Here is a 144,179-nt window from a genome sequence, read left to right as displayed (position 1 = left end):
GAGCACTTGTGCACTGTTGGTGGGGATGTATTTTGGTGCAGCCACTGTGGAAGAAAGTATAGAGGATCCTCAAAAAATTAAAAATAGAACTACCATATGATCCAGCAACTTTACTTCTGGGTATTTATCCAAAGAAAAAACACTAACTCAAAAAAATATATGTGCCACCCCCCTGTTCATTGCAGAATTATTTACAACAGCCAAGATATGAAAACAACCTAAATGTCCATTGATGGATGAATGGATAAAGAAGATGTGGTACATATATACAATGGAATACTATAAAAAAGAATGAAATCTTGCCATCTGAGACAACATGGATGGACCTTGAGGACATTACGCTAAGTGAAATAAGTCAGATGGAGAAAGACACAAATACCATGTGATTTCACTTACATGTGGAATCTAAAAAACAAAACAAAACAAAAAACAAACTCATACCCAGAGCAGAGTGGGTGGAGGGGGTGAAAACACAGAAACTTCCAGTTATAAAATAAATAAGTAATGGGGATGTAATGTACAGCATGGTGACTAGAGTTAATAATACTCTATCACATATTTTAAAATTGCTATGAGAGTAGATCTTAAAAGTCCTCATCACAAGGGGTGCAGAGAACAGACTGACAGATCTCAGAGGAAAGAGGTGAAGAAGGGGTGGGAAAAGATTAACCAAAGAACATATATGCATAGCCCATGGACACAGACAATAGTGTGGTGAAAGCCTGGGGTGGAACGGGGACTGGGTGGAGGGGAGCAAAGGGGGAAATGGGGGACATCTGTAGTACTGTCAACAATAAAAAACAATAAAAAATTTTAAAGAAAAAGAAATAAAACTTTCTATTTAGGTATACTTTTTCTTTCAGATATTCCTGAATGCAAATAAACATATGCAATTACAAAAAAAAAAAAAGCCCTCATCACAAGAAGAAAATTTTTGTGACTATGTATTATAACTAGACACTGTGGTGATCATTTCACAATGTACACAAATATAGAATCATTATATTGTTCATATGAAACTTTATGTTAATTATATCTCAATTAAAAAATAAAAATAAAGGTCTTCCAGTGTTGTGCTTTACAAATTATGCTTTTTCTTGATTAAAATTTTTTCTCAAACAGTTAATGATAAATATTCTACATAATTTAAAATATAAAAGTAGATCCTAACTATATCTCTGCATGTCCCCTACTTTCTTTTCAGAGAAGGTGAGTTAATTCAAGGATTGGGCTGTGGGACAGGATACAAGGATAGGAAAAGAGAATGATGAAAGGTGGAAAAGCCTGACCTTACCATCACTGTTTTTTCTTGGTCACATATATATAAGGGAAGTTAGTTACTAAGCATCCTCCACTAAGATTATATTCCCACTTATTGCTACAACAATTTCTCTTTTAGGACCAATAAGCAGATTTATATCATTCATCTTTTATAAATAGTGAGACCCATCATATGTTTAGGTTGAACAGTTTGTTAACAGAGCTTATTTGCAATGTTTTATAACACTGGAATACACTGGGAATCCATGCATTACAGAACTTTCCAGAGGACCTAGCTTTCTGCCCTTGCTGCCAACATTATATCCTAAGCCATGGAAATTCCTGCTTCTTTTTGGCTTCCTTAGCTGACCATACCAAACAATATAATTAGTCGCCATGTGGATGGTAATGAATAATTTGTGCCACTTATCTCCAGGTATATTATCTCTGTTTAATTCTTTAAAATGACAAATTTTTTTGCGTACTCTTATATGTATTTTCTAGGGTTTCCCAAATTTGCAGCCTGGTACCCAGAAAGTGCTCAGCTAATATTTGCTAAATGAATTAATGGATCGATGAATCTCTACATTTATACACCTCCTTCTTCCCAGGTGCTGATCTCTAGATCATGGTGCTCTGAACCTATATAACCTTAATACTCTATAGACCTAATGAGTTCCCCTAGAATCCCAATCTTTTAAATAAAGTCATCTAAGCCTAAGTTTCTGTGTTTATAAAACTGAGAAATACAACTTCCTCTGCCAAAAATTGTTAAAGTATGAAAATATGGTAATGTATGTGAAAAAGTTTTGTAAACAGTAATATTTATTAAAGTATTATTACATTGTTATTGTCATCAATCACACCAGATATAATTTATATCCCATTATAATAAACCCCAAGGATTTTTGGCCATAATGGCAGCTCATTGCAAGAAATATCTATCTAATAAATATACAGTGACCTGAGGCTGGGGAATATCATTACTAATTCAAAGTATAGAATATTTTTATTGTAATGTATTTATAAAACAACTTGACTTTTAGTAATGTAACCAGGATTAAATCTCAGAAACCTTCAACATAACAGTTTTAAAGAACTAAGTTAAAAAGAAAAGTGGTTGTCACCATGACATTCAGTTAATGAACAAGTGTTGGGAAGTATCACATCCTTCACCTTACTATTTATCCAGCTATAGATAAGACACTCCAGGCTGCGTAAGAGACAAGTGAGCCAGGAAACTAGAGCTGTGCTCATGAGTCATTCATTTCCTACTTGAGATGCCTCCTTTAGCAAGGTGCTTCCCACTTCAGTTTCCTCACCTGAGAAAGACAAGCATTAAATTAGATTGGTACACTTATAAAGTACATTTCATGAAACTCTAAGAACTCAGGACCATTCCAGAGAGCCAGAGCTGGGTTAGGGATCTAATCAGTTTAAGAAATATATACATAGAGACTAAAACAAGGTATTATGTTTATGTTCCAAGCTCTAGGGTCTTTTGTAAAACAGGAATGGCTAATACAGCTCAGATCTGTGGCCGTGAATATTTTTATTTACCCTAATGCCTTTCTCTGAATTAAACTTACTGACCTAGTCATAAGGGAGGCTAACAGAGAATGTTGGAGAGGTGAGGGAAGGGAACACACAGACAGAAATCTCTTCTCTAGTGGTTTACCAAGTGAGAGGGAAGGAAGGAAGGAAGGAAGGAAGGAAGGAAGGAAGGAAGGAAGGAAGGAAGGAAGGAAGGAAGGAAGGAAGGAAGGAAGGAAGGAAGGAAGGAAGGAAGGAGGGAGGGAGGGAGGGAGGGAGGGAGGGAGGGAGGGAGGGAGGGAGGGAGGGAGGGAGGGAGGGAGGGAGGGAGGAGGGGAGGGAGGAGGGGAGGAAGGGAGAAAAATTTACAGAAAAACATGACTAAGAAAGAGCCAAGAAGTAGGGCCACACATGAAGGAAGACTTATTATTACCTCCCCAAAGAGATACTTGGGCCAGTAGATTTTTCTGAATCTCTATCCAATTAATTATTATCCGATAAAAAGGACAGAGTGAGGGATGTGGTCTTCCCTCTGAAAACTACTATCTCCTAGGAAAAAATCTTCATGAAGAGAAGAAGAGAATGGAAAGAAGGGTTCCCCTTTTGAGATTATTACCACCACCCCAGCAGGAGGAAGTTCTATAGAAACATGTCCAACAGAATGTTCTACGATCATGGAAAGTGTTTATATCTACACTGCCCAATACAGAAGCCACTAAGCACATGTGGCTCTTGAATACTTGTTAAGTGGCTAGACTGACTGAGAAACCAGGTGTTTACATTTCTTTCACTTTAATGAATTTAAGCTTAAATGGCCACTATGGCTAACAGTAGCATCCATACTGAACAATGCAATTCTCCAAGAAGAACCTGCAGGTAATTCTGACAATGGGAAGCAGAACTGGGGTAAGGAAAAGGCATTTAGGACAAGAAATCGATTAATATGATCTATCATTCACTTGGCACTTCCTGGGTGCTGGTCATTGTTTCCGCTAGTGATCGTTTAACATGGATTCACTAATTTAATCTCCATAACAACCCAATGAAGTGGATGACCTTTTTCCGTCTTTCGCAGATAGGGAAACGGTATTCTAGATCACGACTGGTGAACACAGAGGTGAGACTGAAATCCTGGCAGGTGGCTCTGCTAGAGGGGAGGTAAAGTGCAGCTCCCGAGAGGTGAAGGCACAGCAAGTGAAATGAATGACAGCTTACAATCATGCCGTCACCAATGGCAGTTCCCAGTCCTTACTGGACTCACAGCAACATTAAGGTGGCATTATGGCCCTCTGTCGCATCTGAAAAATGCTTTGAGAACAAAGTCACTCTATTTCCAGAGAAGTAATGGGTAACAATCTACAGATAGCACAGTAGATATGACTATTACCAACTGGAGACAGAGAACACGGAAACTGCTCAGGGGAATTCACCAGTAAGTAATGAGATCATGGCCCAGCAGTATTTCAAGGCTTACAATAGCAAGGTTTCTCTTCATTTATTATGTAGAATTAGAGAACAAATCTCAAATTTTTCAAATAAAAGAGGGCCCTAGATGATCCTGTCTAATCCCTTCATTTAATAAGCTAAAAATTATACTAAAAGAAATTTTGACACAAATTGAGCAGGGGGACCACAAGGAGAGAGGAACTCATCCCAAACCTATTACAGTCAACCTGATGCAAGTCTTATCTTGACTTTTCTGGCCTTCGGGAGGCCCTTAAATTCAATCTGAAGATTCCTTATGGAAATTTAATGAAAGCAGATTTAAAGTGCCTATATGGTTAATTAATATTCTTGCTGGACTTATATAAGTAATCAGGCCAAGTTTATTGAAGCTAGGCTTATTTTGCAAATAGTCTTAACGTGGCTATATTTGGTAAAAATAGGGGTGATTTTAGTGAAATTATAATATGCCGTAGTGGATAGTAGTGCTGTTCATTGTCTTTTGTGTTTTGTTTTGTTTTCTACTTATAAACTAAACTGGATCCTAAATTATTCTAGTTTCCTCCAATATCTGCTTATGACTCTCCAAACATGTTTCCAATTTTCTCCCATCCTTTGACTAGGAATCATTTGAGAAGTAAAACTGCCTTTTTCCAAAGTCATGCAAGCTAAAGATGGACAACTTAATATAAAATTCAGAAAATCACCACAACAGCTCATACTGAAACATTCTCAGTAACTGATGCTGTGTAAGCCACACAGAGCATTTACCTGAGCACCTGATGACATCATCAGAGACCTTTCAAATTACCAATGCTCCAGCCTTACATCTAGAAATCTCAGCTAACAGCCTTACAAACTCAGAAGCTGATTTATAGTTTGCTCTGATCATTGACCTTTGTTTTTATTTTGTTTTCATAGACACCTCTCTCATTAAATACCTGGTATTATGGAATTTGCAGCCAGCCATTTGTGGTTCTACTGCTCAAGCTCTAAGATTCCAACAGACCACCTTAGAGTGCTGGGCATGTGGGTTCTTAGACAATAGGATTGCCTTAGATTACTAGCTGGCAAAACAAGGAGTCTATGCAGTAGCCAATACAAGATGCTACACCTACATTAACATCTCTGGGGAAGTTGAGACTTAGAAAAAAAGAATTATGCAGAAGGCTACTTAGCTACAAGATGTGAGAAAGAAAGACCCATTAGATGACCTCGTTTCCTGGCTACATTCTAGAATGAGAGGCCTCTCTCATGGGTTATTACAGGGATGCATTATATTGATAATCTTTATCATACTATATTTTCTAACTGTTAAAGGCTGTATGTTTCTGACTAAATATCTCATGTTTAGGACTAAAAGCAGGGATCCCAGGGAAAGAGCAAACATTATGGTAGTACAGAGTAGTCAGAGTAAACTGGGAACTAAAGAATATTTTCTTCCTTTTTTTTAATTTACTGATTTTTAAGAGATGAAGTGGGGGGGGGGGAGAGAGATCAATTTGTTGTTCCCCTTATTTATACATTCATTGGTTAATTCTTGTATGTGCCCTGACCACAGATGGAACCCATAACCTTGGCTTATTGGGACAACACTCTAACCAACTGAGCTACCCAGCCAGGGCCACTAAGGAATATTTTCAATTGAATGTAAGGCGGTTTCATTCTTCTAATCCCATATTCCACCTTTTCAGCAGGAAGCAGACACAGCAGTCTTCGCCCTTCTCCCTCAAAATTAAGGAACGATCAAAAGAAAGGGAGGAATTGAAACCTTATGACTTTGATTAAACTTAGCTTTAAATCCTAGCTCTAGAAATTATCTCTCTTTCTCTCCCTCTCCTTCTCCCTCCCCTTTCTCTCTCTCTCTCTGTCTATACCCCTCAGATACCTAGCCTTTCCCTCACATAATAAGCAACCCCTGAGGCAGCAGAAGACAGCAGTCTGGACCTGACTAATGGTCACAGAGTCCAGACCTCCAGCAGGCTAAAGATCACATCTTGACCTAAGTTATGTTTCAGTTCCTGAGCCCTAAGGTAGAATGACCTCCTGGCTACTTTCCCATGAGACTGAACAAAGGGATGCTGGGGTAGGGTGGGGAGGGGGACAAAATAAAAAAAACTGAGCTGTCTTCAAGACCTGAAGAAATGCTTCATTACCTCACCTCTGACTAATCAGTTCCCAGCATGGCCCCAAACCCCTAACCTATGGTGCCTTGTTATTTTGCCCTATATAATCGATTTTAGAGAGAGGGAGAGGGTAGAGAAAAAGACAGGAGAAACATCAATTTGTTGGATGATTCTTACATGTGCCCTGACAGGGGATTGAATTGAAACCTTGGTGTATAGGGATGATGCTCTAATCAACTAAGCTACCCAGCCAGGGCCTTGCCCTATATAATCTGTAACCTATGCCATCGGAAGTTTGGGCTTTTAAATATTAGCTTCCCTTTCTCCTGAATGGCACCATTCATAATAAAATAGCCAATATTTCTCCACTGCTGTTCTCAATGTCTACTGTTTGGCTCTGCTAGCACTGGGTAGACGAACTCTTTCTGTTCTGTAACAGGAGAAAGTAACAGATGAAATAATATTGATAAACTATTGATAACTCATTAAGCCAGATGTTAGAAATGTGAGGGAGCAGTAAATGTTCTCTTCTTTTTGCATGCTTGAAAACTTTCAGAATAATGTTTTAAATTACAACCTAAAAAGTCATGAAGAGACAGTTTTAAAATGGCATATACACATATGAAAACATATTCAACTTCTGTAATAAGAGAAATAGAAGTACTAAGATACCATTTAAAACCTATATGGTTGGTAAATATTTAAAAACTTGGCAACACAGTCTTTTGGCAGGACTATGGAGAAGGAAACTCACGTTCTGATGGTCCCACAGGTTGTGTCTGCCAAAAAAGGATGTTCAAGTCCCTACCACCAGTATTTGCAAATGTAAGCTTATTTGGAAATAGAGTCTTTACAGATGTAATCAAGTAAAGATGAAGAAGTCATACTGACCTTATAAGAAGAGGGAAATTTGGGCATAGACACGTACACACAGAAAAGTACACCATGTGAGGTTGGAGTGATGCGTCCACGAGCCTAGGAACACCAAGGATTTCTAGCAAATGAGTCTGGACAAGGCAAGGAAGGATCCTCTCTTTGAGTCTTTAGACAGTATGACCCTGCCAACACCTTGATTTAACACTTTCAACTCCCAAAATTGTGTGAATAAGTTTATTGTGTTCTAAGCCACCCGGTTTGTGATAATTTGTTAAAGCAGCCCCAGGAAACTAATATATACCCCTATGGTGGGGGATTTGGCAATATCTAACAAAACTATATTTGTATTTATTCTTTGATTCAGAAATCCCACATACAGGAATTTAATACACCTAAAAAACACACACATAGATTTGACGTTATTTAATGTTATTTGTACCAAATATTGTGTCCAACCATACAATTTTGCATGATTAAAATGTGATAATTTAGACAATGGAGCAACTTTTAAAATTCAGCAGTTAAAAATAAAGAGCTCTGTGAAATAATGTGGAATTATTTCCATTACATATTATGGAAGCAAGTTTCAAGACAGTGTTTATAGTGTGCAAACTTTTGTGTAAGAAAATAGGAGAAATAAGAATATGAATATATATTTAATAATATTAAAATAATGTTGAATTTGTAAAACAAAACAAATGAAAAAACAACCAGAAAGTAAAGTACTACCTGTAAAAGATGGGTGGGAATAGGGATATATCATTTTTAATTTTGAACCATGTTAGGTTTTACATATTTAAAAACTAAAATTAACTCCAAAAGGATGGAATTAATTCTGAAGCTGAATTTAAATAGAAACAAATTTTGTATCAAACTGATAAAATACCACATAGAACTTTTAAAAGAATTAATTCAAGTAAATCTTGAACCCAGTATACTAACTGTCAACTCTATGGTAAATGTTATAAAAACAATATCAACTGCAAGGGAATCTTAAACTTTATTTAGAAGATTTGTTATTGGTAGTTGTATTGGTGTCGATATTTTTATGTGTTATAGGATAAAGCAAATGAATAAACATTGATATTACTCTCATAGGAGTCTCACTAATAAGAGTAATAAAATACTGATTGGATGAAAAAAAGGAAAGTATTGGATTGAAATGAAAGGAATAAGAATGAATACATACATATGTCTGCAAGTTCTGTCCACTTGAAAGGGTCTAGAAGTAATGACACATCAGAATAGCAAGTAACACATCTGGCATATGCATCTGGTTTGTAAATACCATTCATTAGTGAATGACACCAGGAATCCTGGGAGAAGCTGGCTAAATTCCAGGTCTGAAGCAGGAAAAGTTAAGCCTGGAATTTGATGTTGTAACAGAAAAGAAGTGTTCTGAGGAGTTCCTCGGACTCATTACCCAGTGAAACAAAAATAACTGATGAAAAATATCTAAAAAACAACAGCATCTGGAAATTGTCCTAAAGGCATATAGCAAATGAAGAAATCATTATTCAAAAAAAGTTACTAAAACCTTGTAAAAACTGGGAGAGTCTGTGGCATTTGAGACAAGACCAGCTCCCTTTCTCCCCCCAACCCCCAATTCAGCTTGACCTTCTGGGTAGGTACGGCCAAGACTGGCAGGCTCCCTCTTCCTCAGCTGCCAATCCAGAGATACAGTATCTCACCCAAAGGAACAGGTAATCAGTATTTTTCATTCCGTCCAATTCCAAGTCAGAGGCTAAATTCCCAGTGGATACAGCCAAAAGTTCAATAGATCCCTTCTTCTACTCAGCATCCACTCATAGGACAGAGAGATCTCACATGCAGCAAGCCAAAAGTACTAGGACCCCAACTGTCCTCTTGCCAGCTTATTTTAGGTTCCAACTCAAAAACTTAAGAATAGTTACCAAATCAGAAGAAGCAAGCCAAGAAGATCAGAGGATACCACCCCCATCCAGTTCCCAAAATAATGACTCAAATATTTTACCCTAGGGGAGAGGTAGTTCATAAGAACAGAGAGCTTTAAAATTTTCCCCAAAGGAACAAGTTTTATTTGAATTGGGGGGTGAGGAAATTCAAGCCTCGAGTGCTCTCAAAACAATAGCTGCTCTTAATTCAGATCAATAAACCGGAGGCCAGCTAGTTCACCAGAGAGAACCAGGGAAAAAGCTAAGAACGCTCCTGAGGTCAGAAAAAACCTCAAAGATGGGCCTCAAAAACTATCCTGCTCAAATTTAATTGGATGAAATGTGGAGCAATGTATGCCCCAGGGCATTGTCTAAAAGATAGAGTGATTAGTGGGGTTCAATACCTGGCTGTGATAACAAATGAGGACAACAGTTTAACAGAGAGAGCAGAAAAAGGGGAAGTCCCAGAGCGACTGTGCACACACCCAAGGCGGCAAGAGTAAAACCAAAGCTTCCCACTGTGGGGTACATAAAACTTACCAAAATAGTCTAGCCAACTAATTGAACAAGTAAACAACCAAATAACAAGAGCAGGAGCCAGAGGCAGTGAGGAATCAGTATCTGGAGTGGTCTAGTTTTCAACAAAAAATTATAAGACATGAAAAAAAAAAAACACAACAAAAACAAGAAAGAGTGACCCCTGGGTGGGAGGGGGAGAAGATGACAAGAACAGCCTGTGAAAAGGCCAGATACCAAATTTAACAGAGTAAAACTTGCCTTTATAAACATGTTCAAAGAACAAAAAGCAACCATATTTCAAGACGTAAAAAAGCTGTGGTAAAAATGTCTCATCAAATAAAAAACAGAAATAAGAGATAAATTTATTTTTTTTTTTTTAAATAAAAGAACTGGGAGGAAACAAGATGGCAGCGTAGGTAACAGCTGCACCCACTACCTCCCGCAACCACATCAAAACTACAACTAAAACACAGAACCACCAGCACTCAGAGCCTCCTGAGATCCGGCTGCACAGAAGCCCCACAGCCAGGGAGCTGAAGGAGCATCGAGACCGGGAGGAGGGGCGGAGACGCGGGCGGGTCGGGGCTGAATCCCGGAGACGCTGCTGCCTCCAGCCCACACCCGGTGCCGCGGGTTAAACACAGGAGGAAAACTCCGCAGTAGAGGTTTCCCGGAGGAGTGAGGGGTCCCAGCCCCACATCTGGTCCCCATCCCAGGGCTCCTGGGCCAGGAAGAGACGTCCCCACACCTCCGGGCTGTGAAACCAGCGGGGACTGTCCCTGAGGGTCGCAGAGGCTGCGGGAGCCCCAGCGGCTCCTCTAAAGGGCCCGGCACGGACTCACTAGGATGCTCCCTCTGAGCCCAGCGCCGGGCAGCAGCCTAAAAGGACCTGGGACACTCGGGGAGGAACTAACCTGCCTGAAGTCTGGGCGACAGGTGGAGGGGTGGCTTCCTCCCAGGCAGAAGGGCTGGCGGAGGCCATGGCTCCTTTGGCGAGTCCTCCCCTCACACAGCCGGCAGGCAGGCGCCATGTTTGAATCACCAGCACCTGACTCACACCTTTGGCCCCGCCCCGTGATTCCCGGAGGCCCCGCCCCTCCCACCTGCAGGCTCATCCAGGCCATTTCCAGGGGCTTTTCTGTGCAAGCTGTCTGTCGAACCTCTTGCTTTGGACTTTCCTAAAATCTCTCAAGCAGCAGAGAGCCCCATAGGGCTTGATAAGCGGCCCCTGGCCTGGCACTAGCGGCAGCTGGCATTGGCTCATAGCTTGGCCTCTCCTGGACACCTCCAAGCCCAGCACAAGTAGCAGCCATCTATGGTTTGCTGTGTAGCTCATGCTGGGTGGCCCTGGGCAAGGCACTGGCACAGGCTGACTGTGCACTTCCCAGGAGGCCTCAGAGACAGTGCACCTGGTGGTCAGACTCGACCACACTGGATTACAACCCTACCACATCCACGAGTGACACACTCAAGGGGCACATTTGGTGAATACCAAAGCCCCACTGAAGTAAATCCTGCTCCATAGGGGTGTCTCCAGCACAGCAGCTCTTTGGCTGTAATTGCAGCTGGTCCTCACAGCTCATTAGCTGGGGGGGGGGGGTGTCAATTCCTCCCAGTGACACCAACAGCAACCAAGGCTCAACTACAACAGGACAGTGCACACAGCCCACACAGGGGAGCACCAAGAAGGCCCAGCTCAGGTGACTGGGGAGGCTGAGCCACTGAACCCTACAGGACACCTACTACACAAAGCCACTCTACAAATTCCAGGAGACATAGCAACTCTACCTAATACATAGAAACAAACACCTGGAAGCAGCCAAAATGTGGAGGCAAAGAAGCGTCACAAAGGAAAGAACAGAAGAAATCTCTAGAAGAGGAACTAAATAGATCCAAGGAAGCTAACAGAGTTCAGAATTTTGTTTATAAGGATGCTCAACCATATTAGTAAGAGTTTTATGAAAATAACTGAGAAAAATCAATGACATAATACAGTACCAATCAGAAATGAAGGCTTCACGAACTGAAATGAAGAATAATTTACAGGGAATCAACAGTAGAGTAGAGGACCAGACCCTGAGAGTCAAATCAGTGATATGGAACATAAGGAAACAAAAAACACCCAACCAGAAGAGCAAAAAGAAAAAAGAATCCAGAAATATGAAGATAGTATAAGGAGCCTCTGGGACAACTTTAACAGGCCCAACATTCATATTATTGGGGTGCCAGAAGGAGAGGAAAGAGAGCAAGAAATTGAATACCTATTTGAAATAAATAATGACAGAAAACTTCCTCTACCTGGGGAAAGAAATAGGCTTATAAGTCCAGGAAGCACAGAGGGTCCCAAACAACAGGAACCCAAAGAGGCTCACAGCAAGACACATCATAATTAAAATGCCAAAGGTTAAACACAAAGAGAGAATCTTAAAAGCAGCAAGAGAAAGGCAGTTAGTTGCCCTGCTGGGCATGGCTCAGCGGTTGAGCGTCAACCCAGAATCCAGGCAATCGGGGTTCGTATTCCCTGTCAGGGCACATGCCTGGGTTGCGGACTCAATCCCCAGTCAGGGGCATGCAGGAGGCAGCTAATCAATGACTCTCTTATCATTGATGTTTCTATATCTCTATCCCTCTCCTTTCCTCTCTATGAAATCAATAAAGATATATTAAAAAAAAAAAAAAGCAATTAGTTACCTACAAGGGAGCACCCATACAACTGTCAGCTGATTTCTCAACAGAAACCTTGCAGGCCAGAAGGGAGTGGCAAGAAATATTCAAAGTGATGAAAAACATGGAACTACAACCAAGATTGCTCTACCCAGCAAAGCTATCATTTAGAATTGAAGGTCAGATAAAGAGCTTCTCAGACAATGAAAAGCTAAAGGAGTTCATCACCACCAGACCAGCACTACAGGGAATGTTGAAGGGACTTCTTTAAGAAGAAACTAATGAACAAAAGAATCTGATGAACTAAATAGATCCAGAGACACTGACGCATACAACAGACAATCATATTTCAGAGGGAAGAGGGAAGGAGGGTGGAGGGTGGGAAGAGGTTAACCAAAGAAGTCATATGCATATAAGTATAACCCATGTACACAGTCAATAACAGATGAAGGCCAGGGGAGGGGATGGGAGTGAGCTGGAGGGGGTCCACTGGGGGGGAAAATGGGACACCTGTAATACTTTCAACAATAAAGATAAATTTAAAAAATAATAATAAATTAAATTAAATTAATAAAATAAAATAATAAAATATAAAATAAAATAAAACAATAAAATAAAATAATAAAATAAAATAAAATATAAAATAAAATATAAAATAAATAAAATAAAATAAATAAAATAAAATAAAATAAATAAAATAAAATAAAATAAAATAAAATAAAATAAAATAAAATAAAATAAAATAAAATAAAAACTGTTGTGGGTGGCAGGACCTACACCAGGTGTTAGACCAGTGGGGTCAGACTGAACCTGGATTCAGCAACCTTGGTACTTGAGTTCTTGCTAGGAAAGAATTCAGACCCGCCCGGCTGGGCGTGGCTCAGGGGTTGAGCGTCGACCTAGGATCCAGGCGATCCAGGTTTGATTCCCTGTCAGCGCACATGCCTGGGCTGTGGGCTCGATCAATGGCTCTCTCATCATTGATGTTTCTATCTCTCTCTCTCCCTCTCCTTTCCTCTCTCTGAAATCAATAAAGATATATTTAAAAAAAAAAAAAAGAATTCAGACCCAACTCTCCAACTATAAGAGAAAGTTTATTTATAAAACCACAGAGGTAAAATAAATACTTCATAGAAAAATGGGCTTAGGAAACAAGTTATAGAGGCAAAGGAAGGGCACTAGGAGCTTGGAAGTGAGGAAGGTAATGATAACACTTCTGAGGGGATGGGGAAGGGGAGGAGGAAGGGAAAGTCACTGGAGACAAAGTACTCTGGGTCCTCTAGTCCTAAGGGTTTTAAGGGTGGAGATTTTAGGGGAGGTAGGTGAGGAAGATCTCAATAGAATATTTAGCAGCTTTCCAGGCATGTCCTTTCAGGGTCAAGGTCTCCAGTGATTGGTCAGCTCCAGGGCAGGGAGTCATTATACAATGTACCTGGTCCTGAAGTCAGCTGTGAGGCCGCGGGTCTGGTTTTGCTGCTTTTCTGGGCCTGGAGCTGAAATAGAACTGAAGCCTAGCTGTTATCTCTAGAGAGAAAAGGTCAGGGGGTCCAAACAGCAGGACCAGCGATATACTAGGGGAGTAAAGGTCACCCTGGGGACAAGGTTCACCCTATAATTGTCCTTCACTAGGCACCTCGGGCTTTCCACCCTGGTGACCTGTACCTGGCCCATCATCCTTGCTCATGTCTGTCTAACTGCCTACCACAGAACCAAATGCAAATTTGGGTATTAAAAATACAATAACTGAAATTAAAAATTCACTAAAAGGTCTCAACAGTAGATTTGAATGGCAGAAGAAAGAATCAGAAAATCTGAAGATAGATTGATAAAGAATATACAATCCAAATAAGAGAAAAAGAATAAAGAAAAAAGAACAGGACTTCCTAATAATAACACTCATTAAACAAAGAATAGGAGAAGCCTGCCACAATATATTAAAGACTATATATGACAAGCCCATAGCTAACATTATACTCAGTGGTGAAAGAATGAAAGCTTTTCCTCTAAGATCAGGAACAAGACAAGAATGCTTGCTTTTTGCCACTTATATTCTACATAGCACTATAAGCCATTGGAAGTCCTAGCTAGAGCAAGTGGGCAAGAAAAAGAAATAAAAGGCATCCAAACTGGAAAGGAAGAACTAAAACCATCTGTTTACAGATAACATGGTCTTATATGTTAAATAGAAAACTATAAATGTTCCAAAAAAAAATTGTTTAGAACTGGTAAATGAATAGAAAGGTGTTTAGCTTCCTATTATTATTAAAAACAAATCTCTATTATCATTCTTAACAAATGAATAGGAAGCTTGTGAACATGTAACTTTTAAGCATACAATTAAAGATATTCATCATAATTTGCTATATTACAAACATTAAAGTACAGTTGCTTTGGATTATAAATTAAATGGTTTAAAGTAAGCCTATAACATACCTAAAAAACACCTTCCTATCATGTATTAGTTCTAAACAGAACTAAACAGAAAATTGTTTATCTTATATAGAAAACCCTAAATGTTCCACAAAGAAAACTGTTAGAACTAATAGATGAATTCAGCAAAGTTGCAGAATATAAAATGAACACACAAAAATCACTTGTGTTTCTATATACTAACAATAAGCCATCCAAAAAGGCAATTAAGAAAACAATTCTATTTACAATAGCAGGTAAAGAACAATTTTAAAAATAAACTTAACCAAGGTAGTGAAAGACTTGTACACCAAAAACTATCAAGCATTGCTGAAAGAAAATAAAGATGACACACAAATGGACAGACAACCCATGTTCATGAACTGGAAGACATAAAATGTTAAGATGTCAATAATCTCAAAGCTATCTACAGATTTAATGCAATCCCAATAAAAATTCCAATGGCACTTTTTTCAGAAAGAGAAAAATCCATTCAAAATTCATGTGAAATCTCAAGGGATTTCAAGTAGCCAAAACAGTCTTGACTGTGTGTAGGACAGTAATAGACCAACTGAAATTGTTACTTTCTAGCCCTACTTTTGTGAACTTTTCATCTTAATATAATCTATTTCAGAAAAATTCATTTCTGTCTTTTGACCTTATTTTCATTACCCCCTCCTTCTGTGAAATCAGAATAAAAGCTGTCTTCTCATCATACTTGGTACTTTCAAACATTACTGTCTGTGTCCACAATGTTTCCTCTACAGAGTTGCTTATCCTTCCAGCCCCATCTTGCACAGTGTCTTTCCAGAATTCCTCTGATTTTGTTTTGAAACTCCATAGTGCATTCCTTAAAAGTGCTGCAAAGTGCTAACCCCAATTTTAATGTATATGTGCTTCTCTCCACTACCTAAGTGTGAGCTCTTGAGGGATGGGGACAAGCTTTGTGTCCCCTAAAAGGGCTTCATTGCTTTTCACTTAGTAAGTAATGCTATAAATGACTGTTCAGTTGTTGATCACATTTCTGCATGCTGACTCACAAAATGCATGCTTCCAATTGCCCAGATGGTGGTCTGGAAATGCAATATATATTAAACACTAAAGTTGGAAGAGTAGAAAAGAAATTTAATAGAATAACATGTATAATAACTATGCCTTTAATATAGAAGCTAATCAAAAGACAATTATAAGACATGTTTTAGGAAAGAAAATTACCTTTTCCAGCTTACTTTCATTTCAAAATAGTACATGCTCCCTCATTTAGAAATAGTCCAGAAAACTTATAAAGCTTTTGTGTACTTTTGTTTTGCATCTATCTTGGTTTGAGTTGTCCAAAGGCAGACTCTGAGGCATGGTTTTAAGTGCAAGTGGTTTATTGGGGAGTAATGGGAAAACAGTAAGGGAGTTAGGAAGTGGAGCAAGGAAGGAATGGAGAGCAGCTAATAAAGAGTGCAGAGTCGAGGCAGCTAGCACATTGAGTGACTGAAGCCTAATTCTGTTGTGGCAACTCAGAGGCAGTGTAAAAATGCTTCAGAATTATCTCACCTGAGGGACAAGAGAGCTAGGGTATCTATACATCAAATCCAATAAGCTGCTCCCAGGGGTACGTTTATTTCCAGGCACTTCTAGCCTGCTGTATGGCTGGAAAGCAGAATCTAGAAGCAAAAATAAAATAAAATAAATAAAGCCCTCAAGTAACTAACTTCAGGTACTAGCAGTTGAAGAGAGCTGGTGTGCCCTGCAGTGGCATGCCAGGGAGATAGAGGCAGAGAGTCAACATCATCTGCCAGTTTAACTTAGAGTATTTCATAAACTCTCATTCATTCATTCAATAACTATTGTGCCCTCTGTCTCAGTCACGGGGCTGTGTGCTAGGAAAGAGTGGTGAGTAAAAGCAGACATCATAGGCATTTGATGCAGCCTACATTCTAGTGGAGAAAGCAGGTAATAAGCATATAAACTACCAAATAAGATAATTACAGACTGGGATGGATAATTTAAAGAAAAGAAACTGTACTATAATAAAGAATAATTAAGGTAAGAACAAGCTTAGATAGTATGATCAGAAAAGACAGATTCCAAAATAAGGGGGCAGAAACAGACTAAGTAAGGACTAATTTCCTTGTTTCAAAGAAAACTAGTGCAGATCCTTTCTCTATAAGTAAATGGGAGTTCACTGAAACTCAGGCTCCCTGGATGTTATCATCAGAAATGAGTAATCATGCTACCTCTCAGTCTTATCTATTGAGGGTGCTCTAACAAAACTACCACGGATTGGATGACTTAACCAACAAACATTTATTTCTCATAGTTCTGGAGCCTGCGAAATTCAAGATCTAGGCGCTGGCAAATTCGGTGTCTGGTGAGATCCTGCTTCCTGGCTCATAGACAGCCATCTTCTCTCACTGTCCTCACATGACAGAAGGTGTGAGAGAGCCCTCTGGAGACTCTTTTATAAGGACACTAATCCTATGCATGAGGGCTCAGTCCTCATGGTCTAATTACCTTCCAAAGTCCCCACCTCCAAATATCATAACCATGGGGATTAGGTTTCAACATACGAATTATGGGGAGATACAAACATTCAGTCTACAGCACTCTCATTCCTCTGATATGTAGTGGGGAAGAAAAACAGTCTCAACCAAAGATGAGAGTAGTAGTATCGATGCAGATAAAGGGGATATTAAATGGCAAGATAACTGGATAAAGCTCCAGTAAAAAGATATCATCACCCATCCAATACAACCAGTTTCCTGTAGACTTCCAACATCATATATCTTCAAAAATCTTCTAGGCAGGCCACAAGCATCCTCACTAATCCTATGTGAAGAGTATAGCCATACTTCTAAATGTCTTAAAACCTAAGATCAACTCTCAAAAAAGTCTAAAAGCTGATCCCAAGCGAATTAGACCAAATTGAACCTGACATCCTGAGACACTGAAGCGCTGCACGGTAGGTTAATCCCATCATGCTCATCAAATTGAATCAGCATTCTGAAGATCTGCACAACTACACAGAACTTTAAACAGGTAATTATTGTTGCCTGAAAGATATATCTTCAGTGACCAAGCAGTGACTCATCAACCAGATGAAACACTACCAGGTTATTAAGAACAATTTTGTCTTAAAAAAACCGAACTATAGCTGACTTGCTGAATAAACTTATTCCCCTTTTATTGGGAAAGAGGAAGTAGGGGACTGCTGCAAAAGAAGAACCTCAGGAATGTTCTCCTTCTGGTTGGATTAAAAACCAAACTTTATTATTAAAATTTGTCAAGGTATGCTGAAAGCACCGAAATTCCTTCTTTCTCAAAAACAGATTGTTTTGTGTTTAAAGTTCAATTTCTTCCTGTATCCTCAGAGGGTCCCCTTAGCTTTCCAGTAGGATGGCTTGAAGGTTGGAGGTAGCTTCAAAGTATCTGTTCTTACAATGTGATCAGGTATAAGATTCAGCTCTGCCTTTATCATCCCCAACATACAAATCTGGGCCTCCTGGAATTTCAGCCTGTGAAGGCCTGTGTGTGGTGAGAGACAACAAAGAACAGAGAAGAAGGCCCAGTGATGAAACTCAATTCTACCACTTCTGAGTTAAGTAGCCTTGGATTTGTCACTTAATCTTTCTCAGGCTCAGTTAATATGTAAAATATAAATAATAATGAATAGATTCTTGTGGAGGTTAAGTGTGTCTAGTTTACTGTCTAGTGCAAAAGTTACACTATGAACATTTGTTGAATAAATATTGAGATTGAAGGACAACAATTTTGAACAAACATTTACATTCATTTCCAAAAGAATTCTAACCATGTTTTTTTTTCTACTGCTATAAAATAAAAGTTATTCCATTTTTATATGAGGAGGGATTCATCTACCTATCTTTACTCAAACTCACCCTGGTCAGCAGATCATCAGTGTTGTTTATTGATTCCTACATCCACTGTTTGCCTGGATATGACATATCCATGTGTGGTAACCAGCCTCTAAAAAGATCTCCAATGATTTTTATCTCCTGGTATTAATGCCCTTGTGTAGTTTCCTCTCATATTGACTAGGACTGGCCTGTGTAGCTGATAGAATATTAGGGAAATGACAGTGTGCCTTTCAAGGCTGGTTCATAAAAGACAGTTTCAGCCTTGTTCCCTCTGGGATCACTTGTTTTGGAGCAATCCAGCTATCACGTCAGGAGGACACTCACCATGTCTGTGTGGACGTTCACATGCTGAGGAACTGAGGCCCTCTAATCAGCACTGACCTACCGACACAGTGAATGAATAACCCTGAAAGCAGATTCTTCAGTCCCAGTCAAATCTACATCTATGGCCATCTTCTTGACTGAAATCTCTCTCTGACACAGAATTAGGTAAGCCACTCCTAAATTCCTAACCCACAAAAACTGTGAGAAGATAAAAGTTTATTGTTTTTCAAGCCACTAACTTTTGAGGTACCTTGTAATTCAGCAATAGATAACTAAAAAAACACGCAAAAATTCATTCCTTCAACCAATAAAATCAATGCTTGCTTTCTAACAGTAATGAGTGATGTGTATCAATGGTGTAAAGCAGTTTATAATATCCTGGGTATCTAAAGTGTCATAAAAGTCACATAAGAGTGCAAATATAATTGCTCCATCCTGTCTTCAAGGCCTTATCAGAGGCAAAAAGCACTTAGCTCCACCATCACCAAAAAGAGGACTTATTTCCAAACATTTATAGTCCTATGAATATTACTAGGCCTAAAGAATAATATAATATTTACATATCTTTACTATGATTTTGCACAAAATTCTGCCTTCAACTATCTATAGGAATAACACAGATACCAGTTTAAATACCAGATAAGTCATTCACTATCTGCATGACCTTGGAACAATTAACATTTCTGAAATTCATGTTCCTCTTCTGCAAAATGTAATTCAATTCACATTATACAGAACTGCTGTGAAATCGGGGATATGATCCATGACACATATTATTTGCTTTATGAGTAGAAGCAAGTACCACCATTACCTCCAAAATCAACATAAGAGTTCTTGAGTTAGATAATACCTTTGCTTTTGACACTGGCAAAGATCAAATACATTGATAATACTCATTGGCAGTGAGACTTGAGAAATGGGCCTCTTTTACCCACCATGGCTAGGAATATAATTGGTACAAAAATTTCTGAAGAAAAATATGTCAAAAGATATGTGTCAATGCTCTTTGACTCAGCATTTCTATATCTAAAAATTTATCCTAGGGAAATGGTTGGAAAAGTGTCCCAAAAATGTATGTAAAATATGTTCCTCACAAAATTGTTCAAAATAATGAAAATTAGAAGTAACTTAAATTTCTACCAATAGAGAATTTATCGATTTGACCAAAATTAAATCTAACTCAAAAGGGAGCCCTTACATAGGCCAGCCAGTAATGCAAAACTTACATGACCTTACTTATAAGCTGAGTTGGACACAGACACTTGTGATTAACATTTGATGACCGAACATGTGTTTTCTTCTTTCCTAACCAAAGGCCCATTAAAATAATAGCCAAAAAGTAAAAAGGGTATAATCTCATAACAGAAAGGAAAATAAGATGAAAGCATAAATGGATGAGGGATTTCAACAAATTTCTGGCAGCTATAAGGGTGATGTTGAAGCTAGACCATAATATGCATGAAAACTGTAAGGAAGGAAAGGGGAAAAATCTCTGGAAAGTTTCTGGACATAGAAATAGTGAAAAAATTAAATCTCAGGTTGATTACTTTAAATCAAGCCTAGGAAACAATCAGGAAGTGAAAATAAGAAGTCAAAAGATCTCAAAGATAAATATATTTAAAAGGACAAATAGAATTATTTTAAGCAATAAACAAAGTAAAAGATGGGAAGAGACACACAAAGATTAGTAAAAGAGAGACAGGGATATGATAAAGACAGCATATAATTTTTCTCCCATGCAGAAAAGTCAAAAAATAAAATTGAGAGTGCAATTTCTTTCACAATAGCTTCAAAAAAAATAAAATGTATGGAAATACTTTTAAAGTTTAATAGCTATACAATGAAAGCTATAAAATATTACTAAGAGAAATTTTAGAATATTGGAAAGCTATCCCATGTTCATGGATTACAATACTCAATATTGTTAAGATGGAGATCCTCTCCAAACTATAGATTCAAGGCAATTCTTATCAAAATCCCAGCAGGCTTCTTTGTAGAAATTGATAAGTATATATAGTAATGTAAAGGCCCAAAACAGCTTTGGAAAAGAAGAACAATGTTGAAGGATTAAAATACTTAATTTCAAAACTTATTATAGAGCTATAGAAATCAAAACAGCATGATATTTCACATAAGGATAGACATGTAGATCAATTGAACAGAATAGAAGATTCAGAAATGAACCTTTACATTTGTGGTCAATTGATATCTACAAAAGTACCAGTGTAATTCAATTGGAGAAAGGTAGTTTATTTGTAACAATCTGTGCTGGTACAACTGGTATTTGGGCAGTAAAGGGTAAACTCAGTAGCCTTGGTTTTCCCAAATCCTGAACATTCCAAAGGTCTTAGGACTGGCACTTGACTGGCTGCTGGGAAATAAAGCCTTAGGGAGCCTTTGGAGTAAGTACCTTGCCTGATAAGAGTGTCTTTGTATATCTGAAACCTCGGGCCATACCAGAAGGTTTAGGCTAACAGTGTGATTTGTGGTTGAGGTGCTTATGGGAGGCAACTGATAGATGTTTCTCTCTCACATTGGTATTTTTCTCTCTCTCTCTCCCTCTCCTTCCCTCCCTCTCTCTAAAATCAATAAACATATTCTTGGGTGAGGATTAAAAAATATCATTGAATATATACTTATAATGGATGAATTTTGTGATATATAAGTTATATCCCAATAAGGCTGTTTTTAAAAAAAAAAACTCCAGGAAAAGAAAATCCTATGTAAGGAGATCATGGATCATATGTGAAGTAACTAAAATGAGGCATGGTTTTGATTCATTGGTAAAATGAACAGGAGACTCTTCACCTTGAGTGGGATTTATAATATTGAAATATAGAAAAAGAATTATAATCAGAGCACTTTTGTTTAGCAATTAACAAATTTTACATAGTGTAAAAATACAAATATTTTGCATATTAACTTATAATTTTTAGGATCAACCTGTAGACACACCATGGAATATTTTAATCATGGTTACAAAGAATATATTCACGTTATCTCCCTTATGATGTTAAAACATAGGACAGCTCACCAAAGTTGGGACAAGCTGAAGAAAGGCAAGGGATGTTAATGGGCTAATCTTTCAAGAGCAGGATATTGGGAGTTTGGAGATACAGCTGAAAGTTGATAGAGCCAGAGATAGTGGTTCAATTCTAATACCGGAAATTACAGAGGTAACTAATAGGTAAACTAAAAATAGTGACTTTACCATCAAAACAAGAGACCAGGGTATGCTGGGATGACGTATATAAACTCTGCGCTCATATATCATCAAAGAGAGTGACCAATCCTTGGCTGAATTCCTGCTCTTTGTGAACTAAAATAGTTGGGGTTCTCCTGGATTTCTGTGGATTCTTCTACTTCTTTACTATAACTGTCCTCTCTGTTGCTGTCTAGCTTACACTAGTTTTTTTAATTTTGTATTCCATTCAATCAAAGAGACACACAGTAAAAAACTATGTGAAGATGGATGTGTTATATTGAATGATCTAATTAATTATATTAAGTCTATCTAATAATAAGTCTCAGTATTAGGAAATCTTCCTGACTGCAGCCATAAAACACCCTCTAATCTTAAAAGTTAATCAGAAATTGACCTCTATTTGCATATTTTGACCTCTATTTGCATGAAATCTTTGTTGCTAATTCTCAATCAATTCAAAAATGGTGGGGAGGAGGGGTATTATTTACTTAGTTGTCATAAAGATCATATATTACCTTACACTAGGTTCCCACTTTTGAAAAATATGAGTGTGTGAGAGCACACACACAAAAAAGACTGGAAACTTATGCTAACATACAATCAGTCATTATGGTTAAGTGACCAGCATAATGAGTGAGTGAGATTTATTTTCTTATTTTATTCTCATGAGTTTCTTCAATTATTTTTTTAAAAATCCACATTAATGAGAAAAAAAATATTTATTTTCATTTTGGAAATTTAAAAAGCATGGGCCTCATATCAGGAAAAGGCATGGTGGCCAAGGGAAGGACAGAGAGGAGGAGCATTTGTTCATCAGCAGCCAACTTAGTTACAGTTCTGAAACATTCCTGTAAGTATTAGGTAAGACCTCATCTTGGGGCTAGCCAAAATCATCTTATATGCTCAAAATCCTTATACCCAGTAACCCCTATGCCTAGATTAGTTTCACATATTTCTCTAGCCACAGTGAGAAACTTTCTGATAACATTTTAGTAGTAAAATCTTTAAAAACTTTAGAGAACGCGTCAATTCATTATTTGGAGATCAATAAAAAGAACTGGGAATAATAGCACATAATGTAATCCTAGTACAGTCTACCCTGCTGCTAAGTGCGTTGCTTTCTCTTTTCACTGACCAACAGTATGGCTTGCACCCAAACAATCACTGCTTGGGGCCAGAGTTAGAAAATATTCTCTTCCTAATTTATGTTCCATTGGCTTTTTATAGTGGCAGGTATTGATCTTGCTTTGTGCCATCAGATCCGATGCTGCAACCCAATTCTGGGCCAGGATCGTGACTGTAGGTGATCAACCTTTAATTGTACCAGAGAAGTGGAGGTAGAAAAATGATTTATTTTGCTTTTGTAGGGTCCTTTATTACAGACACAGCTGTTGGGGGTTTTCCCAGCTAGAATCAGCTATAGAGTGAGACAGGTGAGCTGCCCTGCTTTCCCAGAGTGCCACAGCCATAAAACAAACCGAACATTCCAGGAATGACTCATTTGATTAAAGGAGCCAAAAACAGCACTGAGAGCAAAAGAAGAAAAGAGCAAGGATCATTTTTCAATAGGGTTACTGATGAACTTAAGGCATGGACAAAAAGAAAGGATGGAGGAAGGACTGGGTACTTATTATATAAAATAAGATAGACTCAGACATTATTAATATCTTGTTCCAGAGCTGATAACAAAAGTGGCTGGACTTGGCTTGGGTAATGTCCTTCTGTTATATATATTCCTTTATTGTTTTCTCTGAGTATTTTCTAAAGAGACTGACTTCATTGTTAGAGAAGAACAATATATGTCAAATCCCACACAATGCGTTCCAAGAGACTGACATGATTCTGTTGGACTGGAATGCTGTTGCATCAGATACGCTGGCTAAAGAAGTATGTGGACCACTCGAGCCCTGGAGCTCTTATAGTTATAGATAACTTCTTGTGGTATTGGGATTTCCAGCATGAACTCTCATTGCCTTGTTACACACATCTGGAAGCTAAAAGAAAGACTGTGGCATTTGTGCATCCCTGAAAAATATCAGTACTAAAGGAAACTAAAGTTTCTTAGATTTACATCTGGAACATGAGAAAAGAAAAATATAGAGGACACAGATGATGTTGGGTTAGGAATGTATGTGTCTTTGTGTATCTTAAAAGCTTTAAATGACTCCTCAGTGATTCTAATGTGCGGCCAAAGCTGACAACCATGGTTCTAGGTCAGTCCATCCCTTCCCAAGCATCCTGAACTGGACAGAGCAGCTGCCCAAAGACAATGCTCACTGACACGTCAAACATTTATGTAGAAATATTGTGTTTCCCTACAGAGAAAATATGTTCTGCTTAATCTTTCCTTTTGATAAATTATGAGCACCTGGCTAAGTAAATAATAAATAGGTCTTCCAGAAATATTGTTGAAATAAATCACTAGTCTTTGCCTGAGAATGGGGTTAGCCTGTGACTTAAAATGTAAACAAGGTTTTCCCAAATTACTGGTCCCCATCCTGTGGAAGGTCCACTACTTTTATGTAATATTTACATAAATGTCCAGGAGATTTACATTACCAAAGTCACTTCTGGTGTTAATTTCATGTCCCTGCTGAGCACCTAAGACCTTCAATAGGAAGAGATTCCACTCTACATCACACAACAAACATAAAATCCCATATTAGACTTTCCTCTTCTTCAGATCCTTTCTGTCATCCTGACAGCAAAAATTTCTGGCTTGTTTTGCCACCTCAGCTAACCTGCCTTATTACCTGTTGGTTGATGGCTCCCCACCCTCAGTTTATCTCCTCAGCCCCACTTACACCCAACTCCCAGGTCTTTCCACTCATAGGACAGATCTGCTCTCCCAGCGAGTGCTAAATAGCTTCAAGCACAACTTTGCACCTAACCATTTAGGTGTTCTACTTAACACGATGGGTATCTGAATCCTTTTAGCAGCACAACTAGACTGGGAGATTATGATTTTTAACAGTTCTCAATTGAGGGTAATGCTGCCCCCTTGCGGGAGGAGGCAGAAGGCTGGAGGTGTATAAGGGAACTGTGGTTTCCCCAACATTACTCCTTTGGATTTTAAATACTGTATCTAAAACACATAATACCCAAGACTTGATTGGGAACTTCAGTACTATTCCACCTTTGATTTGGAACGTTACATGGATTGCTAAGGTGCTTCTAAACTTTGAGGCCAGCCCATTACATAAAAAGGAAACATCAGTCATGGGCTAATACTGGCTGTTTGGTAATTTACTTTAAAACACACTGTGTGACATTAGAATAGATTGTGTAATGACTAAATAGGCATCTGTTTAGTATTTGAAATACACTTATCAGGAATACCACCCTCCAGAGGATTTTCATAAGAACTTCAAATACAGTTATTGGAATCAGCACCAGATGGTTTGTTTATTAGCAGAAGGATTGTTAGAAATTATTTTTCTTCGGTAAAATAAATGGAAATAAATGGAATTCAGAATATATCGTGAACTAGAAAGATTATTAGAGCCTCACCAACCTTTCTTGAACTGGGAGAATAAAATGAACAACCCCAGTATCCTGATCCTTGGGACAATCCAGAGTCCTCTTTTAGTCCTGTGTCCTTCCTACTTCAGAGGGGACTGCCATCTGACCCAAATAGAAAGTCAGCATCTAGTCACCACAATGGTGTTGCATCAGCCTTACAGAGAACTTCTTTTAAAAAGCCAAGAGTTAGAGAAATAAGGACCTTTCTGAGTTTACAAGAATAGGTAGCCTGACTATTTTGGTGTCTCCTTGCTAATAAAATGTGAAGGTTTGGCAGAATTTGGTCTAAGTCTGTTTTCAGTATAAAATACCACCTAGTAGAAATATTGTGGAGGGAATGGACATATAAGGAATTTTGTGGAATTTTAACAAATGTATCTGAATATTGCTGAATAGTCAACTTAGCTAAGATCAGTTCACAATACAGAGCTGTCCTGTCTCTAAACAGAAAAACCTGAGCAGCATTTTTCAGGAAAGAATTGGCTCCCAATTTAAGAATCATTGACTTTGTGCCAACCTCACAACTGTGGGTTCAGACACTTGCTGAAAATCTCAGCTTCCGGAAATTTCTAAGATCTTGGGTACGCCTTTCTCCCCACTCCTCAGGGGTTGTTTTGTTTTGTTTTGGAGAACTACTGAGTTCTACATTATTATAGCAACATCTTTAAGCTGTGGCCTTCAGTCTCTCGTATGCATAAGAATGGTTCAATAGCTTTATAAAAATGCAGGTTTGATTCCCAAACTTTACTCCCTGTATTTCACTGTATTTAAGGTGGAACCCAGAAATTTGCATTTTCCACTCACACTTTCAGGGGACTTAAGTGTAAATGGGCTGGAACTATGACTGAAAAAATACCTTCTAGAATGTTCACTTGGGCTTCATTAGGGGTAAGAGGATCCTTCCAGTAGAGAAGTCTACCGAGTAAATGTCTAATGGGAATGCTTCTGTGCACCTGCCCCTGAAAGGAGATTGGGTATTAATTTTCAGAGTGGAGTGACCATTCAATGCATGAAGCCCTTACAAGCATTTATTAAATCTGGGATATATTACTTATTAAATATCATATGTATCTGTTTTCCTTCCAGTATCTCATCTATTTATTCTTGTATTATTGTTCTGCTTAGGATATTGCTTTTCTAAATCCAAATCCTAAAATCCATTTATTCCTTCCTTACAGGCATTTGGTAAAAAGATTTTATAAAGGTTTAAATCTAAGTAACAGCCTACATAGAAGTCATCTAGACAAAAGAAGAATGCTCCCAGAAGTGATGCCTCATCTGTGAAAGCTACAAAAATAACTAACCTAAGAGAATAGTGAGTGCGAACAGACAAAGGGAGCCAACTTAACTCTATGGGGATCATACAGTACTGGGCTCTGGCCACAGAGCACCACATCCCACCCAAGGAGCCCTTACCAAGATGCCCTACTGCAGGAATGTTCTCTTGCATCAGGATCACCTGGGACTGTTGATAGATTCCTGGGCACACCCCAGAACAACTGAATCAAATTCCTCTGGGAATAGGTGCCAACTTAGTATTTTAACAAACAAAACAAATTTGGTGGTTTTTATTGACACTAAAGTTTGAAAAAGACTCCTGAAAGGGACTTTTACAATTAGATTCATGCCCTTCACAAAAATCTCTCAACCAAGTACCTGCAATTGTACCTACGTGCCTTCTCTTTTTAAACAGTTTTGGTACAGAAAAGTGACACTTAAGCAGAAAGAAATTAAATGAGTAAATAGATGTGAAATTAGAGAGAAATGCAGATATACTCGAGGAGGTTCTGGGTCGGGAAAATCTAAAGATAAACATAATTACCTAAGACAAAGTACTGTGGATAAAAGCATTACATTCTAACCAGCTATTATAAAAAGATAATTATGGTATTAAAAAGTGCCAAGTGTGGTTCATTTTATATATCAAAAGATACAATTTGGGAGATAAAAATGATGTCACAAAAGTACAGATCCATGACAAGCAAAAGAAGTCAATAAGGCATCTGATGTGCAGAATCTAACCACGGGCTGCTTAACAGAAACGCATCTGCTAATCACCTAGTATAAAAAGCAGAAGGATAAACGCTCTGTTCTGCTGAGGGCCATGAACAAGAATGCAGAAATCCTCTTTTGAATCAGGCAAGATTTCCCATGAGAGAGGAGTTTGCAAAGCATAGTTCAGGTTGGCATGACTGGAAAAGAGTCTACTAATGAGAACTGGGAGTGCAGGAGCACGAATCGCAGGTCGGCCTCTCCAGCTGAGTTCACCCACATGCATCACAGGCGGTAGCACAATCGAAAGCACCATAGATCATGGGTGCTTGTGGAATGCTCCAGTCGAAAGGAAACTTAGATCAAATTGAACCTCCTCATTTTATAGTTAAAAAACCTAGGCAAATAATTTAGACAACCTGAGCTTTGGTGGCATACTAACTCATTTGTGCCACCAATGCAAGACTGCGGCCCAGGTGATTAGACCTCTCATTCAGTGCCCTTTCCTCTATACAATGGCCCAAAATGTGATTGCCCTGCTACCTCCTGATAGACAAGAACGTTTTATATAATGTCTGCCTCAAAATCTTAAAATCAGAATATATAAATTATTCTTAATTTAAGTCTCAATTATTTATTGAATAACCCCTATGTGTGAAATACTTGTCAGATGTTGGAATGAATGCTTTCCTGTAAAAATACTAGCAAAGATGTTTCATGAGACCATGGCTATCATGGTGTATCTTCTATTTTATACGTGTTGAACTATTGTTGCCCATTAGGGTGGTAACATATTCTGATACCACCACGTTTACACTTTGCACCTGCTATCTACTGAGATTGTCACAAGAACTAAAAGCACATTTCTTGAGGATCTCCCCTAGCAACAATATAACGATTAAACAAATGAAATGTTTTAAAATCGGGCTGATCTATCAGCTATTACCACTGCTACTGAATAGAATAAAGAGAGTTCAGGGAAAGAAGAGGTGACTGAAGGTTTACCTATGTGTCTTTTCAGGAAAGAAACAGGGTCCATTTCCACTCCAGAGAAATCTTCTATAAGCTCTACTCAAGAGGGCAACAGTTTCTAAACTGTAAACTGTGTAGAGCCTAAGGGTTCCAAAAAGGTGCTTCTGAATGGATGATGTATGGGGACAGAGACCTACAAAGTGGAAGTGTGGGAAGAGCAAATTCTGCATCAACTGAAACAGTTCTTCTTATATGTATCATATATATTGGAGTCCCATATAAGCTTTCATTCCTCCCTGCCAAAAAAAAAAAAAAAATGTTTCTACTGCTGCTTTAAAAAAACACATCGTACTAAGTCACCATATACATCAAAAATTCTAACTTCTTAGAATGGCATATATAACACTTTGCAACAACCAAAAGGCTTGGTTTACAACTGTATTTATTTCATAGATATTTGCCTTCCTTCTGTGTATATGAATGTATCTTAGATCAGGAGAATTTATAGGACTCTTTCAAGAAGATCAAAACAAAAAGAACACTGTTTAATAGTGGTTTCTGCAAGGTGTATGTGTAAGCATGAAAGTCCTAGATACCTGTCAGTCATCTTTTATTTCTCTTCTAAAAAAGAAACTCAATAATTTCCTGGATGCTGGTCCCTTGAAACATATGTTAATTATACCCTCACCAGTAACTTTTCTACACAATGGTAATCACAGATGTCTGTAATACTTGTCTAGTGAAAATGTCAAAAGAAACTGTGTGATGTCTATTAGCACCACATAATTGAAGGTCCTGATATATTCTGGGAAGGTCTCTGTGGAGATTTTAACCAGGGTCTCATTGGACATGCAGCTAGCTGAATAGATTGGCCTTTGCTAAAACTGAATACAACTCCATCACCCTTGAATGGATTAGTGAAACAATAATCAGCAATAAAATGCTACAGGGATCTGAGAAGTTAAATACATGGTAATAGTCATCCCAATAAAACTGTTCTGGCAATGACTAATGAATCACCTCAACTTAATAGGGTCTCCGTCACGCTAGGAAAGCAACAGAAATGGAGCCAAGCCACACATTAGAAGCTACTTGAAGCCTTTGTAAATTGGTGCCTTCTTAGTTATATTAGACAAGTTCATCCAACAAACATTTACTGCATGCCTGCCAAGTGCCAGGCACTGAGGGAGGTAAGGCCCTCTCTCTGGCTCTGTTCATGTAATGGTGAAGGGATTTATTTCTTTGCCTTGTTTCAATCAGTTCCCCTGCTTAGAGCCCATATTTGAGATCTTTCAAGGGTCATTGAGGTTGGCTCCAAAGTTCTCAACTCCTCAGCTCTGCTGACCACTTTGACTTAAAAACCTTTGAAGAAAGGATCAGCTTGAGCTTCCTCCACTGCCACAGCCACAGTCTACAAAGGCCTCATTTCAATGTTAACTTGAAGAACCCAGGGATGAAATGCTTTCAGCATCTAAATCAAGAAGATAACAGAGCCCGGCTGGGCATGGCTCAGCGGTTGAGCATTGACCTAGAATCTAGGAGATCGGGGTTCGATTCCCGGTCAGGGCACATGCCCGGGTTGTGGGCTAGGCAGCCGATCAATGACTCTCATCATTGATGTTTCTATCTCTCTCTCCCCCCCTCCTTTCCTCTCTCTGAAATCAATAAAGATATGTTTTTTAAATAAAATTTAAAAAAGAAGATAGGAGAGAGAGCAGAAGACTTTTTTAGTCATTTACTTATTTTAAAAAATTAATTCTCTGAGCATCAACTATGCAGAGGTGTTGCATTAGGTACAAAATCAAAGAAATGAGTGAGCAGGGCAGGGCTCTTGCCTAAGAGGCAGTAGACTAAAAGGGGGAGAAAGAAGTGCTATATATATATGACATTGCCTAAAAGGGGCAGCAAAGTGCTTGGGAAAGAGAAAAAGAAAACAATGGTTAACTCAGCTGAAGGGAAGCTCAGGGATTCACAAAAGAGGAGCAGTCTGCACTGAGGAGACAAGAGGTAAGTGAGGATAACTGGGCCAAGACTTGCCAGCCCCCAATCCCCACTTGCATTTTGTGTACTAAGCAGACAGAAAGCCAAGGAAGCTCCCATGTGATTATTTCCCCCTCTCTGTTTGGCTTCATATTTTTCCACAATACCTTCCAAAGGGGATCTCAAGCACTGCAAGATCACGTTTCCATATTTTCCAGATCCAGAGAGATCAGGACTGACATGAACACTAGGGCATTTTCAGTCACCTTTATGAAAGGAAGAGAAGCCACTCTGAGAAAGCTGAACTCTGGAGGCTGGAAGGATGATGTCGGATTCCCTTCAAAGAGTCAAAATCAGAACATAGAGCTTCTGACCTCCTCAGATCCTTCCTGATCTACTGCCTCTTAGTCCCTCCAGCTAGCATCTATTAAGAAGGTTTTGCTTTCTTACTTGACTGCAACATGGCCATTTTTATTGAAACCCAAAGTGTGTGATGGTCAAAGGCCCAAAAGGCCACAGTAGATAGATGTTGAACTCTTACAGTCATCCTCACAACTCGTCCACAAACACCAACAGGCTTCTCAGCACAAGACTCTCCATGGTCCCTGGCCTTGAATTCCTGGGGTGGGGGGAGGGAGCACAGAGACCCAATATTTCCAAATTGAACTGAAGGAGCCCAACAGCAATGAGCAGAATGACAATACGGCCACCTGCTGATGGAACACTGAATAACTTCTCTCTGATCACAGACCTGAGCACAGCAGAGACATCTTTCCACACTGGCGCGAGGGGGCCAGGACATAACTGCTCAACCCTGAGTGCACAGGTGAGATGCCAAGAACCCAGCAGCCTTTAATGCTCTTCCAACTCCTGAATGCACCTGGGAACTTCTTAAAAATACCAAAGCCCAAGACACATATCTGACCCGTTAAATAAAAATATTTGAGGGATGGTGCCAAAGTGTCATTTAAAAGCTTCCTGGTTATTTTAATTGAACCGCCATAGACACATTGAACCAGAAATAGACACATCAGCATCAGAGAGGGTCCTCAGGCTGGAGATGCTCTGCCCCCCTTCTCTTTAGTTTCTAACAACCCCACACAAGTAACCATGTTTGGGAGGGGCTTCAGAAATACATACATACTTTTTCGAAACTCACATGGTGATTTTTAATGTTCGCCAGGTTTGAGGGCTTCTGTTCCAAGGTTCTCAAACTATGCTGCATATTAGAATCACCTGGGAAGCTTTTAACTCTCCAAATGCCCGCACAAACTAAATCAGAACCCCTAGGGGTAGGACCCAGGCTACAGCATTTTTAAGCTCCCAGGGTGTTTCCAATGTACAAGTCCCAATTGAAACCAGTGCTTCAAAGTCTCCTGAGGAGAAAAAAATAACAAAAAAGGAAAAATAACTATATTCTAGGCTTTGCTTTTTCACTAATTGGCATGTGACCTTACACATGTCACTGCTTTACTGGGCCTCAGTCTTCCCACCTGTAAAAGATTTACTCCAGCCTTAATGCACAATCCTCTGTGCATGTCAAAATGCTTTATTAAGCAAATTCCCTCTGCCACATGTGTTGTCTGATCACAGCTCTGAATGCATCTACAGTTCCGTCTGCTGTTAAAAGGGGGTGGTCACCTGCCTCGAGGATTAACAATCCTGAGCACTGTTTCCAAAGCTGGAGGGTATGAGTCTTTCCAATTCTTCTCTATCTCACCAATCACACTGAGGATGCAGTGCAACCATGTCCTCTGTAGGATAGCTGTCACTAATAAGTAAGACCAAGAATCATGGTCAATATGTGCTCTGGGGTGGTTTGGCTGTCACACACGCAGAAAAAGCTCTACTTGATTGATTCATAGTTTCAGTTCTTTCCCTGGAGCCCAGCTTATCAGGCACACACTCCCTGTTAACCCAGACATACATATTAGCTGTGATCAGAGTCCCTTTAACCTTTTCTAAGGAAACTACAAAAGGATATGTTCCAGGAAAACAAGGAAATTATCAATAAAAAAGGAAAGCAAGTGCATCCCACACAATAAAGCAGTGAGAGCTTACTAGAGGAAGATGGTAAAAGGAAATGCAAAGATAACAGTTGTGAATTAGACCGAGCAACCAACCAGTCTAAAAGAACAGGGTAGAGCAGAAGGCCAGAAGACTTGAGGAAAGATGTCTTCAAGATAATCTGAAACTGAAATTTTATATGATAAGTTTGTATGAAAATTGAATTAAGAAATATTTCACAATAGTATTGGAGGGTGAGAGAAACTAACCCATGGGTTCAAAAATGTATAAGTAAATGGCGGGGAGGAGAGGGAGAGAGAGAGACAGAGAGAGAATATGAATCATTATCTCCAGAAAAACCAAAATGTCGTAGTAAAAAGAAAATGTAATCATTTGGCTCACTGGAGTATAGACTTAACCAAACTATATGAATCAATGGGTGGATAAAAAGAAAAACTTGATAAAGAGCTAAAACTCCCATCTTCTATAATAGGAAGTCAATAAGTGTCTAAGATTGAAGACTAAAGAGATAGATGTAAACTATATTATTTGGAAATACGGAGATAAATATAGAAGATATAACTTTAAAAATTAAAGATGGATGCTTCAGGAAAGTATATCAACAATGGTCAGAGAAGGCAGATGAAAATAAAAATTAAGATCTAAAAATTCAAATAGCCCAGCCGGGCATGGCTCAGCAGTTGAGCTTCGACCTGGGATCCAGGCGATTGGGGTTCGATTCCCAGTCAGGGCACAAGCCCGGGTTGTGGGCTCGATCCCCGGTTGGGGGCGAACAGGAGGCAGCCGATCAATGACTCTCTCATCACTGATGTTTCTATCTCTCTCTCTCTCCCTCTCCTCTCCTCTCTCTGAAATCAATAAAGATATTTTTTTTTAATTTAAATAATAAAAAAATTAAAATAAAATAGAAGTCTTTTTTGGATTTCATAAGCTTTTTAGCATTATTTGATATTTTAACTATATGTGCATATTCCTTTCATGAAAATACAAATTAAATGTTTAAAGACAGCTAATTCCAAGACTTCAATTTAGGTCTTTCATACGAAATGTAATAATATGGATAAAATCCAAACTCATAGTACTTGGAAACATAAGCACATTTTCCTTTAATTATGAAAACTGATGTTCTTTTACTTGAAAGAAAACCAATGATTCCTCTCAAATTAGGGAAGTCATGAAATTGCAGCATCTTAACTGCTGCAGTAAACATCAAGCCTAATGATCAGTAAAGTCCTATGTTAGCATTTTTATTATTTTAAAAATAAAACATATTTTAGGGAGTTTCTGAACGTTTTGGAAGACCTCTGAAGCTATCTTATGTTTAGAAAAACTACCAGGATATATCCTTTAGTTGCATCAATATAAGGTAATTATCCAATCATTGTTTTTGGAGAAAAATGGGAGACCACCTTATATCTGAATGTAAAAAGCACTAACTGAGATGTTAACTCTTGAGTTTAGTCAAGTAAACTAAAGGTTTATTTAACTGGACTATGCCCTTGAGAAGGTAAAAGAAAAAGATGTCCCAGAGGAGAGATTATTATTATTATATACAAGGTTTTCCATGTCTCCCCCATCACACACACACACGAGACATAACTACAATCACACAGGGTTATTTAAGGCTGGATGACCTTAAATTTGAAAACTGTGCTACAGACTATTGAGATGCTCAGGCTGGACCGGAAGGTCTACACTGGACCATAATTTGAGTTAGTTTAGGAAGATAGCTTTGTTTGCATTTGGAGCAAACTGAAAGAAAGGGGATGATCCCGGACACAAAAAGTTGATGCTAGAACAGTTCTTGATCTAGCATCCTAAGCCGTGACTTCACGACCAGAATTATGGCAGATAGGGCCTCAGCCATCATGCTGATTCCTGCCAAGGACAGTTTTGCTCAGCATCCTGGATTACCTGAGCTTGGGAGTTACACTATCCCAACAGAAGCAGAAATACCAGCAAAGAAACTGGACTCTTCAGCAGCCTGAACAAACATTTTATTGATGGTGTACTTAAACAATCCATCATTTATTATAATTGAATTATTTTCCATTGAATGAATGTATCATAACTTTTTAATCAGTTTCATGTTAATGAACAATTTGAACATCTTTAATTTTAAAATATAATAAATAGCACTGTAGAAAATATCTATTATGCCTTTGTACTCCTATCCTTATTATCTCCTCTAGAACAGTTGCAATGGCTTCATAAGTGGTTATCATTTTGTCTGCTTTTGGCTTTTTCAAAATGATTCTCTGCTAAATAATAGCCTCTCTAAACAAGCTTCACCATGAAATAAGTTCCAAATTACAAACAAGACATAGAATTCTTCATGACCTAGACTCTACTGAAATTACCTATAATTTTATTTGGAATGCAGTATTCATTGTTGCTTTTTATTGATTTTAGAGAGAAAGAAGGGGGAATGAGAGATTTGTTGTTCCACTTATTTATGCATTAATTGGTTGTTCCTTGTATGTTCCCTGACTGGGGACGGACCAGCAACCTTGGCATATCAGGACGATGCTCTAACCAACTGAGCTATCTAGCCAAGGCTAGAATTCAGTATTCTTTTTACAAGCTGATATGAAGATTAACCTCTGGAGCCAATCCCTGCTTCCCCAGGCTAGAGTGACAGGCAAGCACCTTCCCTATATCATCCTGACTTCATTACTCATGCACCCATCTCCCCCCTTCCCATAGTGATCGGCAGGGAATGGGCCAGTGGCTCGCTGGGGAGTGTAAAGTTGCACCTTCCTGGTGAAGCTGCCCAGATGACCATGCTTATAACATCTGGCCTCCCCTTTGCTGTCTCCCTGTTTTAATATTAATAAACTAGTGGCGGTAACAGTAATGCCATAAATTTTTGTTTCTGGTTCATAGAATCACATTACATCATTAGAGGCTCAAAAACATTCTGATGTATTGTCAGAGCACGTTAAAGTGTGACCTCTGGGCCCAGCCAGGCATGGCTCAGCGGTTGAGCATCAACCTAGAATCCAGGAGATCTCAGTTCGATTCCCAGTCAGGGCACATGCTTGGGTTGTGGGCTCGATATCCGTCAGGGCATGCAGGAGGCAGCCGATCAATGACTCTCTCATCATTGATATTTCTATCTCTCTCTCTCCCTCTCCCTTCCTTTCTCTGAAATCAATAGGATTTTTTTTGAAGTGTGATCTCGGGTTGTCAAAAAATTAACTTCGCCTTGAGTTTCTTTTTCCCTTTAGAATTTCCTGTTATCTGTCACATCAGAGGTAATGATCTTTCTCCTTATTTCTTACACCTGGGTAAATTCTCCAACTCCATTGAATTTGGTTCATAAATACCCAAGCAAATGAAAATCTAAATGGTCTAAGTCTATTGTGGTTCATTCAGCTTCCCCATCAGGAAGCACAGCAGGGGCTCCAAGTCCAGGGATCCATTAGCAGCAGGCTCAAGGCAGCACCATGGGACCGTGAGCGGGCCTCCACAATTTTATAAGGTGCCATCACTTTGAATGTAGTAAAAGATTTTTGTTTATCTTAACTTATGGATTCTGTTGAGTCAAGCTATTAACTAAACCCAGGACACTAATAAAGTGGGGTTGAAACTGGGGTTTGAGATTAACTGTGAAATTAATTTATCTTTGTTATGTATGACTCTCATTTACCCAAATAACTGAGAATTTCACTCTTTTCCTAAGGAAAGAACAGTCTGGTTTGGGGGAGATAAGAGTGTTAATGAAAGAAGAAGGGACATGGAATTCTTAGCAACACTTTCTCCCATTCCTACTTCCATTAGGGCAGAGAGAGTCCAGGGTTTGTAGAGCAAAGCCAAACTTCAACTTGCTTACCTGACTTAAAAAGTGCAAAGCATGTTCTGGTTTATGTTTTAAACTCTTGACTCCTGATCACTATCAGGTAAGAACCATATCAATTACCATAACTGTAATTGCACTGCTTTTAATAATATCTAGAAAATCATGTACATTAGTAGTTGAGCTTTTTATCTCTTTTGAAGAACAATTGCTCCTAAAAATTTATTATACTGTGAAAGATGATTTTTGTTTCATTTTTGTGCAAAAGAAGTCCCAGGATTGAAGTACCTTAAAAAATTGTTTTGGGGAGAAATACATTAAGTTTCTTTGACAACACAATCTTTTAGTGCAGGAGTAATTTTGCATGATAGAAATGCAAATGTTCCTCCTTCTGGATTAATGTGCTTATTTTTTGACTGATGATCAGCCTCTTTATCTGGCAGGGGTGTGATAAGCCCAGTTTGACTACTTATATATTTTGTTTTATAGTTCCTCTGCTATTTTATTTTGCCTGTGGGCTATAACAGCTTAAAATAATTATTTTAATATCTGGAGTTGATAAAAGCAGTCCTAAAAGAAATACAGCCTTGTTTGCATTATATCTCCACTTAGAAGGTAATGGCTGTAATAAGATTAAACTTGTATATGAATTAATCATGTTGCTGCTTCATCTTTCCAGCAAAATTTTCTTGAACAACTTACAAAGGAGCACAGCAAATCTGTAGGTTGTGCTTTTCTTTTATATCTTTGGTTGTAATGTATTTGTTGATTGAACAGATAGCAATTATCTTTATTGAGGACCACCATGCTAAGGTATTTACAGGCGTGGGCAAAAGTAGGTTTACAGTTTTTCAAATGGAAAAGACATGTAGGTTATGGTTATTGCAATAGCTTTATTAAACCAAAAGAATGCCACAATGCAACTGTAAACCTACTTTTGCCCACCCCTGTATTTACAGGTCTGGTTATAAAGTAGATTTCTGATTGCTGTATAGTTTCCAAAGCCAACTCCTGAACTGTGTTTCTTTTCCCTGGTACATTGAAAAAATTCTTGATAAAAAGATTACCTTCTTACAAAGCAAATAAAATTCCTTTCTTTTCCACCATTATTTCCTACAGATTTTTTTCTTTTCAGCAACTTTCCCTCTAAACATTATTTCTTTTCTCTAACCACTATCCTAACTGAATATATTTTTGGGTATATTCTCAGTAATAGTTCATTCTATGAGAAATAATAATCATAAACATGACTATAAATTATCACAGTCGACTTGATTTTATGTTTGAATATAACTACTTAATATCAACTATGTTGATAAATATAAGTGTTTTCAAGGTCCAGATTTTTTTTTAATTGAGGTAAAAATCACATAACATAAAATTTAGCCTTTTGTGTCTTGTTTCATTCAGTCACATGATGTTTTTGATGTTCATTCATATTGTAGCGTGAATCAGTACTTCATTCTTTCTTATGGCTGAATAATAATATTCCATTGTATGTACATACCACAGTTTGTTTATCCACTAACCCACTGATGCACATCTGGGCTGTGTCTACCTTTTGGCTATTGTGAATATTAATAATACTATTATGAGCATGTATGCACAGGTACTTGTTTGAGTAGCTCTTTTCAATTATTTTGAGTATATAACTTGGAGTGGAATTGCTGGTAATTCTATGTTTAATTTTCGAGGAACAGAATATTTTATTTATTTCAAATTTGGGGAAAATATTTGTGTCAGTAATGCTAGTTAGTTAACTAACTGTGCTTGATTCATCTGATCACTCACTACACAAACTTTTAAAAAGGCGTTAGGCTGAGGGGATATCTTAACTATGATGTTTTTAAGGCTCAGGTGAAGTTCAACATTGTCAGGGTCAATAAACTTCTAAGGAGAAAAAATATTGAGTACCTGAGACTAACATGAAAAGCATAATTTTATTCATCACTGGTTACTGAAGCTGGTATGACTAGTTAAGCTCTGTAAATAAAACTCATCTGAGTATTATGTAAGCATTTTACCACTTATAAAAGTTGAAAGAGAAAAACTTAGATGAATTTCTTTCCACTGCTCAAGGATAGAATGAATGTGATGAAATCTGAGTGTATCTAACAGGCAAAATGGCATGTTAGTGACCAAACTGTGTTATAGATGTCCTTTAGAAGAAAAAAAAAAAACACTTTTTAGTGAAGCCATATGGTAAAGAGAAGTCTGATATGGAAAAGAGACTTACTTTGCAAGAAGTACATGATTAGAGATCATGTATGTGAATCCCCAGGTAAAGCCTGCCTGGGCTGTGGTAGGTACTCAGCGATGGGAACTTCTGGCCAAGGCTGCCGGGTCACACAATAAATCAACAGTGCCTTTACCCTATTTGGAGAGGGCTCTATGTGTTTCATAACCAGTTACATCAATGCATGTTAAGTCAAACTCTCTCCAGTGAGTGAAATTAAAGATGTAAATCTTGAGAACTACAGGTGGTCATATTTCCTGCCATATGGAAAAAGTCTGTGCTAAAAAATAAGAATGAAGTTGACACTCAGAGGGAAGTCTAAGGGAGGGCCTAAGAATCTTGATACTGTTCAAGCCCCCGGCTCCACTTATCCCTCTGGTCCAGCTTCACCCTTCCTATAGCTTGGCTATGCTGAAGGTTGGGTTTCTGTCACTCATATTCCGGAGTTTAATTAATATAGGTAACAATTATTATTCTTCTAATAATAGGCAAGATGTCATAAGTAAAACTAGGAGAGCTGAGAATAAACATTTTCTTCCCAATTGTATCTCCTACTTAATAATTTATTCCATCGCTAATTCTCTGCTTTAGGTTGTCTAACAGAAATCCAAGAATATTAAATATAGTTGATAAATTTTTCCAGATGTTTTTTCTACATATTTGGCTTTACCTTGTTGGAATTCTTCAAAGAATAAACTTCATCTTTTTTTTAATTTATCTTTATTGTTGAAAGTATTACAAATGTCCCCTTTTTTCCTCCATTGATCCCCTCCACCTTGTATCCCTCCCCCCAGGCCTTCACTCCACTATTGTCTGTGTCCATGGGTTATGCATATATGCATATAAATTCTTATGTTAATCTCTCCCCACCCACCAACCCACCCCACCTTCCCTCTGAGATTCATCAGTCTGTTCCATGCTTCTGTGTCTCTGGATCTATTTTGTTCATTGGTTTATTTTGTTCATTAGATTCCACATATAAGTAAGATCATGTGACATGTATCTTTCTCTGACTGGCTTATTTTGCTTAGCATAATATTCTCCAGGTCCCACCATGCTGTCTCAAAGGGTAAGGGATCCTTCATTTTCACAGTTGCATAGTATTCTATTGTGTAAATGTCTGAGAAGATGTTTGATATGATTTCAATCTTCTTGAACTTGTAGAGACTTGTTTTGTGCCCTAACGTGTGATCTATCTTTGAGAATGTTGCATATGCCCTTGAGGAGAATGCTTATTCTGCAGTTTTGGAGTGGAATGTTCTGTAACTGTCAATTAAATCCATCAGATCTAGTGTGTCATTTAGAGTCATTGTTTTTCTTGTTGACTTTTTGTCTGGAAGGTCTATCCATTAAAGTCAGAGGGATGGTAAAATCCCCTACTGTGACTGTATTGCTGTCAATCGCTCCTTTAAAGTCCTCCAGAAGTTCTTGTGATTTTTTTTCCAGCCTATGTGAGTCTTTTGTTCTGAAGTGGGTCTCTTGTAGACAGCATATATTTGGGTCTTGTTTTTTTATCCATTCAGCTACACTATGTCTTTTGAGTGGGGCATTTAATCCACTTATATTTAAGGTTATTATTGATAGGTACTTATCTATTGCCATTTTATTTCTTTATGCCTATGTTTCTCATTCTCTCTATTTCAACTTCTTATTACAGCAGTCCCTTTAATATTTCCTGCAATGCTGGTTTGGTGGTGATCAATTCCTTTTTCTGTCTAGAAAGCTCATTATTTCACCATCTATTTTGAATGATACCCTTGCTGGATAGAGTATTTGGTTTCAGATCCTTGTTTTGCATTACCTTGAATACTTCATGCTATTCCCTTCTGGCCTGTAGCGTTTCTGATGAGAAATCACCTGACAGCCTTATGGGAGCACTTTTGTAGGTAACAGCTTGCTTTTCTCTTGCTGCCTTTAGGCTTCTCTGTCTTGAACTTTTGGCATTTTAGTTATGATGTGTCTGGGCATGGACCTCTTCCGGTTCTTCTTGCTTGGGATTCTCTGTGCCTCCTGAACTTGTGTGACTTTTTCCTTGACCAGGTTAGGGAAGTTTTCTGCCATTATTTCTTCAAACAAGTTCTCTAACCCTTGCTTACTTTCAACTTCTTCTGCCACTCCTATGATGCTAATATGGTTATGTTTCAAATTGTCCCACAGCTCCCTTAAACTGTCCTTTTTTTCTTGCTTTTTTCCTCTGATTGAGTGATTTTTTTCTACCTTGTCTTCTAATTCTCTGATCCGATCCTCAGCTTCCCCTAAGCTCCTGTTCATTCCTTCCAATTTTTTTTTTTAATTTCTACTGTGTCATTCCTAATTTCCTTCATAGTTTCTACATCTTTTTTCATGCTCTTCGGCATCTTTACAATCATTATTCTGAACTCTATATCTAACAGACTGCTTATCTCTATTTCATTTAGCTCTTCTTCTTGCAAATTCTTTTGTTCTTTCATTTGGGGCTTGATTTTTTTTTTTTTTTGTCTCCCCATTTTGGCTGCCTGTTTGGATTTGTTTGCATGTATTAGGTAGATCTGCTAGGACTCCTAGTCTTTTGGATGGTCTCTGGTGCAGGCCAATGTCAGATGCTGTTTGTGACTGACCTTGAGTACCCTGTTTGAAGTTTTCTACACTCCACAGCTTCTGGTTTCTTCTGCTGGGGCTAGGTGTGTTTGTACAGGACCAAGATGTGCACCAAGGTCTGCTTTTCCAAGCCCTGGGTCCAAAAGCAAGTAAGGCAAAGACTCAAAGCACCCAGAGGCTGTTATTCAGTCTCTTAAGGAGACTCAAGCTGTAGAAACTCCACAGGGTAGGGCCAGAGGTTTTTCAGCAGGGTGGGGCAATTGTTCCTCCCCACCCCCCCGCCCAGGCAAAAGCTGCTTAGAAGGTAAATGTTTGCCTGAGGAAGATGTTCTCTGCAGTATGAGGGAATGATTCAGCACTGGGATCCAGATGGGTGCCCTCTGAGCTCTACTCCCCTGAGCCAGCACCCCTAGATTCTCCTCACACAGCTCTAGTCCACTCTAACTTCCCTCTACCAGAGCCCAAGGTGAGAAGCTGCACACAAAACTTTGTACATTGGCCCTTTAAGAGAGTGCCTGCAATTCTAGCTGTCTCTCCCTGGCAGACAGAAACCCTGCTGCTTTTTACAGCCAGATGTTATGTGGGCACCTTTCTCAGTTCTGGTGCTCTGGGCTGGGGAGTTCAGCCTGGGGTTTAGGCCCCAGAGTTCTCAGTGGGAACCCCCCACAGCTGAGATATCCCTCCAGACCTTCAGCTGCTGCCTGTGGGAGCCTGGCCAGCCCTCTCACGCCTCTGCACTTCTTACCAGTTTCTGTGCGGTTTCCACTCTTTGTCCTGGGTAATGAGGGTGCTCTCCAGTGAGTCTTCAGTTGCAGTTGATTATTCAGGGTGTTTTTTCTATGTTTTAGTTGTAATTCCGGTTTGGTCCTGGAAGAGTGTCAATGCAGCTTCCACTCAGTCCACTGCCATCTTGGACCTCTCCTTGACTCCATTCTTAGTCTCAGCTTATGTTCACTCTAGCCCCCATCTCCCCGGTGGAACTTTTATAGTAAGCTAATGGTTTTGATGTACATCCAACTCAAGCTGCATAATATACTATTATATAGGCTGTTCCATCTGGGAAACACTTAGCGATAAAGGAAATGATCTGATTACTTGCTTCATACAAATTGCAGCTCTGAAAATTAGTTGTTTTTTTATGTAGAAAATAAGATCATATTTAATACTTATCTGGCTTAGCCTTTTTAGATTTCATGAGACTCCAACTGAATATTGACATGTTGCAAAACACTGCAGTATATGTAATAGAGAAATTTCACACTATGCAAACAAGAATACTTTTATTTTGTCATCCTGCATCCAGAGTTATGGTTAAGAGTTGTTTTCAGAGACTTTAAGAACCAAAAGATTCAGAGATAAGATGAGGTACCTTAGTACTTACAAGGAAACACTAAATCCATTCTGACTTTATATATTCTGGGTAGCACTATATAGGTAACAGCCAGACCTTCAACAGTAATGCATTTCATGGAGATAAACCACCATAAAAAATTTTTTTAAAATGTAGCCTACATACAGGATACCGAAAAGAACAACAACAAAACAAAAACACGGATTAATGCCATTGTATACCCCTCACGCATACGATGCTCCTGAAATGAGAACCTTGCTATCAACAGTGGTACTTGTTTTTAAGAATTCCAAGCTGTCTGGGTTTGTATTTGTGGTTACCTTTAAAAATATTTAAGCAAAATGTTTTACAACTTTCAGAAAACTTATTAGAACGTCCATATGTTTCATAATTAAAATAAACTATGGAAAGCCAACAAGACTTTGCCCTCTTTGCCAAAAAGTAGTTACTGCTTTGATCCCTAGCCAGAAGAAATCAAGTATATGTATAAATATATCATCTCAAAGTCATGTCTGTATCCCCTCCACCTTACCCAGAGGTCACTTGCAGACAGTTCCCATTTACCACCACGGTTTCCTACAGCATCTCCTTATTTGAGGCACCCTCTGACCACACAAGAGAGGAAAGGCACAGATTTGAAGTACCAGGAAGTGAATGCTCCAGGGGCAACACTTAACTAATGAGGGTAGGAGTTGGTGGATAACCTCAAAATCCTCATCACTCAAGGTGACATTCAGAGTCTCATTCCATCCCATCTCAAAGGGTAAGACCGATCTTTCCTCCCTTCCCTGTCTCATAGCCTCACCCCCTCACAGGGCCTCCAGGAGCCACCTCCCAAAAGAACAACTTGCACTCAAATTTTTATCTCAGCCTGTGCTTTGGGGGAAACCTAAACAAAGACTATCTTCAAGCAGGTTGTCTTTACCCTGCATTGTTCCCTTTCCCTCTTATTGTTATCATCATAATTAGCTAGTTAATATTAATAAAGTAAAGAAAACAAAGGGAAGACAGACATTGTAAGCATGGTCACCTGAGAAGCTTTACCAGGAAACTACAGCTTCAGATAGCACTGTTCCTCTAGGGATTAACACACCCCTCCCTTCCCCCATCCCATACTGGATTGTTGAGGGGGAAAAGAGGAGGTAGGAAAATGTGCAGTAGGAATGGGGGTGGTGCAGGGGAACAATGGGTTGGCTAGGGGGTGGACCCCATCAGAAGCCTGCAAAATTTTGGAAGGTGAATTGGTTAATTTAAAGAGCTGTTAAAATCCCTAGACAAAGAGTTCCTTCTCACTCTTGCTCACCTCTTGCTCTCTCTTGCTCCTTGGCCTGCACTCACCAGTTCTCTCTCCATAGCCATGTGGTCTTAAAAGAAAACTAGCCAAATATTAATTGCTGCTTCCAAAAATCTGCCCCCCAAAATTACAGAATATTCTTTACCACATGGCTTGTAAATCCAGGATTTGGCTACATTTCAAATCAAATCTGCAAAAAATATATCTATCAAAAAGAAAGTTTGAGGTGCCCTGGCTGGTGTGGCACAGTTGGTTGGAGTGTCATCTTGTACACTGAAAGGTGGGTTTGATTCCCTGTCAAGGCACATACCCAGGTTTTGGGTTCGATCCCCAGTCAGGGAGCATATGGGAGGCAATGGATCAATGTTTCTCTATCTCTCCCTTCCTTTCTCTAAAAAAATCAATGAAAAACATATCTTTGGGTGAGGGTTAAAAATAATAATAATAATAATAACAAGAAGAAGAAGAAGAAGTAGAAGGAGAAGAAGAAAGCTCACCCTATCTGGTTTGGTTCAGTGGTTAGAGCATCGGCCCGAGGACTGAAAGGTACCGAGTTCGATTCCAGCCAAGGGCACGTACCTCGGTTGCAGGCTCGATCCCCGGTCCCAGTTGGGGTGTATGCAGGAGGCAACCAATAGATGTACCTCTTTCACATCGATGTTTCTCTCTCCCTCTCTCTCTCCTTTCCTTCCTCTCTTTCTGAAAAAGCAATGGAATAAAATATTCTCCAGTGAGAATTAAAATAAATAAATAGCAAGCTTGATGTAATGCAAATTATAAGAGTTTGCTTGTCCTCCAACACCAGAGTTATATAATTTCCACAGCACATCCTCTTTTCACTGAAAAAACTTTTAACCTTTAAAGTAATTCCAAGAATTTGATAATAATGAGGACTATGAGGATGTGTCACAAAAGCCTCCCACTGGTCATTTACTTAGACATTACTGCCCTCTGCTGGATGGAGTTAGAAATTTCTACATGAATGTATATAATTTTCCAGACTGCCTACCTAGGAAGGGACTTTTAAAAAATATTATCTAGTCAAACCCTGAGCTAAGACTAAGGGTCAGTATTTCATTTTTCCTTTTGCCTAAGGTTCCACAATGGCTTAGCACAGCATTGTTACTGATCCTATCTTCAGTCAAAATTGGGGTATTTTTTTCACTGCGGATTATTTTACATTAATTCCCATTTTTTTAATATTGTATTAAAATATTGTTTATCTTGATTATTGAGCCTTTTTGTGTCCCCTTAAATTTTGCACCTGAGATGAGTGACTCATTACCTTATCCTAGTCTTCTCCTTCATCAAATCACCCCCTAAACTACTTTCTCCAAGTGGTTGATCAGCTATGTTTGAACACTCAGGAGAGCCTTCCTTCACTAGGTCAAGATTCCCTAAACCAGGCTTTGACAGGACCGTGGATCTTTTCTTGCATAATTGCTAGATAAACATCCATCTCCCCCTCTAGACTCTGAGCTTTATAAAGGCGGGACCCATATCTGGCATTTGTTCTATGCGTGGGATTTCTAGCCCCTAGCACAGACCCACCACATTGTAAGCCTCCATAAACATAAGTTGAATGAAAAAATAGACATACTCCCAGCGAAAGAAGGAAGAACTGTGTAGCAGACTTTTCCATCTTTGGACAACTTTATTAGGAAGACCTTACTATGGAGCAAGGTAATAATAAGGACAATGAGAACTGCCATTTATTGATCACTTGCTGCATGTCAGACTTTGTGTTAAGTAATATATGATCTCATTTAATCCACACAGCAACCTTATGACACATGTACCTTTATCACCCACATTTCGAAAGAAGAAAAATCTAAGGCTTATAGAAATATGGAAATTGGAAAAGTTTCTTCCTGTAGTTTTCACACTGGTTCTAGAACTTTTCCTCAATAGCATGTTTATGTATCACATAAAAATAATTTCCACTCCCACCAAAATAGGGTTACATATCTGTTATGTGAAAGGCACAATCGTTAAGATCTCAAAGGGATAGAAATGAAAAGTAGAATGCATTTCTTTCTGGAACCTTCAGTCTCAGAATATAAAGATTTTTTTTTTAAGTATGCAAATGACAATTTAAAAATATAAGGCTCAGTAGAGTCAAGGTCAAAAAAGAAAGTTCAAATGAGAGAGCAGTTATAATCTGGCTGGGGAGTGGATCAAGAATCCCTTCACAAGAGATAGCAGCACGGCAAATATGCCCTTAAGGAGAGATAAAATATTAACAGGCAGCATTAAAGGGGAAGAAAGAGGAAGAATCGTTCAGCAAGGGGCAAAGTCCCGGTGCAATAAGAGATTCAAGAGGGGGCGGGGTGTAAAGGAGCCCTCCAGTTTTCCTGCAACACAGAGCACACGTGAAAAACAAAGAGACTTAGGGCAGTGAGGCAGAGTGGAACATACTAACAAGGGCTCCCCGTGCCAGACTGAGATCTGTACTGAACTATATCCTACCAGAGAGAAAGAAAGTTCTTGAACAGAGAAGTGCCATGATGCTCAAACCTCCTCCCCCACCAAAAGCCATTGGTTCAGGCTTCTGGTAGTTCCCTGGACCAACAAGGATCGCTCATTCACCATGCCGTTACTACTTCTCAGCTTTGTCACCTGCTGGCAACACAAAGGCAGGCAAAAGGGGCTGCAAGCACTGTTTGGGTGGGTGAGGGCAGCCCCTGGTAGCAGCTCAGCCAACCAAGGCGAAGGCCCCCTCCCTCTGCTCCCCATGGGCCTGAGTTGGAAGTAGCGGGCAGGCGCCGTGATGAGGGCAATGTGGGTAGAGCTGGGACATGGGTTCTCCGGGTCCCACCATGTGGGAGGTGCTAGCATCTGTACGCAGAGCCAACCCAGGCGCTTATGGCTGCACCAAAGCTAATCAGAAATCCTTGGAAGACCTTGATGTAGTTCCCTGTGTAGAATCAGGGCTGAGAAAATAACATGATTTCGTCAGTGATCGTCACAAAAACAATTTCTTTCCAAAATCAACAAATAAGTTGGAAATTATCAGAATAATTGACAAATGGTGTAAGAGTAAAAAGTAGCCAGACCCTGGTATTGTAGGGGAGAAGAGAAGGGAAGAAGGGGAGAGGGAGGGAGAAAGCACAGTAAGTGAAAAGGCCTGCAAGAGAGAGAAAGAGGGAGCGTGGTCCTTTGGGGGAGCTGTGGTTGTTTCCAAGGCTGGTGCACTGAGCTCAAGAGGAGGAGGAGTGAGAGATGAGACTAGGACGGCCAGCAAGGCCTGTTCACAAAGGGCTTCGTGAGTCAGTTAAGGATCTGGGCTTTATCCTGAAAGTAACAAGAGGCATAGGAAAGATTTGGGAAGAGTGACGTGATCCTATTTGCACTTGAGAAAGGCACCTCAGCTGCAGCCTAGGGACTAGATGGGCCCGGGACAGACTGGAAACAGAGAGACAAGTAAGGCTGCCTGCTGTGCTAAGGAGATATCCAGAACTATCTGAGAGGAGTTGAGAGGGGTGGTTCAAACACTACTTATCAGGGAGAACTGAAAGACTTGGGTGACTGATGGGTGGTGTTTTGAACTGGATGTTTGACGGGGAGGATGGGCTCAGTTCTGGGCAGATAGTTTTGAGGGGTTATGGAATATCCTTGTGCCCAGTAAGCAGTCAGATACATAAGTCTAGAGCGGGGGGGGGGGGGGGGGGGGTGCTACATCAGAGATGCGTGTTTGGAAATCAGATGCAAATAGATGATCGTTAAAACCTTAAAAATAAATGATATTTCTCAGATTTCTCAGGAAGTGTATGAGGATGAGTGAAAAGAAAAAAACTGAGGACTTCAGTCAAAAGATGGACAATATTTAAAGAATGGGGCAAGGAAAAGAAGAGCTCTTAAGAAAGCTTAGGAACAAAAGGAAAAACAAAAAGAAGGAATGGTGAGCAACGCAAAGGAGAAAGGATACCACGAAGGAGGGTAATAGCGTCAGGTGTTCACGGGAGATTAAGTCAGACGAGGTCAGAGGAGAGATCCCCGGGTTTAGCAGCAAGACAGACACGGATGGCCTGGAAAAAGGCCGGTCAGTGGAGCGCTGGGGGAGGGGAGGGGGGCTGAGGGCTGAATGGGCAGAATGAACTGAGCGAAATGGAAGCAAAACACAACACGAGAAATAAGGTCGCTGTATATTTGCAAATTTTTTTACCCTTGAGTTGTGATTTTTTAAAATAGATGTAAATAGTAAGACAGAATTCATTACTAGAAGGCATAAAAAGATACTTTATCTGCGTAATGTTATGTTTTTAAATTAAGTTATTTGGCAGGTTAGAAATGAAGTCACATTTCAACCTCATGTGGAACTAGATTTGTATATTTTGTTCAGATTAGGTTTTAATAGAAACAAAGTCTGTGAATCTCTGAACTTTCAAAACTGTTACTTTTGTTTATTTTTAAAATGACTTAAGACCAAGTATAAACACATTCTGAAAACAGACTAATTCCAGTAAACTTATCTCTGTGTGTTGTAATACTGGTTTTCATTGTTGTTATTCAGAGGTAATAATATTCTGGGCATTATTATAAACAAATGATCTGTATGAACCCAGAAGCTTCCCAATCTATTGTTGAGATAGAAATCCCTGGATTATAGGAAGAGTATAGGAAGAAACTAACCCTGTCCCTGCCACTCTCCTCCCTCTTTCTGTCCTTCAATAATCATTCAAATGTGAAAGCCCCAGATCAGCAGCTGGCAAGATCACATAGCTAGTGTTATTTGAGATGCCTCTTTTTACCTGTGAGTTTTAATTCCTCTGCAAAAAATCCTTTCTTGCTCTCAAATCCTCAAAAGTATTGAAGGATTCTGTCACTCTCTTTCTCCCTCCAGATTCTAGAACTTGTCCCATCTAGGACCCAACACCTTCTCACTTTCCCTCTGACTTTCTTAGGCTTCCCTCAAGTTCAGGCAGACATTATCCAGTCTCTAACTGCTTATGCAGTCTTCCAAACTACTTGTCTTTGCCAAGTCTTGACTTCAAAAATACAAAACTTAAAAATCAGCTCTTCTTTTATCCATAGTTGGCTCCATTTCTGCCCGCCCTCAGGCATGAAGGTGAATCTCATAATACATCAGACTGACACAGATGTACAATATCTACTGGGGCAGGGAGAGTTTGGAGTTTGTTTACATCTCCAAATTTTATCTTGCCACTTAAGCAAATAAAAGAAAAAAGAAGAAATTACAAGGAAAAAGGCAGTTGGATAAAATAAGAAAAATTAAAGCACCTAACACCATAATCACTTGGGACAATTCTGGTATATAGCTTTTAAATTCATTATCTGTTTATATGCATATTTTTCTATGATGCCTATCTTTTACCACTTGCAGGTGAAAACTTACTCCATGTAATTCAATCATTCACATATCCCTTTCATAACAACATTATTTATTGTGGGGATACATGGTTATTATTATTATTGTGTGTTTTTTAATATATCTTTATTTATTTCAGAGAGAGAAAGGGAGAGAGAGAGAGACAGAAACATCAGTGATGAGAGAGTCATTGATCAGCTGCCTCCTGCACGGCCCCTACTGGGGATGGAGCCCACAACCCGGGCATGAGCCCTGACCAGGAATCAATCTCCTGGATCCTAGGTTGATGCTCAGCCACTAAGCCACATCCAGCTGGGCTAGGAGGTGTTTTAAGTGGAAGTATTAGCTTTGACCTGGAGCAAGATCCCAATTCTTCTGTTTCTCAAGTTAGTATTTTTTTCTCTATGCCAAATTGAGGAGACTTGGATCACATTGGATTTGCTACACATAGATTCTATATAAACACAGAAAGAAACATGCAAAGATTCCCATGAACACACACAGTTTATGTTGATTGCTCAATTCAAATGAATGCAGTTCTCACTCTAATGTAACTGCCTGACAGTTTATAAAATAATACAACTTTTGAGACATACAGTCAACAAAAAAATGTAGTCCTTGTCCAATTTACATTGTCCTAATGGCTTGGACTGGGGATCCCTTGTCCATGATTCAATGACTCAATGCCTGTGGGCCAGAGACTCTTTAAGAGTTTTCCAATTTTCATTTCTTAACCAAGTAGGGGGAAAATTGTGCTGTGCTAAAAAAAATTAAAAAAAAAAAAAAAAGGCCTGGCTCTAATTTTTCTGCCTTTTTCTTTGTCTCTTTGTTGACTTGTATAAGTAATTAGGATAGAAAAACTCTGGTGAACTATATGGCCATGGTGGTCAGCTAAAACACACACACACACACATTACCTGGGTAAGTGCACACAATAGCAGAAATGTCCCTGGAGACAAATGTAACTGAAGCAAGACTCCATGGTCTTTGAAAGATATAATCTAGTCTGGATAGAAAAGGAAAACTGAATATGTTTTCATATACAAAGAAATAAATGGCCTCAAATCCATATTTCCAATTCAGATGTGACATTTTCCTGATGAAGCATAGGACCAGGCCAAGTGAGAATGCTGTGTCATAAACAAGTTTTCTGTACATGCAACCAATCCATCTCAAATCCAACAAGTTCCCTTCTCTCTCCAGTACTTCATGAAAAATATACAGCATATTTATGTAATTTATTCATCTTGTTAAGAAGGATGGAGTAAAGTTTATATAAATTCTGTCAACAGAAGACAAAATTAGTGAGGTGAATTGATTTCCCATTTACTGTCTCTGGAGTTAACTTCCTTGAAAAAGAGATGTGTTTGGATGTAAACTTCATAAACACCAAATCAATGGCCATTTCATTTTCCTTCATTCTCTACAAGGACGCAGCCAGAGGCAGAGAAAGGCTCCCCAGACACAGAAGTGGAAATGCCAAAGAGCTGTTTCTGCTGCTTAATGGACCCCTGGAGTCTGTAGTTTCTATAACCCACAACCCATCAGAGCAATCACCAGCAACTTCCAGCAACTATCTGCTATTGTGGCAGCCAGAAGCAGAAAGTTTATCTTTTCCTCCTTCTTGTGAACCCTCCACAAATGCCTCTCAATGACAGAACCTAAGAGGAAGCCAGTTGGCAAAGGAGCCTGGGAAACGTAGTTTGTAGACTCCCAGACAAAGCAGTACAGAACCAAGCATGGAAGAGCAAGTGTTAAGCTTGGAGGCAACAGATAAATAACTGGCAAGTTTCTGAAATGAAAAACAGAAGCAGGAAAATAAAATAGAATTAAGGAACTCAAAGGAAACACTAACAATACAGTGAACAGTAGCCAAAACAACTTTTTAGTGATTAACAACTTCAAAAAATAAGAGAAGGTATAACATTTATACAACAGAACAAGATATTTTTAAAATAAGGGAACTTTTAAAAAGGGAAAAGTGTTCTTGAAAATTAAAATTGTCATAACCAAATAAAAGTTCAAAAGAAAGTTGGGAAGATTAGTTTAAAAATCTCCCATTAAGTTTTTTCGGTTTTTTTACCAATAGAAAGTATAGAAAAGACAGGAAAATTAAAGTATCACTTGAGGAGCTTCATCATTTGAATAACAGAAATTCCAGAAAAAAATGTGGAAGGGAAACAATAAAAACATTGTAAAAGAAAGGACTGTAATCATATCAAACTTTATGATAATGTTGTAAACAATATTTACATAATCAAAATAATGTAAGCAGTAAATAATAATTTCATAAAAATGTATAATATGACTATATAAAGAAGATGGAAACAGAAGCTAAGATGGGGTTGGCGGGATTGGTGTTGAGGGACCTCAACTTTTCTAGTAGAAAATCAATAGAATATACTTAAAACTGAAAAACTAAGGAATGTAATTTATGCATAAGAATCTATTTTACAGACAATAAAATTAATACTTTTAAATTGTAACATGTTATGTGGTAGGCAGTTAAATAGACATGAGCAGAGCAAGGACGATGGGTCAGGTACAGAAGGTCACCAGGGCAGAAAGCCCCAGTTGCCTAGCAAAGGACAACTGTAGGGTGGAACCTCACCCCCAAGGTGACCTTTCCTCCCTTAGCATATCTTTGGTCATTCTGTTTGGACCCCCTGACCTTTCCTCCCTAGGCATAACATCTAGGCCTCAGTTGTATTTCAGCTCCAGGACCAGAAAAGCAACAAAACCAGCCCAGCGAGCCCATGGCTGACCTCAGGACCAGCTACATTCACTAATGACCAACTCGCCACATCACCGACCAATCAGTGGAAACCACAACCCTGAAAGGACACGCCTGGAACACTGCTAAATATTCTATTGAGATCTTCCCTGGGACCTCCCTTAAAATCTACACCCTTAAAACCCTTAGGAGGGAGGGCCCAGTGCCCTCCCCCTCCCTGCACACCTGCACCTTTCCCTCTTTCTTCTCCCTCTTCCTCCCCCAGCTGAGTTACCATGAGCTTCCTCACTCCCAAGCTCCAAGGGCCCTTCCTTTGCCTCTGTAACTTGCTTCCTAAGCCCATTTCTTCTAAGAATTACTTCTTCTACTCTGTGATTTTATAAATAAATGCTCTCTCATAGATTGGGTCTTGGCTCTGAAGTCTCCCCTAGCCAGAACTCAAGTATACGGAGGTTGCTGACCCCAGGTCTGGTCTGACCCCCCCAGTCAGACACCTGACGCCGTTCCCACTGCCTGCTATAGTTACATACATACTACTGACAGTGGGGGGATTCCATCCAAGTGTTGCGCTTTTAACCCCTCTATGTGCTGATTCTGCCTCACTGGCAGTGTCATCTTTTATATCTCAGGTGTTTAAGCTCTAAATCCTACTCCATAAGATGTGCATTTCTAACACCATGGAGTCCCACATAATATCAAGTTAGGGATATTACTCGGAATTACTGCAGAGAAGAATTGTACCAAACCATTCGTCAGCATAATACGCTAATACAAAGAAAGAGTAGTACATCCTTTAACTTGCATCCTCTGAGAATAAACTGTAATGCTAAGAGCTTCTTACAGTTTTTGAAAATCATTTAAAAATAGATTATTCTATTTCTTAAAACTAAAGTATAATAATTAACTTTTTATTAATGAATCAATGCCATTGCTTTTATAGCCTCATAGAAATGCCATTTTTTTCATATCACAGGCTACTTTGGAGGAATTTTAAGTCTAAAGTAGTAGTTCTTTGCCATCTATAAACTGCAATCACCTGGGAAGTTTTTTAAACTACTGGTCCCTAAGTCCCGCTGCAGACCAATTAAAAAATCAGAACTTCTAGGTGTTTTCAAAGTATCCCAGGTGAATTTGTAACGTAAAACCCGTGTTGAAAACCACAAGTCTAGAACAGTGATTCTCAAAGCAGGGTTCCCAGATCAGCAGCACCAGCATGCCCCTGGCAGCCTGTTAGAAATGCAGATTCTCAGCCCTGACTCAGACCTACTGAATCAGATACTCTGGGAGTGGGGTCAGCAGTCTGTGCTTTAACAACCCCTCCAGGTGAGTCTAATGCACACATGGATTAGCTTCCTAGGGCTCTCAGAACAAATTACCAGAAACTGGGTGGCTGCATTCCCCCCGAAGGCTCTTTCTGTTCCTTGCATCTTCCAGCTGCTGGTGGCTGCCGGGCCTCCTTGTGGCTGCATCACTTCAAGCTCTGCCTCCAGCTTCACAAGGCCTTCCCCTCTGTGTGTGTCTTCTCCTCTGTGTCTCTTATTAAGACATTTGTCATTGGATTTAGGGCGCCCACCTAGAGATCCTTAACTTAATTACACCTGCAAAGATACCCCTTCCCCTCGCATTCACAGGTTTCGGGGACATATCTTTCAGAGGGGCCACCACTCTACCCACTGCAAGGCTCCAGCTCTACCACCGGTAGAAGAATGAATGAGGGAATTCCGCAGCAAAAGATACTCTTTTCCTTTTCTCCTCTTCATAATCTTATTCACCCCCTCCTCTTCTTTTACCTGTTATATTATTCTATTTCCTTCCTAGTATTTAACCTTTTTCTCCTTTCCACATTCCCTGAGGAAAAATCTTTCCATTATTCTTCCAATCTTCTTGTAGTTTTGTTCACCATGGAAACTTTGCTATTCCATTTTAGCAGAAAATTCAGGGTATTCTCTCAAATAAAGCTGCCTCTCTCAGATGAAATATCAGAAATCATATTGCACATAAAGTGTGATCAAACTGATTTTATAATTAATACAGGTAACAAATTCTATATATAATTTTTAAGAATTCTAATTTTTTTTATCATGGCAACTAGTGCCCTCTCATGGCCAATGTAGGAACTGAGAGTAAAAAAATAAACATCCTTCTTGCCGATTAAACATATATTAAGCGTCTAATGAATGTCAGACACTGTAGATGTCTAAGTGAGAAATCTAGGCAAATAAACTACATACCCTGCCTTCAGTTATTCAACTTTTTCCCATATTATTTCAGAAATTCCAGAATAATATTTGATTGAAATATTTATTTCACTAGAAAATCTATGAAAATATTTCAAGTTCATTAGGCTAACTAGACTTTCTAAAGAGCAAGATTTTTCTTGCCCAAAAGGTAATTCCACAGCTTCATAACATATGAAAATGAATTAAATTTACAACTATAACTCAAATGAGAAACTCTGGGTGTGAATGAGTCATTCATGTTGATATGGAAATTTTAACTCTTTGAAATTCCCTTACCTATAGTATATTTATTATATCTTTTTTCCTTTGAAAATAAGTAGTTAGTTCAAGATAGCTAACTGAGAATATACATTTCTCTCTCCGCAAATCCCACTGAAATAATAAAAGAAATGTAAACATGAGAATAAATTCTCATGTAGAGAGTTGAATAATGGTAAACGTGGCATCATGGGACCAAAAGAAAAGTGCCATTTTGATAAAATGTACATGTGGGGTAAGTGTATAAAGGATTCATGTCCGGCATGCAGACATCTGGTTAGTACAGGGTCTTCCAAGGGCTATGTTGATGTTCACAAGAAGAAGAGAGTCTTAGGACAGAAGAGGTTATAGCAGGAAAGGAACTAGATGGATTCAGAAGCAGCAGGGAATTAGAGCAGGCTGTGACCTGAAGATATCTGTATTTGGAGATCTCTGGAGATACTGGGGAGAGCACTAGATTTCCAACAGCATATGGGACTAATGTGGGAGCAATTCTACTAGTTATTAAAGTATCAGGCATCTTCCTAAGACTGAAAGATGTAAGGACACCCAGACAACAAATTGCTGGGTTTCAAATAGCTAAAGTTTGCAAATTATTTGGGTGTGTGTTTTTTTAAAATGAATCAGAATGGTCTTGCTTTCCCTATAGTAACATCACCTTCATTAACTTGCATTTAATATACTTCATTGACTGAAAAAGAAAGGGGCTAGCCCGAGGGTGATAGGAACTCACCACACGGTGCGCTGTACTCAGGAATATTAGTCACTGTATGTATCATTGTGGGGAAAATAAATCTGAGATAATACATTTCATGGAATTTGCTCTGGGAGCCTGTCCTGATGACTTACCTGATTTGCTGTTCACAATCCTCGAGCTAAGGTAGGCTCAGCCAAGGTAGGTCCACATTTACCTAAATGACAAGAGTAGAACATCAAGGAGAAAAGCCCACCCTTTCAGTACCCTCAGGCCCAAGCCAACGCACCTACTCAAAATAGCCCCACATATCTATGTTCCTTGTTATGGGCTAAACTGTGTCCCCTTTCCCCAAAACCCACTAGTTGAAGCCCCAGTACTTCAGGGTGTGACAGTATTTGGAGATGGGGCCTTTAAAGAGGTAATTAAATTTTAAAAAGAGGCTATTGGGGTTGGTGTTCTTATTTGAACAGACACCAGGAATGCACACGCGCAGCCTGTGAAGACACAATAAGAAGATGCCATCTACAAGCCAAGGAGAGAGGCCTCAGGAGAAACCAACCCTGCCAAAACCTTGATCTTGGATTTCCAGCCTCCAGAACCATGAGGATATACATTCTATTTTAAAGCCATTCAGTCTATGGTATTTTGTTAGGACAGCCCTAGCAAACTAATATATTCTTCAAGATATCTGATTTTTAATTTTCTGTCCCCTAAGCTAAGTTTATTCTTATCTCTTTTTTTCCTGCTATTAAAGTCCAACCACCAAAGAGCCCCAAAACACACCTGTGATTTTTTTAAAATTTTAAAAATTAAAAAGGTTAGATTTTATTAGCTTCCTGCAGCAAAAGCCTACACACACCATGAGAACTTGACACATCTCAAACTAAGGCAGTTAGTGAAGGGTATTTATGGGGTTTTGGGGACTGTGGTTTGTCGTCGGGTGGTTTTAGGAATGAGATACTACACAAGGTCTGGGCAGAGATGAGTCAGAATTTGTAAACTAGGTGAGTTTTACTGGAACAATCAGTAGTTTTTATCTCTAAAAGATACAAGTCCTTATACAGTTACTATTAGATCAATTTTGTCACTTACGTTGAACATTGGGATCTGAATGAGCTAGAGCTAAAGGAATCAGAGCTTAGTTTGTCTTGCATGTCACGGTTTGGTACAGTTATCTGTTTTGCAAGTTATGATATAGTTTTCAAGTTGTGGTTTCTGTTTCATTTCTCACTACTTACAACCTCTTTGTGCTTAAATGCAAGTGATCTCAGATATGATCCAGAGAGCTGATATGGATAAGTGAGCACTATATCAGTGATGAATGACTATGCTTACTTTCTAGGTGATTCCAAAATTCCTTATCTCTTTACAAACCACCAATATCCTAAGATTAAAAAGATGAAGCTTGGCATCTGAAAAACTGTAAGTTTGATACACCAAATAAACACAAATTTACTTTTCCACATTAACTGAGATCCAAACAGTAGAATTACATTAACAACTTAGCTCAAAAATTAAAATTGGGGCTAATGAACAAAATAGAAATCTGAGACTGATAGAGAACAGAATGACAGCTGTCAGACGAAAGGGGTGTTGGAGGGCTGGGTGGGAAAGGGGAACGGATTAAGCAAAAAAAACAACAACAAAAAAAACCTTATAGGCACAGACGATAGTATGTGATTAGCAGAGGAAAAGGGGAGGTGGGAGAGGTAGAAGAGGGTATAGGAAGGATACATGACAATGGAAGGAGACTTGACTTGGGGCAGTGAACACACAATACAACATACAGATAATGTATTTAGAACTGTACACCTGAAACCTGTGTAATTCTATTAACCAATGTCACCCCAATAAAGTCAATAAAAAATTAAAAATTTTAATAAATAAATAAAATAAAAATTCTTGCTGCACACCAGTTGAAAATCATTGATTTAATCAATCATACCTATGTAATGAAATCTCCATTAAAATAAAAACTAACTGAAGAGGCCTGGAGAACTCGGTCGGTGAATACAGGGAGGTGTCTGGAGAACAGCGCACTCGGAGAGGGCACCAAGCTCCTTGTCCCTTCCCCAATACCTTGAGCTCCTCCGTCTGGCTGTTAAAAAGTTTTCCTCAGTTCTGTGAGCCATTCTAGCAAGTTATCAGTGTCAAGGAGAAGGTATGGGTACACCTGATTTATAAACAGCTGGTCAGAAAAACAGGTGACCACCTGGATTTGTGGTTGGCATATTCAGTGGGTCCGGGAGCGGTCTTGTAGGACTTAGCCCTTAACCTGTGGGGACCCGGTGCTAAACTCAGGGCGACAGTGACAGAACTGAACTGAATTACAGAAACACGGTTGGTGTCCAGAGAGTTGGAGAATTGCTTGGTGTGGAAATCCCACCCAATGGTGAAGTGTGTGCAGTAGAAGGAACAGTTCCCTTGTAAGCCTCCAATGAGGCCTCTCGCTAACTTTGCTTGCATATGGAAGTCCGTAAGGCCAAGTGGTTGAAACTATGCCACCCCCATATTCATCTGTTCATTGAAAAAGCACTTACTTCCACGCCGGCGCTGGGTCTGGAGGCCTGGAAGGGACATCGAGAAGGAGGCCTGAGGCCCGAAAACTCCTTGTGGAAAACGTTGCAGCATCAGGGGTGCTCAAAGCCCCTGCAGCAGGAGGCGGGGAGTGCGCGAAGCCGGTCCCAGGGCAACCTGGAGTCCCAGACGCTGAAACCAAGGTGCTGAGCCAAGGGCTCCCGCCACACCGTGACTGTGCTGCACGTCGCCAACCACAGCTCCAGAGGCCACCGGCTCAAGGCAGGAGGGGCACATTGGCTCAGCGAGACCTGAACTATGGGGCCGGCTGGGACCTACGTCTTCTTTCCACGTGTTGGGTGGGTGGCTAGTGCGGAGCCCACGCTAATTCCTGCGTGGAGACCCCCAGTACAGGCCATGCTGCCAAATGCTTGTGGAAGATCTTGGATTTACAGGTACAGCTCAGTTATCGTCCAGGCTGTAGCAGGCATCTGTGCACCTGGGCCTTGGGTGTGTTGCAGAAGGAATGAAGGTTTCCAGAGTAAATGCCCAGGGAAGGAAAAAGCATTTGAAAGAAACAGGGAAATCATAGGCACAGGAAAAGGTCCAAGCAGATGTGGGAGGTGAGAATCCAGGCACCCTTGCCCCCTGGCAAAGACAGAAATAAAGGGAAATCTGATTTTCTGATTTGCTCTCAGTACCAAAGAAAGAGAGAAAGTGCTTATTAAACCTGTAAATAAATATTCATAGCTTTTCATAATTGCCAAAACCTATAAACCCAAATGTTCAGCAGCGAACTGTGTACACTCATGAAATGGAATATTAATTGGCAATAAAAAAGAAAGGAGCCGTTGATACACGTAACAAACTTGGATCATCTCAAAGGCAGGCTGAGTGAAAGAAGTCAGTCTTAAAAGATTGATTCCATTTATGTGACATTCTGGGCAAGACAAAACTACAGGGCTGGAGAACAGCTCAGTAATTGATAAGAGTGATTGACAGATGGAGTCAGGAAGGGTGTCACTACAAAGGGGTAGCACAGAGTTATTTGGGTTGAATGGAACTGTTCTGTATCATGATTATGGTGTTGGTCATACAAATCTACACGTGTGTTAAAATTCTTAGAAGTTTAGCCCGGCCAAGTGTGGCTCAGCGGTTGAGCGTCGACCTAGGATCCAGGCGATCAGTGTTTGATTCCAGGTCAGGACACATGCCCGGGTTGTGGGCTGCAGCTGATCAATGACTTTCTCGTCATTGATGTTTGTATCTCTCTCTCTCCCTCTCCTTTCCTCTCTCTGAAATCAATAAAGATATATTTTTTAAAAATTCATAGAAGTTTACATAGAAAAGGGGGGAAAGTCTAATTACTCTGTAACTATTTTTTAAAAAAGTAAACACTCTGTACCAGGCACTATACTATCTGAGGCAAAAGCAATGAGCTCAATGAGATAAGGCATGAATATAAGCACAAAGTAATTAGGCTTCAAAAATATTTGATATAGGATAACTGAAAAGTAAAAACAGCAAGTATTACAGGAAATTAAAGAGGAGATAATTTCCAGTTTAATTAAACAGAAAATGCTTCAGAGCAGAGGTTGCATTGAATCTCAGTTTCAAGAGCAAGAAAAGACAAATGATAATTCTATGTGGCAATGATCATTTAGATGATCATGTCAATAGCATGCAGGAAGAAATGGAACAGAAAGTGCAGAGGGCAGAAACTATGCCTGGTTAGAAGACAAGGAATTTGGGGAGAGCTTGAGCTGGGGTGTTGACCGTCTAGCACAGCAAGCCTTTCCAGGGAGCTGGACCCACACCGGCAGGGTACCCTGGAGACCAGTAAAAGGTTGGCATGAGCTACTTCTTCATTTTATTCCCACCAATTGAGATTTTTGCCTCAATCACAAATGTGGGCCACATCTTCATCTTCCTGGCTACAGTGTTTACTCTCCCTGATCATAATTATGCTGTCTCTTAGCTGCAGCTTATCCTCAGATCTCCAAGATCATCCCTTCCCTCTTATTTTATTTTCCGGCAACCTCTACTCAGCTGGTGCCCCATGCCCCTAAAAAGGGACACATACCCCGTTGTGAATTCAGGCAGTAGTAGTGGAAATTGAATGGAAAGCAGTTTTGAGAAACACTATTTTGGAATTAGGATTGATAAGATCGGTTTGTAAACTGGATGTAAAGGATAGGGGAACAGGGAAGGAAAAAACACTGGTTTAGAGGCAAAGTTCTAACAGGATGAAATGTAGCGAGTGACTATTTTATTCTTGTCCAACAGTTGCATTTAAATATTAGTTTGCTTTAAATCAATGTTCATAAATGATACCAATTTTCCTTTACTTAAAAATGCATTCAGCGCAAATAAAACAATGTTTGAGAGCAGGCCATAACTTTAAATAAAAAACCGAAAAGTATTTTAAGCAACAGCATGATGTAATCCAATTTTTTAAAGATAAAAAAATAGACAGTCCTTTAAATCACAATTAAAACTTATTGGTGTGGGGATGAGGAAAGAATTCCATGAATTTTATAAAATTGAGAACAAGAAAATAATATGCTGAAGAATTCTTTAAAAAATGAGCACAGACATATACCCTCATTTTATTTTTATTGTGCTTCGCTTTATTGAGCTTCACGGGTGTTGTGCTTTTCACAAATGGAAGGCAAGACCCTCTACCAGCAAAAAACTGGTTGACTTTATTGCAACACTCTCTTTATTACAGTGGTCTGGAGTGGAACCACCATACCTAATGAGGTACGCCTGCATTGGTGGCTTTTCTCACAGTAAAAAATTATGTTGAAAGAGAAGTAAAAATGACTTACATGGAGAATAAAGTTTGTTATACAGCTTGCAGTAAAAATAAAGTTTGATAGTACTGGACACATATTGTTACAGTTGTATATTAAGCCACAATTATATGCAACCGAAGAGCCCCTGAAAGTAATCTGAACACAAGGAGGTTTTCCCTATTTGTATGAATGTATGTGAAATCGTTATTAAAACTGCAATAAAAAATATATGCAAACAAGTAAAAGCAGCAAGGCACATCAAAAAAACTGAGGAAAGGCAACCCGACGTGTATTCTTACTCATCTGAAGTCATTACAAAGTTTACAGGGCTCTTGGTTCAAAGGGAAACATAATAGCCCCAGGTATTTACTGAAACATTACCTATTCGCCATGGTTTCATTTTTAGGATCCCTCAGTGGGTCTAAACGGCAATGTTTGCTAAACAAGTACAAAATAAAATCATTCAAAATATTTAGTTATTATTCTTCATCTTAAAAAGAAAGCACCTTGAACATAAAAAGGCTCATGAATATCTGCTGAGTACTCCGCAGATATTCACTGCTGGTAGATGAAATAGAAAGTTCTGCGAACACTTGTATCCTGTGACGATACACTCCGTGGAACTGAGTCATCTTATTGTAGTAACTCAGACACCATAAAAATAAGGGCCCAGGAGTTTCCATTCCTTTTTGCCTAGGAGAGGTAGGGGGGCCAGATGCAAAATATGGATGATAAACTCGATCACTTCAAGTTTCATTTTGGCTAGCATTTCAGTTTCTTTCCACATTAACCTTTATCAGGAGACAAAAGGCAATGTATATATATTTGGTTTATATTTATAAATATAAATACATTGATTTGAAAAGACCCTTCCCATTCCCCCTGTGTGTGGCTAAAATGCTGTGAAGAAAGAAACAGGAGGGTGGAGAGAGCTGACTATGAAGGACCTGGGACATGCTCGGCAGGAAAACAAGGCCTACAGTAGGAACCGATCTCACACACAGCAACACGATCTGGAGAGAAATACCCATGGCGACTATCTCAGATCCCTGGCATCGGACTCCTCACTGGTGATCAGCTGTCATTAACCTGCTGTGTTTCTAACAGGAAGATACATCTTGGCCTCAGGCTCCATCTATTAAAATAGGGGAGAGGGGCCAGATATTGAACTGAATCAACAGCATCTGAGTGTTCAAAAGCACTTCAGAACAGTTCTCACATCAGTGGTTATAGTTTTCTTGCTGAAATTTCCTAGTGAGGAATAAATGTTTAGTGGTTAGAGGTAGTGGTAGTATTAATGTACAAATTCACAGGACAGGGCAGAAGAAACCACTGCTACTAATGAAACATGGAGAGAGAGAGGCAAGATTTCCAATTTTAAGAGAGAAAGGCGCCCAGCTGGGCATGGCTCAGTGGTTGAGCATTGACCTAGAATCCAGGCGATCGGGGTTCAATTCCCGGTCAGGGCACATGCCCGGGTTGCAGGCTCGATCAATGACTCTCTCATCATTGATGTTTCTGTCTCTCTCTTTCCCTCTCCTGTTCTCTCTCTGAAATCAATAAAGATATATTTTTAAAAAGAGAGAGAGAAAGGCATTTACAAATTTCATACAGTGTCTGTAAGTGGTAGCCAAAATATTAAAAATATATGAAAAGCACATGACTCACAGAAGAGCAACACTCCCAGCACTGACAAATGCAGATCTAAAGAAAAAAGTAAAAACTTCCCACTACACCACACCACACTCACATGCTCACCTGGGTCAAAGTAAAAGACCTCCAAGGGCCTGTGCTTTCACCCTGAGACCCACCATCTGAACCCTAGTTCTGAGAGTAAAAGCGGGGTTTCCAGGTGGCCTGCTGCAGATGAGGGCCACCACATGCTGAGAAACTGACACAGCAACCACAGCAGGCTATGCCATAACCTGAGGTTCTCAAAAATCAGGTCCTTGATCGAGGTCCTCTAAAATATTGATGCAGCAATGACACTCTGAATTCCCATGAGGAGCCAACGTCACCTGATCCTCATTACAGGTGCGTCAAAGGGACTGAGGTCTGGCCATTGTCGCAGGGCTCTGAAATAATGGGTGAGGGCTGCAGGCCAGGTTTTCCCTGAGCACTGGCTGTCATGGTGATGCTCTCTTTACCTGAGAACTTTTCAGGGCTGTGGATTTCTCTGAAGCTATTTGCTGTAAAGATCAAATGACATCATGTCATAGAAAGTGCCTAGCACAGGAACTGGCAGAGTAGGCATTTAATAAATGGTAGTTTTATTTAATTTTATGTCATTTTAAGGGAGGGGCAGATGTAAAGGCTTGTTATTAAGAAATAAGGAGACAGAAACCATAAATTTGTGGTCTGCAATTTTTCCTTCACTTAAGAAAACTGTTCACCAAGGCTGTATTTTCAGTTAAAATAGGGAGAACAGAATCTTTTGCAATGCTTCTCCCACCAAAACCTCAACTTTTGGTAATCAGACCCTTCAAAGTTTGGCTGCTCAATGTATGGCTCTGTATATTACAGCTACATACATATTTACAACATAAAACCTAACAAAACAAACACAAAATCCAAGTCAACAGGGAAATGGTGATGATCAGATGTAAATATTAGGCCCTACAGCCTATTAGAAAATAATCATCTATGAAGATGAGAAATACAGGGCTCACAATAGGAAATATCAGTAAATCAGAAATTCTGTACAATAAAGAACATTTATGAAGAAAGCATATATGAAAAAAATACATTTTCCTCTACATAAAATTATCTGAAATGTCACGTTCAGCATTATTTCCAGTTTGTTGTACAAAATTTTTTTTAAATAGGGTCACCACTGCTTTGCTCAACATTTCCCTTTGGGTAAAATAGCCAGTCCATGGAAAAAAGAGGCCATTTGGGGGCTCACTAAGGAAATACAGAAACTGACAGCTGTAATGTATCGCAGTCCAACGATAAATAATTTGCAACAGACCAGTCCCAGAAAGGAAGCTAAAATGGGAAACTCTGATAAGAAAAAAAACAATGTTCTTTACATGAGGTTACTGAGCTGGTAACAGAACCAGCATCTCACTTGGCCCAAGGAGCTGAAAGGCATTTTCTATCTAAAGGATGCAACGGGCTGGGAAGGAGTTCAGGCCACTGTGACTGTCAAAAAGCTCAGGTTACAGCAAAATCTCCAGTCATTCCCAGAACATAATCAAAGCTCTCCCTCCTCTGCAGAGTCAGAGCAGTGGCAAGTTCCTAGAACCGATTTTTGTTGCTGAGTTCAGCATTAAACTATCTCTGAGAAAGTTCAGACCAGCTAGACTGAATAAATAAGAACCAAAAGTAAATTTTACCATGGAGTTTCAACCGCAGCTAAATATATTGTCTGTTTCATCAAAAATTCATGCAAATACCTAAGTCTGCCCTTCACGCCCCAAAAAACCATAGTTGGCCAACTTTCTAGAATTCTCATAGGTTTGAAAATGTTAAAAGCAGTGAGTGAAGTCCCCACTATTCTTTTCTTCAAATACATAAATAATATGTCTACATCAAGCACGGAATATTTTTATAAAAATGACCCATATTCATGCAAACTGTATTATCTCTGCCCATGTTAAAAAATTAAGAGTGTTTCATTGGCATCTATCCTAATAACCCCAGGCCCAGAGTGTACTGGAACAAAAAGTTCAAGATTTCCAAAAGCTTTTTGATAAGGCACAATCCCCCTTTTTAAAGACTAAATCCTTAAAGGTCCTGTGAGAACAGATATAATTTCAACAATTACTTCATATCTTCAAATTTGTGCTGATGAAGAAATATAAATGTTTAACTCACATTTAATGACATATTTGTTGAGAATAAAATATCCTTTTTTATTAATTTCAGATTTTGTGCTCATCTTTTGCTGTCACTACTGATACAGACTTCTTCTAAAATCTAGATGGTGTATTTTTGAAAGACCTCGAACAGGCTTCTCAGGGTATCCTTTCTCAAGGCACCCATAGAGAGAGAAAAACAGTCACAGACTGAGGAAACCCTTATAGAGGCAGTTATTTGTTTCCTGAGCTAACCTACTTCCTTCTTCAAACATTTCCTTCTCTTCACCAATGTGTTTTTTGAAATGAGTATCAGAGTCTTCTTGCAAAATATAGTCCTAGGCCTAGTGTCTGAATCCAAATCATGAGCTAGAGCCGTACTCTGGGGAAAAAAAAAAAATGTTATCAAAGTAAAATACTGAAAGCTAAAAAATGTCATGGCTCCTGGCTACTCCATTATGGAAAACTACAGCATCTTCCATAATAAGGAAATAATTTCTTTCTTTGTTTTCTTGATTGATTTTAGAAAGAGAGAGAGGAAGAGAGAGAGACATCAATTTGTTGTTCCACTTATTTATGCATTCATTGGTTGCTTCATGTGTGCCCTGACCAGAGATTAAACCCACAACCTTGGTGTATTGAGACGATGCTCTAACCAACTGAGCTACCCAGTCAAGGGAATCATGTCTTTTTCAACTTTTCAAACCTTGAGCAATGAGCTGCTAGGTTTCTTCATACTAAGTATAACCTTGGAGATAAAGCTGAAAGTCTCATAATTATTAAAGTTATATACTTTATTAGAAATGTATCTTTTCAGTGATTATTGTCTTGACTTTAATCAAAGCAGATATAGAAAGCTGAACGGAGATTTGGCTATTATGATTCTTCTGTGCTAACACATGCAGAATGTAATTTAAAAAAATAAAATCAGTCTTTATCTAAATATAAAAAGCTTTATTTATTTACCAGCAAAGAGTGATACCAGAAAAACAGACAAAAGGAATAAAGGCTCTTAAAATGTTTATTTTTGTCAGAATAACTGACGATTTTCTATTGTCTTTTGGTTTATTATTACAATAAGCATTTCCCCCCTTGAAAAATCCATTCAAAACATCTCAATCCTTGAGGTAAAGAAATTTAATTTAAAAAACCATCCTGATTTTTTTAAAGAAATAAATTCTTAAAATCCCTTTAACTTGATAAATAGCAATAATCTCTTCTTGTTCTCCTCTGGTGAACAAAAACGTACTTTATACAGCAAAGTATTCAGATACTTATTGGCAAACCAAAGGTGAGAACTATTCATTTACATGTTCTACTCAAACACAGTGCAATATTGCCACGTTCATATGGACATTAAAAAAAAAACACAAAAAACAGTTACCAACACTCTTCTGGCCAAGACAAGGTTTTGGAATGGCAAAAGCAACAGAAGTTTTAGCTCTTAAAGCTTCGGAAAGGAATTAATCTGAGTCATCTTCATCAAGATATTCCTCAGCATTGCTTAATGTTCTAACAGCATCTAAAAAAAAAAAAAAAAAAATAGAGGGAGAAGGCAAAAGAGAGAAATTAAAAATTGCTTGGATTTCGTTTTCACTTTTAAAGCTCCTGACAATTCAACCAACTGTCATCTTCCCTCAGACCCAGGGGTTGTCCTTTCCCCAAGGACCTTCTCTCGACTTTCCCTTTTCAGCCTAACTGTTCAGTTTCTGCTCCCTCGGAGGCTGACGGATCCATGTGTCTGCATGTTCCTTAGACATGCCGCAAAGTAAAGCGCGTGGTATAAGGTATCATTACTCTAGTACAAAATGCACCAGGACCGACGCGGGACACACCGAAAGCTCCTTCCCGCCGATGACCACGCTTCCAGCCGCCTCCCACAAGGACAAGGGCACACGCCACTCCGGCTGGTCCACACCTGAGGGCAAGGCCACCGGGTCGGGAGAGAACCAACGAGGGGAAAAAGGAAAGGAAGGAGGATGAAAGCACAGAAGCTTCAGTTTAATGTAGAAAACACTGATACAGTGTACACCGATGCAAAAGGCTGGAATGAAATAGAAATAAAGTTTTGAAACAGAAAGAGCTGAACCTCATCAACTGGAAAATCAACCTTGAACAGGGTTCAAAAGGAAGACATCGGACCTTTAACTATTCACCTACTCAACTGTCTAGTCAAATTTCCACAGCAACAAGTTACACTGTGTATAATTTAAGGGGGGAAATTGAAATGCATGTATAAACACATTGTTAGAGCTCAATAAATATATGTTATAGCACCCAGATCATGGTCTCTAAATACTATATCCCCACAGCTAATAGGAGATATGACTAATTTCAAGTCTGGGGAAGAAAATGTAAAAAAAAAAAAAAAAAAAAGCACCATTTGTCATGCCACAAAGCAAGGATTCTACCAAAAACAGCATCACTTTAAAAGGGTTCAGGATCCAAGCTGAAAGAGATTCCACTAGCCAAAGATATCCATAAAGATACTAATTATAACGGATTAAAACACATCAAATATTTCAGCACACACCAAAGGGAATTCATGGGTCCCCTTTGGAAACTGATAGGGAATCAGCATGTTATTTTGAAAACTCTTAAATAAAGGGCAAAAATCAAGCTTTTATTTTATTCTGCTTCTGCTACATGAACTATTCCTCTGTGTAACCAAACAGCTGATGAGAATTTTTTCTTTATAGAATGTTCCAGCTAACAACTGAGGAAAGGAGTGACAGAATTAGAATATCACCACTTGCAACCATTAGTGAAATAATGGACTGAAACAATGATCACCAATGTATGCTAACATCATAGGATGAGTGACAACCAGACATCATATGCCTCTGATGGAAGAACATGGTTTTCCTTATGAAGTATTCTTTCCTCTCCCCCTAAGATAGCTAGATCTAAATCTAATCAAACCTCTAGATCTACCATCGTTTGACAAAAATGCAAAAGACAGGAGAACATGACAAACACCACCACGGGAATGCATACCGACAACGTTACACTGGGAAATTCAGGTAAACTAACCCAATCGCTTTAATAAATAAATTACAAGGCTAAAAACAGGGGAAGAGGAAAAGAAATGGAAACACTGATTTAAAAGAAACACTGATTTAAAAAAACAACAACTAAGAGACATACCTGACTCCCATGAAGTGTAAGTAATAAATAAATAAGCCAGCAAAGAATAACACACAGGTATAAGAAAAATGGCAAATCTGGAAAACGACATTTGATAATATTAAGGAATTAAGGACTTATTGATTTTTGGTATGCTAAGGATATTGTAGCTTTTTAAAGAATCTTTACATGTTTAGGAAAATGTTTGCTGAGAAAAAGGGAGAGTCCAAACAAGGGGGCTAGAAACCAGTTTATTTTATCTGAGAGGAGAAACGATAAAAGAACAAGTGAGTACAGAACAGAGGCAAACTTCAGTTATTTCACTCCCAAACTATCAGAAGTCTGCAGAGTGACTATTTCCTTCTCCATTCCCCTAAGAAGAGTTCTGGAGACCTGGGAGGAATATATTCTGTCCCATCCCCCGCACACCCACAAGCGTCAGGGCTGGCGGCCAGCCTGGGAGAAGCAGCTGTTGAAGCGAAAGACAAAAGGACAAACAGCCAAGTTCCTTCCCCTTCTGCTCTGCCACCGCAGGCCCGCGCTTCGTGGTATCTGAGATCCCTCGTCCCTCGTCCTTCAACGGCTACTCCTGCACTTCGCTTTCACCTCGCTCCTCCGTTAGCGAGAGAAGGATGACTTGCCACGGTGCCAGCTCTGACCGAAAGGACCTCAAGGGACAGAAATGGGCCAGGCGCATCCCTTTTCCTTCCTTCCCTCGCAGGCTGCTCCGAGGCAGTTTCTCTGGAAGCTTCTCATCTGGACAAACGCTGAGTCCTGAGCTGTACCTCTTCACAGCCTGTCTTGGAGCGTGACAAGCAGGGCATCTGATAACCTGTCACCCAGCAGCACTTCCCAGCCTCCCCCGCCTCCTGTCTCCCGGCCCTGGGCCCACAGGGTCCAAAGCAACATCAGCACTTCAGGCAGGCAGGCGGACGGACGGACAATAAATAAATAGCGGAGGGGTAAACACGTAGCATGGATAAACATCACAGAAGTAATGTTAAGAGAAAGAAGTTAAGACACAAAAAAGTATACACTGCTTGATTCCATTTATATCGAGTTTGAGAACAGGCAAAGCTAATCTACGCTGAGAGAAGTAAGGATGCTGAGGGAGGCCTCTGAAGGATGGGAAACGTTTCCACCTTGATCTGTATTGTGGCAAATAAGTGTATGCATATTAAATAAATTAAAAATTCATCACTTAGCTGTACACTTAGGGTTTATGTACTTCATGTAAATTATACCCCAAATTTTTAAAATTCAGGAAAAAATTTAAGGGCTCAGTCCTCAAATATGACCCTGACCCCACCCCTATATCCTAAAGTTACCCTTCATGGTAACTAAAACAAATGAATTGTTTTGTTCCTATAACAAAATCCAAGATGTGCTTTTAAAAGTGGACAACAATATCAGAATATACCTTTTTCCCAGCTTAGAGTGCATGCTGGCAATTTGTCACATAGCCCAATATTCAAACTCTCATTCCAACTAGGATCAAAATACTAATTAAAACTTTTTATCTGAATGACTGCGGAAATGAAGGGGGGGGAAAAGCGAAAAGGGAAACGTGAAACTCAAAATATAAAAATTCATTCCTTGCCTCTGTGTGCCAGGCCCCAAGGTTACCTCCTTAACAAATCCATTATCCAATCAGTACCTATTTAGGAAGGTAGACTAAAGACACTTGGAGGAAACAGAGAAAAAGAGCACCCACCTTCTAGCCCTATTCTACAAACTCTTCAAAAAGGTGAGGGACCAAGAGAAGAGCTGGCCACCGGCCTCTCCCCGATCCTGCTGCTCCTATCGAGGCAGCTCTCCAGGGGCTGAGCAGGTTTGGTATTTTCCTTGCCTGTCATGATCAAGTTCACACTATTCATGAGATTCTGATAACCTTCGGTTCCTAAGAAACTTTACTCTTCGGTCAGGACATTCTGAAGATACCCACAGAGCAACAGGAAGCCAGTGGCAGAGAAAGGAAATTATTTCACCAGAGTCCTACTTCCTGACGCGGCCGAGGCAGCGGCGAGGGGCAGGGGTCCACCGCAAGGGAGTGTCTCTCCCGCAGGGCTGCAGACGCAGCTGCTCAGCAGCAGTGCTCAGCTGCTACACTTTCTCACTCCCTCAGTACGAACTATTTCACCTCTGCAGGAGCAATTACTTTAAAGAAAGGCTTGCTCTGCCAGCGAGCACTCATGGCTTCAGTAATTAAAGAATCCCAAACTGCTTAACAGTTTACAGTATATATCTGAAGTTAAAAGAAATAAGAATCTGGAAGAAACACACATCTGGAATAAAGGACAAAAGGAAGCAATAGATTTGTGAGGAGGACGATGATGGGACCCTGGGACGGGGAAGGAGGTAATTCTGGGAGGCTCCCTCGGCGAGCCATGAAGAGGAGGGGATTGTGATACTTTTGATTGACTGCAACAGGAAACCAGGAGACAGACTTTATTTTGGTGCTTCTGCTAGGGATGGAATATGTATGGGACAGCATAAGATTGCCTCTTTTCATAAATAAAAGATACCTGAGGGAGAAATAACTTTTCCCAGCGTTCAAAACTGAATGGGAAATCAATTCAAATGATAAAAACAGAAATTGGTATCTCATTACACAGACTCAGAAAGTGATAATACCTTCCAGTTAAAATGAAAACAAATGCACTCAGCCTTTATAATGAAGATATCCCAAAACTGTCTTGTGGTTCTCTACCAAGGTTCATCAGTCTAAACTTTAGGCTCTAAAGCAACACTAAGAACGGCTGGTTGGAATGACAAGTAGCAATGCTAAAGACTTGGAAAACCCATTATACTAGCTTCTTTCTAAAAAAAAAAATATATATATATATATATGTGTGTGTATCAATTATACACTTCAAAGTGGTATTAAAGTGCCAGGCATAAGGTAATAAAGCAGAGTAAGGCCTAAGAAGTCAGAAAAAAGAGACGAGAAATTCCTCCGACCAAATCATCTCCTACCTTTCTTTTTCCTACATCTCTGGGTTTCTCAGGGGCCAACTGATGACGAACGAGGAGGGGAAAGAGGAGGAGCATAGGAGGGAGAGTTCAAGGCACACGCTCCGGCACTTCTTTCAGGGATCACATTAGAACGACTCTGGGGGGGGCACATTCAATATGCTATGTACTGAGAGGTCAAATAAACATCCGGTCCCAGTGATCAGGAATGACTGCAATCGTATTTAACACCGTTCTTTAACACCTTTTCAAAACAACCACACAAACTTTTCATTTTTTTTCAAACCTATTCTCCCACATCAAGAGCTATGTTTATCTTTAAGGGTGTCCATGTAAACTTCATCTTTAAAAACCATCCACAGTACTACAAATAAATGCCCAAATGTTTACAAAGTGTAAAATCATTTTGATTACAGTTTATTGATGCCCTCATTTAAAACAGAAACAAAATATAATCACAGAGCTGTTGAGTGCTTAAGTTAAAAAATATTTAGAGATATCCACTCATAAAAACATATCTGAAAAGAGGAGATGGACACCATGGTTCTCTGAAAAGGACTGTCATGGGAAGCAAGGTGATTAGAATTTGACTGTAAGAAACAAAGTAATGTACAAAAACCTGTATGTTTCATTTGTCTCTTCAAATTTGTCTGCATGAAGGTATTCTTCTGTGTCAGAGGTTCTGATTTAGACCAAGGATAGAAAAGCTACCTTCAGAATCACCTGGAGAGTTTATCGGGAAAATATTTTTCCCTCCACTAAGTTGCTAAATCTCAGTCACGACAGCACCACAGGGAAAAGGGGTTAAAGCCACGTACCTGGTCCCTGTTTCTTTTTCAGGAGAGTTGCGCAGGCAGCGTTCGTAGCCATGTCCAGGGCCAGCTTCTTCTCGTTGTTTCTTAAGTCTGTTCTAGCACCTTTCCCAGTACGAGAAAAGTCAATTAGACGCTTCGGGAAACTGTATCAGCAGCAATACTCTTTCCAACAAAACTGATCACTTTTGGCAAAACTAACGGGACAACGTTTCTGGCCCAGAAGTAAGCATTTTCAGAGCAGAAAAACTTTCTCCACCCAGTACTAGTGTGTTCGGCATCTTTAATCAGGGAGCTTGTTGCTCCTCTGCTAATTATGCACAATCAAAACACAGCCTTTCCCTTCAAGCCCCTGTAGAATTTGATGTGAACTTTCAGTAAGGAGTTTACTGTCCCGATGGTAAATCCTGAATCAGTTAGACCCCAGTAGTTACTGTGCCTCAGCATGATTGTTTGGAGATTAAATTCGACACACCCTTTGTCTCTTCTGTTCAAGAAGGTATTTGGGAAAGACCAGGCGGGTTGAGCTCGAGGGGAATTAATACTTTATATCTGTAAGTATGCTCTCAGGTAAATTAGCAGCATAGTAACATAATAAAACCCAGAAGCAATTAATCATTCCTATGGCCCATCTCCTGCACACTTTTTTCCTTGCCTTTATTGTGTTAAAAATTATATCAGAATTCATGAATACTTTCTCATCGTTACAGACTCAAAATACAGGAGTATGCTGACCAAAACTGTATGTCCCATTTCATCTCCCAATTTTCCTTCCCCATTTTCTACCTTCTCCAGAGGTAACCATCCCCACCAGTGAGCATCGGTTATCTCCTTTATGTGCATGAATGTATTCACAGGCATATATGTACATACACACAAAATCATACTACATGGATTGATCTATAAATTCATTTTTTAATTGATGTTCAATTGACAAATAAAATTATATTAATTTCAAGGCACAACATGGTTCAATATTTATATATAGTGAAATGATCACAAGTCTAGTTAACATCCTTCACCATAGGTACAAAAAACATTTTTTATGTGATAAGAACTTTTAAGATCTACTCTTAGCAACTTTCAAATATGCAATACAGTATTAACTATACTCACCATGCCGTACACTACATCCCATGACTTATTTTATAACTGGAAGTTTGTAACTTTTGACCTTAAGATTTTTTTAACTTAGCAATTTATAATGGTACTACTTCCTTAATAGCACACATACTTATACCTCAATCTATTTAAACATTTAGAAGTATTCCATTTTGTGGATGTTCCAAATTTTATTTAATCACTCCTGTACTGAGGGGCACTTGGGCTATTCCTAATTTTCATTATCACAAACAATACTGCCATGAACCTCCTTGAGCAACATCTTTGTGTGTGTGTGTGTGTGTGTGTGTGTGTATTTCTGAGGATAGTTTCCTAGAAGTGGTGTTGAAATATAAGACTACATTCATTTTTAATTCTGCTAGTTACTGTCAGACTGCTCGCCAAGAAGGCTTTGCCAATTTCTATTTTCTTCGACAATGTATGTATCATTTTCTTCACAACCACATCCCCTTCAACAACCAAAAACGATAGTTCTAAAACTCAAAAGCACAAAAAAATTGGGTCCAGAAAAAAATAGTATGTTTAATTAGGAATACGGTGATTGGGTGTGAAAATCTTTCTCCTGAGCAGAATTAAATCTATCCACAATTAGGGTTATACGGAAAACCTCCTCCTCTCATTGGGCTACAGGTCAAAACTCCTGAGGATTAATGTTTCTGTGACTAATCATTTCTGTGACGTTAAATTATGCTTTAGAACTCAGACATGATTTCTGTCGGGACAGGAAATGCTCAGAGACAGCAATGCTGAGAAGACACACAACCGTTTCCTGTGTCCTTCTTGACCAGCGCTGCCCAACAGAAACACAGCGTGGGCCATATGTCATTTTCAATTTTCTACTGGCCGCATTTTCCAAAAGTGAAATTCATTTAAATAACAGATTTTATTTTACCTACTATATTTGAAATGTTATCACTTCATCATGTAACCATTATAAAAATGGTTGTGATCCTTTACATTTTTTTCACTGTCTTCAAAATCTCTGGTGCATTTTACACTAACAGCACATCTCAGTTCACACTAACCTTATTTCAGGGGCTCAAGGACACATGTGGCCAGTGGCTGCCATAGCAGATAGCGCAGCTCTCAACAAAACTTTGGCATGGGGTGGGGGAGAAGGCGGTGTACTACAGAGTGTCTGATGTTTTAGACCTAGAGTTTACATCATCAACATACTTTAAATCAAAAACATTTCCTCTCGCATATCCCAGCATTGCTCTGAGGAGCCCTAATGACAGTGCATCCATGCTCAAGCATCTTATATTATAGCCTTCTGGACCAGGGTGTGGTACGGGTGCTGTACCTGGCTCGCTGCAAGGGTTAATTAGTATTTGTGGGACAAATGGATGGATGGATGGTCAGTCCATAATTTCACAGTTCCCTCTGACTTGCGTAAAAACAGGGAATCAAGAGATCTTCTCTCATTCTCTGTACATCTAACATCTGCTCCCCTCAGAGCAGGACACTGCAGCCACAGAAATCTTTCTTATCTATTAAGACTTTCCTGTGAGAACAGGGGCCGCAGAAGGTTTACCCATACAGCTTTCTCAGAGGGGACTTCCTCTGTCTGTTCATACACACACCCCACACACATCCTTCTTCTAAGGTCCTTTAATCCTACAGAAATGTACAATAAGTTCTTACTAAAATTAATACAGTATATGTAATTTTAAAGCTTACCCCGGTTTTAATTTAAAGCTAAAAACTTACACAAATCCCCTCCATAATTCCATTTTATCATAACAACTCTGTGATACAGACAGAAGTAGAGGTTAAAAATTCCAGTTTTAATATAAGGAGCCTATTACTCTTCCTACTCTTCCTACTCTTCCTACTGGTGTAACTGGATGTAGCCTATTTTTTCAGGGTAAGCAAAGAGCAGATAAACTCAGCACACTTTACCTTTTGCCAGAAGCAACTCGACGATATCTGCATAACCCTTCCAGGCAGCAGCGTGCAAAGCTGTGTCTCCCAACTTGTTCTATGGTGATAAAAAGAGAAAGCAGTTTAATCCCCTCACCATTTTTTCTTCAGCCCCTGAAAACCACCTCCCCTCTGACAGCTGTCAGTCTGTTTTCTATCTGTGAGTTTGCTTCTGTTTTGTTTGTTATTTATTTTGTTCATTAGATTCCACATGAGTGAAATCATGTGATGCCCTGGCCAGTGTGGCTCAGTCAGTTGGAGTGTCGTCCCATGCACCAAAAGGTTGCTGGTTCGATTCCTGGTCAAGGAACATACCTAGGTTGGGGGTTCAGTCTCCAGAAGGGGTACATACGGAAGGCAACCAATCAATGTGTCTCTCATACATCAATGTTTCTCTCTCTCTCTCTCTTTCTCTTTCACTCTTCCCCTCTCTCCAAAATCAGTAAAACATATCCTCAGGTGAAGATTTAAAAAAAAAAGAAAAATCATATCGTACATGTCTTTCTCTGACTGGCTTATTCCCCTTAGCATAATGGGGTGGTGAACACACAAAACAATATAAAAATGATGTATTATAGAGTTGGACACCTGAAACCTATATAATTTTATTAACCAATCTTGCCCCCAATAAATTCAATTTAAAAAAATTAACAAAGCCAAAAAAAGAGAACGAGAAAGTAGCATCTTTAAAATAAGGTGTGTGCCCGGCCGGGCGTGGCTCAGCGGTTGAGCGTCAACCTAGGATCCAGGCGGTCGGGGTTCGATTCCCGGTCAGGGCACATGCCCGGGTTGCGGGCTCGATCAATGACTCTCTCATCATTGATGTTTCTATCTCTCTCTCCCTCTCCCTTCCTCGCTCTGAAATCAATAAAGATATATTTAAAAAATAAAAAATAAAATAATAATCAGAGTAAAAGAGAGAGCCTGGGGTAAACCGAATTCTACGATGGCCCCCAAGACTCCTGCTCCCTGGCACACATCCAGTGTATAACTCCCTTCCTCTGAGTGAATGTAACAAAATATCACTCCCATAATTAGGTATCTAATCAGGTGATTTTGCGTTCATCAAAGGGGGATTATACTGGGTGAGCCTGACCTAATCAGGTGTGATCTTTCCAAAGAAAGATACAGGGTCAGAGACACAACCTCCTGCTGGCCTTGAGGAAGGAAGCGAATCATCATGCTGTGCACTGTCTACAGAGGACAGTTGTCTCTGAAGGCTGAGGGCCACACTACTACCAGTACAAGAAACTCAATTCTCCTGGCAACCTGAATGAGTCTGGAATAGGATGTGAGCTCCATATGAGAGCCCCACTCCAGCCAATACCTTGATTCCAGCCTGCAAGACCTGAGCAGAGGCCATGCTCAGAATTCTGGTGTACAGAAAACATAAGGTAAACAGGTGTGTTTCAGGCTGCTATATTTGTGGTAATTTACTACACAGCAATAGAAAACTTATAAAGAGCTCTGGGCAATTAAAAAGGTAACCAAAATAAAACATGAAGATAAAAGTGAGAAAGATCTCAGAAAAACTAAGAAAACTGGAGGTTTAACCTAAGAGGTCTAACGTAACTATGAATAGGCATTCAGAACCAAAGAACAAAGCAAATGGTCAGAAAACTGACCATAAAAACTATAAAAGAAATAATACGAGGTATTTTTCCAGGCTGAAAAAAATTCACCATCATTTTTGGGAAAAGACCCACACTAAAGCCCATCCTTGTGAAATCTTGGAACACAAACTTAAAGACTCCAATCAAGAGACAAAGCAGATCACACACAAAAGAATGGGAATCCAAAGGGCATCGAACCTCTCAAAGGCAGCCCCAGAAAGCAGGGCAGCCTGGAGGCATGCCTGCAGAATTCTGAAGGAAACCATTTTCAGCCTATAATCCTGTCAACCGAATGATCAGCAGCAAGCTCCCCTTTCTCAGGGATCCACTTGAAGATGTTCTTCAACAAATGGAAGACACAGGAGCCCGAAAGGTGAAGACACAACACAGGAGAGCGGGGAAGGACTCCCCAGGGAGACAGCAAAGGGCAGCATAAACCAAGTTGCTCAGATTAGAGAATGAGGCTGAATGGCTTCAGCAAGTATGATTCCAGGGAAAAAGAAGGGGGCAACTGATCATCTCACACATTTTGGGAAAGTATCTCAAGAAAATATAAAACAGTATGTAAGTCTTCGTGGATACCAAAAACAATAAAAGCTAAATAAAAGTCAGTAGGTATAAAAATAAAAATAAAGTTATACAAGCAGTGAACAGTATTTAAATAGTCATAATAATGTAAGCAATATACAGTAATAGAACCAAAAACTACGATATGATACATTGGGAGGACCAGCAGAAGGAGGGTTGGGTGCTGGGTGCTGCAAGATGAGAGTTGGGCAGTTGACAAGCTTAAACCTTCCCCTACCAGAGAGGATGCCAAAATGCATATGAAGATGATAAATTATGACACAGCTCCAAAAGTATTTTCCTTAATAACATGAAGGTAAGAAGAAAGAGTTAAAAGCCAAGTGATATACAAGAAGGAATGTGGTTGGCATTTGGGGCTTTATACAACTTGAACTTTAGTACAATAATAATTTTTTTAACTATGTGCTTGTAGTATTTTGATTAAAAATTTACGAAAGATAATAAATGGGAAAAGGTCAGTTCAAAACACCATGATATGATTTTTCATGCCCATAAGCTGCACAAAGAAAACAAGGCAGGTGTGTTAAATGACTTTCATGTAAACTATCTTACCTGTTGGTTCAGTTCAATGTTTGGTTGAGTAAATAGCATTTCTACTATATCTGAAATTCAAATAGAAAAAAATACAATTTTTGAAGAATGAGAAGTAAAAGTCTGACAAAACTAGCCATAATACATTTAAAGAGAATTCTTTAGAAGAATCAAGAAAATCCTTACAGCAAATTTTTCAAAATGTATCTAAATTGAAGTCTTAAGACTCTAAAAGGTAAAATTATTTAAAAAATTTTTTTTACAAATAATTTGGCTTTTACTTTTTCATATTTCATTTATTATAGGAAAATTTTTACATTCACTATGATACTTATGTGCTTATTAGCTAAAATAGAATAGGGATCTTTTGGGAGACAACCATAAATTTCCCTTTAGCTATACTATTTAATTTGTTGGGTTCTTTGTTTCTCATTGTTGTTGGGATTATGTTTTTGTGTTGTAGAATGAGTGGTTGTGGGAGATTTTTGGCCAGTCTGAAATACATCTAGAAATTCCATCTGTCATTATTACTATTGACTATAACGGAGAAAAGTTACCAACTGAATGAATCACTAACTCAAGCAAATGCTCTTTCTCCTGAACTTAACAGTTCACATTAACCTTAAAATGTATGTCATAAAAGCATAACATGGAAAAAGCTACGCTAGAGGAATCTGCCCCTTTCTTCTATAAGATTAGATATTGGGGTTTGTTTTTATATTACTGTTGTTTTCCTGTAACTGCCAAGTCTGAGAGAGGAAAGGAAGCTTCCACCCTTTCAAGTCAAAGAGGTCATGTAGGGAGGCTGACTGATCACATTCAACCTAATGTATTACAAAGAAAGCGTCTAGGAACAAGGCTATTGGCTGATGTTCTAAAGGATTTGAAAAGAATCACCAATGTTTTTTTATCTCTGTAAATCTGACTCCCTTAGATGAAGCACATTTTTCAGTAGCATAGACATTTATGGCAACAAACAAAACACCATCATACCTTTGTGACCCCCGTGACAAGCCCAGTACAATGCAGTGCTCCCAGCTTTGTCCAAGCCATTAACACCAACTCGGTTGTCCAGACACTCTCTCAACCAGCTCAAGTTGCCTGAAAAAATTTTACATTCATAAAATCATAAGAAAAAGTATTCTGTGTTTTGTTTCACCTTTACATCAATTTCATCCTGTATAAATTTCCATTTGCAATGAATTAATTTCAGCAAGTCTGAAATTAAGACCTGCCCAGTAATGCATTTATTGTGGTACATTTTGACTTCCATTTTATTAATGGAAAGCATTAACATCAATTTTTAATAGTAGGTTAATGGGAAGAGTTGCCTAAATGGATCTGCTTAAGGTATTTTTACTGTGTAAAATTAGATTTTTTTTTTTTTTCCTTTTTCCCGAAACTTGGGGAGGAAAACAGTCAAACTTAACAAGCACACACTACTTATATTCATATTTAAAATGCACTTTTGGTTCTTACAAGAAACACTAAGTAACCTACTTAAATCTGCTACTCTTATATGTTAGGGTATAACTACTGATTTAAAAACCTCTGGCTAATGCCCTAAATATCTAATTTACAAAAAAAATATTTTAAATATCAGTTTTGTAGTTTTACTCATGCACAATCCTAAACCAATAATTTCCTTTTGCATATTCAGATTTCAAAAAGATCTAAAATAGAATAAGAGAGCTCACTGGGGCCTTGCAAAAACCCCACGCAGGGTTTCTCAGCAGCAGCCCTATTGACATTGGGGTTGGAGAATTCTTTGTTATCGGTGCTGTCCTGTACACCGCAGTGTATTCAGCAAATCCCCAGCCTCTACCCAAAAGGTGCCAGTGCCATCCCCCTAGTCATGACAGTCAAAATGTCTCCAAATAGTGCTAAATGTTCCAGGATGTGGAGGGAGAAATTACCCTCAGTGGAGAACCACTGATCTACAGGATAAAGCCCCAGGTACAAGGCCCATCCTATCGCTCCCTCCCTCCCCAACTCCACCCCTTACCACACACATGCTACATCAACACTCTCCGAAATGCCATACCCCCAAGAAGCCCCCACCTTCCTGCCTTCCTGTTACTTATTCTGGCCTCTGTAGCCTGTTTAACTAAAACACATTTCCATTGCTGTACATATCAGGCCACCTTGTTGTTACACACATCTCCCCCCTTATAGACATTGAGCTCTGGGGGTCACAGACCATGCCTTTCCACTTGCCACTGAGCATGGGGTATGTAAGGTACTCAAAAGTGTTTGTGATTGACATTTTAAAATTAAAATTACACTCATCTCTCCAGAATGACAGAAGGCAGAACAGAGATTGCCTCTGGGGGAGGCAGGGATTTAACTGGAAAGGGAACTTCCTGGGATGATAGAAATGCTCCAGATCTTGAGCTGGGTGTTGGTTCCATGGGTGTATACATTTGTCAAAAGTCACCAAACTGTATAATTAAAATTTCTGTGTGTCACTGAATTGTGTATCTCAATCAAAAAGAATCATGCCTACCTCTTTTTGCAGCTTCATGCAATGGATTGTCAATGGATTCTGCCTGCTCAGCCACTAGATTGAAAAGAAAAAGTACAAACCCAATGTTGAGAGTGGCACCCAGACAGTTCACTAGAGCCTTCACAGTCCCCCAGCGTCCACAGTGCCAGGGCCTTGTGCAATTCAGCTTCCCTTACTTAGTGTGGGGAAAAAATAGCAGAAAACCTAAATGATGTTTCCTGCTTTAAAAGAAGCTGAATTACGTGTTCAATGAAACCAAGCTAAGCAATAAAACAATAACATAGCAATTAACTAGACTTATAAACAAAACAAACAGATCCATGGCCTGCATACCAGTTTATTTAAGTATTTAATAAATTAGTCACGAAAATGCAAAAGAAAGCATTCGATGTTTATTTTTACATTCTGTAAAAACACCCTATATGAAGATAGCTGAAAATAATTGTTTCCCTTCGGGGGGGGGGGGGGGCTGGAAGGGGGGGTGAGAGGAAAATATTTTGCTTCCTGTTTTCAGAAAGGGCAATGAGTACGCCTACCTGCCTCCAAGGAAGGTGTGTTCACTGTTGTCCAGCAGGAGTAACAAGACTACTGTTCAAATGAGATTTGAGACACACCCCCTTCCTCCATAAAAGGGCTGGAACTGGACATTCCCTTGGCTGCCAGGGATCCAAAGCAACATTTTACACCCTCAGTGTCCGTGAACATTTTACACCCTCAGAAATGAGGTATATTTGGAATTTCAAAGGTCAGAACAATGCAGAAATGTTTAAAGTCCTTTTTAGTCCAGAATGGATTAAAACCAGGACAGGTGGGGCCTCTGAGCTGGTCTCCAAGCCTCAGCTCTCCACCCTTTCCCCTCCTCCCCTCTGCTAGCAGCTTTAAAGTGCCTTCCTTGAAATTTTCGAAGTCTCCTTCCAGTGTGTAGAACTGGCGCCTGATGCCAGGCCCAATGGTCTAAGGATTCATCTAATGCTAAAGTCAAAGGAACCTTAGAAGTGATTTAAATAAAACCCTCTTATTACACAGGTAAGGGAACAGTCCCAGAGGTAGCAGTTCAATGCCTTCAGTGAGGTCCCTGGGTTATTAGGAAGTGGAAGAAAAAGGATTAGAACCCAGGACCCTTACTTATCGACCCTGGGCTCTATTTACTTTACTCTGCCAATTTCTAGGAAAGTCTCTTTTGCCCCAACTCCAATTAAAAAGTGGGTTCGTGGCAGGGGCCACATCTCTCTGCTCAAGCTCCCCAAACTGCCCCGGATAGGCTTTTGATGAACATCACTGCCCCAAACATGAATTAACAAGGCAGGGTTACTTGATCAGAAAAGAAAGAGTTTGTGTAAGAAACCATCTGTGAGATTTAGTTTAACATCAAAAAAAATGTTGTAAGAGTTGAATGAAGTAAAACCATAGCATTTCCTTGGAAACCCTGGGCTCTATCCAGAATGCTAGAATGCATTTTCTTAAGCCAGTGAGTCAAGGCTCAAGCACTTCTCGTGTCCATGACCATGTTATTAACAGGAGGCTCAGGGAGGAGAGAGTGTTCTGTACTGACAGCAACTGCATCGATTTCTCAGCCGGAGCAGCAAGCAGAAAGGCCTCAGGAACCGGATAATCGAAAGTACAGAGTATACTAAACTATAGCCACGCAGCCATGCTTACCGTAGTTGCTTGGGATCAGTCCAGTCCTGCCTTTGCAGGTGCCTTTCCACCAACTGGCATCACTCTGGGGAAAGAAGAGTTAAATTAAGTGGTACCAAATCCAGTTTTCATTCAATTGCTTTTAAAACCATTGGACTCATGGAGTGTACCCGCTCCACAAAAACGTCCATGGGCCCTGGTCACAACCATCAAGCTTCCTCACTCCCTAGTAACTGATGTCCATTCCCCTTATCACTAAGTGACAAATACTCACACATCTGTCTGCACCAAATCAAATACACTTCATCACAGAGCCGCAAGAAACAAATGAGAGATAATACGAATGAGAAGAAAAAATTAAATTTAATTTATATAGACTACAGAAATTTTTTGTCCAGTCTAATTTTTGGTAGCATCAAGCTTTTTTGTTTGTTTTCTAAAGATCTCTTTATTTCACCTTTATTTCGGGAGTAACTTTTTATTACAGAAAAATCCAAACCTACATAAAAGTAGAAAGAACAGTATAATGAACCTACTTGTACCCATTTTCAACTGCATAAATTACTTACTTACGGCCAGTATTGTTTCATATATACCCCCTTCTACAACTTCCTTCCCCTTCAGATTATTTTGAAATAAATTCTACACATCATATTATTTCATCGGTAAATATTTCAATACGTATCTCTGAAAGATAAGGACTTTCTGAGACATAATTATAATACCATTATCACAGATTTAAATTTTTTTCAACAATTCCTTAATATCATCCAGTTGTCCCATAATTTGGAATTCAAATAAGGGCCACACAATAGGACTGACTGACTTGCCTCTTAAGTCTCTTTTAGTCTATAGGTTCCCCCTCCATTTTTTTTTTTTCACTCCTTCACAATCTACGTGTTGGAAAAAAACAGTCCATTTGTTTTGCAGAGTTTCAAACAGCCTGGATTTTGCCTGTTGAATCCCTATGTTAGCGAATCCTCTGTTCCTTGTATTGCCTCTGAATTTGTCATTAGGTCTAGAGGCTTAATTAGATACCGACTCAACTTTTTTTGGCAAGACTATTTCACAGGTCGTCTTGATCTCTTCCATCAAAAGACACATAATTTCTGGTGGTCTCTTTCTATAATATTCCTAACCACTGATGAGCATTATCTGGATCCAGTATTTCACAGGGGTTGCAAAATAGATGACATTCTAATTTTATCATTCCTTCTTCACTTAAAATAACTAGAATACCTCTTTAAAGAGAAACTCTCCCTCATCAACTCTCAGATTATTCAGAGATGAAGATCATTGAAAAAAGGCAGAATAAATGCTGATTATTTTCCTTAACAGATGTCAGAATAAAAACTTGCTCCACATACAGTGCACCTCTCTCAGAACAGCAATACCAGCGCTTCGCCAACAAGATCATGCTTAAGAACGGTTTACAATTTTTTTGGCAGTTCTTTTTATCCTTCAGCTATATTTGACTAGAGATGTTCAGTCAAGACGCTGAGTTTTAAAGTCACTTAGAATAGTTCCTCTCTGTGTGGTTATGCCAATTACCTGGGGTACAATTAAGTTCGTCTGATTCATGCTGCTTTTAATTTCCAGGGATTAGTTTTTACCAACTTAATTGTATAACTATGAAAAAGTTTACATGATTCCAAAGTCAGATCTCCAAAACAAATTATAATTTTTTAAAGTCTATATTCCATCTACATTCCCTCTACTCTATTTTCCATCTCCCCACACAGGAGAAACAATTTTTTAAATTTTATTTTATGACTCCTCCTTTGACTTTTTATTTTAAATTGAAGAAAACAGGCATATGTATATCCTCTCACCTTTTCTTACATAAGTAATGACATGCTATCCACATCTTTTCATCTTGCTCTTTTTCACTTAAATTACTCCATAATAGAGATATTCCTTATTCTTTGTAGCTGCATAATACTCCAATATAGCTATGTTTATTCAACTATTTTCTTGTTGATGGACATATGGGGTATTCTAATCTTATGCTATTGCACACTGTGCTAAAATGACTGGACTTAAGCACATGTATTTCTATATAGAAACACATTAAAATAATGTACAATGTTATAGCTATACAAAAAAGTCTTATACATCTTTAGTTCATACATGGTATTACAAAATTTTAGCTGGGCTTACCATGTCAGTAATGTAGATAATATCACCTTCTTCAAAGTACAATTCATCTGGCTAAAAGAAAAAAAAAGTTTAAGTGTGACTCCATGTGATATTTTCATTAATTAGAATACAATTAGGATAATTATATAGATTCCAAATAGACGATGTTTTAAATTCCGTAAACCATTTCACAAAACATTATTAACAAATTAACACATGTACAGAAGATATATTTTTCCCATGATGAACTTCAAGGAATTACAACAAATAAAGATTCCTCAAATAGTCCTCTTATATTCTTTCACAAAGAAAACAGGGCATTTTATTTAAAAATAGAATATTAAATAAAACTTCTTTCTTATAGAAATTCCAAAACATGATATATATTTCTTCATAAAAGGATAAATGTCTACAATTAAAACCACGACAAATGACTAGAAGCTTGTCTCTCTCCTAAATGATTAGGCATCATCTTTAAACACTTTCATACCAACACCTGCTAAATGCTTACTTCGAGAAAACTATTATGTCTTTATGTTCAGAGAGAATGAGCATTTTATATGTGAGGATAGTGAATACATAATTCAATCATGAAAGTTTCGGAGCTGATAGATGTGAAGCAGTAACTCGGACAGTCCAGACCATACGCAGGTCTGAGGGATCAGTTGATTACAGTCAGTGTGTGTCTGGCCCGTACCAGCCAAATGTCCAACACACTCTCTGAATAAAGCCAGGCACTTTAATTAAACATCTTCTTTTTCCCATTAGTAGATAACACTTATCAGCATGATGTCTATTCAGAGCGAGTTTCAGATATTGAGAAATGTTTAAGTTGTCATGTTGAGTGAAATATGTAGGGCACAAAATTTCATATAGGATAAGATCACAATAATGCATGAAATATGTATTAAAATGTTTCCAAATGTTATTACTTTTATTACTTTCACAATTTTAGTTGGAAAAATACTTTTTCAATAAGAGGCTTTGATATTTTTTATTATATTCTTCCATACAAATAAAAATTATGCTAGTGAAACAAATTACTTCATCCATTTCTTTTTCCATTTGCTTATCTCCTCTCTCACAGACTAGGGTAGCAAATATAACTCTGCACTAGTAATTTATTTAGTTTCAAAGCTGATCTATATTATTACTTTAGCTATTTCCTCCAAATATAAATGAAGACTATAACAGCTATATCGTGCTTTAAACAACCACAATAATGAATATTTAGATACACCATAAATTCAAATATAAAAATTAGCAAATGATGATTAATGATACAAAAAATGGCTGAGTTCCTTTAAAAGGCAACTTCCTGAAGCATTTGTGGCATTTACACTTTGATTTACAGGGCCCAGGCTTACACACAGCACAAGCTATACAAAATTAGTTGAACCTATGTAGACTTGATGATATACATTTTAATATTATTTGAAATAGGCATTTAGGAGGGGAAAAAAAAAAGCAAGCCCTCTAAGATTTTCTCTAATTATTCTCTAAAATGTTCTGATGATCTATGGTCAATATGACTACCAATATGTGATGGATACAGAAAGCGATTAGGGAAACAATTTCCTTTTGTATTTCCTTCTCAGAGACCAGAAAGGGACTCGCTTACCACCATAGGTAGCATCCTAGCTAGACGCAGTGGCCATCCCAGACCGTAAGGTGGGCCTTTACTGGCCACACCATTTGACTCTCTCTCCTTTAGACAACAGTAAGGGACGGGGGGAGAGAATGAAATAGGATGTGAGGAAGTAAGGAAAACAAAACATATGTGAAAATGCAGCATTTTTCTGGAGTGACTCTAAGTTTCCTGGAGTTTTGAAAGAGCTCAATGCCTTGAAGAGATCCTTCTGGTCTCAGAGCCATCCCGGGCCGTGTTTACTCTGCAGTTCTCTGAGTGGTAACCCTGCCCACTTCTAACAGTGAATCCTCCTAGATCAGTGCTTTCATCGAAATTAAGGAGTCATCTCTGCCTATAGTTTTGGTCTCCTTCTAAAATCATAAAAGCCAATCTGCCTAAATTTTCTCATTTAATAAGATCATTCACCCTTGGAAGCAAAAGGCACGTTTTGAAAAAGTATCACACAAATAACAAAAACAAAGCGCCCCCCCTACACACACACAATCCGTACGGTTAGTCTTTCTCATAAAAAAGGAGTAAGGCCCAGAGGAACAGAAAGTGAGCGCTTAATGGACATGAGGTTTTCTTTGGGGCTGATGAAAATGTTTTGGAACTGAACAGATGTGGTGGCTGACAACGCTGTGGATGTGCTAAATGCCACTGACCTGTTCACTTTAAAGTAGCTACTTTGTGTCTTTTAAGAAGTCGGTCTGGTTCTGAGTGCCTTTGGAGTCCAGCAGTATTTCCTTCATTAGCAGAACTCACATACTGGTTGTGGGATAGGCTGACCTTTGTTTGGGTTCTCAGGGATTTTTTTATTTTGTGCATTTTCCCTTTTCTTCCATCACTATTTATTGCCTCTCCCACCTAAAGTGGTTAATTTTATGTAATAAAAAATTTGCCTCAATTTTTAAAAAGGCAATAAAAGCCAAGAACAGTTAAAACTCTTAATGTCTTTTAAGTAATTCTTGTCCTGCGTGGTTTGGTTAAGTGGCATCTGGAAAACGTCACTAAGCACGGTCATTTTGCTACTTCTCAGTGTTCTTTGGGTTCGGTTTTTAAATTAATGGCTGCTGTTCAATAGTGGTGTCTGCCACAAGCCACGTATTAGGTCACACTTGTTTTGCAACTGAAGCGACAACAGGCAGTCAATTCCAGTCGGGTATAAAAAGGTCTCATTATTTTTGTCATCTTCAGAAAGGAGAGTGGATGGTTTATTTTCTTTTTAAGCAATAGCTCCCAGACACACAAGGCTACTTACTACCCAAAAAATACCTTCTTCCTCAGAAACTAGCAGCAGTTTGTCCAGACACAGCTAAGGAGGTGTTTTAACAAGCTCTTCAGACTGTTGGTGGCCATCTTATAGACAATAAGGTAATTTCATGATTTTAAAACTTGACAGATTTTACCTACAATAGTCACACTTTCCATTAAGAAACCACTTGCAGGACACTTAACGTAAATTGTTCGATGAGGATCTACTTTTAAATTCCTGGCATTATATTCATGGAACAGAAATGGAAAGACAGTGACACAATCAAGTAAGCATTTCTCTACTTCCAGCTTGATCTTTGGTTTTGAACCACAGCCCTCCTTCCTTCTCTCCTTGAAGAGCCACAAGGCATCGGAAGGAGTCAACTGCTGGCCACTGCGATTTACAGAGATGAGCACAAACTTGGAAAGATGTATTCTCATTCCTGGTCCATACATTCTTGGTAACATATAATTCCCAAGGCATTCATTTTGTTGGTTTACACAAATATATATTTTATTTAAAAAATATATAGAAGACTATGAGATACTTTGGAAATTTTTCAGATTTATCAACCTAGAGCCTCAAAAGTTAATAAAAAGGGGGGGGGGAACAAATCAAATTGACACAGATATTTTTATTTAACACTTTATATTATTATGTCCTAGGCTTTGATCTGGACACTTACAAATATTAACTAATTTAATCTTCACCAGCAACACTATGAGGTGGATGCCACTCTTATGGGCCACATTATAGATAAGAAACTTATCCAATGCGACAGACCAGGCACACAGTAGACCCCTCACTTGAACCATGACAGTAAAATTCTGGAGTCCCTGCTCTTTGCTGCTTTCTCTCATGAGGAAGGGGTCACGCATAGCCATTATTGGTCGTTACGGTGTCAGGACCTGGTTAAAAGGCAGTGGCCAAGGAAAATATGTTTCCCCTTCACCCCCATTCATCATGCATTACAACAAAACCAACAGCAGTACCTTATACTTGCAAAGCATGCTTGACTTCATTTTACCCTCACAACACGCCATTAGGGCAGCGCTGGTCATGACTATAATCTCCATTTCGGGACCAAGCTGGGAGAGGCTGAAGAGCTTGCTGCAAGTCACACAGTGAGTGGCAGGGCTGGGCTCCTACTTCAGCTTTTGGATCCCCTTCTAGGGCTCCTTCCTCTACATGTAATGCTATAAACCTAGCACAGCCCAGCAAACATTACATGACAGAGCAGCGTCCTGCTTCTTTCTCTTTAGAAATCAGTACTACACCTTCAGCACACAGGAAACGCTGTTCTTTCTCCACCAGCGTGTCTTTACTCTAGTCTGTCGAGTCCAGCCAGGTGTCTGCATGACACGTTATTACATTGGGGGTTGAGTGAGAAATAAGAACCAGACAGGACTGGGTGGTAACAGGACTACCTTGCCTTCAAGGAAGACAGTGGAGAAACAGGTTGGCAGGAAGAACTGGGAGCCACAAGATGCCCAGTGTTCAACCTGTTCAGTGGGTCACCAGGAGTGGAGTTGGGCATTGCTGTCCCTATCTCCTACAGGTTGAGTAGTGGCTAAAAATAGGACTCAGGCCTCCCTGGGGTGTTGCACGAGTCAGCAGAATCCAGCTTAGTTCTTTTCCATCTTGCCTGGTCCCAGTGACTCTAAGGAGGCCAGGCCAGTTCAGGATGTACCCAGTACTTTTATCCCACAGGAGAACATGGTTTATTGGACAAGAGAAAGACCAGACTGAGCTTCCAGCATTGTCCAACAGAAATTCTCATTCAGAAAAAGAACATAAAACTAACTTAGTTCTTGGATGATACTCAAAATATTGAATAGCTGGAACAAGCACAGGCAGTTAACAGTCAGGGAGGTCCATGGGAGCTAGAGGCTACCTTTAACGTCTGGACTGAGAGGAGGTGGAAAGGCGCAGAGTGTGGGGGCAGTGGGGTATGGGTGGTCATTACTGAACACGCAGTCCATACAGGATGAATTAGCAGCATTGCTCTGCAGCCTCGAATCCTTGGGACCAGGGATATTAAAAAATACAATAACATTTTAAATACAGAATATTCAAAAAAACTAATGAACAAATGTGTATTTTCTCCTGTGCATTCAATAATAACTAAGATAAAGAACAGTGGAGAGACTCCAACTGGAACAGAACCGAAGGGGAACTAAAGTAACTAATATATCAACCAACCAAAAATATTTGTTAAAGGTCATGGGGAACCAAAGGAGGAGGTGGTCAGTGAGAAAGGACAAAGGTGATGATGAACAGGATACTGGAGGGAGGGAGGAGAAACAGTCAGATGTCACCTCCGGTCTCAACTGAGCAAATGCAGGTTGCTTTCTAGAGTTAGGGAAGTGGCAGAAAATGATCTAATCATTGCCAGGCCCAGGAGGGCAGCTAATGACTGCCTCCCTCCTCCCACTCCTACCCACCTCAGGGGTCATGCAACCTAAGAAACAAATGATTTGGACAATCAGAGGCGTCAAATGATAGTCCTCCCTGTGATCAGGGGACAAAGACAACGACATCTGGCCTCATACTTCCTTACCTCTGTGTCCCCTCAAATTCATATGTTGAAGTCCTAACTCTCAGTACCTCAGAATGTGACAATATTTGGAGACAGGGTCTTTAAAGAGGGAATTAAGTTAAAGTGAGGTCATTAAAGCAACCCTAATCCAATCTGACCAATGTCCTTTTAAGAAGAGGAGATTAAAATACAGACAAGTACAGAGGAAAGACCATGTTGAAGACATAGAGAGGAAGCAAGTCATCTACAAGCCAAGAAGAGCGCCTCAGAAGAAACCAACCCTGCTGACACCTTAATCTCACACTGCTAGCCTACAGAACCCTGAGAAAATAAATTTCTGTTGGTTAAGCCAAACAGTCTGTGGTACTTTGTTACGGCAGCCCTAGCAAACTAACACACTGCCCATTCCCCACCCTCAGCAACACAGGGAGATACCATTGCAACCTCTTGGTGAGAAGAATAAAAAACTGAGGCTTACCTCTGCTCACCAAATCCCTTTCTTGTCCCAGAAACATTCTGTTTACCAAGTCTCGGGAGAACCCATCTGAACACACACACACACACATTCAAGCTATTATTTGCTGCCAGTTAGTGGCACTCACCAGCTATCTCATTCCATGCTCACAGCAAGGTTCTACTGTGGGACCGTTAATACTATTCCCATTCTCAAATTAGGGAAACAATGGCCACAAGAATAATTCACACAGTGAGCAAATGACAGATCTGGGGTTTGAAGGCAAACCCTGGCCTGCTGGCAGTGAATCAACACTCAGTGTCACTTGTCCTGGGGACCACAGGGCCCAGGGCAAACCCAGACGAGGCCAGCAACAAGCTGACAGCACACAGCAGCCAGCTCTCCTCTCTAGTTAGAGAGAGAAGTCAATGAGAACAGATTTACTCCTCGGTTTCTTTCTCCTCTGTGTCCTAACTGCCTGGACTCCCCGCTTCCATTCTCATTCTCCTAGATGGCTGTCCACATCTCAGAGTGATTCTCCTAAAACTTAGCTATCTAATCACTCTTGTACCCAAACCTTTCAATTGCTTCCCATCCTACTCAGGGCAAAATCCAAACGCGACACACAAGGCCCTACAGGATCCAGCATCCCTGCACTCATCTCTTACCTCCCTCTCCCTTGTTCACAACTTTCCTAGCCCCACTGTCCTCCCTGCTGTTTCTAGAACCCACCAAGCATCCTTTTTGCACCTGCTGTTCCTTCTGCTCCCTCACTTCTTTCAGGTCTCTACTCAAATGTCACCTCTAGAGAAAGGCCATCCCTAAACACCCTACTGAAAATAGCACTCCTTCTGCCTTAACCATGTTGCCCTGAGCCCCCTTATTTTCCTTCACAGCCCTTACCAGGCCCTGATAGTCACGCTCATTTGTCTGCTTACTGTATGTCTCTCCCCCTGGGATGTGAGCTCCACAAGACGGTCCTTTCTGTTGTCACTACACTATCCCCAAGGCCTACACCAGTGTCTGGCACATAATAGGTGCTCACTAAACCATGGCTAGGTAGATAGATTTATGGATGGACACTACAAACTATAACAATGAAAAATGCACACAACAGAGACATAAAAAAAATTGCTCTGGGCAACTGGCAGAAGGCGCCATTGTAATGTAGTTTGAGGTAGCGGATCAAGGGGGAAATCAGCATGAGAGCCAGCGGAAGGATGACTAAGACAGGGCCGCTTGCTTGCTCTGCAGGTCACCTGGTGATATTAAAGTGAGTGGTTTCACCGCATGGGGAGAAGCAGCTCAAGATGGACTATACGACCTTGAGACGAAGGACATGCAGATCAATGGAGGGGCTTAGCTTTCATGCCTCTGGATTGCAGGGGGAAATGACAGAACATCCATTTCTGTGAATTATTGATGGTTATCCAAGAACAGGCAAACCATTTAGGCCAAAGGAAGTCTCTAAATGAAACCACCTTAGGTTTTTATGCCAATTTTAAAGTTAAAAACTGAATACTTACAGTTCTGGGTTCAAATGTATAAAGAGCTCTGAACACTTTAACTTGCCCTGAAATAGGAGGGGAAAAACAACATAATCAATTCTTTCATTTCTAAATTTCTCTAAGTAGAGAATATTATCCATCATATTCTTCAGAATTCTCTAATTTAAAGCCCACGGAAAAAAATTATTTTGGAATGAAGTGCTTTTTCTGCATAGGAGGTATTTTTTAAATATTTGTTAAATGAAAGCATAAATAAACACACACCTCTGGGGTGATTTTGCTTTCTCCTCTCAAACAAAAGGAGCTACACAATTACTTGTACTTACCTTCTGTCCTACATGGAGCCCTTCCAACCCTAAAATCTAATGTTAAAATTGGAAAGGGGAGTTTTCAACATTGAGATACTTAACATGATTATAGACAATGGTTTAATATTCTTAAATCAATGGTTTAGAATTTTATCCCCCCCCCCCAAAAAAAAGTACCATTGAGAAAAACAGTACCTGTTGGAAAAATCTGTGATTGCATTAACTCCCAAAACACAGTACAGTAAGAGGAGGTCATGCTCACGAGAGCTGTCCTCCATTCTGCCAAACAATATCTCTCTTTATATGCCCCTCTGTTGCATTTCCATAATACCATGTCTTAGAATAACTGACTTGCTGGCGTGTCTCATTTGAAGGCAGAAACCCTGACTTTTTCAATTTCCTGACTCCTAACTGACATATATGTAGTATGAATTTAATAAATGCTTGCTAAATAAATATGTAAGAAAAAGAACAAATCCACACAGTGTAGGAAAAAAACTAAAGATAGAAAAAAAAAAAAAAGAGGTCTTTTATGAAATAAATTTAGAAGGTATATCAAAATAGAACTACCTCTTTAAAAAGTGATAATTGTTTCATTTCAGCACTGGAAGCACCTTTAGAGAGGATGACCAGTCCAGGAGCATCATGCATAACCATGGCCTCCAAGGTGGGATACAGGAAGAGTACTTCAGAAATTATGCACATTTTAATCCTATTATTTTCATTCCTACTTTAACAGGTTTTATAATATAACAGCCTAATAGAATACACATGCGAATTATAAATACACAGACATTTACTGGGAGTGAGTACGCAAAACCTTTTGCCCGATAGAATGTGCGCATTACGAGGACAGGTGTTTTCGTTTAACGAATGAGATGACACCCGAGTACCTAGCACAGTGCCTGGAACGGAGGAGCAGCAATAAGAATCTGTTGAATGAATGAGGAACAGGCAAATAGAGGAACGCAAACATGCTCCAAAGAAGCCTGAAACCTGGAGCTCAGAACAGCGCTGTCCCACATAACTGGGCCATGACGCAAAAGTCCCACGCCTGTGCTAGTCCCACGGAGCTGCTGAGCACCTGAAATGTGACTAGAGTGACTGAGGAACTGATTTTTTAAACATTATTTAATTCTAGATAATTATATTGCCACACATGGCTGGTGGCTATCATACTGAATGACGCAGGTTTAGAACATCAGAAAATGAGAAATGACAGAATGTCCATTCGGAGGGGACTATGTAAATCAACCCTGACTCATCCACACAATAGAGTCATTAAGACAAAAAAGAAGAATCTGCAGACATTGACATAGCAAAGAGCCTACAAAATATTCAGTGAAAAAAAGCAGGTTATAGAACATTATGCCAAGTACCATCCCTTTACGCTGACAACATACACACATCCTGACTGATAGCACCGATTATGAGGAACCTTCATATTCTACTTTACATGTATTGTTTATATTCATTACACTTAGCATGTATTATTTTTATAATCAATGAAAGCAGTAAAGGTACTTTCATGGAGGGTGGAAGGATGGGTATTGTTCTTTCTTCTAAACGCCTTAATACAGAAGAGCAGCTCAGATCCCTGTTATTTAACGTGTCTGCAAGAAAGTATTTTTTGCGATCTGAATTCTAGTGCCCCGTCTTTCCTGCTCCATTAAAGGGAGGTTCCTAGGCAGAAGAAAAGGTGAAAACTTTTTTTGTTTGGAGTTTGCTTTTTTTAACCACACCCTCAGGCCTGAGAAAGGAAACACGAAAGGGAAGGAGGAGTTGCCAGGAGAAATATTTTCTGCTGACCTGACTGTCTCTCTGAGAGGGGAGGCTGGTTATCTTGATTACTTCGAACTTTCCAAAGAGAAGTTACACAAGGAAGCAGTCTACTTGTGACCCAAATTAATAAAGACATAACTTTCTTGTTCCTTGAGGGAATGGTGGCGATGGGATGTGCTATGGCTAATTCTGATATGAGCTTAGGTAAAATTCAATATAAAGAACCTGAAAAAAATACTTGGAGTGACTCATCCACTGATTTTTGTAACTATATCTTTTGTGATTCTCTTACTTAAAGTGTTCAAAACTAAAAGGAAGTGGGAGATTTATTTGCATTTTGATTTACACTGAACATCAAGCAATTACTTTTAGCCCAGCAATTTTCAATCTTTTTCATCTCCTGGCACACAAAACTGATTACTAAATTCTGCGGCACACCAAAAAAATATATTTTTTGCCGATCTGACAAAAAAATCGGTATAATTTTGATTCATTCACACCAGACAGCTATTGTTGTTGGCTGTTGTCATTATTTTATTTAACAATCTCAGGGAAAAGAGTTCAGTGTGCCTGATTAAACAGTCAGGTATTGCATGTTTTAAAAAATCTTGAAAATCACTGCTTCAGGCTGTTATGCAAGGAAACATTCTGTGTAATGCTGCAGAAACACTACCACATGCATGATCCTACTTATGGATTAATATTGGGATGTTAGCCTCTCGTGGATCCCTTTTAATCTACATATTATAAAAGCTCTGAGCCTTAATTTGCTCTGTTCTCAGACCGGAGTCAAGTAGAAATGAAAGAATGCAAAAGAAATAGTCAGAGGATATGAAAGAATTACATAAAAAAGAGAAAAACATGACTTTCATGATTACAGTTTACCAACAATGGATGGTCTCTCAAGAGAATAATAAATAATAATACTTAATACAGTGATTTTTTTTTTTTACATCATATTTAATTTACCTGTGAGTGATGTTCTATATTGGTTTAAAAAGAGAATTGAATGGAAGAAATCAGGGTACTAAGTGGTTTTATAGTATTACCCTTGCAGACATCTAAAACCTAATAATAAACATTTTAATTATCAAGAGCAGGTACTGATCAATTCCAAATTTATTTAAAGAAAGCAGATTCACTGATGTAAAACAGTTGTGTTCTTGCACATGCAGGGAAGCTAACAGATGCCGTGGGGCACGCTCCATCTTGCGCATGTTCTCATGGAAGTCTGGTTACACGTACCAAAGAGAGATGGTAGAGCTGAGAAGACTGTGAATTACCTGAAATCACCCTGAAATGCACCCTAAATTAAGACTGGAAAGAGGCCCAATCTTTTGTCCGATGCTTTACATGGACCTCACGCGAGCGAGCATGGGAATGGTGGAGATTTCAGCAGGGCGGGCTTCCCCGTGTCAGCAGGGTAAGCAAACACCCGTTTGCCCGCCCCCATGCGCTTCCCTTTGCTGGCTCCTCGCCTGCAGGCACACCCTTTCCATTCCTCCACAGCCCACCCCGCCCCTAGGGAGACGGGCTCAGCCCGCCAGTCATCAGCCACACACACTATCTTCCTCTGGAATTAGGCCGGCCCCAGACTTCTATAAACTAATCCCGTCCACAGTAACTGAGGCAGGTAGAGGAAAGGGGATCTGGACAGGGCCTTGCACAGGGAAGGGGTAAGAGAATTTTCTGTTGCTGAATTTTGCAAACAGAGTATATACTGCTGCACCTCTAAGGCCCTGGAATAGCACTTGGGGCTAATAAACGCAAACATAAAATTTCTAATCTACTTGATTCTTTGTTGGTGAAGGGGTAGAGGAGAAGATTCTAGAGTGAGCCACTAAGAATTTAAAAGGGACTGCTCACTATGAACAGACAGACACATAATAAACAGCAAGAGCAACGACTTTTCAAGTATCAGAACTTAGTTATCTAGAACAGATCGGCTATTTACATTCTGCTACGAATCTGGGAAGCATGAGCCATCTAGGACTTCATTGAGAATGGCTACGATAACAACTACATACCCATTTATGACGGTTAAACTAAAATATTGACAATGTTAATAAGATACAACTGAAATTCTTGGACACTACTGGTGGGTGTGTAAACTGGTACAACCACTACAGAAAATTATTTAGCGGTAGCTTTAATTCATTTTTTATAAGTCTTAGCATGCCCTTGAGATCTTAACTTTCATTTTGGGGAAAGAAACATCACCAGAAAAACTTCACTGTATCTTTTGTAGGACTAAAATATTGTATACAAAGATGATCCCTCCAGTACAGTGCCCCTACTCCCAGAATACAGTGAGTCTCAATGCTTTTAAACTGCAGATCATAACCTGTACATCATATATATGTGGTATATTGTTAAGCTAATTTAGTAGCTTTCAAAATATTAAGTAGAACTGAAAAGACCAGAGCACACTATACACAACAGAAGTAATAAGGGTTTTGTGAAATTTTTGTTTCACTGGGACTAGATAGATGGATGTTTATTTTAGAAATAAACACATTTTATTTGGCATCATGCCAAATGGCCAAATATTGAAATTAGGATTTGCCAAAGCCAAATGTTGCTTTTAGAAAATGAACTATTGAGAAACAAGAATAAATCTGAAGCTTTAGTCAAAAAAGAAATTATGATTACAATCTTAGTATTAAAAATTCTGGTAGACCTATTTTAAAAGTCTGATATAAAAGGGAAGGAGCCGTAATTCCTTGGCACTATCAACTGTAGCCAGATGAGACTTGTATAAAACTAAATAAATGTTCTCTCTAAAATGAGGTCTGTGGAAAAGCGAGATAGTTTAGTACCAGCTCTGCCAGCTTAGCTGTTGCCTGTGGTCATGTTACCACCAAGTTAGTAAGCTTTCCTTCCTCCCTAATAGAAAACGACTGAGGTCAAGACTTGCCTCCTGTTTATCTCCTGGGCTGGAAGATTTGCTTAATGCTACTGATGCAATTTCACTGAAGGCAATCCCACAAAGGACACACTGGTTTCCCTCAAATTATTAGCAATCACACTCTCGCAACATTAATTCTCAATCTATACCTATAATCTCTACTATTTATATAATTTTTGGACATATAAAATTCACAGCCTCCAAAATCATCATTACTTATAGCAATATTTTACTCTCCTATAATAAATGTACATTTAAACTTTCAATTGACTGAGGAAATTTTCATATTTAAAGCACAAAAGGGAACATTTGGAATAAGTTATATTTAGAGTACTTCCCTGTTTTTCACAGTGAATGTTAAGATAACAAAAAATCCGAATGGCGTGCCTTGTCTGCATTGCCGGTGCCACCACACAGGTTACACAGGAGGGTTACCAATGCAACCTACAATCATGTTCTAGTGCAAGCCTAGGTGTTCCTAAAAGGACACCAAGGTAGGCATTGCACCACTTGGCCAGTCAGCCAGAGCTCAATGGCAGATTTAGGAAGAAATCTGAGGCTAAGGTCAACTTGTGTTTACCCCTATAACCGTGTGTGTGTGTGTGTGTGTGTGTGTGTGTGTGTGTGTGTGTGTGTGTGTGTGTGGTGTGTGTGTGTGTGTGTGTGTGTGTGGTGTGTGTGTGTGTGTGTGTGTGTGTGTGTGTGTACCAAGTCATTAAGTAGAATATCCTACTGATGATCAAGGTCAAAATGAATTTGAAAGCCACTGCTATAGACTATCTGATCAAATTAGGAATTTGCTACAAGACACCAAAGAGAAAGTAATATTTCCTCTACTTTGTGAATTGTAAAATTCAGCTAGCATATAAGTAATAATATTCTCCAATCTCTCCCCAAAACAGATAGTTTATAACCAACATCAGAGCTTCCAAAGAGAAAGAAGAGGAAGAAAATAATATGAAGGGAGAATCATGAAAAAATAAGAATTTACCATATACATATAGTTCTCACACTTGTCTAAGAGAATACAGGAAGTATTAACTTCTTAATTTACATCCTGTGTGTATGAAAAAAAAAGTGTCACCACACCTCTGAATATTCTTAAGGTTAAGTAAAAGTATCAATGTTATTTCTACTAGGCATATTTAAATTATCCCATTAAACATGCATGATGAAACAGGATGTTTCCTGCTCAAAACCAAAACAGAAGGAGTCTATGTGATAGTATCCAAGAGTCAAGGCCATCATTTGATTGCTGGGGTGAAAGGAAACAGCTGCGCTCTGTTGGGCCAACACAGGGCTCCCCTGAGCTTTGCGGATTGTAAACGCCCACAAATGAGGTGGTTAGCTCAGAACAGGCTTCTTGGTCATGATCTCTATTCATGTCATTCCACAAAAGCCCACTGCTCTTGAAAATAAAACACAGAGGCTACGATCCTTGCAAAGAAAAATCATCATGTGAGAGTAGCAAGGTCTGAGAATTTCCAATGTAAAGAATAAGTTTCTTCCTTATAGTTGTACTCTTGGATTAATTAAATCAAAACCAATGAATTATATTTGCATATCTATCTTTAAAGAATATAACTAATAAAAAAGGCTATGAACATAAAATTTTCATCTCTCCTTACACCAAAACCACCTCTTCCCTGCAGCTTCCCTATATCCAATCCAAAAAAACACAACAAAAAACTAAAGAATTTGAAACGTGTCTTGATTTCAGCTGCAGGAATGGCAGACTCATTAAAAACAGTAGCCAGTGTGTTTTCTGACAAGAGGGTTCTGTTCATTAACAGTGTGCCTTTCTTATCCAGTTTTTCCTTTGCTTACACTTTTCAGTGCCTTTCAGCAAACTTGGTTACTTTTACATCTTGAGAGGCCATAACTGCGGGTTATTTTTATTTCTTCTCCACAGTACAACATAAAAGTCCCAAAACCAGGATTCAAAATTTCAAATGGCATGTTCACTGCCCACAGTCTAAAAACTAGAGAGGGGGCAAGGGCGGCTGAAGACCCTTCATCCCAGGATGAACTGCGTCCAAAGTCAGTTTGAGGAGACTGTGGGGATGAATGAAGAAAATTCTTTATTCCAGTCCTTGGAATTTAACTAATAAAAGGCTACACTGGTCATGTCACCTTCTACAAAAGGCTCAGATGAGTCCAAGGGCTGGCCCATGACAGCAATACCTGTTTTTTTACAACCAATGAGGAGCTAAGAATGGTTCTGTATTTGTAAATGGTTGGAGTGGGAGGGTGGGGAAATCAAAATAATAATAATATTCCAAGACACATGAAAATTTATCTGAAATTCAAATTGCAGCACCCATAAAGTTTTATTGGAACACAGGCAATATTTGCATACTATCTAGGGTGCTTTTGTCCTTCACTGCAGAGGTGAGTAGTGGCAACAGAGCCCATCTGTGACCCACAAAACCTAGGATATTTACTATCTGGCCCTTCATGGAAAAAGTCTGCCAATTCCTCTACTATGGTTCCTTCTTCTGTAAGTAACAAGTCAGACTCTAGGATCACTATGGCACAGTGTGAAGAGCTGCAGGTCCAAATCAGCCTCTCACTGACCCACAAGCAGTCTGGGTGCTAGTCTCATCCTAAGGGAAATGACTGATTGGGAAAATAAGTCTATACATCTGAGACTGAAATTGAAAATTCCCTAACATTAAAATCTCTAATCCAAAACAAAATTACCCATCTATGCTCACATTTATTGGACACTTACCACGTGCCACACACCATACAAAGCGCTGACTTGCAGCCACTCATTTCATCCTCAAAACAATCCTGGGACGTAAATGCTTTATTGGCACTATTTTACAGTTGAGAAAACTGAGGTTAGAGAGGGTAAGTACCTAGTCCAGGTCTACACAGCTAGGAAGGAGCAGAGATAGGGTGTAAACCCAGGCCCAGGCTCCAGGGCCCATGCTCTGAACACCCTGAATGCATGCGGCTCAGAAAGATCTGAGTTTTGAATACTGGCACGCTGGGGTTAAATGAGACTCAACAAATTAATATACACAAAGTATTGAGTGCAGTTCCTGAGGTGGGGTATGTGATAACTGTTAGCTATCATTAAATACTACAAATTTTTACCTTATTTGGTGGATTATTCCTTGTGTCTTTATTCAGCCTTATCAAAATCCTATTCCTGTATATTAGGAAATTTATCATTTATAATGTGCCAGCAGAGAATTCTAACACTTTTGTTACACAAACAAAGCATAACATCTAGTATTATATCCCTCAGTGGCTATTAAAGAATTAAATGTGAGATTTAAGTTGTCATTTTGAAACCTATAGCTATTGTCTTTAGTCAGGTCAGGCTGCCTTAACAAAACACCACAGACTGGTGGCTTAAACAGCATTTACTTCTCACGGTTCTAGAGGCTGGGAAGTCCAAGATCGAGGTACTAGCCAACTCAGTTTCTGGTGATGTCTCTTCCTGGCTTGCAGATGGCTGCCTTCTCACTACGTGCTCACATGGCCTTTTCTGCACACACAAAGAGAGATCTCGTTTCCTCTTCTTATAAAACCCCATCCTCATGCTCTAACCTTACCCTAATTACCTTCCCAAGGCCCCATCTCCAAATACAACCACATTGTGGATTAAGATTCCAATATATGAATAAAACATTCAGTCCATAACAGCTATGAATAAATACTAAATTATTTCAAAAAAACAAAACACCCAGAAATGCTTGAACATGTAAATGTATACATATGCAGGAATACAGGCTACCAGAATAATAGTAAAAATTAGTTTTTGGAGATATGCTTATGTGTTACTGTTCTGTAAAAAAAAGTTGGTGGGAATATTATACATACAATCAGCTATGTAAAACAAAAATATGCATAGAAGAAAAACTGGAAGAAAAAAAACTCAAAATGTTAATAGTTACCTCATGTTTATTTTCTTCTTTATTTTCTAAATTGTCCACAAAGAACAGAAATTCCATATATAACCAGGAAACATATTCTCTTTCAATGCCCTACTGAAGGCCAACTTAAAGTTATTTGTACTTTATTTATCAGCACAGTATTTTAATGTGAGTCTTTTCTGTCCTCTCTGACCTACACACACACACACAAACACACACACACACACACACACACGATCAGTGGAGTGATAAGCAACTGCTGTGCCAACTGTGCTCACAAAAGTGTGACCTCAGGGGACATGTAAGTAACAGGGACTGAGAGGAGGCACGTAGGTCAGTGCAGGCTGGAGAGGAGGTGGCATCTACTTTGACTCTGGAAAGATAACAGGAGTGACCCTCTCCAGAGGGGCAGGGTGCCGGGTAGGGAGACCCATAATACAGAGCAGTATATAGACAGAGGGGCTAGAGGCCAGGAAGGGTGGTCTATGAATGTCAATAAGGTCAATGTGACTGGAACCTGGTGGGAGAAATGGTGAAAGATTAGGCTGGGGACCTAACACAGCCAGGTTAGAGGTTTCTCAATATTTCTGAGACCCACATTAAGAAATACATTGCACATCAGGAAGCAGGAAACACATATACACTCTCATAAAGCTGAAAAAAATTTCACCAAAAATATGTATCCTTACTTTGAGTGACTCTCTCTGATGTATTTTTATTGATTTTTAGAGAGAGAGAGAGAGACATCGATTTGTTGTCCCACTTATTTATTGGTTAATTCTTGTATGTGTCCCGACTGCATCAAAGCCCATCGGTACCACAGTCTAACCAACTACCTAGCCGTCCAGGGCACTCTCTGATATTTTCTGTTCTTGTTCTATTCTACTTCTTTCTTCCTTTCTTTTCTTTCTTTCTCTCTCTCTCTTTCTCTCTCTCCTAAAAGCTAGTCATGACTAACTGTACTGACTTCATGACTGCTACTGGATCACCACTCACAATCTGAATAAACACCAGGCCAGAGCATTTAATGCATGAATGTGTACAACCAGTGTACAGAAACCAAGCAGAAAATTTTCAGATGTAGATATCTGGTACTCTTGGCAATAATAAAATACTCTCAAAATATATTTAAAATGGCCTTGGAAATTATGTTTATGTCGAGAGAATTTTTGTTTAATTTGAGCAAATAATAAATGGACAAGCTTAAACATCAGACTTCATGACTGCCCAATTTCTAAGAAAATTACAAATGTATTTAGGAAATAAAAACTTGCAACAACAACAACAAAATGGCCTTGGTCTTAGCCCTCTATAAAAACACACCCTAGCAAGACAACGTGATGATAAAAAATGTCTCCTTTATTTAAAGCAGAACCCCTTTAAAACCTGATATAAGGACAAAGATATCCAAGAAAAAGCTAAGAGAATCCCTAGAGACACTGCACTGAGCTTAAGCTAAATCAAAGTGCTCACTGGAAGTGTGCCTGATGGACACAGAAGGGCCAAATCTGTAGTGGAGGGCATTTTACTACTTCTAGTTAATACTAGGACTACCAAACACACAGGAAAAAGTAATTAGAGAGCAAAGAATAAGCAATAACTGAAACTAAGCCCCTCTTAGTTCAGAAAACAAAAAGGAATCCAATCTGCCTCTATGGCACATACAAGGGACTCCATAAAAGTCCATATCCAAAATTAGAACAGAATCAAAAACAGGAAAGTGGATTCTGAAAGGCCATCTATAGGCAACCAACAAGATGTCCAAGACATTCGTTCCTTCCCAGATCATCTATTCCACAGCCTTTCAACTAGAAATTGTTGCCCTGACTGCATCCTCTGTCAAGTCCCACAGCAGTGCTACTTCAAAAGGTTTACAAAGTGTCTCAGGATCATGGTCCTACCATGAAAGTGGTGAGCCTTGCCTGGTGGCCCTGGAAATGCTGGACATGACACTTCCCGGCCATTACAGAGTCAGACCTGTCATCTCGCTGAAGGCTCAGCCCAGGAGGCGCAGGGAGGGGGATGCCCCAGGTGATGAGTCCTTCCTCCAGCTCACCTAGTTCTGAGAGTAGAGAGTATTTTTGGAAAGGGGGACTAGACAAAAGTCTGGAGGGTCTGGGAAGACCCAAGGAGTTGTGCAGGTCCAGAAAGAGTCTCCCCCAGGTTGTGCCTCTGTGGTACTCAGATTGTGTTTAGCTAAAGGTAATTTAAGCCACAGGCTCAGAAAAAACTTCTGCCCCCCACGCTTAACTGCCTAGAAGAATTTGAATTAGAGGCCTTTCCCATAAGGGAATATTAGTGATAATCTTTTCAAGCCACCTATATGTTCTAAACATCTGCTCTTCTTATCACCCTGCAATGACCCTTTTTCGCCCCCAAGCTGCATTACCTCATCCTTAGCTCAGGATGTCTTATATACCTCAGTCCCCCTTTCTGTATAAACCTCTCCTGATGTGGAATCTCCTACTCTCGCATGTACATGGGGTTCCCATACATACATACGTATTAAATTTGGTTATTTTCTCTTGCTAATCTGACTCATGTCTATTTGACCCCACAGAACCCAAGTGACTCCCAGAAAAGGTCAAAGTAATGTTCAGGTATTTTCCCAAACCAGATCAGATTTTGGGAGAGGGAAGAGGGACCCAGGAGAATAAAGTCCCTAAAGAGTGATACAGAAGTCCCTAGAATTTCCCTAGAGAATGACAAAGGTCAGACAAATGAAAAGTTGTGGTTTTCTGGGGCTGTAATTAAAATAGGGTAATTACAGGACCATTCTTTCAAAAATGTCCCCTCCAGTCAAGGCCTGGCATAGCTGAAGGTCATAAACCTAGATTCAGTGACTAACTTCAGCTACGCCAAGCCCAAGGCACCTTTCACACTCATTCCTGAATTTTAACTCTTTTTCATTAACAGACACCCAGAAGATCATTTATCTTTATGAAATGGGGTCATGAGTGGGGGAAGGCAGGGAATTGAGACATTGGAATTTGCCCTTAAACTTCTATGAATACTCCTGGTCCCCTCCCAAATCCTGAAGCCTGCAGAACTATTTGCTGTTTATGATGTGGATGGGATGACAGAGAAAATAACCTCTCTGCCTGCCCTAGAGGGACAGAAGAGGGGAAATTCACCACTCTCTCTGGCATTGGCTTTCCACCAACACTCAGTGGTATCTAAATTGCAGGCTTTCATAATAATTACTAAGAATTTGCCCTCCTTCAGTACCCACTGTCCAGCTGCATAAGTAACCTGTCTTCTCTCGTCATCTGTCCTAACAAATTGCAGTTCTTTACGACCTTAAATGTATTTAGTGAAAAACTTTTTTTATTTTTTTTTAAATATATCTTTATTTATTTCAGAGAAAGGAAAGGAGAGGGAGAGAGAGAGATAGAAGCATCAATGATGACAGAGTCATTGATAGAGCCCACAACCAGGTCGACGCTCAACCACTGAGCCACGCCCGGCCGGGCTATTTAGTGGAAAATTAATAATCAAGAGCACTATAATAGTTTTTAACTACAAACAGAATTTTTTTGGGTTTAAGCGTTAAAGTTTTAGCAATAAAACATGTACCCATCAATACAATTCTATGTTCTTAAAATTGTCATTATATCAGAATCCCTATAAGTATGTAATTTTTTTTTAAAGAGGCTTTTGGTTTCCTGTGTAAGAACTAAGTTAACTGACGGAGAGATGGGTGGGCTGAGAACAACTTTCTTAGGAGAAGAACCGTCATTTCTCTTCCAGAGAGAAGCAGTGAAAACCTTCCTTCCTGGAATAAAACATAGCAATTTCTATAAAGCAAGGTCTGAATTAGAATCCATGGCTTAAAACTTAGCTTCCAAAAGACAGGAAAAAATATCAGAGAAAGGAGGATTCTGAACAATATTTTGCACAGAGTTAATTTCTGAACACTAGCTAAAGATATATTCTTAGCTCTTAAATCTATGGAGTTGATGTTATTGAGCTATCATTAGCTTTATACATTTTCCAAACATAAAAATCCTCAACATCTCAGGCCATTCATGAATAACCACATTTTGCGAGTATCTCCTTGGTTGTACATGTAAGATCCAGGCACATTTCTACAGGGCCACCCTAACATTCCCTTCCACTAGGCAGCTACAAAAACAAAAATAAAAAACAAAACAAAAACCCTCTACTGCCCTATCCAGCCAGAGCCTAAGTGAAATCAAATTAGACCTGATTGTGAATATATTATGTCTTCTTCCCATCCTTTCCCCTCTCTCCCTGGTTATCGTGGAAATCTGGACTGATGAAAAGCCCTTAAGATATTTAATTCCTCCATATGTTTGCATTCACATGACACAGAGCACTGGGAGTAGCAGGAAGATGGGTAGCATCAAAAATGGTGCAGGGTTCTACAAGAAGCACAGGATAAAATTAAGTAGAGATTCGAGGAGTTATTTCAAAACCCAGACTAAGGCAATGAAAGTGTAGAATCAGGTTTAGAATCAAGTGAAGAAGCAGGCCTAGAGTGGTCTAGGTACTGGTTTATCAAGGTGACCTAGCAAGTTAATTAAAAAATTGAGGCCAGCCCGGGCCAGGTGGCTCAGTTGGTTGGAGCGTCATCTCATACACCGAAAAGCTTATGGGTTTGATTCCCAGTCAGGGCACATACCTAGGCTGCAGGTTCGATACCCGGTCCAGGTACACATGGGAAGCAACCAATTGTTTTCTCTCTCTCCCTCTCTGTCTCTCTCTCATTCTCTCTCTCTCCCCTCCTCCCTCCCTCCCTCCTTTCCTCTTTCTCTGGAAATCAAAAAACAAAACAAAAAACCATATCCTAGGGTGAGGATTAAAAAAAAAAAAAAAAAAGTTGCCCTGGCCAGTGTGGCTCAGTGGTTAGAGAGTCCGCCAGAGCACCAAAGGGCCACAGGTTCAATTCCCAGTCAAGGGCACATACCTCGGTTGCGGGTTCGCTCCCCACCCCCCAGTTGTGGCCCATGCAGAAGGAAACCAATGGATTTGTCTCTTGTACATCTAATGTCTCTCTCCCTCTCCGCCCCCTCTCCCCCGCACCCTCCTTCCCTCCCACACCCTTTCTGAAAGGCAATGGAAAAAATACCCTCCAGTGAAGATTAACAAAACAAAACAAAAATTTGAGACCAGAATTTCACCCCAAAGCTAATGTTCATTTCCCATGACTATATTTGGCCCCCTCCTCCAAATCAAAGCCTAGTCCCTAGAATATCCACTCTATTAGCCTGTCTTTATGCCTAAAGTCCTATTAAAGAGTACAATAGTCCCCCTAATCCACGGGGGATATGTCCCAAGACCCCCAGTGGATATGTGAAACCGCAGATAGTACCAAACCCAATATATATACTACTTTTCTTCCTACAAATGCATAACTTTTCACTGAAAGGAAGCACTCGTCCTTGGCATATCCAAATTGCCAGCATCTTTACTCTTGTGCTTTGGGGCCATTCTAAAGTAAAATAAGGGTAACTTGAACAGGAGCACTGCACTACCGACACACTCGATCTGATAACCAAGAAGGCTACTCCGTGACTAACAGGAAAAGGGGATGATTCATGTCAGGTGGATGGTATGAGATTTCATCACATTACTCAGAAAAATGCACATTAATAACTTTTAATTATTTCTGGAATTTTCCACTTAATGTTTTCAGATCACGATTGACTGCGGATACTTGAAACCATGGAAAGCAAAACTGTGGATAAGGCGGGCTACTATAGTTCAATTGAAAAGGGAATTCCTTTCAGGAATCTTGTTTTAGCTTATATTATTTTTAAATTAAGCACCTTTGGGAAGGGGATTATGATAAATCGAAGATTGGTTTAACACGGAAGGTGGGTTTGTTCATCAGCTGTGAAACAGTGAGTTAGTTCATTCTCAGAGCTCTGTGGAACTGAAATAAGAGGAAACCAAGTTCCAGATGATGTCAGTGAAGAAAACCAGTATGCTCCTGACTGGTACTGTTGTAAGGCTCTGTGGGCATGTGGCCCTGGTCCCGTAAGGTGCCATAATCAGAGCTCAAACAACAACTGGTTATGGTATGCAGGTCTGCCTAAGGTTAGGTCTGAAGAAGCAAGGGCACCTAAGGGGAAATCCATCTAAGAGCAGCCACAGACCCAGGCCAATCTTAGGGTCAGAGTACATCCAAAAGGCACGGGTGTGTTAGCTAAAGGTCTCAATGATACGGAGCATGCGTCCACGCTGGAGAAAAGCAGGCCAATGGCAAGGGATCAGGACAGACCAAGCAGCAGATATCCCAGTGCCAGTCAACAAGAGAGTGCCACAACAGATGCCAAGGCATCAGAGAGATCCAGTACCAACCAAGAATGGAAATGGGCAGGAGCCCACTGTGGAGAACAGAGCTCCTACCGGGCCAATGTCAAGTCCCAGGGACCCTTTAGAGCCTCAATATTTAGCTATACAATTGCTCCTGAGAGTGGGAAGGATTAGGCAGAGATCAGAAGCAGCCCTGTGGGTGGGAAGGCGTCCTGAAAGAGGATGCTGACAGGCAGCATAAGCGGTGACTCCTGCTTCACATTTCAGCCTAACGCGGGCCCGGGCTCTTGTTGGCGGCTGCTTGGGTGCATTAGATTTAGAACCTGAGTGCAGAGGAATGAAAGAGAATGATTTATTCCCCAACAGAAAAATAAGGCAGAAAATCTCAAATTTGGCACACCTTTCTGTTGTAACATTTCACAGCCATTTTCCTTGCCTGAAAAACTAGTGAGAATACCTTCAGCTTAGGTCCTCCCAGGGCTACTGCTGACAAACGTGCAGTGGTTCATCAAACGACAGGCGCCCAAAGCAGAAAACCCTGTTAACCTGGGCAGGCAACATTTGAAAGAGAGTTAGTTGGAATCTGGTTTTCAAGCAAGGAAATATGAGACTCTGTGGATACTTCCAAATCTGGAGTCTGAGATACCTGCCAACCGTGCCAATAGGCTAGAGGGGATTGTCCCAGTCTACCTGCCCTCACCAGAGGGACTGAAATTGGAGGTGTCCTTCCCCCGGGTATGGACTGGGTCAGGAGGTTAATAGAAAACACTCTCCAGTGGAAGTCATTTCTTTGGCTCCGTAATTCAAGTTTTTTCTCCTAGTTGAGTGGGGGGAATCCTGAAACAGAACCCATGAGTTTCTCAGAACCATGCAAAATCCCTAGAGTGTCAGACTGCCAGAAAGACTCCTTAGAGCTGCCTTCAAATCCTCCTAAAGGGCCTAAGGCAGCCCCTGTAGCAGTATAAACTGAGTTGGTCCCTAGGGTCTTCCTTAATTTGAATTCAAATTGCCTTCAGGCTCCCTGGAAATCAGCAGGACTAACCTACAAAAGAACCACAGGGAGTGTATTCTTTGGTCCCACAAATATAAAACCAAAGTAACTTATCAAATTCTTGGGATGACAATGAGCTTTAAAATCCCACACTAATCAAAATACACAATACAAAACTATCCCCTAACTCTTGCCCCAACAGTAAGTTGAAGAATTTGCCTTGTGACTTTCTAAAAATTCTACAGATGCCCAAACATGAAGTGGGAAATGACAGGCAAGAATGGAAAAAAGGAGGTGGCCATGCCAGTCCCACCAGTGACTTAAGTAATTTAAATCTGTGATCCTCTTTAACCCATAACTGCGAACTAAACACAAACAGCTATTAACACTCTGACGACAGATATGCAGAAATGGTAAAGGGCTGATATGCAGACATTTAAATTCTCGATTCCTGTATGGAACAAATTCCTGTTTTCCACTGACTGCGATACCAGATGAATGACTTTCTCTTTAATTCAGAACAAATTCCGCCAGTCCACAGTTCCATGTGTGCACAGCAAATCTCCCTGGCTTCTCTGAGAGAAAGCAGTTCAGACCCTGTGCAGTCAGGCAAACATGAATAGTAGGACATACCAAGTTATTTCATTTCTGCCCGATTCAACAAATTTCCCCCTTCTTTGCCCACCAAACTCTTACTCAGCATTCAAGACCCTGCTTAAATTTCCCCTCTTCTGTGACACGTTCTCAGCTTCCTCAAGCTCCTTGCCTTGCACTTCCCAGCTCTCTGATTACACCTTGATAATATCTCCTATGACATGCTTTGTAATTTTTCTGTTTAAGGCAAGCTCACACGGTTTTGGTAGGAAGGTCAGTTGGTACAGCCTCTTTGGAGAGCATTTTGGAAATGTCTATGAAAATGACAAGGCACGTGTGGAACAACACAACTTTCTCCTATGGATTTACTCACCAGGTAAGCAACAAGGCTGTTACAACACTGTTATAACAAAAGAGTGGAAACTGTCTACATGCGCACTAATATACATCTGGTTAAATAAATACAATAGAGTACCATGCGGTTCTTCAACAGAACCAGAAGCTCTCTCTTTATACTAATATCTGAAAATTTCCCCCTAAACTCCTTTAATTTGTTTGATAGTCTTTTCCCCCCATCTTTACTGAGGTATGACTGACAAATTTATAGAGAATCTTGACTTAGTTCACAGCAGCCCATTGAAAGGCCCCCTTTCTCTCTCTCTCTCTCTCTCTCTCTCTCTCTCTCTCTTTCTCTCTCTCTGATTGTATTTTGTGTTTCCCTGGGCAACAAGCAAGGGAAGACGACTTTGGCAATAGTTTTCATTGAACATGAGGCATGAGGTAAAGGAGATCAGAGTCTACCACTCAAAAACTATGTCACTTTGGGGTAAGGATTATTTTGAGCTAAAGGCACTAGAGAAAAAGTACGCAGGAAGAACTCTTTTTTTTCCCCACAGTCAGTCAAATGTGGTTGTGTGGAGGGCGACAATGTTAATCAGCTTAACAATAACCCACAACCTTCGGACCAACTAGGAAGAACTCTTGCCTTCCCCCTATCAGCCTAAAAGCAGAGCATAAATTCCCCTTGTGAAGGTACCCTGCCAACATGTCCCACACAAGAAAGAGGAAAACAACCCTTATCACTGGAGATGGAAATGGCACCTAGATGAGTCTATATAAACAAACTTTACTAAAATAACCCTTATCTTCCATTTGTTTACCCATATATTTAACATAATTTACTCCCCTAGAAACCCAAGCCCACTGTTCTATGTCTAGTCACTTCTCCACACTTTATGGCCCTTTGTTAAAATGATATATAAGCTTCTAAGTCTAACCACTTCTCTGGGTTTTCACTTCTTTTCTGTATATTCCCCTGTACATATAAAATTTAAAACATCAATTAAATTTGTATGCCTTCTTCTCCTGTTAATTTGTGTGTTTTTGGTTTGGTTTGGTTTGGTTTGGTTTGGTTTGGTTTGGTTTGGTTTGGTTTGGTTTGGTTTTGGGGGTTTTTGTCAGTTTAATTCGTAGGACGCAGACATTGAACCTAAGAGGGTAGAGGAAAACATTTTTCCTCCCTTACAGAGGAGTGTCAGAAAAGCTAGTCACTAGTCACACTGAAGTCAAGCAGTAGGAATTTTAAACAAAAGGGAGGGGACCCCACTATTTTCAGAAGTAGTGCTAATGGACAGTGCCTCCAGCCTTTGCTACTTTACAGAGAAGCTACAAGATGTACCCAACCACAGCCTCCCTCACTTTCTTCCAGAAAAAGACTTGATTATGGATAAAGACTTGATTATGTACCAAGACTTTATGTACCTGTCATGCAAAAAAATGTAGTTGCTATGCAGTTACAAAGAAATAAAAGATTATTCTACTCTCAAAAGTATCTAATAGTCTAACACAGACCTTTTGAAAGAGAGTTGTACAAAGTAAATGTAAAAAAAAAACACAACTGCATAAGTTAATAAAGGTGGCTGCCCAACAAAAGCTCCTCCAACCTAACAGAATATTCACAAGTTTCTCTACGCAAAATACACAGGCTCCAGTTAAGGCTTGTGTTCCACCTCCTAGATCAAACCAACCACTTCCTAGCTTTGAGACCTCAAGCAGTTTTCTTAACCTCACTACTTCATTCATAAAATGGGTATATTAGGATCTACCTTTTAGGGAAGTTAAAATAATCCAATGAGATGGAGCACAGTTCCTGACACTTAGGGCTAAATAAATGTTAACTATCATCATCATCACCACCATCATTCTGTAATTTTCAAGATGTTTCTCAAACTTTAAAATGGAGTTCCTCTGACTAATCCATTTATTAAGAAGGGGGAAAAATTACCTGAAAGTTCAGATGGTTTTATATGGAGCCCTTTTTCCTCTCCATGGTGTCATATAAAAAGCATGTGTGTGACATCTCTGAAGTTTGTTTTTTACTGTGTATACAAAAGAACCCAAAACATTGACATTTGCTTCTTCAAAGTCCCATAAATTTATTTTCACAATGTGAAATATTTATGCTGCTTTACTTCCAACATCAAAATCAATAAGCCATTTAAAAGACTTGGTCAAGGTCAGACATCAGGCTTCCAACTACAGTGGAGCATCATCCAACCTGCTTCGAATGCAATGATTCTAGTCCACATCTCATTCAATATCCCTTGGCCCATTTTACATCAAGTCTCAGAATAAAGACTCTTTTTAAAAAAAAAAAAAGTCTTTGTGAGAATGTAAGTTGTTTTCTACACTCCAACAAGCCAGACAGGTTCACCCTAATTTAACTGCAAGGATTTGGAGGGTGGCTGAAAGGGACAGAAGTGTCATATGTGTGTTAAACAGAGAGGCTGGGCTGGTTCAGTAGAAGGTAAGGAGGGTCCCATAAAGAATGAGCTGAACCACAAAACTGTGACACATTTTAACGGATGGAGTACCATCGTGACATATCTAACAATTAGAAGAGAGAGTTTTGATAACAGCCCTGAAGTGGCCAAAAGTGACCCTATAGGGAAAAAAACAAACACCAATAAACAAGGAAAGGTTAAAATGTGACAGGATTCTTTAAGAGTGTAGGCTATACTACAGAGACTACAGGAAACATATGCCAACCAATAGCAAGGCACTTAAAACGGAAACTGAGACTGTTCTGGGGACAATTGCTTGTATTTTCTTTTTCAAATGAAATAGATTTCAAGAAGAAGAAAAATCTCAGAAAAAAGTGGTTATGTCTGGCAGGTCTGGCTCAGTGGTTGAGCATTGACGCATGAACCAAGGGGTTGTGGGCTCGATCCCCAGCAGGGGCGTGCAGGAGGCAGCTCATCAATGTCTCTCTCTCTCTCATCGATGTTTTTCTCTCTCTCCCTTTCCCTTTCTCTCTAAAAATCAATAACAGATTTTTTTTTAAAAAAACAATGGTTATCGCCCGGCTGGGCGTGGCTCAGTGGTTGAGCATCAACCTAGGTTCCAGGCGATCGGGGTTCGATTCCCGGTCAGGGCACATGCCCGGGTTGCGGGCTCGATCAATGACTCTCTCATCATTGATATTTCTATCTCTCTCTCCCCCTCTCCTGTCCTCTCTCTGAAATCAATAAAGATATATTTTTTAAAAAAAACTGGTTATCGCCAGATGATAAGTTTGGGATGGTCTTTCTATTTTTATCTATGTACTTTTTATTTTTCTGTACTGTATTTTCTAAATGTTCTAAAATTAAAATATTACTTTTTATTTTTAACTATAAGATTTTTTCAACAAAACGGACAAAATCAGTCATCCATTTATAGATGTGGCACAATCTAAAATTAATCTGTACATACATAAATCTCCCCCATTAGGCTCAAGACCCTCATGAATGAGAACCTATTTCATTATTCCTGGGAAACCCAGTGTCTAGCTCAGGCCCTAAAATATAAGCTACATATATTAAGAAGTGTTTTTGGCAAATGGATTTTGATTGTGGACAAAATCCCAAACTAGGTGACCCCTGGTATAACCTCAGGAAGGGAATTAAGGAAATTCAAAAAGAAATTAAGTGGTAGGGCATTCTCACAAGTGCTGGTCTGGGCAGCCTCGTTTCCAAAAAGGTCCCCTTATGGGGTATGCCAATCACCCTGATAGACACATTAGCCCACATTATAGCTTAATGTTGCTTGCTACTAAAATCTTCCAATAAGTCCTTTGTCTTCCCTCACCTAGCTGCCCTCCTTTTAGGACTGCCTATGAATTGAGCTATGCAGTTCTTCCCGGACCTTGCTTTGCAGGAAGCCATAGAGGCCCGATTTCTATGGTAACCTTATTTGAGTTTGGATGTCATTTATAAACGAGTGAGGAGTCCAAGCTCTCTCTAAACAGCAGTCATTTTCAACCATTTGCACTCAGATTTGCTGAAGACCAGAGAGCAGTGGTGTTAGATAACAAAAATGGTCCTGGGAGTTTATCCCCAATTGGTAACACTATGATCCTAAACCACATCTGTGTGTGCATAAGTACTCATGTACACACTTGTGCACACACACACATACACATCACTGTCGATGTCCCTCCAGCTGCAGCAAAGACATCGCTTAAGGTCTAGAGAGATGAAAAACCTCATGAATAGCTTCTCAGGGCATTCTTTAAAATAAAGTACAGCACTTTATTTAGCTATTAAAAAATAACTCTGCTTTGTTGGATACTTGAGGTCCTGATTTACATCTGAGTTTAGAAGGCTGCTACCTCCTACATATTCACTTAAAATGCAAATTCGTCAGATTCCACATCTAAAGAAGCACAGAGTCCAATTCTAGCCAAGCCCCATCTTTGCTCACAGCAGAGCCAAAGTTCCTGCAACTTTTTCCACACCCAGCCTACCAAAATGTAAGTCCTCAGTGAATCACTATTCCATATATGAGTATGTTCATAGCCTTTAAAAAAAAATGACTTGAAACTAACAATGTATGAGGCAAAGAAAGAAAACTGAGTAACGCAAGTTGCAGTGCTTGACAAAAGTTTAGAAAAATCAAGAAAATAATTAATCACTGAAACTCTATGCCTTGCAGCCAAGGTTACTTTGAAATGTAAGGTAAATGGATAAATTTCAGCCTGTGGTATACTAAAGTTACGTGAGACTGGGAGAAAAAAACCTAAGTATGTCAAAGCTATTTATTTTCCGTTTCCTACGGTTTCCCTAATTACCTACCAAATAAATGTAGGAAAGTTTGTTATACAGTATTGAGCTTACATCAGTCCCTTTTAAACTCTCTTTTCTCCCCATGGCAGAAAATATTCTAAGAATAGAGTCAAAAATGAGCCAGGACTATGGGCCACGAAAAGGGCTGTGAGTAATTTAGTAATCTCCCACTCTCCAGTTAAGAAGGCCAAATCCCCTGCGGGAGCGGAGGCACAGGACTTGCATTGCCCGATAAAGTGACACTTCCGAACAGTAAGAGCCGAGATTACTCTGCCGCAGCCTGGAGTGTTCTCGCCAAGAACCCGAGTGCTGTACAGAGCTTTCTAAATGTTTTTCCCAAGATCTCCAGGTCAGTTTCAAACGCTGTTCCTTTCAAAAGTCCCAAAGGAGACTTGCTCACCCACCCCACCCAGCAAGCAGCGCACTTCCCGTTCGCTCTGGCCGGTCAAGAACTCTAACTTGACAGTGACACACACTGAAAAGAAAAAAAAAAGGAAGTGGCTACGAGACCATTGCAAGACATTTATTTCATTTCTTTTTTAAAGGGAGATCACTGGCCCTGGCTACCAGGAAAGCTTCACTGGGACGTAGCCCGCTTGAAAGTCGCAGAGACTGTCAATGTTGCAAAACCGAGGGCGACTCCTCTTTAAAAATAAACTTTTTAAAAATCCTCGAAATCCTCTCGCTATCCAAAACGATCCCTCCCCTTCAGCGAACGCAAGGAAGCTAACAACTCCCATCCCGGCGGGTCGTATCTCCGGAGCGAGGCTCGGGGCCGGGTACCTGCCCGGTCTGCTCTGCCAAGCTGCGGAGGACGCGCCGCGCGCCGAGGCGGTCAGGGGACCCGGCGAGCACCTCCCTTACCTGGTTTGACCGGTTTGGGTGGCGGCTTCGACATCTCGCTTCCTGGAGCAGCTGATCCTAAAGACCAGGCACGAAAAGCCAACCGAACGCCCCGCCAGCCGGCACCCCCGGGGCCCCAAAGTTTCTTTTTGTCTGGTTTGCAGCGGTGCGCCTTCGAGGACCTGCGCCCACCCTTGGCTGCGGGACCAGCGGACGCGGCGGAGAGGCTCGGCACAGTCCCCGCCCCGCCCCGCGGCCGCCCGAGGAGTCCCGAGCGCGCGGCCCGGACGACGAGGAAGTGGCCGCCGCCTCGCCGAGCGCTAATTGGCTCCCTGCTGGCAGCTGCGGGAGCGCGGGCGGCGGGAGCGCGGGAGGCGGGAGCGCGGGAGGCGGGAGCGCGCGGCGGCGCGCCTGGCGGCGGAACCAGCCGGAGTGCGCCGGGGCGCTGCGAGCTCGCGCGGGGGCGGCTCGGCCGCGCGCGCGCCCGACGAGAAAACGCCAGACCTCGCAGGGGCGCGCGCAGAAACGCGCCCGGGGCCCTACCGGGGTTGCAGCTGGGCCGCGGTGGGAACGATCGCTCGGCGGACGACCTCTACCTGGGCCGCCTCTGACCTGGGAGGAGCCTATGGGAAGGGAAGGGGCCGCTGGGTTAGCGAGTTGCGGGGTTGCGGCGGGTTAGTGAGAAGCGCGCGCTGGGCCATCGCCTCTGCCGCTTTGCTAGGAGGACTAGCGCTGGCGCCCGGTGAGTACCTGCCCGACCCCGCCGCGCCGCGCCTCCTCTCGGAAGGGGGCCGGGGATGTTTCTAGAGTGTTCCTGCGCTGCAGCCCGAACCCGGTTGCGTCTTATAAGCCCCGCTGGGACTCTTACCACCCAGAACGGGCCGGTACAGGGCCTGCCACGTGTACTCGTGATGACTCGCCCCGCAGTCACCCTTACAATGGGGGTCTGCCTCCTGGAGACCGTACAAGGTGCGGGGAAAGTCACCTGGGACAGGACCAGGTCGTGATCCCTACGGGAGGAGGTCTTTTATTGCCCCAGCGTTGGGCTTGACCCCTATGGCCCGCCCGCCCCCGGTGGTTGTACGGCCTGCTAACCGAGAATGGTGTTTACATTTTTATATGGCTGAAAAGAAATCGAAAGACTATTTTGTGGCACGTGAACATTACATAAAATTCACATTTCAGTGTCCATAAAGTTTTATTGGAACACAGCCACGTTCATTTGTTTGAGTGTTGTCTGTGGCCGCTTTCGTTTCACAGCAGCTGCCCGAAAAGTCGGAAACATTTCCTGCCTGGCACTTGACAGAAGTTTGCCCGCCCATCACCGAGCAGGTTGAATCTCCAGTGGAGGCGAGGGCTGGAGCACACGAGAAACGCAGCGTGCGTAAGTTCGAAAGAGCACAGTCCGTTGTTAGAAATCAAAATTGTTTGTTTGGGGGAAGAAAAATTGAAAAGAAAAAAATCTTTCTACGTGAGACTCAAATGAAGCTTCGAAACTTCCTCTAGGGGTTGGTGAAAGGTTGAGTGACTCCAATGGAAAGGGAAATGGTTTGCATATTTATAACCTAGCCACCGGAGAGTTATGTTTACCAAAAGGGAGCAAAGTTTAAACAATAGTAGGAAAAGACTTCCCTGCCTCGTGGAAAAAGATAATCAGAATACCTATTGAATAAAATAAATGAGTGAGAAGTCCTGAAAACATTTCACTCTTTTAAAAATTTCAAATTGCTCTTTCAATACGTGGAAAAGCAGAACACTTGGTTAGCATATTGTCATCCGCCTTTAAAACCGTTTGTATTAGGGAGTTGCTTTTTTCTTACAATCTGCTGATTCGGCACATGCCACCTCTGACCGTTTTGCAGCTTGGAATCCAAAGTGTACCAAGTTTAGTAGTGAAATAAATGAAATATAATAAACACCAGCTATGAAAAAAAGGACTCAACAACATGTTTTACTTAGGGTAAAAAAAAGTATTAAAAATAATTAAAATTACTTATTTTGGTTTGCTCTTGGATATTTTAGTCGGTTCTCCCACCCCTATGCAAATATTCTGTGCTATTGAGGAAAGCTTGGCACATATTGGGAGAATAAGTTACATAAATATCCCACGAGGTTGGGGGTGGTTTATATTCCTAGTAATCGGATGCCGTGGATTGATGAGGCTGGAAAGTCCAAATGGTTGTCTCTCTGGAGACATTCAGCGATTAACAATGTGTTGCGGCAGACAGTGCCAGGCCTGAACTGAGAATTCACCTGAAGCTGCTCTGTACATCCAACACTGTTTTTGAAATAAATGGCTTCTGGGATTGCTAAACCCACTACCACCCCACCTACTCCTCCCAGCCACAGGCCTTGCTTCTGCTTCTGCCAATTCCCCACCCTTCCCACCACATTGACACCTATTCATTGCTAATGGACTATACCCAACATTTACCCAAACTCTATCTTGGACGGGCTAAGAGTGCTAACTAATATAGAACTGAGGGTTCCGGTTTTGGTAAAAACCTGCATTTGACTGGGGAAGTTCCCTCCTGAGCCCGAGATTTTATAATAGTAGGTTCTTGACTCTCCCTTACTCCTGGTTTCTGATTGCTAGAGTTTCCACCCAAATAATCCCCTCAAGCCTATTTCCAGGGACACAACTGTACTCAATTGTTATTTACATGCTATGTAATTGATGCAGTATCCTCATATGTATGCACAGATGTCACAAGAAGCACAGGGGAACCCGTAGTCCTTGCCATTCAGTGTGCACCGCAAATATACACCCATCAATAATACATCAATTAAAAAGAACATTAATTATACATGAGAGCCTCACAAGCCAGCACATGTGCGCCATTTTTTCTTTGCTGTTGATAATAAAGAGCTTTTTAGCAGCTTGGAAAGAGGTCTAGTTTTGTTTCTCACTTTTCCAAAACTTACTAGCTGTGTGAGCTTGGGCAAGTTACTCCATTTTCTGGGCCAGTTTCAACTTCTGTAAAATGAGGGGGTAGACTAAATGAGCTCTCTAAGGCCATTCTTCTCTGGCCTTAAAGAAGTATGGCCAAAAATAAGTGAGGTGGAGGCAAAGGTTTTATGATTTTTTTTTTTTTTTTTTTTGCCTAGTGAGGACATCAATCTACTGTTTATTACCAACATAATTTCTCATAAGAGAAAGGACATCTATCACCAAAAAAGTAAGAAAGGTTCCATCTCAGGATAAAGGGCAGCCTTTCTCTTCCCAAAAGAGAATTGTTGCCACCCTTGCATTGACATAATAAAAATAAGAATAGGGTAAAATTAAATTCAAAAGCAGAAAAATTATGAGGACAAGAAAGGGGCCACATCCTAAACCTGACAAACTCAGGGGAGGCCTTCATGGCAGACCATACAGACTCAGAGACCAAAAGTAACCACACAGGATGGTCAGAACATAAATATTCCCGACTAAAGGCGAGTCATGGCAGGTAGTCATGTCCTGGGCCTATAGCTTCCTTGGCAAAGGTTTGATTTTTACCTTAAGTAAGCCTGTCTGTTGCCTTTTTGCACCTAAGATAACAAACCCTTGGAATGTCAGAGTAATCTTTTTCTGGACCCGTCAGAGTGTAACCTCACACCAGGGCATGAGACCACAGAACCCTTCACTGTTACCTTGTTCCCCAAATACCATCTCTGTGTTCTGTAAATGTTAATTGTTAACTATCCTGTACCCACCAGTGTAAAAGAAGTAAGTGCCTCTGTTTTGCTCTTGATCCAGTCTTAGAGATTTCCCAGTTTTGCTTCCTCCTGCCTCCCTAATCTATCACCAGTCAGTTTCATGGAAACCCCCTGCCCCCCCTTTGTCTCTAATGTATAAAATAAAATAAGCTGAACAACTGCCATTCTCCAGAGCATTGTCTCAACCACTTGAGATTTTGCTTCCCAGCAATTGTCAGTTTGGCTCAAATAAACTCATAAAAAGTCTCTATAGGCTTAGATGTTTCTTACATTGACAATTACAGCATAAAAATTTACAGTACTCACATTGTGTGCAGTTGTTCCCTTGATACGCTTTGTCAATTTGGGTGGAATATATATTCAACAATGCAACTCCTGGTGAAACTCAGATGTCTAACTTGTTCTGTTATTGTATTTTAGCACAGTCATTATTGAATTCTTGTCTCACATAGGCTTGTTAATGAAAGTGGAACTGAACTTTAAGCAATTGCTCTTAATTTGGAATATTTTGGATAACTTGAGTAGACATCAAGGATCAACAGCCTCTCTCCACCAGGTTCTCCTCCCTACCACCTCTCCCCAGGGGAAGTGTGGATACAGGTCAGAGACAGAAATTGGGAGGGCTGCTGGGAGCCTCCAGCTCAGGGGCCACTCACCCTGAGCAGCACAACTTAGGCCCCTAATCACCCAACCAAAGCATGCTTGTCAGGAATAAAGAGCAGCTTTTCTAAGGATCCCTCCAGTGAGCTTCACCTTTTCACTTAAAAAGGTGAAAATGGCCCATTGGAACGGACTGCTATGGTGAACCTTTAGATGACCATGTGTGAAACCTGCCCTCCAACCCCTAGACCAGGGGTCAACAGACAGTGGCCTGTGGCTAAAACCTGGCCCTCTGCTTCAACATTTGCCATCAGTTTTCTGATAGGAAGCACAACCTTTCAAATTCAGTAAGAGAAGTATTATCCAAATAAAACTTGGGGAAAAAGGAATTCCATTCTTCTTAGTAGACATACTACCAAAAACAGTTGTACTCAATTATTATGATGTTTTGACTATCATCAAAAATATTGTGGAAATTTGTTTTCTCTCTTGTGTAAATACCTATATAATAACCCAGATTTTGCCTCTTGACCCACAAAGCCTCTAATATTTACTACCTGTCCCATTTCTGAAAAAAATTTGTCTACCCTGACCTTAGACCTAGGCTTTTGGGTGAGAAAATAGTGCCTTTAAAGGAGAGGAGGGTGAGGGGGAGAGAGAAGCTTTTCCCTCCATGGGGGTAAAGGGTCATCTCCAAGTGATTAAATCATGCAGGTAAAAAGTTACCTGGCTAAAGGATAGAGTATGAAACTCTGTAGTGTGCTCTTCAGCCTACCAGCTCTTCCACAGCCTTGAAAACAGACCTTCAAGGGTATATGCTTTGTCACAGGGGCCTTTCAGTTCACTAGACTTGGGCACACAGGCGTGAGCATGCCCCATCTGTAGGCACTTAGCAGGAGAGTGTGGCAGAGAGAAGCCAGCACAGGCATACCTCGTTTTATTGCTCTTTACAGATGTGTTTTTTTAATAAATGAAGGCAAGACCCTCTGCCAGCAAAAGAGTATGACCCCCTCTATTACAGGGTGGTCTGGAACTGAGCCCACAATATCTCCCAGGTATGCTGGTACAGTGTGAAGCTCTTCCACAGATGTGGATAATCCAGGGGTGGGGTAACCATCTTTCCCCCTCAGGTGGCCCTCCTAATTTAGGACTCTTTTCTTTTACTTCTTCAGACATCTAAATGATAAGCATTTGACTTTTTTTTAATTTTTTTTTTTTTTAGGAAATTATAGGAAGACATTTTGAAAGCTAATTATGAAAACATTTGTCATTGGGATCAGTGGGTGAGTAATTTTGCTACAAACAGCTGGTCAAGACATTCAGGATGTCCAAAGGGTGTTTTCATGTGGACCTGGTGGCGGGAGGAGAAGCAGTGAGGATTCCTGAGTCCTGGAGAAAGCAGGCCACTATTGAATGTAAAACCATGGAGTGCTGACTGCCTAAATGCCAAGAGGAGATGGGAGAGTTCCCTTATGAACAGAAAAGCTGGAGAGTCAATAAACAAAGCTTGCCTGCTTTATCACTTATTTCCCATAGCTGATACCAGAGACAAGGCCTGATCAGGTGCTGCTTTGCTTCAGGATGGTTTCCTTCTCCATATGGCTGCTCTGCCAGTGTGACATCAGAGAAAATCTATCATTTCTTTTCTGCTATGCCCAGCTTTTACATATGGAACATAGAACCACCTCACCTGACTGGTGTGATCAGCTAAAATGGACCTCCCACCTAGCCCCAAAGGAGAGAGAGATTAGAGGAAAAGGAGACATTACAGAGGAGCTGTAAACTCATGAGAAGTGGGTTTTTAATAAGCCACTCCTCTGTTATTCTCCGCTCTGCATTGAAACAAAATCACAATGACCATATGCCGTTTTATGGACTTGCATAAGTGCACTGTGCATTCTGTGTCATATATGAACCCTGAGGATGTTTCACCATAGACAAAAAATTCTTTTGTTTCCAACACAGTAGCTGTATTTTTAAGTCTTGGTATTACCCAATTTACTTGCCCAAATAGTTAGTTACCTTTCTCCTCAATCCTTCCCATCTTATCATTTACTATATTAGGTCTACTTATGCCTATGGTTTTGCCAACAGAAAAACATTATCTATGAAAGAAATAATTTTTTCTTAGATATTAGTGTTTTAAATTTTCTTTTTTCTAAGATAAGATAATTTTTAAATGTATTATGTTTTTAATGTATCTTCTTGGCATTTTCAGGTTTTACAAAAATTCTTTTTTTTTTTTTTTTTTGGTTCAGTGTGACAAATGGTGGGAAGACAACACTGGCTAAAAATTTGGAGAAACATCTCCCAAACTGCAGTGTCATATCTCAGGATGATTTCTTTAAGGTATCTATAAAACGTCTTAGATAATTTATTTAACACACCAAAAAAGTTCTAGTAGCAAAGTTAATTGAATCACATCCCAGAAGCCTTTGCTGAGTGATGACAGCTTTTGTAGTGAACCAGAGTCAATGCAGTAGTGTTGCTTACCCACTAGATGGCACCACTACTGTTCCTGTTTGATTTTATTTACTCTCATCATCTGATGCATTTACTAAAGCTTCATGGCCTCTTCATTCTGTAATTGTATTATTTCTGCATTGCACAGTTTTCATGGGTACTTTATTATTTTTTCAGCCAGAGTCTGAGATAGAGACAGATGAAAATGGCTTTCTGCAGTATGACGGTAAGTAGATGAGCTTATGAAAACTATGCCCTAATGTTCATTTTCTTTTTCAAACCCAAATACTTCTCTATGAAGACATTCTCAGTGTGTTTAAATATATTACTGTACTTTAAACCTACCTTTGTAAGGGTTTCTGGTTTATATTCAGTTGTTTTTAAAAATGAAATATTTCTCCCAGTTTTATATTTAAAAATGAAAACATTGGAATGAATAGATTTTTTCTTCTGAAGCTAAGACAAGGCAGGTTCGCTGGTACTCTAGTCATCCCTGCCCAGGGAATGCATAACTGCTTCCCTTCCCACCCCCAGTCTTACCTAGAACAAACTGGAAGCACTCATCTTCTGAGCTTTCCTTCCCAGTGCCCAAGGTGGTACTGGGCAGCTGTTTTTTTTTTCTTTTCATTTATCAAAAAGGATAGTGAATATTTTTTTACATGGGTTTGCCTCACTCCTCTACCCAGACTAACACTGCTTTGACGCCAAAGGATTAAAGTACATCAGAAAAAGTTTATTTTCCTATAAAGAATATATGCTAACAAACTGTATTTAATGGTATTATCAACTTTTATAACTAATAAGATAATCATTGAGAGCTTATGCAAATTAGCAACCAAGGGAGTTCTCTTGAGGAGCCATAAAATATGTTCTTTATTTTTAACTTTGATAACCTTGGAGGTAAAATGTTGTATAGTCAGTTCTTACAGATGCATGATAGTTTTAAGAGAGGCAAAGTCCTTGATTTGCTGTCCTTGTGTCTTGAGCTGCAGCCAAGATAGTTTTTTCTTTTCTTCTCCTCTAAAGGTTAGTAAGGAATATTATTACAAAGTAAGAATTAAACAAGGAAAAACTGTTTTCAACAATTGACAAAGAATTATTCCTAATTTAAATGAATCCTTACAAACTAAGAAGAAAAGCACTAATATCCCAATTGAAAAAGGTGTCCAAGGATGTGAATAAGCTATTCACAGAAGCAAAAGGTTAATAATATGCAATAAAAAGTCAGCCTCAAAGGTAACAAAAGAATTATAGCTTACTTTTTTCCCCACTTACCTAGTAAACAGATTCTTAAAGCATGGATAATTATCTAATGATGGCGTTATCTCAATAAAACCAAAACTGTCACAGATGGGAGGATAATAAATCGGTACAACCTCTCTAGAAAGGGGATTAAGAATATGTCCCAAAGACCTCAAAATATTCGTGCCATGTGTTCAAGTGCACTTCGAGGAATCTATCTTAAGGGGAAATCTGAACTTTTTAGGTAAATGTACAAATTCAGGGTAAGTCAAGATAATGTTGAAATCTTTAATCTTAAATTTTTAAATGTATAGCTATCAAGTTTATAAATTGATGGAATCATTAAATTATAGTGGGTAAATACAAAGTAAGTCAAAAGACGCAAAAAACAGAGATCTTTAAAAAATCAAAGGGTGATATAAAAATAGAAAATGATAGTAAGCTGATAGATTTAAACCAAATAGATCAATAACTACATTAAATTAAAGAACTAAAATACTCCAAATATTATCAGACTAGGTTTTTTAAAAAAGCCAACTACCAGCTCCTCATAAAAGATATAATATTAAGACATAGAAAAGTAGTTAGTAAAAGGCTAGAAAAAGATAGTATATCATGCAAACACCTACTGAAAGAAAACTTGTATAACTATGTTACTATCAGACAAAGTAAACTTTAAAGCAAAGAGTATCACTAGAGATAGAGATAAGTGGATCAATTCAACAGGAAGATAATCTAAAATCTGTATGCACCTAATAACATAACTTCAAAGTATATTAAACAAAAACTGCTAAACTAAGAGGAGAAATAGACAAATCTATAATTATTGTGGGAGATTTTTATACAACTTCCTCAAAAACTGAAATAAACACACAAAAATTATAAGGGTATAACAGATTTGAACAATACAATGAACAAACTTGACCAAATTAACACACATAGAGCATGCACCCAGCAACAGTAGAATATACATTTCTTTCTCAAGAACACATGGAACATTAACCAAAATGGATGCATATGCAAGGGCATGGAGCAAGTCCTAATATATTTCAATGAATTCAAGTAATACAGAGACATCCTCCAATCACAGAGAACTGAATTAGAAATCATTAACTAAAGAGGAAGTAGTAAAGTCCCAAATATTTGGAAAATATTGTCTGTGTCTGTGGGTTATGCATATATGTTCTTTGGCTAATTCCTTCACCTTTCATCCAGTTCCCCCCTACCCCCTTGCCTCCGACACCTGTCAGTCTGTTCCATGTATCTATGTCCCTATAAAAACTTTTCTTATGGAAAATTTTAAACATATACAAAAGTAGGCAGGAAAGTATAATGAGTTCTTATGAGTTCAGCATTCAGGTTTAAAAATGATGAACTCTTGACCCATTATATTTTATCTATATCGTCACTCACTTTCTCCTATATTATTTTGAAGCAAATTCCGGACGTCATCCCATTTTATCTGAAGCAAGACACTTCTGTATCCCATAGGTTAAAGAATAAATCACAATGAAAATTAGAAAATATTTTTAACTGAGTGATAATGAAAATATATTCAAACTAACGGTATTTCTGGTTCCAGCCAAAATGGATTGGCCCTGTTCCTTGCTATTCCTCCCACAACTAAAAACTCTGGATGGAATACAACAAAGGGAAGACTCTGAAAGATGAAAGGAGGGGACTTCAGGACTTGAGGAATAGCATGGCTGTGAGTTACCAGAGTTTTCTTTTTGCCTCATATATTCAAGAAGGGGTGCTGGAGAAGTGTGCAACATGGAACCATTAATATGTACAGACCAAAAAAAAAAAACCCCACCAGGAAACCTATTCCCTAGTCAAAGCACCAGAAAAAGGGTGGTCTAGCAGATTAGAAAATCATTTTATAATATCCACCCTACTCAAGCCAAACAAAAAACAAAAAACAGTTCTCCCCTCATGGTATTAGCAGGGCCAAGTGGAGAACAAGACTTCTGAACCCACCGACACTGGTAAGGCAGGGTGAGTTGGCCCTCCATGTCATCCATAGGGATCAGTCATATCAGTGGAGCCAAACAGTGACTGAACTTCCACCCCCGCCTACCAGCAAACAGCAGGATGAAGCGGTGTGAGGTGGTGCTGGCTGGTATTCCACACTTTCCTCTCCCAGATAGTGTCAGCTCCTATCAGCAGAACTCAGTGGTGAGCTGAACTTCACCCTTTGCTGAGCAGCTATGAAGCTGCACCAGCACTTTGATTTTCCCTTTCTCCTCCCATGGCAATTCCCCCCACACCCCAGCAGTATCAGTGAGGCCCAACAGGGAGCTAAACATCCCCCACCCTGACAACCTACAGCTAAAACAGATCACTGCCTGCAAAAAAGAAGATTTAATAGGCTTTAGAACCTCGCAACATAATGCCCCAAATTTCCAGGACAAAACTGAGTTTCACTTATCATATCAAGAACCAGTCAACTCTCAACTTGAGTGAAAAAAAGACAATCCACGGCCACCAACTCTGTGTTGACAGAGATGTTGGAATTATCTGACAAAGTGTTTTAAAGCAGTGCTTATTAAAAGACTTCAGCAAGCAACTGTGAACATTCTTGAGTCAAGTGAAAAATTACAAAGCTTCAGTAAAGAAATGCAAGATGTAAAAAAGAACCAAATTGGAATTTTAGAACTGAAAACAAACAATAACTGAAATTTTAAAACTCACTAGATGAGCACAACGGAATAAATATGATAGAGGAAGGAATCAGTGAACTACAAGACAAAACAATAGAAATTACTCAATCTGATCAACAGAGAGAAATAGACTGAAAAGAAATGAACAGAAATGCAGACAATAACAAAAGACCTAACATATTACTGAAGTCTCAGAAGGAGAGGAGAAAGAGTGTGGTGCTGAAAAAGTATTTAAAGAAGTGCCCTGGCTGGGTAGCTCACTTGGTTAGAGTGTCATCCTGATACACCAAGGTTTCGGGTTTGATCTCCGGTCAGGGCACATACAAGGAGCAACCAGTGAATGCATAAATAAGTGAAACAACAAATCAGTGTTTCTCTCTCTCTCTCTCTCTCTTCCTCTCTTCCTCTTTTTCTCTAAAATCAATTTCTAAAAAAATTTAAGGAAAAAAAAGTAATGGTGTAAACCACCTCAAATTTGGCATAGGACATAAATCTACATGTGCAAGAATCTGAGCGATCCCCAAACAGGTTACACAACACTGATCAAGAAAAAAACAGGGAAGGCACAAATTATAAATACCAAAAACAAAAAGGATGATACCATTACAGATCCTGCAGACATTAAAAAGATAAGAGGGCATTATAAACTACTTATGTAAATATAGTAGAAAACTTAAATGAATTGACAATTTCCCAGAAAAGTATAACTTACCGAGACTAGCACCAGAACAAAGAGAAAATCTTAGCAGCCCTATATCTATTAAATAAATTAATCCATAACTTATTTAACTAAAAGACCTCTAAGCCCTGATGGCTCAATTCAGTACTTCTGGAGTGAGACTCAGAATTTGCCTTCCTAGTAAGTCCCCAGGTGCGGCTGCTGCTGCTGGTTTAGGTACCACACTTTCAGAATCACTTTTATAGATACTCTTATAGAGTTATAACTGGAAGATCAGAAAGTATGCACATTTTTGAGTTTGAGAATGACATATTTGTATTCTTTGTAAAAATGTTTAATGGTTTTTCTCTTATTTATCTGTAAGAGCTCTTTTATATTAAAAATATTAGCTTTTACCAAATGCAGATATTTTCCTCAGTGTGTCATGTATCTTTCATACTAATTTATTGATATTTTGTCATCCAAAAATGTTAAATTTTTATGTAGTCAGGAGGTAGTAGAAGTTATAAATAAAGCAAGATTAACCATGAGTTTATGATTGTCAAAGCTGTTAATAGGGACATGGGAGTTCATTGTACTTTACTCTCTACTTTTGTATATGTTTCAAATTTTCCTAAATAAAAATGTTTCAAACATACCAATTTGTCAATATTAGAGTTTAAAAGTCTCTGAAAGATTTGTTATTAAGTTTTTTGAAGGGTAAATAGTGTTATTTTATGCATTTATAGAGTGCAGGATATACTCATCATAAAAAGCTTCATCATCAAACGTTTGTTATACTGATTTCATATTTTTGTATGTTGCTTGAAGTGCTAGAAGCGCTTAACATGGAAAAAATGATGTCCACCGTTTCTTGCTGGATGGAAAGCCCAAGACGCTCTCTGGTATCAGCAGACTGGAAAAGTGAGGAAATTCCCATATTAATCATCGAAGGTTTCCTTCTCTTTAATTATAAGTAAGCATTGCTCACTCAGATATGGACTCTGAATGAATGGGGAACAAACATTGTGAACTAACTTTGTTGTTATTTTAGGCCCCTTGACACTATATGGAACAGAAGCTACTTCCTGACCATTCCATATGAAGAATGTAAGAGGAGGAGGAGGTGAGTTTTGAAGTTGCCTTTGTAGGTGGTGATTCAAAAGACAAAAAAATTTATGAAAAATGAGGAAAGCAACATTATCGAGCAATATGTATATGTCATTTTTCAAACAAGGGAAGTCTCAACTCTTTCACAATGAGCAAAACCTTTTTCCATAAGTTATCATCCACGCAGAATAATAAAAATCACTTTTCTAAGAAGAGACCCTAGTAGGAGCCGTTTAGCTTGTTTCTCCTGAATCTTCACATGGAACAATTCCATGTTGATTGTGACTTTAAATTAGTTGGCCTATATTCTGCTACAGCACAAAGAACACCAATTAGTTTAAAGCTTAATCCAACATATCAGTATTTCTATCATTATTTACATTGATATTTATCTCTTAATTATTTTATAAAAAACTAGAGGGGGAAAAGATAATATGAATGATAGTGAATTAGAGATTAATTTTTGGATGAGCGAACTAAATCCATTTTGTTGTCTTTGTAACTGGCATGGAGTCTAAGATGTGTAATCTTAATCCTGTTTAGATTCAGTCTCCGTGATTTTTCCATTATCCTCACCATTATTATTTTACTTTATCAACATGTGTTTCTATCAACATAAAGTTTCCTTTATGTTTTGTTAGCACAAGGGTCTACGAGCCTCCAGACCCCCCGGGGTACTTTGATGGCCACGTGTGGCCCATGTATCTAAAGCACAGGCGAGAAATAGAGGACATCATGTGGGAAATTGGTAAGCGCCCTTTCTCCCTCCATGGAAGGCCTTTTACTTGTCATTGTCTCAAAGTGCACAAAAGAAAGGACTTTAGGAGGAATGTTTCTCATGTATTATATTATGAAGGAGCCCTTTAAGCCATAACACTCTGGGCTCCCCGTCTTCTATCGTTGGCTCTCCTGGCTTCTGCTTTTCTCTCTATGGCTCCTGTCAATAGCTTGTCAACTTCTAGATGGTCATTTATTCAATAAATATTGACTGTATGCTTTCCATGTACAGGTACTGCCCTGGTGATATATATCAAGAGAAATAAGGCAGACCCAGTCGCTATTCTTGTATTTTTCATCCTCACCTGAGGATATTTTTTCCATTGCTTTTCAGAAAGAGTGGAAAGCGGGGAGAGAGAGAGAGAAACATCGATGTGAGAGAGACACATCGATTGACTCCCACGCACACCCCAACCAGGGCTGGGGATTGAGCCTGCAACAGAGGTACGTGCCCTTGGCCGGAATCGAACCCGGGACCCTTCAGTCCTCGGGCCAGTGCCCTAACCACTGAGCAAAACCAGCCAGGGCCAGTCCCTATTCTTATGAGCCAACATTCTATTAGGGAAGCAGACGTCAAACTAGCTACACGAGCATGTCCTTTCTAGCTGCGCTGAGTACTGTGACAGTGAGTTCTTAGGGGACTGCCTAAGTCCCAGTGACCCAGCCACATTAAACCATGCTCTGACAGGGTTAACTAGGCAAAGGGAAGAGTGTTGGATAGAAGATCACCTCAGACAGTGGGCATGGTACAGACAAAGGCCAGGGGGCAGAAGGAATGATCAGCACCCGAAAGAAGGTTGGTATATTTGTCATAGAGAAAACCAAGGACAAGAGGTGCTGCTGGTAATACAGGAAAGATCCAAACCCTACAAGGCCATAGGCCAGTAGGGACTTGGGTCTTTATCCCAAGAAAAGTAGGAAGCCCTTTACGGAGAAGTTTGAACAAGGGCATGATAGATATCACATTCTCATTTTAGTAATATCCCTCTGGCTATGTGGCGGGTGGGTGTAGAGGGTGCAATATTGGACATAGGTGCTCAATAGACCTGGATGATAGCATAGATATGGTGGGTGCAGGAAGTTGAGGTGTCAAGGACAACACCTTGGAACCTGGCAGGTACTATTTTGGAAAACAGAAAAAAGTGAGGAAGTTGCAGGATTGTAAGATAACAGTGCAAGTCTGTTTTGTACATAATGTTGTTGAGATGCCTGGAAGACATAAAGCAGCGATTTGGGGGTAAGCATCTGGATCTATGAGCCCAGGCTTGGAGAGACCTCTGGAATGCAGAGCTCAGCACAGAGAAGCTACAGGGGGCCCAGAGAGAAGGCTCTTGGTTGGGGCACAGGAAGTAGAACCGATGTATACTTTTCAGAATAAAGAGAGTTGCCCATATTGTGAGAAGCTTTGTGGCCTCCAGGGTGGCTGTGTCTGAGCCATACAGAAAGCACATGGAGCCTCTCCGTAGTCCGGGGTCCATTATAGACTCTTCTTCAGTCAAGTTCAACCCCTTCGCCCCATCCCCAGAGCCGCTGCTGAGGTTCTAGCCACAACTCTTCCAGATTGGACCATGGCTGAAGAGACACCCTCTTCTCACTGCTCCTCTCCCCATCTCCATCTGAAATGCAAAACTAACTCTGTCCCTGCCTTACTTAATATCTTCAGAGAGTCTCCAGCTCTTGGGTTAAACCCACACCATCAGACATCAGGGTCTCTAAAGACAAAGGTATATCCTTGCTCTAAAACCACCTCTCTCCACTGTCCCTGCCTCCCCACACTCCAGGCTTTTCAAACCGTATCTTCTTCTTAACAGGCAAAATTCTCTGCTACCTCCCTACCTCTGCAGTTTTCTGACTAGAAGACCTATTCCTTCCTTTAACATACATAACTTCTGCTTTTTCTCCAAAACTGACTATGCCAGTTTTTTAAAAATATATATCTTTTGGGCCTGGAGAATTCTGATTTAGTACATAAGTGGGGGAGCCCAGACCCCTACCTGGTTTAAGAAGCTTCACAGGTAATCTTGATGCATAAGGAAGGAGAACTACACCCTTAAGTGACTCGTTCAGTAAGGCACCTCTTCAGTCCTCCTAAAGTGCCATAATCACAAATGCCACTGAATTCTTTTTCTTTCTTTTTTTTTAAAAATAATGTTCACATCAGCTAGTGTGCATTTCTCTCTGTAATTAATCAAAATTTTTTTACCTGTTGTTTCTGGCTGTAATCTATTTTTCTCTTTAATGGCTATTAATTTACTTTTACTTTACGGTCCTGGGTTCTTTGGTTAAACCTACTGGTATTTTCAAGTATCAGGTGCCAAAGTAAGCATACTATACTAATAAGCCTGTTAACATTTGAATTGCTCTCTTTTCCCCTTTTCAGTTTACCTAGATGGAACAAAGTCTGAAGAGGACCTCTTTTCACAAGTGTATGAAGATCTAAGACAAGAACTAGCCAAGCAAAAATGTAAGTGTTGTCCTATTGAAGTGGATGGTGAAAGACCAGCTAAGAATATAGTTCTGCATACCCAAGAATGGCATACCAGAATGCTAATGTAGGAGTGGTTGTATCCATTCACTCATTGCTTTGAAGATAATTCAGAATCAGACTCTGAATGGGTTTGGAGACTTGATTATTTTTTTAAGGGTGAAAATATTCACCCTTTGTTATATCTCTCAATAATATTTATGTTCTATAGTTTAAATATTTTAGTGATGGCTGCTATTTCAATGAGACTGAAACCAACCTTTGGCCGAGTGAAGTTAAAATGCCGGTGATCTTGTTTGTTTTATAATATGTCTAGCGCTCCCCTTCTCCTGTATTCCTCTTAAAGATTTTTCTGTGAATTTATATTTCCCAAATACGTCAAAGTAAACACAAGATTTGAAAAACTATTTACTGTTTCTTTAAGATTTTTATATTGGACAACACACTTTACAAGTGACAGAAATCCTTCTAAATTTTGCTTAACAAAAGAAGTACAGGGACAGCCGTCACTGACAGACATCAGTCACTGGCAGACTCATATCTGTTGGAAGCACTATTCTCCTAGGTCCAGCAGCCCCGTGGAAAAAAACAGTTTACCCTTTTTCAAGATTGTCCATGAGTCATAAATGTTGAAGCTGGGTGTTGGGTACAAGGGGTTTACATATTATTCTTACTGCTTTTGAAAATGTTTAAAATTTTTATTTTAAACAATTTTTATTTTATTTTTTAAGTACAGTTGACATTCATATTACTTTATATTCATTTCAGCTGTACAGCATAGTGGTTAGACAATAACATAATTTACAAAGTGATCCCCCCAATATTTCAAGTACCCACCTGGTACCATACTTAGTTATTACAATATTACCGACTATATTCCCTATGCTGTAGTTTGCAACTCGTGACTGTTTTCTAACTACCAATTTGTGTTTCTTAACTGCGCCTTTTTCACCCAGCCCCCCAACCCCTTTCCCCTGAAACAAATTTTTTAAAGCAGTTTTCCATTTTAGCCCAACTGAAAATTCCCAGGAAAGACTTCGATTGGTCCTGCTTGTATCACATGACTTTTGCTAAACCAATCACCATGGCCAGGGAGATGGCCATGTACTGGCTAGGACTGGATCATGTAACTGAATACACCTCCTAAGACCTCCTGAATTAAGGGGAGAAATTCCCCAAAGGGAAAGCAGGGCAGGGGGTAGAAACCAGAAAAAGAAGGACAACAAAGCATGCTGGGAAAACAAAACTATATAGCTCTAGCTACTGTTATATTTGAACTAAAAGGATTTTTATGGCTAACTCATGCAAAATGCAATCATCAGAAGACAAGAGAAGACAGTATGAGTCACTCCAGCAGTAAAGAATATGACATGCTTTTTTGGTGAGACACAACTGCCGTAGCCCAGATGTCATCCTCTCTCAAGAATTAGATCCCCCCTGGCCACAGTAAATTCCTGTCTGACTAGGGGACTGAGCGCAGCCATGTAGCTTATTGGTTCTACATACTCCTAATTTCAGGATCAGCCCTTCATGTAGGCATGAACCCAGTTGAAGAAATTTCAGGACCATTTTTAAATTACTTCTTGGTGGAACTTATAATACTTGCCAGATATGCCTGCCCACCCCTGCCATCTGTTACCTTGATGAAAGGCAGGCCTCCCACAGTGGAGCTCAGGGCACCAGCATGAATGGATACAGAGAGTGTAGGGGAGAGGAAGGGGCTCTGCTTTCATAAATGACAGCACCTGAGCCAAAGCCACTTTTATAGGGGTGATTGGCTTCCTTTCTGGCCCTAATGAGATCTTTCCAGGGGCATTTCAGCTGTTGGTCACCCGGACTTTTCCATCCTCCTTTAGTGACTAATTCTCCTTTAGTGACTAAATCATATACTGGAGTTTGGCCTTATGATTTGCCTGCTGATAAAAATGAAAGTAGCCTTGATCATGTATTTCAGGCAATTTACACCTAACCTAGTTCCATACCAAAAGCCAGCTTTTGCCATCTGGCCCAAGGCCTGAGGAAAGCTGGCATGTTTTGACAGTGCTGAAAGTCCACAAGAGAGTTTGTGCCCATGTGTGTTACACCCTCCTCTTTCCTTGCCGATGTCCTAGCGACTTATAAGAAAATATTTAACTATACCTTTTAAGGCTATCTTGCTTGTGTTCTAAATATTGGATAAAGTTTAAAAAGAAGAAAATACGGGGTAGGCAAAAATAGGTTTACAGTGGTGAGTACAAGAAACGGAGTTTATTCTTGTATTATTATTTATTAACTATTGTATTTGCTGTACAAACAACTGTAAACCTACTTTTGCCCACCCCTGTATGTAACAGATATGTTAGAAAAGAAATAAAATCTAATGCAGATCAGCTTTTCCTACCTCCAAGACCTATGTTATTTTTTTTTCCACTTGCATAATTAAGTTACTGTGTTATATTAACCCACCATCTTTCCATTTCTTCCAACCACAGTGTCCTGAGTGCCCTGCAAAGCCAGCCTGGAGGGATCCTCAGCACAGCCTGCTTTAACCCTCAGTTCAGGAATGGGCTAGTGGGAGGCCTTCCAGATGTGTCAGTTGACTGCTCTTTAAGCTTCTCATAACATCTCAAACCTGCTTAACTACTTTTCCACTCTAAGCATATAAAATCATAATTGTGATAAAGTAGTAATAATGAAAGGGAAACAACAAAGATTGAATTTAATTAATAATGAAACAATAAATGACCCAGGAGAGTAAGGATATGAAGATATACAGAGTATATTTAATTGAATCCTTATTTAAATCCAGACTTTGAAACAAAATTGAATCATTACCTATTCTTACTATAACAAAGCAGTCTAGCCACCAGCATCATTCAAACTTCCTTTAAGAATGTTTCTTTTCACCCCAGCCAGTTTGGCTCAGTGGTGAGAGTGTTGGCCAGTGGACTGAGGGGTCCTGGGTTCGATTCCAGCCAAGGGCATGTACCTCTGTTGCAGGCTCAATCCCCAGCCCCAGGCAGGGCGCATGTGGGAGGCAACCAATCGATGTGTCCCTCTCACATGGATGTTTTTCTCTCTCTCTCCCTTCCACTGTCTCTGAAAAAGCAATGGAAAAAATATCCTTGGGTGAGGCTTAAGGGAAAAAAAAAAAAAAAAATGTTTATTTTCATCTCATTATAAAAGTAAATTATTTTTAAAAGTTTTAATGTAAAGGCAAAAAGAAAAAAATAATCACCTATATTTCCACCAGTCAGTAGTGTTAACATCTTAATGAGTACACATCCAGTGATTTTGCTGTTCATGTTCATGTGTCTTTTATATGGTTACATGGCTTACCTGGTTAATTGCAATGCTTATTTCTTTTTTAAATTAATATTTAAGAAGTTTTATAGAATTCATTATATAATCAAACTGAATAAAACTAAATAGCTCTCCCACTTAAAGGATTGACGGGTGAATTCTGTTTCACTCATTGAAAGTGAATTATAAGACGACATAGACATCTTAGTGCAGGTGTCACATGTCTAGTTTCAAATCATAGGAATAAGAATTTGCAAAATAAAAATTTAATCAAATGTTTATATTTTTCTTTTTGGCATTTTTCTATATTGAATTTAAAATATAATTTCTAATTATAAAGTAATAATAGCATAATAGTTCAAATTGACATGATTATTGACTCATTTCCCAATGGTTGGATATTTAGTGTTGTACAAGTTTTTCACATTGGCAGATAACATGCTATAAAAAATATCTGCACAGATTGCTTGTTTTCTTCTTCTTTAGTTACATTAAAAATTTTCAGAGTAGTACTTGCTTGGTCAAAGACTATAATCATTTTTACATTTTACATACTTCAAAGATTAAATACTAAAAGGGAAAGAACTCTTGGACATGGACATCAGTGTGGTGATTGCCATGGGGAGAGTAGGTGGATGGGAGTGTAGGAGGGTATTGGGGGGAATAAATGGTGATGAAAAAATAGAAACAGAGGCATGGATACATGGAACAGACTGACAGGTACCAGAGGGAAGGGGGGAGGGGAGACTGGATGAAAGAAGGTAAAGGGATTAACCAAAGAACATATAGGCATAACCCATAGACACAACAGTGTGGTGATGGCCAAAGGGAAGGGGGGTCAGGGGTGGAGTGGACATGGGCAAAGGGGGGGAAATGGGGACATCTGTAATAGTGTCAACAATAAAAATAAAATTTAAAAAAATTTTTAAGATTAAATAATATACTAAAATATGTATGTTTCTCCAACATAAGCTGTGTAATAAGAATGCAGTAGGTTTATTACTGGGTTTCTAAGTCAAAGTCACTAAATAGTCAGCTAGGCTTCCTTGGTTTAAGAAAAATAGTTAAAGGTAACACTTATTTCCCCCAAATCAAGGACAACACTCCAAAACAAGAATTCTACTGCAGCCAGCCACCTTTTATGATATTCTGGTTCTCAAACTATTTCATTCCTTGAACTCAAGGATTATTATACCAATTGCAAATGATACTGGACATCTGATATCTTAAGATAGGCTTAAATATAATGCAAGGATTAAAAGAATGAGACTTGAACTCTATTTGGTTCTTTACGGAAAACCAGCATTTCTGGCTCCAGAATCCCTGTAATCTCAACAGCCTTGGAATACTGTTGCTATTGTGAAGATTTAGTAAAATGAGAACTGGAATTCTCCATTAATTTCTATTATATTTATTCCCAAGATCTTCAAGTAACAGTATAAAGATGGAATGCACTGAATTCTTCCTGGGTGAATTAAGAATCTTAAACAAGAACTTTATTCAAGAACCTTAACCAAAATATAACATGTACGTTGCTATAGTGACAACTGTTGTTTTGTTTGTTCTAGCACACATGATTTCCCAAACATGTGGGACAGTAGTTATCCATGACAATGGTCAGGTATGTATTTTAATGAGCTGTTTTCACTTCAAGGAGTGCATAGATATAGCATAACTCACAAGCAGTGAGTCAGTTCCTCTAGACCAGGGACTGTCAAACTTTTCTGAATGAGACTAGAATAAGAAATAAGATTTACGTCACAGTCCAGTACAAATATTTATTGTGTGTGTGTGTATATGTCTCTCTGTGTCCATATGTATGTGCATGTATATATGTGTATGTATATATACACATAATCAAGTATCATAAAGCATTTACCTTATATACTCTGGTATTTTTCTATTTTTAATTTTTTTAAAATATTGATTACCATCCCATACCAATGCCCACCTCCTGCAAATAATGGCATTACCAGGAGTAGCAGTCACATTAAATAAATCAACAATTTCTTACAGTATCTTTTGTGTGTGTTTTGTCATTGTTGATTCTGTTATTGTTTTTTGCCTGTGTCTAAAACCACTGAATCATCATGTCATTTATGTCGAAACATTATAACAAATAGGGTTTATTTTCTGTGTTTTATCTTGTTTTTGTCAAACCAATGTTCTAAAATCACAGAAGTAAGTTATAATTATTTCAGTGACATGTAATACAGAATATCTTTAATTGAAAAGTACGGACAGGCAATTTGAATTATGTGATTTTCTTTAGGCCTTTCTCAATGTTGGAATTTAAATTACTATACTGATCAACTTTTTGTTTATAATAAACAGATTGCTCCCAACCCTTTCAGTCCTTACCAATGTAAAATATATTGTTACATTAACTTTAAATGTTCTCTACAGACTCATTTGATCAGCTCTCATTATTTCTGTTTTTCTAACTAGCTTGCAGTTGGTGATGATTAGGGGATTTTGTCACACTCTTCAAAAACAACCTGGGCTCGAATTACAGTTCAGCTACTTAATGGCTACATAACTTCGATCAAGCTATTTAAAGTCTTGATTTCCTCTTTTTAAAATGGGGACTAAAGCATTACTTATGTGTAGTGTAGTATAAGGGTAAAGTTTGAAACCCTTAAAATAACCTGTGAGGCATTCCCCATTTAGCCTCTGTGTAGCTCTCCACCCTTATTTCCCATCCCTCAGCCCGCTACTGTTTAGCCACTGGGACCTCTCAGATTTACCAGGACCCTTCCTGCCTCACAGCTGGCACACGTGCTGCTGTTCCCAGTGCTCAGAGCAAACTTCTGCAACCCTTCCCTCCAACCTTGCTGACTCCTACTCCTTCAGATAGCCCCTAAAATCCAACTTCTGGGAGGCCTTCCTGATCCCCCCTACTTGGTGCTCTGAAAGCACTCCTGTTTTCTCTTCAAAGCACTAATGACAATTGTGATTTACTGCCACTTACAGACTCTTTTAGTGGCTGTCTCTCCAGCTAGACTACGAGCTCCATGAAGGCAGAACTACCTCTGTGACTTAGTTATAAACATGCCCCTGCTAACTAGCACAGTGTCTGGCTCGTGATAAACACACAATAAATGTTGGGCACTTTTTATAAATTACTGTTAAATCAGAAATGAGTTCACATGCAACCAATATATTACTTGACTAATAGCTTAAACTCATTGGGGTTTATTTTTTACACAAGAAAGTCCAAGGCAGGCAGTCCAGGGTTTGTGCATAGAGATGTCAGATTTAGAAGAAAAGAAAAAAAATTAGAGGACACAGAGTTAAATTGAATTTCAGATAAACTATAAATAACTTTCTGTATAAGTCAGTCCCAAATATTACATATTTAAGACTGCTGTATTTCCAAAGTTCAAATTTAATTGGGTGTCCTTTATTTTACCTGGCACCTCTACTTTAGCCACAACTCAAGAAGGTCATATAAAAGTCAGAGTGTTTCATCCTTGGTTTGTGACCCTGTTACCTGGAGGTTACAGAAAGCAGTGGAAGCTCTTTCCATAGTGTGAGCTATCAAGGCAGGGAGAGGGGTGCTGGAGGCGCCAGGAGCCGCATGCCCAACAGTGTCTCCAACAGGCTCCCGCGTATGCCCCTGGGCCAGAACTGGCTCACAAGGCCATTTCTCACTGCAAGGGAGGCTGGAAAGCAGATGTCATGGTAGATTTGGACCAATTATGATTCATTGCCTGAGGGTGTGGCCAGGGGAACAAAATCTAGCCTATTTTAGCAAGGAAGGAGGAGGAACCAGGTAAGTAACTAGAAATGTTGGCCACGCTTTTATCAAGCTGATTGCTGGAATTCCAAATTACTGTTATGAAAACAGTAGAAATTTTTTTAGAATAAAAGTCTAGGTATGACTTTTCAAACTTAATTTCCAGGAATTTCTGAAATGCCCTCTTATCCCTCCCTGTTGAGAGCCATTGCACCTGACTTTTCTCCCCATTTCAGCATGTGAAGAGAGGTCAGAGCCCAGCCAGGCGTGGCTCAGTGGTTGAGCATCGACCTAGGATCCAGGCGATCGGGGTTCGATTCCTGGTCAGGCCACATGCCCGGTTGTGGGCTTGATCAATGATTCTCTCATCATTGATGTTTCTATCTCTCTCTCTCTCCCTCTCCTTTCCTCTCTCTGAAATCAATAAAGATATATTTTAAAAAAAAAAAAAGAAAAGAGGTCAAAGAAAGACTATCTTGAAGAAAAATGGACAAGACCTTAACAGGCTTTCAAAATGGAAACATTCAAATCATTTCCGGAAGTAAATATCTTTTGCCTACAATTATCAGTGAAAGATTGGGAGGGAAATAATACCAGCGCCTCCTTTCTGGATGTGTGGTTTCACATTGCAATGACTCTTATCAAAGCAATTAATGGGATGTTGTGTCTGTTTCAAAAGACATATTCTTTATTGAAACAGAGCAATTCTGCTGAAGCCATCACTTTCTGTTAATAAATAACCTCAACCCCTTTAGGATGAATTGGCTATAGGAAGGCTTCCTTGTGCTTAATATCAAACAGAAGAGGGAGTTTGAAAGGGGACCTCCTGCAGAGACTGTTCACTAAAGGGCAAGATTCAAGACCAGGTTACCTTTTAAGGATATGCTTGTGGTAGAAAATAGAACCATAAAATGGTGGAGCCGTATCAAGTGGTCCAATGCTCTATATGTCAGTATGGAAATTAAAACCAGGGCTGGTGACCTGCCCAGCCCCATGCAGCTAGTTAGTGGTGGAAACAGGGCCAGGCTACAAGCCTTCACCACTCAAATACGCACGCACACATTTTTAATTTCAATGCAAAGAACCTCAGAAAAGCCGCCTGCTAGAATATATCGTGTCTCCCTTTCTCCTTTGAGGAGAGCACTTTGAGAAGCACTGAAAAAACAAGGGCTATATCAGGGAAAGTGAAGCTTTCTGTCTGGGCTGTGGGAGCTCAGTCAGAACGACAAGCTGACTCGTGAGGCAAGGAGCTTGGGGAGCTAATGTGAGCTGCCGCCACTGCCTTGGCTGTGCAGGCCTTGGGATTGCGGCTTCGGCTGTTCTTTCAACGCTTCGTCCATGGTGGAGGGTTAGAAAAAGCAAGAATACGGAAAGATAGAATAAGCATCACTCTCCACTTCTGTGCATACACAGAAATAGGTGAAAATTGCAATAGTAGCTTTGGGGCCCTAATCAAGGTAGCATGACCTGCAGATAAAAGAACAAAAAAATATTCCCCAAAGTGAGTGAAAGGTTAGGGTTCAGTAGTGCATGGGCAGGCTAAATAGCCATCTCAGACGGGTGAATAAAGAAAAATTAAATTTATTATAAGGGGATGGGGATATCCAAACTGAAGGGATAAATAGCACTGAGCCAAAGGGTATTGGGTCCATGACGGCAGCAAAAATATACTTGGGACAGTGAAGCAAGGAAGGGCATAGAAGCAGCAACAGGAGAACCCAGGATGGGCTGCTCTGGCTCCCTGAGAAGTCAGAGAGAGGAGGGGGATTTAGGGAGGAAGACAGGAATGAGCTGCCACTGCCATTGCTCCCCGGGTTGCAAGTCTCTTGGGGTCCCCTTGGAGGGATGGCGATGGCATGCTCCCCTAGTAGGGAGCATGCACTGGGTCCTTTGTCCTGAATGTATTTATCTCTTTCTTGCAGGTGGGAATCTTAGGGGAGGTCTCAGGGGAGTGTCGCAATAGAATATTCATCAGCTTTCCAGGTGTGCGATTTCAGGGTCCTGGTCTCCACTGATTGGTCAGTGACAGGAGGTCATTAGTCAGTGTAGCTAGTCCTGAGTCAGCTGCAGTGCCACCTGTCTGGTTTCCCTGCTTATCTGGGCCTGGAGCTGAAATACAACTGAGGCCTAAATGTTATCTTAGGGAGGAACGCTCAGAGGCTTTTATAGCGCTTGACCAGCGGGATGCTAGGGGAGGATAGGTTACCCTGGGGACAAGGTTCTTGTTTTCCCAGTTTTGCCCCTTGCTAGGCACCCGGGGCTTCCTACCTTGGTGAGTCTCCATACCTGAGTTTCTGTACCTGGGTTTCTGTACCTGGCTCATCTAACAGTGAGCATATCCCATGCAATCACACCCACAAGGTCCACAAAGATATCATCAGTACAGCAAAAGAAGAGATATAGTAATATGCTCCCTGCTACCTTCCAGATCCTGGAGAAGTTAGTTTGTCTTTTTCAAGATTAAAAATTAACGCCAAAACTCATACAAAGAAATCCCTAATCAAAGGACCTGAATAGACACTTTTCCAAAAAGGACATACAGATGGCAAAGAGACATCTGTAAAAATGCTCAAGGTCCCTAATCATCAAAGAGATGCAAATTAAAACCACAATGAAGTATCACTTCACAGCTGTCAGAATGGCTCCATCAACAAATCAACAAACGACAGTGCTGCTGAGGATGTGGAGAAACGGGAACCCTAGTACACTGCTGGTGGGAATGCAGACTGGAGCAGCCACTATGGAAAACAGTATGGGGGTTCCTCAAAAAATTAAAAATGGAGCTGCCTTCTGACCCAGTGATCCCACTTCTAGGAATATATCCTAAGAATCCTGAAACACTAATCAGAAAAAATATTTGCACCCCTATGTTCATAGCAGTGTAGTTTACAATAGCTAAGATCTGGAAACAGCCCAAATGCCCATCAGTAGATGAGTGGATTAAAAAGCTGTGGGACATTTACACCATGGAATACTATGCAGCTGTAAAGGGGAAGGATCTCGCACCCTTTGGAACAGTATGGAAGGACCTGGAGAATATGCTAAGTGAAATAAGCCAGGCAGAGAAAGACAAATATCACATGATCTCGATTATACGTGGAATCTAAACACAATAATCTGATGAACAAAATAAATTCAGTGACATAGAAGCATGAAACAGACTGATGAATCTCAGAGGGAAGGCAGGGGTGGGTACGTGGCTGAGGAGAGATTAACCAAAGAATTTATATGCATATATGCATAACCCATGGACACAGACAATAGTGCGGTGGAGGCCTGAGGCAGGGAGTAGGTGGGAGGGGTGAAAGGGGTCCATGGGGAAAAAAGGGAACATCTGTAATATTTTGAACAATAAAATAAATAAAATAAAAAACCAAAGGGGAAAAAAAAAAAGAAGTCCCTATGGACTCTTCCTTTCAAGCCTGCACAGCAAGTTCCTAGAGCTTATTATAGCAGTGATTCTCAAACCTTAGCATGTATCTTTTTGCAACGGCATAGATGGACCTGGAAAGTATTATGCTAAGTGAAATAAGCCAATCAGAGAAAGATAAGTACCATATGATTTCGCTTATATGTAGAATCTAATAAACAAAATAAACAAACAAAAGAGAAACAGACTCATAGATACAGAGAACAGACTGACAGCTGTCAGAGGGGAGGGGTGCTGGGGGGCTGGGTGAAATAGGTGAAGAGATTAAGCAAAAAAACCCAAAAAATAAACCAAACCTCATAGACACAACAGTATGGTGATTATCAGGTGGAAAGCAGGGTGGTGGGAGACAGAAGAGGGTAAAGAGGGGAAAAATGGTGACAGAAGGAGACTTGACTTTGGGTGGTGAACACACAATATGAATACAGATGATGAATTATAGAATTGTACACTTGAAACCTATATAATGTTATTAACCAATGTCACCCCAATAAATTCAATTAAAAAACTATTTTAGGTATACACACACACACACACACACACACACACACACACGTCTCCAGACATTGCCAAAGTTCCCCTGGAGGCCAAAATGATCTCCACTTGAGATCATCTGCTGATAGGGATGAAAATTAAATTTGTCCCCTAGAAATATCAGTGATTTATCTGATAAAAAAGAAAACCTTAAAAATGAGTTTTATTGCCCTGTACATTAACCAGTTTTGTATCAAAATTAACCACCTTTTTCAAGCCTTTTTCCTTCAGCCACCATAAATGCATTGCTCTCTCCAGTTTTCTTTGAACCAGCCACACCATCTTGCCAGTCCCTCATTAACATGTTAAGTTAATCTTTAACACGTGTTCACTTTATATTTGTGTGAGGGTCATATTTTTAACTTTTTGGAAAGTATATTTTGGCAATACTTTACATACATTACTTCATTGAATCCTTATAACAACTGTATAAACATGAAGCTTGGAGATGTAAAATAACTACCCAAAGTCACACTGTTAACACTTGGAACAAGGTTTGGAACCCAAGTCTTCATGACCCAAGCAGTGAGCTCTTCACCACTGTGCTATACTGTGTTATGAAGCTAGTCCTAAATCTCCGTGACCTGGCTTGCTGCAGCCAATGCATTTAGCTTGCAGTTACACCCCCACAGCTCTTGGCCACCCAATTTATTTACTATAAAAGGGCTTCCATAGTTCAATATCCAAGAGCCAATCAGAGTAGCCTTCAAACTTTGGAACATTCTATGCTCAGTTTATTACAATATAACAGACGTCAACACAAGAGCAGGCTGACAGAGGGGTACGTGGAATCTGCAGCTACTCAATTCAAGGCGCTATGGTCCATTCAACGTGTTCCTTGAACTTGTCTTTGCGAGTGAGTTGCTGCTATCTCTCTCTCCAGGCAAAAGATAGACTCTTTTGGGACTTGTCTGGCATTTGGCATTCACTTTTTGTCCCTCTTCCTATTTTTCAAATGGAGGCTACGGTAAAATAAGGCACAAAGGCATCAGAGAATGTTCATGCTGATCTTCACATCTTCTCTGTCTAGTCTAATAATACTAATCACAGTAGGGAGCATATGACTCTTTATTGGAATCCGTGATTAAGCAATCATTTTCCTGAGTCTTGAGTTACCTCTCTTAGGAGGTAATTTAGCTTTATGAAAACTACATGCAAGAACCCGGTGTGTTCACTGTGGCTGGCTCATCCTGCTCCCTGATGTTCCCTCTGCTCCCACCTCCCCAGCACTCGGCTCTGCCATGCCCTGCTCTGAAGGAACAGCTGCCACCTCCCCCAGCAAGTGGGCGGCCTGCAGAGGAGGGTAGCACGAGGCCCACTTTGCCCCACTCTCAGAGCATGCCATGGCTCTGAGCAAGTGGTCTGTGGGGTTACAGGCCACGGCCTGTATGATTATAGAATACCATCTGTGGAGAAAGCCCTTGTGAAAACTAACATGAAAATAGTTCTTTCTTCAGGCTGTTATGGAAGAATGCCTCCAGTTCCGGCTTGGCTGCAAAACGCTTCATAGATGCAGGAGCTGGTGTCACAGGTGAAGATTATAGAGGAAACCTTAGCGTTGTGCTGTTTCATTTTAGCAAAGAAAGTTTAAAGTAGAAAAGGGTGATCGGACCGCACAGCTCATTTGTGCAAGGATTGTTTGATTGTGCTTTTTTTTAAAAAAAAAAAATCCAGCAATAGAGGAAGTCCAAGTTTTGGATGACACTAAAAGGGACCCAGGAGGTTTCGGTTCCACCCAAACACATACAGGAACACAAAGTGCTTCCCATCTTTCATGTCACCTATATCCTCCCACATCCATGAAAGGGAGGCCAACCTTTAGAATTACCCCACTTGACAACAAAGGAAAAAGGTGCCATGATGCTATTTGGGGCCACTCAAATAGTCTGCATTAGAGCCAGATTTTTAATAAAAATCAAACAAAGGTAGGCATTCCTTGAGACTTGGATTTATTTCAGTATAAACTAGGTCTATAAACTATAAACTACATCTTTTCTCCAGACCTATAAACTAGGTCTTTTCTCCAATCCAACATGCTTATAATGAGGCTTGTAATGAAATGCTCACCAAAACAAACAAACAAAAACAACTTCTTAGGATACAATAAGTCTGGGCCTGAAATTATAGCATCCCCTGTCTTTTGGGAAGTCCCAAGCTGCCAGAAGATGAAGATTGAATCAAGGATATAGCACGTGGAGAAGGTAGCAGCAATGGTAGGTCATGCTGAAAAGTGAAACAGCCAAGTGGGAAACAGGTGGGACTGTGAGTAGGAAAACCTGGGTTCTCATTCCAGCTCTGATGCTTGACCATGGACATGTCATTTAACTTCTCTGAGCTCAAGGAAGCCAAGCCTCTCTCAAAATGGAAATGATTAACATCAACCTCATGGTATTTGGTTAAAAGTGTTAATAAATATAAAGCACCCAGTCAAATGCCTGGCACCTGGTGGGTGTTCACTATTATTAGCTCCATCTTTCAGTCCCAACCCTCATGACTCCACCCTACCAACCTAAGATTGTTCTTAAAATCAAATAAAATGTTATGAAACCATCTATAAGACTCTAAAGAGCTCCTCAAATGTTAAAGTGTTATTAAGACAGATCTAAGCCTATTACCACGAATAGAGGTGAGTCACACATAACCCTCGGGTTTTTTTTTTAATTAGTATTCTTTCCCCTTCAAGCCTTCCCTTGATACTCATTTTAACCATTTTCACCTCATAAAAAAAAATGACTGGGTATGGTGGAACATATGGCTCTAGGACCTAAAACCCTATATAAGAGTGGATTTTAGCCTTTGCAACAATAAATCATCTGACCTATGAATACCACCCCTCCTCCTACTCAAGGGCACCTTAATTCTAGCCATAAATTATCAAGCTGCTTCTGTCTTGCTGCCTTAGATTGCTTGATCAAGGGAAACCCAACCAACATATTGTGAGAATACTCCGGCAGCCCTGTGCAAAACTCCATGTGGCAAAATAGGGTCACCTGCCAGCAGCCAGCACCATCTTGGCAGCCATGTAACTGAGTCATCTCAGAAGTAGGTCCTCCAACCCCAGACAGGCCTTTAGATGACTGAAGCCCAGCTGACAACTTGATTTCAACTTCATGAGAGACCCTGGGGTAGAACCACCATATAAGTCACATCACATATCCTGATTCACAGAAACTGGACGAGGTAACTATGTTCTAAGAGGCTAAGGTTTGGGTAATTAGGTAATCTTTTGTGCAGTGGTAGATAGCTAATACACAACCCACTCAAAATTGTTGGCTGAGGCTGATTTGTGTTGCATTTCTGGCACTTCCAACCAAAGAAATTCTGAATAACACATCTACTGTATCAGAATCACTTGGGATGGGTCCTGGGCATCTCTCCCTCCCTCCCTCCCTCTCTCTCTCTCTTAAAGCTCTACAGATGATTATAATATGCAGCTCAGTTAAAAAACAACTTTGTTTTATTGTGGAATATTGATATTAACATATAATTATAACCCTACAACTTCAAGTGAACTAAACTCCCTCTTCCCTCATGATGCATTGTGATAGGACTAGCTGTTAGGTAATGGAAGCTCATGCAGGTTTCTCCAACATTAGGAAAACCTGAGGGTCTTTTTCATCCCTCTATCTCTAACACAGAAATGAGCAAGGCACATTAATTTTTACTCCTTTACTCTTGGATTCCCATCTTGGCTTCACTGAACCAAGTTAAGATCACAGCCAGTTTGTAGGAAATATTCCTGGCCAAGGGACAATTTGCAACGGATGCCATCACATTCTATTGCTCACCTTCCCTTGCCCCTGACTCAGACATACTAACTCATTTACACAACATTCCACAAATATTTTTCAAGTACATATGAAAATTCCCTTTTACCCAGACAAAATGACACCATGATGAGATGTTTACACTTCTGCCTGGATCTTGCTCATATAGACCCAAGACGCTGAATTTCCAAAACTGAAACCTGAAAACAAGAGTAAATGAATGACTAAGCATCTCTTTCTCCCTCTCTTTTTGCATTCCGCCCCCCCACAAACACTTAAGCAGTTTCTTATAGCAGCCACACCCCAGCAATTATTTTTTAAATCTTATTAAGAAATCTGAATTACAAAGATCTTAGCCACCAATGGAAATGGAGTCAACCATCTACCTGACATCCTAATATCCTA

General features: G+C 39.8%; 2 protein-coding genes across 3 annotated transcripts; one reads left to right on the top strand and one right to left on the bottom strand.

Moving 5' to 3' along the window:
- Positions 1-65,268: 65,268 nt before the first annotated feature.
- On the bottom strand, positions 65,269-113,487 carry OSTF1 (osteoclast stimulating factor 1). Its single transcript, XM_016223002.2, has 10 exons — positions 113,347-113,487; positions 90,641-90,687; positions 83,258-83,308; positions 81,119-81,182; positions 79,460-79,513; positions 77,947-78,054; positions 76,975-77,024; positions 74,201-74,279; positions 71,183-71,281; positions 65,269-65,787 (listed from the first exon to the last, which is right to left on the bottom strand). The coding sequence occupies exons 1-10, from the start codon at positions 113,378-113,380 to the stop codon at positions 65,729-65,731; spliced, it is 645 nt and encodes a 214-aa protein (XP_016078488.1). The 5' UTR covers positions 113,381-113,487; the 3' UTR covers positions 65,269-65,728.
- A 492-nt stretch (positions 113,488-113,979) lies between these two features.
- NMRK1 (nicotinamide riboside kinase 1) lies at positions 113,980-132,816 on the top strand. Of its 2 annotated transcripts, XM_016223035.2 has the most exons (10): positions 113,980-114,067; positions 114,589-114,709; positions 118,847-118,907; positions 119,883-119,973; positions 120,265-120,313; positions 125,482-125,626; positions 125,705-125,776; positions 126,402-126,508; positions 128,918-129,001; positions 131,494-132,816. In XM_016223035.2, exons 3-10 carry the CDS (start codon positions 118,879-118,881, stop codon positions 131,499-131,501), a joined length of 585 nt encoding a protein of 194 aa, XP_016078521.1. In that variant the 5' UTR covers positions 113,980-114,067; positions 114,589-114,709; positions 118,847-118,878; the 3' UTR covers positions 131,502-132,816. The 2 variants fall into 2 exon arrangements, with proteins under 2 accessions (XP_016078521.1, XP_087678831.1); XM_087822705.1 differs by lacking the exons at positions 113,980-114,067; positions 114,589-114,709; positions 128,918-129,001; positions 131,494-132,816 and having other exon boundaries at positions 118,861-118,907; positions 126,402-126,896.
- Positions 132,817-144,179: the final 11,363 nt, after the last annotated feature.

The sequence above is a fragment of the Miniopterus natalensis genome, chromosome 12 (assembly GCF_054644295.1).
Source record: "Miniopterus natalensis isolate mMinNat1 chromosome 12, mMinNat1.hap1, whole genome shotgun sequence".
In the NCBI taxonomy this organism is placed as follows: domain Eukaryota; kingdom Metazoa; phylum Chordata; class Mammalia; order Chiroptera; family Miniopteridae; genus Miniopterus; species Miniopterus natalensis.
This window is presented reverse-complemented; position numbering and strand designations above follow the sequence as displayed.

What these genes read in the sequence shown, in the direction of transcription:
- OSTF1 (XM_016223002.2), bottom strand. Translation starts at nt 113,380, where the DNA reads ATGTCGAAGCCGCCACCCAAACCGGTCAAACCAG. An exon ending in ACCCAAACCGGTCAAACCAG is followed by an intron (nt 90,688 to 113,346) that starts GTAAGGGAGGTG and finishes CTCCTATTTCAG; the next exon opens with GGCAAGTTAAAGTGTTCAGA. An exon ending in TTATCTACATTACTGACATG is followed by an intron (nt 81,183 to 83,257) that starts GTAAGCCCAGCT and finishes TTCTTTCCCCAG; the next exon opens with AGTGATGCCAGTTGGTGGAA.
- NMRK1 (XM_087822705.1), top strand. Translation starts at nt 118,879, where the DNA reads ATGAAAACATTTGTCATTGGGATCAGTGG. An exon ending in TGGCTTTCTGCAGTATGACG is followed by an intron (nt 120,314 to 125,481) that starts GTAAGTAGATGA and finishes TGTTGCTTGAAG; the next exon opens with TGCTAGAAGCGCTTAACATG. An exon ending in GAATGTAAGAGGAGGAGGAG is followed by an intron (nt 125,777 to 126,401) that starts GTGAGTTTTGAA and finishes ATGTTTTGTTAG; the next exon opens with CACAAGGGTCTACGAGCCTC.